This window comes from Geotrypetes seraphini, chromosome 11, assembly GCF_902459505.1.
Source record: "Geotrypetes seraphini chromosome 11, aGeoSer1.1, whole genome shotgun sequence".
Lineage (NCBI taxonomy): Eukaryota > Metazoa > Chordata > Amphibia > Gymnophiona > Dermophiidae > Geotrypetes > Geotrypetes seraphini.
Window position 1 is genome coordinate 12513980 of NC_047094.1, and position 144179 is coordinate 12658158.

The 144179-nt window shown below is 45.0% G+C and overlaps 2 protein-coding genes across 8 annotated transcripts; both read left to right on the top strand.

Annotated features, from left to right (window-relative positions):
• The first annotated feature begins 7673 nt into the window (after nucleotides 1–7673).
• On the top strand, nucleotides 7674–35942 carry LOC117369162 (actin, cytoplasmic 1-like). Its single transcript, XM_033963260.1, has 6 exons — nucleotides 7674–7712; nucleotides 18987–19123; nucleotides 25267–25506; nucleotides 27181–27619; nucleotides 32068–32249; nucleotides 35685–35942. Exons 2-6 carry the CDS (start codon nucleotides 19001–19003, stop codon nucleotides 35826–35828), a joined length of 1128 nt encoding a protein of 375 aa, XP_033819151.1. The 5' UTR covers nucleotides 7674–7712; nucleotides 18987–19000; the 3' UTR covers nucleotides 35829–35942.
• A 4753-nt stretch (nucleotides 35943–40695) lies between these two features.
• On the top strand, nucleotides 40696–109389 carry FBXL18 (F-box and leucine rich repeat protein 18). 7 transcript variants are annotated; one of them, XM_033914479.1, is made up of 6 exons: nucleotides 40696–40856; nucleotides 43945–44038; nucleotides 45577–45774; nucleotides 63540–65086; nucleotides 69509–69727; nucleotides 108894–109389. In XM_033914479.1, the coding sequence occupies exons 1-6, from the start codon at nucleotides 40774–40776 to the stop codon at nucleotides 109048–109050; spliced, it is 2298 nt and encodes a 765-aa protein (XP_033770370.1). In that variant the 5' UTR covers nucleotides 40696–40773; the 3' UTR covers nucleotides 109051–109389. The 7 variants fall into 7 exon arrangements, with proteins under 7 accessions (XP_033770370.1, XP_033770372.1, XP_033770371.1 ...); XM_033914481.1 differs by having other exon boundaries at nucleotides 45580–45774; XM_033914480.1 differs by having other exon boundaries at nucleotides 43948–44038.
• The last annotated feature ends 34790 nt before the right edge of the window (nucleotides 109390–144179 follow it).

Below are 144179 nucleotides of genomic sequence, written 5' to 3' on the forward strand. Positions count from 1 at the left end.
GGACATAGGATGGAGAAAGTGAGGGAAAGATGCTGAGGTGGGGGAATAGAAAGGGAGAATTGGGCATGGGTGAGTGAAGAAAGAATTGTTGGGCAAAGGGAGAAATGTTTGACTTAGTGGTGGGAGAGGCGTGAGGTACAGATGCATGGGGAAGCGAGATGAAAGGGAGAAATGGATGTGGTGGAGGGGGAACAGTGGGATGGATGAAGAGCGAAAGTAAGTATACAGTACAGTACTTTATTTTGAGGACTGTTTCTATAATGTTTAATGTTCTTTAATGCTTTTAGAGCCTACAGGATCGGAGTTACATACAAATTCAACTTAAGAACAGCTTAAAAAACGGAACTCATTCTTAACCCAGGGACTGCCTATATTATAAACTTTCTTTGATTGTTTATAAACATTACTGGTAATATTTGTGTAGTAATTTATATAAGACTAGCCTTACTGGGTCATATCAATGGTCCATCTAGCCAGTAGCCCATCCTCATGGTGGCCAATCCAGATCCCTATAACCCGGCAAAACCCCCAAAAGTAACAACATTCCATGCTACTGATCCAGGGCATAAAAAATATACAGGGGTGACCAATTCGAACCGTTGGTATGATGGAGTGACTAAAGTGGTCAATAGAACAAAATAAAGTCATTGCTGAATCATTAAATAATATACTTTGTGCATTCAAAAACTTATTTTAATATTTAGAACTCTGCTCAGAGACATGAAGTCTGATTACTCCGCCTCACCTACCAATCATTGCAGTGTTCAAAAAATAGGTTTTTTTTGGTAAGGTTTTCAATGAATAAAGTACTAGCCTTGACAGCTATGCTAACACTACAAACACTTCCATAATTTTTATATTTGTAAAGTGTAACTTAACTTTGAATAGTGACTGGTTCCGACGTGCACGTTTCGTTGCTGCGTCAGGGAACCGACAGTACAGCTAGATTTAAAGCTGGAGGTGAAGTCACATGAAAAAGAAAAGATGGTTCACTCAACAATACGTTTCTTCTGAGAATTGTAGAAAAAACGTATTGTTGAGTGAACCATCTTTTCTTTTTCATGTGACTTCACCTCCAGCTTTAAATCTAGCTGTACTATCGGTTCCCTGACGCAGCAACGAAACGTGCACGTCGGAACCAGTCACTATTCAAAGTTAAGTTACACTTTACAAATATAAAAATTATGGAAGTGTTTGTAGTGTTAGCATAGCTGTCAAGGCTAGTACTTTATTCATTGAAAACCTTACCAAAAAAACTATTTTTTGAACACTGCAATGATTGGTAGGTGAGGCGGAGTAATCAGCCTTCATGTCTCTGAGCAGAGTTCTAAATATTAAAATAAGTTTTTGAATGCACAAAGTATATTATTTAATGATTCAGCAGTGACTTTATTATGTTCTACTGATCCAGGGCAAGCAGAGGCTTCCCCCATGTCTTAATAACAAACTATGGACTATTCCTCTAGGAATTTGTCCAAACCTTTCTTAAAACCAGCTACATTAACTGCTCTTACTACAACCTCTGGCAATGCATTCCAGAGCTTAACTATTCCTGAGTGAAAAAATATTTCCTCCTATTGGTTTTAAAAGCATTTCCCTGTAACTTCATCGTGTGTCCCTTACAGATAATTTTTGATGGAATAAAAAATTGTACCCATTCTACACTTAGGATTTTTTAGATCACAGTTCTTCAACCGCCAGTCCGTGAAGGATTCAGTTCCCCGCCACAACAAAAGGTTCCGGCGACAGCTGACTTGCAAATTCCTGTTGCCGTCGCTATGCCGGGACTTCTGCCACATATGTCTCCTGCTCCTGCCTTTGTCTCCGCACCCCCAGACCAGCAGCAGCAGCAGCTCTGTGTGCTTTTAATTTTGGCACACAGCTGCCCCTAAGCAATATTTTAGTGCGGTTTCATGAGACAGCCTTGGGGCCTTTGCTAGGCCGGCCCGCTTCGATGATGTGATGTGGGCCAGCCTACCAAAGGCCCCGAGGTTGCCTCATGAAACCGTGGCTAAAATATTGCTTAGGAGCAGCTGTGTGCCGACATTAAAAGCACACAGAGCTGCCGCTAGCCTACTTAGAGGAAACATTTGCTGGAGAGGGAAGGGAGAAGGGGTACTTCTGGACAAGGGAGGGGAAGGGGATACTGCTGACAGGGGAGAAGGGAAAGGAAAGGGACAGAGTTACTGTTGGATAAGGGGAGGAGGAAAGGGAGAAGGGTTACTCCTAGACAAGGGAGGGGAAGGGGATACTGCTGACAGGGGAGAAGGGAAAGGGAAGGGAAGAGAGTTACTGTTGGATAAGGGGAGGAGGAAAGGGAGAAGGGGTACTCCTGGACAAGGGAGGGGAAGGGGATACTGCTGACAGGGGAGAAGGGAAAGGGAAGAGAGTTACTGTTGGAAAAGGGGAGGAGGAAAGGGAGAAGGGGTTCTCCTGGACTAGGGAGGAAAAGGGGATACTGCTGACAGGGGAGAAGGGAAAGGGAAGAGAGTTACTGTTGGATAAGGGGAGGAAGAAAGGGAGATGGTACTGCTGGACAGGGGAGGAGGAAAATTGGAAGAAAACAGCTGGCAGGGAGATTAGAGGAGGGGAAGGAATCAGGATGGAATGGAGAGATCAGATGAGGGAAAGGGGAGAGACAGAGGAATGACAAAGGGCGAGATTGATGCTAAGAAGGGGGGTCAGATGAGCAATAAGGAAAGAGGGACAAAGATGCTAGATCTGGTGTAGGAGAGAGGGACATAGAAAGAACGCAGATACCATATGGGAGGGGGAGAGGGAAGACAGTGGATAGAACGGGAAGATGCTGGATTAAAGAGACAGAGGGCAGACGATGGATGGAAGAGAGTGAAAAGATGATGAAAGCAGAAACCAGAGACGACAAAAGGTAGAAGAAAAATTTTTTATTTCTATCTTGTCATTAGAATATATCATATTTGAAATATGTATCCTGCTAGAGACATAACTGGGGACTGCAAAGCCCAGGCAGTGCTTAGGCCCAGCTGGCTTAGGGCTCTCTCGGACCAGGGGGCACTCCCCTAACACTATTCCTGTCATGTGTGACTGCAGTATTCTGTTAGCATTATATTTGTGTAGCATTCTGTAATAATTTGGCTTATTCATTTTTTTTTATAGTAGAGGGGATATATGTGAAGGGGAGACGAGACTGGGGATTTGTTGATCCTTGCTCTGTATTAGTTATATTTATAAAATGACAATTGTATAGAATATTGTTTCTTTTTATACTTTAATAAAATATGTTCAATATAAAATCATAACTATTTGAGGCTTGTGCGGATGGGATCAGATGGTTAACGGGACTGAGCTCGTGGGGACGGGGTGGCGATGGGGTTTTTAAAAATTTCAGTCTTATTAGTTTGCCGGTCCACAAAATAATTATTTTATTTCCGCCGGTCCATAGGTGTAAAAAGGTTGAAGAACACTGTTTTAGACTTCAATCATCTCTCTCCTCAGTTGTCTCCTTTCCAAGCTAAAGATCCCTAACCTCTTTAATCTTTCCTCATACGAGAGGAGCTCCATCCACTTTACCATCTTGGTCGTTCTAGTTCTGCTATATCTTTTGGAGCTAAGAATGACTTTTAGTGATAGCATCGAAAAGGTAAGCAACCAGTCGTGTTTCTTTTGAAATGTTTTACTTAGATTTTGAAACTTGAAACTTTTGATGCTCTGATGTTATCACTGACCCTCCCACCTCCCTCTGTGAGATCTGATATACCTCTAGGCCTCCGAAAGCAGTAGCAGCAGCAACAACAACAGCGGGGGCCAGCAGGCAGAGGCAGCACTCTGAACGGGCAGCTTGCGGCCTGCCCTGCCATGGCTTCCCTCTGCTGTATCATCATTGATGTCATCAGTGACACAGCAGAGGAAAGTCCCTGGCGGGGCAGGCTGCATGCTTCCTGTTCAGAGTGCTGCCTCTGTCGGTCGGCCACTGCCACCACTGCTGCTGCTGCTTTAGGAGGTCTGGAGGTATGGCAGTTCTCATCGGGGTGGGGGTGTTGATTGAATCGATTCACCGAAGTGAAGTGATTCAAATCAGCGAATCGGACAGCACTACTGAGTACATATATACAGCCTCTCACTTCCTGCGGGATAATTAAACATTCTGTATGACAGTACAAAAGACTGGATAGGCCCCATCTTGGTGCTTGCCTGTTGCCTACATCATAATATTGGTGATTTATTTAAGTTGCAAAGGGCGTTGGACTATGTACACTAAGGTCCCCTAAGATTATTAGCTATATGTTAGGCCATGGTAATATTTATTTTTTTATTATTATTATTTATGTAATATTATTGTTAGGTTCCACTCTATGGATGTAGTAGACTGTATTTCTAAGAGTTAATTACTTGCTAATAGAGCAGCTGTAATTACTTTTGCAGCCTTCTAATTAGTACAAGGGCCTCTAAATTAGAGATCAGGCCAGAGGTAGACCGGAAGCAAAGTCTAAACTAAGGCTTCCTCTGTGTCTTGGCTGTGCACTGTACTGATTATTATAGCGATTTAAAAATAGCCCCTTTAAATGCTAGCCTGTGAACTGTAACAGAGACTTTCTATGCTAAGAAAAAACTATCCCTTAGATGCCCTTGCTAAGTGAGCAGATTACTGAAGCTCAGGGACTTTAGTTTAAGTCTCCCTTTCCCTAAGTTGATGAGGAACTTCCCAGCCCATTCTTACTAGTGTGGATCTGGCTCTAGAAGTCCTCTCATAGCATCTCTTCGAACTGTGTGCACCATGAGTTGAAGGACCTGTCTGGCAGCTCCATTGCAAGAGCTACTTGTAGTTCATAGTAATAAAGTTGTGTGTATCGAGGCACAGCACCAGCTGTTTCCATGACCACAATTCCTCTTCTGTGTGGATCAACTATGCCTTAAACAGGGTTGCCATTTGGCTCCAGAAAAAGGAGGACGGATTGGGACATTGTTTATTGTGAGCTTCTACACTGCTACTAACGAAGGGGGAGTCAATTCAGAGCAGTTTGCATGAGCTTCTGTTAAAGATGAGCTTCTGTGGAGTTATTAATACCGGCATCATTATGGCATAATCAATCAATCAATCATAGAAACATGATGGCAGATAAAGGCCACATGGCCCATCTAATCTGCCCATCTGCAGTAACCATTATCTCCTCCTCTCCCTATTGGCTAAGGTTCTTAACATTTGCATCTCCTCTTCCTATAGGCTAAGGCTCTGTGCCTGCATTGTGAAGTCATAGAGCTGCCCATCCGCAGTAACCATTATCTCTTCCTCCGAGAGATCCCACGTGCCTATCCCAGGCCCTTTTGAATTCAGACATAGTCTCTTGTCTCCACCATCTCTTCTGGGAGACTGTTCCAACCTTTCTGTAAAAAAGTATTTCCTCAGATTACTCTGGAGCATATCACCGCTTAACTTAAGAACATAAGAAATGCCTGCACCGGATCAGACCATGGGTCCATCTAGTCCGGCGATCCGCACACATGGAGGCCCAGCCAGGTCTACCCTGGTGAATTCCTTAGTTACTCAATGTGTCTTTCAAGAAGATATGCATCCAACTTGCCCTTAAATCCTGGAATGGTGGTTTCCTCCACAACCTCTTCCGGGAGAGTGTTCCAGGCATTCACCACTCGCTGTGTGAAGAAGAACTTTCTGACATTTGTCCTGGCCCTGTCTCCCCACAGCTTCAGTCTATGACCTCTTGTCTGAGTCACCTTCGACAATGTGAATAAAGGTGTTTCCTGTTCTATTTTGTCGAATCCTTTCAGTATTTTAAAAGTCTCGATCAGATCCCCTTGCAGTCTCCTCTTCTCGAGGGTGAAAAATCCCAGTTTTCTGAGGCGATCTTTGTAGCTCAAATTTTCCATACCTTTTATTAGCGTCATCGCTCGCCTCTGCACCCTCTCGAGTAGTATTATATCCTTCTTTAGATAGGGGGACCTTTGCTCTCTCATTGCAGAGTTTCCTTTCACATGAGGAGTGTGTGGCGCAGTGGTTGAAGCTACAGCCTCAGCACCCTGGGGTTGTGGGTTCAAATCCCGCGCTGCTCCTTGTGACCCTGGGCAAGTCACTTAATCCTCCATAGCCCCAGGTATGTTAGATAGATTGTGAACCCACCGGGACAGATAGGGAAAATGCTTGAGTACCTGATTGTAGAACCGCTTAGATAACCTTGATAGGCGGTATATAAAATCCTAATAAAACTTAATAAAACTTAAAGAGACTCGACTCATGCGCATTTACATTACATAGGTATTTAAACGTCTCTATCATATCTCCCATCTCCTGCTTTTCCTCCAAAGTATACAGATTGAGATCTTTAAGTCCACAGGATTCCAGAAACTTGACCATTCTCTGTTTTAAAAGTGTTTCCATTCATTTGCGTCCCACAGAAGTCAGACTTACCGGCCTGTAATTCCCTACTCCTTCCTTACTTCCACTTTTGTGGAGAGAGACCACATCCCCCCTTCTCCAGTCCTCCGGTACCACTCCCGACTCTAGAGAAGCATTGAAAAGGTCAGTCAGTGGAGCTATCAGAACTTCCCTAAGTTCTTTCAGCACCCTTGGTTGTACACCATCCGGCCCCATCATCCTACTTATGTTACTGGAACATCGATTGTCCTACTTATATGTATATTTTCATACCAAATCAACCGTCCTACCTATCTTCACATCTAACATTAGGTTTACTATTGCAGGCCTAGTCAGCTAAATATAGTCGATATACATGTATTGCTTTCAATGGAAGTTAAACCCGGATGTCTCAATGTGTCCTCCTTTTTTTGAGTTTAAACATATCTTGTAGCATTTGCCAACGCTTGGGGCTGTTTAGTAATACAGTAGATGAGTTAAGACTCTGCCAGCAATTTAGAAGGTCAGAGCTCAGGCTTGGCTCAACCATTTGCAGTCGGCTAGGGCAGCGTCTTCTTGGGAGCAGAAAAGAGCATCTCTAGTCTAAAAATAAATTAAGAGGTCCTTACAGTCACACAAACTGAAAGAACCATCAACTCATCCTTTAACCTGCAATTTTTTTTTTTTTAGTGGCGGTTTGTGTGATGATTCTGATTGTTCAGCTTAACTATCAGGCAGCAAGGGAGGGGTTGAAAATTAATTTTGGGGGTGGGGAGGTATAAGGCTGAAGATTCTCCCAGGGCAGGGGTAGGCAATTCCAGTCCTCGAGAGCCGGAGCCGGGTTAGGTTTTCAGGATCTCCACCATAAATAGGCATGAGATAGATTTGCATCTCAAGGAGGCAGGGCATGCAAATTCATCTCATGCATATTTATGGTGGATATCCTGAAAACCTGACCTGGTTCCGGCCGGCATTGCCTACCCCTGTCCTAGGGTGTTCAATAATGTTGCAGTGGAAAGAGAAAGCCTAAATGGATAACTTACTAGGAGTGACTAAACTATTAATTTCCCAGATTACCCAAAGCAATCTTTATCCTTTCCTTTAGTAATATATAGTACATCAGATAAGAACCATTCCCCAAATCAGCAGAACACAGCTGTAAATGTCAGATAAGGGAAGGGGGGAAGGACACTATGAATTTTTCACCAGAAGGGCAAAGGTATTTATTTTTATTATCGTCACAAGGCTTAATTTGCTGTATAAAAGGGAGCCTGGAAATCCACCACCCTCCTCTCTCAGCTTCCCTCAACAGATATAACCCGCTGTCACCTCGGGGGCTTTTTGAAAGTTTAAACTCAGGTGCAAGGTAAGCAAAAGTGTCCGTTGTTTTTATTCACTGTAATTCTTTACATTGATTGCGGGCTCATAATCTCAAAATGTTTTCTAATAGTTGTGTAATTTGATTTATATGGGAAGAAATTGTGAGCCGGATGAGAAAGGCACAGGAGTGCTCTTACGCTGAAGGAGACAAATTAGCATAGCAGGTTAGAAATGACACCCAAGAAGCTATAACGTAGAGGTGGCTCCTGGGAGCTCTTCTCAAAACCAAACAGAAGCAAATCTGAAAATATTCCAGGTGTTTTGTTTCAACAGAGAAACAAGAAAGAAAGAGTTCAGATCCTACAAGTTCATGCCATTCTGAATACAATATCTCTGAAATCACAGAAGCATAGTTTGATTAGCAAAAGGCAGTTTCCAGAAGAATATCATAATATTGATCATTAATTCCATCACACGTTCTTTACACAGTGCTGCTGGTGTTCACCATACTCTCAACCCAGGCCAATAGGGAGAACTCTTAGTAAACCTTAAAGCAGGGTCCCCAAACTTGGTCCTTGAGGATCTCATTGCTTCCAGAATTTCCACAATGATTATGCCTGCAATTTATTTGCATAAAATGGAAGCAGTATTGCAAATAGATCTCATACATGTTTATTGTGGAAATATTCTGTTATCCCAGGACAAGCAGGCAGCATATTCTTAACGCATGGGTGACGTCACCGACGGAGCCCCGGTACGGACCTTTTTAACTAGAAAGTTCTAGTTGGCCGCACCGCGCATGCGCGAGTGCCTTCCCGACGGAGGAGAGCGTGGTCCCCAGTTTCTTCGTTTCCGCGGAGCGAAGAAGACGCATGTGTTTTCAACGGCCGTTGAAAAACTAATTTTTGCCTTCCCGCTCGCGTATTTTTTCACTTTTTTTCCTTTTTTCTTATCGGATTCCCTTTATTTTTGTTTTCAAAAAAAAAACAACTCGTCGAGTTTTCCTTATTTTTTCAGGCCGGCCCCGGCGGGGCCTGTTGCCACCATACAGGCCTCCGGGTTCGATTTTGCGGAGGCCGTGTTTCCATTCATGCCCCCTCAACCGGGTTTTAAGAAGTGCCAGCGGTGTGCACGCCCGATCTCCCTCACCGACCCACACAATTGGTGCCTCCAGTGCTTGGGTCCAGAGCATCGGGCTGACACCTGCACCTGCTGTGCTACGCTTAAAAAGCGTACTTTGAAAAATTGGCAGATCCAGCAAAATATTTTGTTTGGTACCGGATCTGCCATGGAACCGGCTGCGACGTCGACGGCACCACAAAAGTCGGCACCGACAACATCAACACCACCGGACCCTTCCTCGGGGTCGTTGGGCCCAGGTAAGCCGGCTAAGAAGCCTCCCACTTCCCTTGAGCGCCCTCCTGCCACGGTTGCGACACCGGCCCTCCCGGCACCGCACCGGCCCCGCAAACACTCCGCTCCGATCTCGGTGAGTGCCTCATCATCGGCCTCCTCATCGCCGGAGCGTAGAGCGGCACCTATGGTACCGAAGAAGAAAAAAGCGGTACCGGTGCCTCCCCTGGACGACCGCATCGCGGCCATACTCCAAACACAGTTACAGGAGCATCTGCAACAACAGCTCCAACAACTGTTGCCGACGTTGCTGGCACCGCACCTTCCGGTACGGGACCGAGCCTCACACTGTCCCATCGGTGTCGACCCCCTCGGTACCGATTAATACTTCCATGCCGGTGCTCTTGGCAGAAACACCTACAGTACATATCCGTGATGCTGCCGACCCTGTACGGTCCCAAGAACGACATCGGTCTTCCTCACCCGGTACCGCCTCGGTGCGCTCAGGCAAATCTCTTTCAAAGACCCGCCATGCCGAGCCCTCCACACCGATGCCCAAATGTACGCACCCCGACGTTAGGGACCTAGATTTGTGGGAAGACTCCCCTCACAGTACCGAGGAGGACGCTTCGTCAACCGACGAAGAACCCTCCATGACCGACACCGTCTCCAAACCAGAGCAATCCTCTTTCTCCAAATTCCTTAGGGAGATGTCAGCAGCTCTTTCCATTCCCTTAGAGTCCGACTCTAAAAAGTCTCAGGCTTTCCTCGATGCCCTAGACTTTGAGCAACCTCCTAAAGAATTTCTGAAGTTGCCCGTCCACGACATCTTACGGGAAACTTTCTATAAAAACTGGGAAGCTCCCCTCACGGTTCCTGGAGCCCCTCGTAAATTGGATAGCTTGTACCGGGTTATTCCAATCCCAGGGTTTGATAAACCTCAATTGCCCCACGAGTCCCTCCTGGTGGAATCTACTTTGAAAAAATCTCAGGGTTCCAGTGTATATGCCTCCACCCCTCCTGGCAGAGAGGGAAAAACCATGGATAAATTTGGTAAGCGCCTTTTCCAAAATGCCATGTTAGCCAATAGAGCCAACAACTACACCTTCCACTTCTCCTTCTACATGAAGCATCTGGTGCAACAGCTCCCCTCCTTACAGAAATACCTCCCTGAACGCAAGGTCCCTCTTTTCCAGCAACATATTTCCAGCCTCCTCCAACTCAGGAAATTCATGGTTCGCTCCATCTACGACTCATTTGAGCTGACCTCTCGCGCATCTGCCATGGCGGTGGCCATGCGACATTTGGCATGGCTGAGAGTCTCTGACTTGGACATTAACCACCAGGACCGCCTGGCTAACGCACCTTGTCTGGGTGATGAACTCTTCGGAGAGTCCCTGGACTCAACAACCCAGAAACTCTCAGCACATGAGACCAGGTGGGACACTCTGATTAAACCTAAAAAGAAGACTCCACCTGCTCGCACCTACAAACAGCAGTCTTCCTACCAGCGCAGGTTCTCGGCCAGACCTCTCAACCTGCCTCAACAGCAGCCTCGCCGACCTTGTCAACAGCATCAATCTCAGGCTCGCTCACAGTCCCACCAACCTGCCAAGCCTCTCCCTCCGTCAAAACCATCTCAGCCCTTTTGACTTTTTCCTCCAGGGCATAGCCAGTCTCCCATCATCATTGCCTCTTCCTCAGCCTATCGGAGGTCGCCTCCAAATCTTCCTCAGCCGTTGGGAGGTCATCACATCAGACCAATGGGTCCTCAACATCATTCGCCACGGCTACTCTCTCAACTTCCAGACTCTTCCACCAGACAATCCTCCCGTAGAGTCTGCTTCTCACTCCTCCCAAATCCCCCTCCTCCTGAGGGAGGTCCAATCCCTCCTTCTTCTCAATGCCATCGAAGAGGTGCCTCCGGACCAAAGGGGTCAGGGATTCTACTCCCGCTACTTCCTGGTTCCCAAGAAGACAGGAGACCTTCGTCCCATCCTCGATCTCCGGGACCTCAACAAGTGTCTGGTCAAGGAGAAGTTCAGAATGCTCTCCCTTGCCACGCTTTACCCTCTTCTCTCTCAACACGACTGGCTATGTTCCCTGGACCTCAAAGAGGCCTACACTCACATCCCAATCAATCCGACTTCACGTCGCTACCTACGGTTTCAGATACAGCACCGTCACTATCAGTACAAAGTGCTACCTTTTGGCCTCGCTTCATCGCCCAGGGTGTTCACCAAGTGCCTTATTGTGGTGGCGGCCTTCCTCAGGTCTCACAACCTCCAGGTGTTCCCCTACTTGGACGATTGGTTGGTGAAAGCACCTACGTCTCCACTTATGCTACAAGCCACTCATCACACCATCTCTTTCCTCCATCTCCTGGGGTTCGAGATCAACTACCCAAAGTCGCATCTGCTTCCCACACAGTGACTTCAGTTCCTTGGAGCAGTTCTCGACACCACACTAATGAGAGCGTTTCTCCCCTCCAACCATCAATGGACCCTGCTCCACCTCTGTCATCAGGTGCTCCTTCATCACTCCATTCCTGCCCGACAGATGATGGTCCTCCTGGGCCACATGGCCTCGACGGTCCATGTGCTTCCTCTGGCGCGACTCCACCTCAGGACACCTCAATGGACTCTTGCCAACCAATGGTCACAGACCACGGATCTTCTTTCTCATCCCATCTCTGTGACATCGTCTCTTCAGCAATCTCTTCAATGGTGGTTGAACTCCTCAAATCTTTCCAGGGGTCTACTCTTTCATCTACCCCCTCACTCCATGATCATAACCAAGGATGCCTCCCCCTATGCGTGGGGAGCTCACCTGGGAGATCTACGCACCCAGGGACTGGACCCCTCAGGAGCGTCAACATCACATCAATTTCCTGGAACTCAGAGCCATGTTCTATGCTCTCAAGGCCTTCCAGCATCTTCTCTGCCCTCAGGTTCTTCTCCTGTGCACAGACAATCAAGTCGCCATGTACTACATAAACAAGCAAGGCGGCACCGGATCTCGCCTCCTTTGTCAGGAGGCTCTCAGCATCTGGACCTGGGCCACGGTCCGCAATCTCTTCCTCAAGGCTGTCTATATCCAGGGCGAACAGAACTCCCTGGCCGACAGTCTCAGCCGCATCCTTCAACCTCACGAGTGGACTCTGGACCCTTCAACACTCCACTCCATCTTTGCTCGCTGGGGCACTCCGCAGGTGGACCTCTTTGCAGCGCCTCACAACCATCAGCTGCCCCAGTTCTGTTCCAGACTCTTCTCTCCTCATCGTCTCACCCCAGATGCATTCCTGCTCGACTGGACGGATAGGTTCCTCTATGCCTTTCCTCCACTACCTCTGATGTTGCGGACGTTATCCAAACTCCGCAGGGACAGGGCCACCATGATTCTCATCGCTCCTCGGTGGCCTCGCCAACACTGGTTCTCCCTCCTGCTTCAGCTCAGCTCCAGGGAGCCCATTCCTCTTCCTGTGTTTCCTACTCTACTTACGCAGCAACGTCAGTCTCTACTGCATCCCAATCTGTCTTCGCTCCACCTGACAGCTTGGTTTCTCTCGGGCTGACCTCTCCAGAGAATCTGTCTCAGCCTGTCCATCGCATTTTGGATGCCTCCAGGAAACCGGCCACCCTCCAATGTTACCATCAGAAGTGGACCAGGTTCTCCTCTTGGTGTCTACTGCATCATCACGATCCCACCTCATTAGCGGTGGAAACTGTACTGGACTATTTGCTCTCTCTGTCCGACGCTGGCCTCAAGTCTACCTCAATCAGAGTCCACCTCAGTGCCATCACTGTGTTTCATGAGCCTATCCTCGGAAAACCTCTCACGGCTCATCCACTGGTTTCCCGGTTCATGAGAGACCTCTTCAATGTCAAACCACCTCTGAAGCTTCCTCCTGTCATCTGGGACCTGAATGTGGTTTTATCAGCCCTCATGAAACCCCCTTTTGAGCCTCTTGCCACAACTTCGCTCAAACTTCTAACATGGAAGGTGCTTTTCCTCATTGCCATCACCTCTGCCAGGAGGGTTAGTGAGATGCATGCACTGGTCGCCGATCCACCGTTCACTGTTTTTCACCATGACAAGGTGGTTCTGCGTACCCATCCTAAATTCCTTCCCAAGGTGGTCTCGGCTTTTCACCTCAACCAGTCCATTGTGTTGCCTGTCTTTTTCCCTAAACCACATTCTCTTCCTGGGGAACAGGCATTGCACACGCTGGATTGTAAGCGTGCCCTTGCATACTACCTTGACCGTACCAGGGCTCACCGCTCGTCCCCTCAGCTCTTTCTGACCTTCGATCCTAACCGTCTAGGTCATCCTGTCTCTAAACGGACGCTTTCCAACTGGCTTGCTGCCTGTATTGCGTTCTGTTATGCTCGGGCCGGTCTCTCACTGGAAGGTGCTGACACGGCCCACAGGGTCAGAGCTATGGCTGCTTCTGTGGCTTTCCTCCGTTCCACGCCCATCGAGGAAATCTGCAAGGCTGCCACTTGGTCCTCAGTTCACACGTTCACTACTCACTACTGTCTGGATGCCTTCTCCAGACGGGATGGGCACTTCGGCCAATCTGTGTTACAAAATTTATTTTCCTAATGGCCAACCATCCCTCCTCCCTCTCTGTTAGCTTGGAGGTCACCCATGCGTTAAGAATATGCTGCCTGCTTGTCCTGGGATAAAGCACAGTTACTTACCGTAACAGGTGTTATCCAGGGACAGCAGGCAGATATTCTTACGTCCCACCCTCCTCCCCGGGTTGGCTTCTTAGCTGGCTTATCTTAACTGGGGACCACGCTCTCCTCCGTCAGGCGGGAAGGCACTCGCGCACGCGCGGTGCGGCCAACTAGAACTTTCTAGTTAAAAAGGTCCGTACCGGGGCTCCGTCGGTGACGTCACCCATGCGTAAAGAATATCTGCTTGCTGTCCCTGGATAACACCTGTTACGGTAAGTAACTGTGCTAACACCAGACTGGGTAGTGGTCATTCAGGACTGGGCTAGGGGGCCCTGTCCGAGTTACCCTAAGAACATAAGAATTGTCATACTGGGACAGACCGAAAGTCCATCAAGCCCAGTATCCTGTTTCCAATAATGACCATCACAAGTACTTGGCAGAAACCCAAAGAGTAGTAACATTCTGGAGCTGAGATTGTGATGTCATAATGCATCATTCCACCAATGCTTAAGAGCCAAACTCATCAGTGATGTCACAAAGGCTTGATTGTCCTATACTTGGCTCACATAAGAATTGCCATAGTGGGACAGACCGATGGTCCATCAAGCCCAGTATCCTGTTTCCAACAGTGGCCAACCCAGGTCCCAAGTACCTAGCTAGATCCCAAGTAGTATCTTTTCAGGACATTACTTCCACTGTTCTGGAGGAAATTTGAAAACATTCCAGGAACTATATATAAGAACATAAGAATTGCCGCTGCTGGATCAGACCAGTGGTCCATCGTGCCCAGCAGTCTGCTCCCGTGGCGGCCCTTAGGTCACAGACCAGCGCCCTAACTGAGTCTAGCCTTACCTACATATGTTCTGGTTCAGCAGGAACTTTTCTAACTTTGTCTTGAATCCCTGGAGGGTGTTTTCCCCTATAACAGACTCTGGAAGAGCGTTCCAGTTTTCTACCACTCTCTGGGTGAAGAAGAACGTCCTTATGTTTGTATGGAATCTATCCCCTTTCAATTTTAGAGAGTGCCCTCCCGTTCTCCCTATCTTGGAGAGGGTGAACAACCTGTCTTTATCTGTTAAGTCTATTCCCTTCATTATCTTGAATGTTTCGATCATATCCCCTCTCAGTCTCCTCTTTTCAAGGGAGAAGAGGCCCAGTTTCTCTAGCCTCTCACTGTACGGCAACTCCTCCAGTCTCTTAACCATTTTAGTCACTCTTCTCTGGACCCTTTTGAGTAGTACTATGTCCTTTTTCATGTACGATGACCAGTGTTGGACGCAGTATTCCAGGAGGGGGCGAACCATGGCCCGGTACAGCGGCATGATAACCTTCTCCAATCTGTTTGTGATCCCTTTCTTAATCATTCCTAGCATTAAGAACCTCCTGTCTTTGTGACTGGAATGCTCTAAGGCAGTGGTTCTCAACCCTATCCTAGGGGACCCCCAGCCAGTTGGGTTTTCAGGATATCCCTAATGAATATGCATGAGAGAGATTTGCATATAATGGAGGAGACAGGCATGCAAATATGTCTTATGCATATTCATTAGGGATATATTGAAAACCCAACTGGCTGGGGGTCCCCCAGGACAGGGTTGAGAACCATTGCTCTAAGGTGTGCTATTCAGGTGTTTCATTTGTATTGTGCAGGCATGTTGTATAAATGCCCTTTCCATTTTGCCTGTTATGTTGCATCATTTATCATACTTTCATTATGATTATTCTATTATGGTGTTTTGTTGTCTACATTTCTGATACTATATCATATTACTCCTGTTTCTAGGATTCAATTTGGCATCTCCAAGTTTACCTGAATGATTATACTGATGGTTTTGGTTGATATCGCACTGCTGTTATGCTATTGACAAAATCAATGTTTTAGGCTACACTGTATCAGGGTGAATATCTTCATAAAGACAGTTAATAAATCCCAATAAATAAAATATGCGTAAATATAAGCAGTTGGTGATCTCAGATGTCTGAGGAGGTTAAATTCTCGGGGTGAGGTGGGGGCGGGGCTACAGCAGGCTAGGACAAGGCAGGATGAGGTGTGGCGGGGCAAGTTAGAAACCTTGAGGCAGGGAGCAACACCAGTGTCAGCACTTTTGACCATAGTAGGGAAGGGTCTCTTCTCTGTATTGTTCTGGTACAGCTGTGCCAGTTGCTTCCCCCTGGCACCAATGTTACTGGTGGTATTAAGGACACGGAATACACTCCGGTGAATTATGTGCTGTAAAAAAAATAAAATAAAATCAAAGCCATTCACCAAAATAATTCAACTTATTAATAACAGCTTGCAGAGTCTTCGTTTTGGCCACGGGAACAGTGATTTTCAGCAGCATCGTAACAGAAATTCTATGATTATCTAGGACAGTGTTCTTCAACCACCGGTCCATGGACCAGTGCTGGTCCACAGAAATTTCTTGCCGGTCCATAGGGCCAGCACGTGCATCAGGCCCAAAACAGTGTTACATAAGAAATGCCTCTGCTGGGTCAGACCCGAGGTCCATCGTGCCCAGCAGTCCGCTCACGCGGCAGCCCAACAGGTCCAGGACCTGTGCAGTAATCTTCTATCTATACCCCTCTATCCCCATTTCCAGTAGGAATTTGTCCAATCCTTTCTTGAACCCCAGTACCGTACTCTGCCTTATAACGTCCTCTGGAAGCGCATTCCAGGTGGCCACCACACGTTGGGTAAAGAAGAACTTCCTAGCATTTGTTTTGAATCTGTCCCCTTTCAACTTTTCCGAATGCCCTCTTGTTCTCTTATTTTTCGAAAGTTCAAAGAATCTGTCCCTCTCTACTCTCTCTATGCCCTTCATGATCTTGTAAGTCTCTATCATATCCCCTCTAAGTCTCCTCTTCTCCAGGGAAAAGAGACCCAGCTTCTCCAATCTGGGTCTTCAAGCACCGGTCCAAGGTGCGATCAATGCGGCGTTATCTTCGAGCCAGCTCCCTCTTCCTCACTGATTCAGTGCACAAAGCCACGGGCAGCGGCTCCTACGGGCATCCTGCGCCTGAACCGGAAGCCTTCTCTATGACGTTGCAACGTCAGAGGGAAGGCTTCCAGATGAGGCACGGGACGTGCAAGGGGCAATTAGTACTATTATGGGGGGCGGGGTCTGGGGTGGAGATTGGGTAGAGATGGGCGGGGTCTGGCCCACAACTTAGCCCAGTGTTCTTCAACCGCCAGTCCACAGAATAAATTATTTTATTTCTGTCGGTCCATAGGTGTAAAAAGGTTGAAAAACACTGACCTAGGAAGTTACATCAGAGGAAGAGCTGATGCCGATGCAACAGCAGCTTGGGGATTGCTCCTCGCGTCAGGAGCTTTACAGAGGTACAGGGGGGGTGGGAAGGAGCGTGTAGAGGTGGAGGTGTGGGGGGTGGGGCGATGGAGAAGAGGGTTCCGAAGGCGCACCAGCGCCCTGGGTGTCTCACCCTCATTACGCCACGTAAGGCTTGCTCATAAGTGGCAAAACTTGTGTTTGCAAACAAAAAGATAATGATGCAGATATAAGGATCTGAAACAATGTCAAAAAAAACCATGGAATTTTGTTGCTGCAGATTGGCACTTAACGAAATAAGATAACACTCTTTTCAGCTACAGTGGCAAAATAACGCTCAGAATTCAGGAAGTTTGTTTGGATTGGACTGAGATCTTTTCAGCACCCCCCAGAGTATGTAATAAAAGTGAACCAAGTACAGGACAATCAAGCCATTGTGACATCACTGATGAGGTTGGCTTTTACTGGTGGAATGAGGCATTATGATATCACAATCTCAGTTCTGCTTCTCACTACAAGGGGGGGGGGAAGAGGGGGGGGCTGAAAAATTCTCAGCCCAACCAAGAAGAGAATTACTGTACATGGATAGGGTTCAATCAATGATCCAAAACAGTGTCAAAACATAAAATTTTGTTTCTGCATATTGGCACTTAATGAAATAAGATAACACTCTTTTCAACTACAGTGTCAAACAACGCTCAGAATTTAGGAAGTGGGTTGGTTGGGCTGAGAACTTTTCACCACCCCCTTGTAGGCATGCTTCTGCTGTATTCAGGTACCCACCGTTACTTCAGGTCTCTGCCTGGTGTAATTGTGGGCACCTGAATATAAGGTGCTCTGATACCAGGTACACCATAGGTAGTGGACTGGGGTGGATCACTGGGGCCATGATTCAAGCAACTGTTTACCCCATACAACATCAGCAACTAGAGAGCATTGAGGGCAGAGCTAGTTAGGTTCTCCCAACCAAAATGATGTCCTACTGCTTGGGATAGTCAAGCTCTGGTTAATAATTAAGGAGAGAAGAAAGACTGCGGATTTGATATTCTTGATGCAGTGATGTATTGTAGCATATGTTTGTGCAATCAACAGTATCCACATTGGCTTTGGAAAAACGGACCCAACACAGGCCGTGTTTCAACTTGACCATCTTCCTCAGGGGTCCTAAGGCAGGTAGTAAGACAAGGACAAATGTGGATGCCAGTAGAGGGTCGCTTTGTTTCACTCAAGACGCCACAAACCAATTCTAGCATCCACATTTTTCCTTGTCTTACCCACCTACCTTAGGACCCCCTGAGGAAGACCGGTGAAGTTGAAACACGGCCTGTGTCGGGTCCGTTTTTCCAAAGCCAATGTGGATACTGTTGATTGCACAAACATATGCTACAATACATCACTGCATCAAGAACATCAATTCTGCAGTCTTTCCTCTCCCTTTGATTGTGGTTGCACCTTGTTACTGCAGACCAGTGGGGTTGGGTTTATTTTTTTCCCCTTTTGTTAATAATTAAGGACAAGACAATGAAGAAAGAAGGCCTTCCCTATGATTCATGTGTAAACACAACTTGACTAGAAGGGAGCAGGTAATAGTTATTCCTGGGTTTGGAGAAATTGGCAAATGTCTTCTAGGGAACATAGTTCAATCCATCAATATGCCACACCCCCCAGTTGTTCAATACCTGTTCAAACATTGCCTTTTATGGTAATAAGCGGAGTGGCACAAATCCATCTGACCTCTGGTGGTGGAAGTGGGAAGTTTTAAGATCATTTTAATCACAAACAAAAAGGGAATTCTCATAGATTTTGCCTCTCCATATCTTTATGGCCTCCTAGTAGGACTTTCAACTTTGATTAGAGTTAGTTATATTACATGTTGCACAATTAAGAATTGCACTGAAGTTTCGAGTTAAAACGATACATGATTCAATCATTATCCATGGTTTTTTAAAATAGAAAAATTGGCTCTGGCAGTGAGTAAAGAGAGATTTGTGTCCTGTGCAGTGTTTCAGGTCCCAATGGAGGACGATATTGCTGCGCTGGTTATCGACAATGGCTCCGGAATGTGCAAGTCCGGGTTTGCTGGAGACGACGCTCCTCGGGCAGTCTTCCCTTCCATTGTAGGGCGCCCAAGACACCAGGTGTGTATTGATTCTTTCAGAAACACAACTATTAAATGCATATTTATTTAGATCCAGATTTGTCAGGAGTTCCAGCTCTGTGCTCCTGAGGTGGTGTTTTGCAGAAAATTGCTGATCTGCACAAATTTTTGCATGCAATTTGCCATGCACAAATTGCTAAAAAGCTGATATATGCGATTCTTTTTCTCTTTTGTGAATTTGCATTTTCATGTACAAAGCAATTTATGTATGTTTTAAATGCAAATACCAGTGCACATAAAAGTAGGATGATTGATGTGCCGGTAACATAAGTAGGATGATTGATTATGGCATAATTATGCCAGCATTAAAAAAACCTCTGTATTGTAATACCTCTACAGAAGCCCCTTGTAACTCTGTATAGATCCCAAGCTTGTAACACCTTCACAGAGGCTCATGTAAACCGCTCTGAATTGACTCCCCAATCTTTAGTAGCGGTATAGAAGCTCTCAGTTAACATAAACATAATGTAAAGACATTTTACTTTCTTGGCAATAATTTGGGATGTCATTGGGTCAGGAAGGTCTTGAGGTTAAACATAGTAAATGACGGCAGATAAAGACCTGAACGGTCCATCCTATTGGCCCATTAGTTATTCTCATTAAAAATACATGATAAAATTAACTTGTCTCTTCTTTGATATTTCGGGGCTACAGACTAAAGCCCACTTGGTATTATCCTAGGTTCCAACTGCTGAAGTTGCCAACTAAAAAAAACCCACAAAAAACCCAAAAAGAATTGACCCCAAAATATCCACAAAGAAGAAAATCCAGAGAAAACCAAAAAAACCTCTGTGGAGTGATGATGTTCCTACATGGACTTTATTTGAAAGTGTCAAAGTTCCAAAGGTACACTGAAATCATCCACATAAAATAATTCCATCCACATAAAAGTAAATCATCCACATAAGAGCCTTAAAGGACCTAGTTTGCTAGGGATACAGGACCCAACACGGTCCGCGTTTCAACAAAATGCGGACCGTGTTGGGTCCTGTATCCCTAGCGGACTAGGTTCTTTAAAGCTCTTATGTGGATGATTTATTTTTGTGTGGATGGAATTATTTTATGTGGATGATTTCAGTGTACCTTTGGAACTCTGATACTTTCAAATAAAGTCCATTTAGGAACATCGTCACTCCACAGAGTTTTTTTTTTTGGTTTTCTCTGAAGTTGCCATCTAAGCTCACTCCAGCCTATCCAACCATCTCGTCATTTGCAGGATATGTAAAGTCTGGCCAGTAATGTCCTCATGTTCCAAGTTACAGGAGTTTCCATTGATGCCCTCATCAGCCCCTCCTACACCGAATTACCATATACGGGACACAAACCATACAACTTGGTCCAATACCGGCCTTAGTTCTTCAATTTATACCATTTGTTTTCTAATTAGAGATCCTCTGTGTTTATCCCACGCTTTAAAAAAAATTCCATCACCGTTTTCCTCTCCACCACTTCCCTCGGGAGGGCATTCCAGGCATCCACCACCCTCGGCGTGAAAAAGAATTTCCTAACTTTGCTCCTAAGTCTTCCTCCCTGCAACCTGTGATACTGGAGTAATTGTAGAGATCTGGAATGAACTTCCCATTAGGCTTTTAGGCCAGCTGCAATTATTTCGTAAATTCCTGAAAACTTTGTTGTTCTCGCAATTTTTAAATGGTTTAACTACAGCCTCAACGAAATGATAATGTTATAGTTATTTTTCTTATGCTTTTCTTATGTACTTTAGTTTTTAATTAGTTCTTCCTTCTCCTATGTTTTTTGCTTTATACTCTAGTCTTAATTATATGTGAACCGAGTCAAGCTCCACTGGGAGATGACCTCGTTATATAAACCAAAGGTTAGATTAGATGTCTAATATTTCACTCTGTTGCATCGTCTGCGTGTGACCTTGAGCAAGTCGCTTTCAACTCCCTGTATCTCTGATAACAAGATAAAAACGAAAGACCTAATATTTGAAAAAAGCTGAGCTCCTAAATTTATGTTCAAATGTTTTTTATTATTCCAACGAAAACATACAAATAGCAGTTGCATACATATCCAAAGAACAACAGTGCAAACGTACACCCTCCCCTCCCTCCCCCCCAAAAAAAGTCCAATGCTGCTACCAAGACTGAGAGGTAAAAAGAGTCCTAACAATTCAAGAGTCTACTGCGAGCAGACGGTGTAAGGTCCTGCCAGAAACACTCCCAGGTCTGACAAAATTTGCGGCCTGGTCCACGATCCAAATCTCCCAGCAGTCTGCGCTCCAGCGTCGCATGAACAAGCATCAACGCTCTCCATTGTGCGTAGGGAGGTGGATCTCGGGACAGCCAGTTAGTAAGAATTACTTTCTTCCCCATCAAAAGCACTCGAGTGACAAAAGCTGACATGCCCTTAGGTTTGGGCGCGGCTATATCGTAATGTCCGAATAAAGCTCTCGGTTGTGGAAGCCAACGCCTCTTCCAAAGCTGCGTATTATAGTGCCCTAAATGTCGCCAGAACTGTTGAATTTTGGGGCAAGTCCAGAGCATATGCCCCAGTGAGGCGTGAGCTTTGGCACATTTCGGGCAAGAGTGAGTTGTAGTCATCCCCATCCGGGCTGCCCATTCCGGCGGGATATAAAGTCGCAGAGCAGTTTTCAACTGCATTTCCCAGTGGGTAATATTAGGAGACACCCTCTGAATGTTTTTCAGCGTCCTCTGTAGCTGTTGAGCCGTTAGCGTGCAGTGCAAGTCCTCAGCCCAGGTTGCTGCTAAAATGTTCAAATTGGGGGCCTGAATGACCATCCCGGATCCCCACTAGATGAAATCGAAGCGGAATCCGCTGTTGTGCAGATAGGCTAAAGAGTTCGGAAAGTGCCTCCCTGCTGTCTTCCTCAAGATGGTGTGCCGGAAGAGACTGAACATAATGTCGGATTTGGTAATATGCAAAAAAAATCAGTAGGTTGTAAAGTAAACGTCCGATGTAAGTCAGCAAAAGTTGCCAGTCTCCCCTCCTCCGAGAATAAGTGCAGTAGATATTGAAGGCCTTGCACACTCCACCTCTGGAAGGTGGTATTTTGTAGTCCAGGTTGGCTCCTAAATTTGTTTATTATTTTCATCCAAACTTTGGAGCCTAAGGTGGTTTATTGTAGAAACTCTATTCCTATTTTGGATGTCTGAAAACCAGCAATTCCATGTCCATATTGCATGTTTTGCATTCCATTACTATGCAGATACCTTAATGCAGCTTGCAGTGGGGTTACTTTACCTTCTGAGAGCATCAGGCCGCAAAGCCCTAGCCCAGTGTTCCTGGGCTGGCAGAGCAGAGTCCCCCAGCATAAGCACCACCCCCTTTCCGGCTAAAGTCCTACTCACCCCGCTCCACTAATTCCAGGACTTCTGCACCTTTGAAAGAATTGGTGGTCCTGCGCAGTTTGGCGCCTTCAGTAAAAGGGCGCCTCTAGTGGTAGTCTCATGCAACTACTGCTATGGGTTATATACACGTGTATTTTTACTAAAGGCACTTGACTGGACAGGAGCAACTGGGTTTTGCTTCCGCCCAAAGACCCACCCCCCAGACTTGGGGAAGGAGGGGCTTCAAAGGAGTGAAATGGTTTGAAATCATTGGGTGTGAGTGAGGGTCAGGGAGACTGGCGACTGGGAGTCTTGTGCTGGGGAGGGGGACCCTGCTCTCTCTTCAATCCAGCAGATTAACCATTCCCGTTAACTGCATCCATAGCATCCTGTCTGTCTGTCTTGTCTGTTTAGATTGTAAGCTCTTTTGAGCAGGGACTCTCTTCTTCGTGGTTCATAGACAACCCCGCGAAAGACAAAGGCGCGCGCCGACAACTGAGTGCAAGACGGAGGTGCGCGCCGAAGAAAATTACAGTTTTTAGGGGCTCCAACGGGGGGGTTTTGTTGGGGAGCCCACCCAGTTTACTTAATAGAGATCGCGCTGGCGTTGTGGGGGGGTTTGGGGGGTTGTAACCCTCCACATTTTACTGTAAACTTAACTTTTTCCCTAAAAACAGGGAAAAAGTGGAGTTTTCAGTAAAATGGGGGGGGGGGTGTTACAACCCCCCACACCCCCCACAATGCCCCCACAACGCGGCGCAATCTCTATTAAGTAAAGTGGGGGGTTCCCCCCACGCTCCCCCCGTCGGAGCCGTAAAAACAGTAATTTTCTGCGGCGCACACCTCCGCACTGCACTCAATTGTCTGCGCGCGCCTTTGTCCCGGCGCGCTTTTGACCTGACACCCTTCTTCATGACTCTGTACAATGCTACATACGTCTGGTAGCACTCTAGAAAGAATTCATAGTGGTAGTAGTAGTTGTAATAGCCTGAAGCTTGTCGGCCATGGGAATAACACTGTATGTGACTTTGCTCACCAGCAGCAATATTCTTTTAAAATGGGATTCAGCATCCTGCAGGCAGAATTCCCCTCAAAACCCTTGAGCTAAGCATGACAAGCTGCTGCTCTGACAGAATTGTTATAAATGGTGCAAATGCGCAGTGGCTGCAGAAATTGATAGGGAAATATTCAGATAGTAAAGCAGCCCAACATACGTTAAGGAGGGAATAAAAATAGAGAAAATGATATATGGATTTTAAATTAACATTTTATTCTGGGTAAAGGTATCCACACAGTATTTAATTATTTAGATTTATATCCCGTCCTCCCCAAAGAACTTAGAATGGATTACATTTATATTCACAGTGTTACAATGTAGGGTTTACATTAGAGAATGACACGGGGACAAATTTTTCCCCATCCCCGAGGGAACTCATTTTCCCGTCCCGTCGGATTCTTATCCTGTCCCTGCCCCTTTCCTGCAAGCTCCGTCCTCATCTGCGCAAGCCTCAAACCCTTTAAAATTCTAAGTAGCAACATTCTAGAGCTCAGATTGTGATGTCATAATGCCTCATTCCACCAATGCCTAAGCTCCGTCCTCATCTGCGCAAGCCTCAAACCCTTTAAAATTCAAAGTAGCAACATTCTAGAGCTCAGATTGTGATGTCATAATGCCTCATTCCACCAATGCCTAAGCTCCGTCCTCATCTGCACAAGCCTCAAACACTTTAAAATCCTAAGTAGCAACATTCTAGAGCTCAGATTGTGATGTCATAATGCCTCATTCCACCAATGCCTAAGCTCCGTCCTCATCTGCGCAAGCCTCAAACCCTTTAAAATTCAAAGTAGCAACATTCTAGAGCTCAGATTGTGATGTCATAATGCCTCATTCCACCAATGCCTAAGCTCCGTCCTCATCTGCACAAGCCTCAAACACTTTAAAATCCTAAGTGTTCGAGGCTTGTGCAGTTAAGGCAGAGCTTACAGAAATGGGACCGGGACAGTGACAAAACTCACAGGGACAGGAAATTGAGTTCCTGTAGGGATGGGGAAAAATTCATCCCTGTGTCATTCTCTATTTTACGTACAGTGTGTTGCAATATATCTTTAGTGCAGGCTGAATAATATGCGCTTCTCCCGACGCTCATAGGAACTCTATGAGTGTCGGGAGCAGCACAGAGCATTCAGCGTGCCGTCCTGTGCTAAAAAACACTTCTGCGGTTTTGTAAAAAGGGGGGAGGGGCAATAAATTATCATTAACATTACACTGCAAAGTAAAATTGTCCACAGCCTGACAAAACCTCAGATAAGAAGAAATCTGTCTCAGATATAAAGGGAAATCCTATTTGCTATTTTGTCCCGTCCCCCCCTTATGAAGCCATGGTAGCAGCTGCCACGCGGCAAAAGCCCCTTAGCCCCCTTTAAATCCCTATGGGCTTCAGGGCAGTTACCGCAGCGGCCCATGCTATCAGGCATCGTAAAAGAAGGGGTCAAATATTTATGGCTTTAAACAATTTTATTCCCCTAAGTGCAATGAAATTCATCTATTTGCACAATTCATATTTGTTGAGTTTATATATCTTAATTCCATCTCAACGATCTAAATTGTTGTTTCCAGATCTTCTTGGAAGTTTTGGGGTGTTATCAACCCCCATCCTGCTCTATTTATAGAAGCGCAGTCCAAGGTGATTGCCCGCGTCTCTAGAGAATTGATAGTTGAGGATAACAGCAGGGTGTGTTGTCTGTAATAGGCAGGAACGAGGGTTAGTAGGGTCAGACTGAATTACATTTCAGCATCCTTCTCCTTGTGCAGGGTGTGATGGTCGGCATGGGGCAGAAAGACAGCTATGTTGGCGACGAAGCTCAGAGCAAGAGAGGAATTCTGAGCCTGAAATACCCCATCGAGCATGGTATTGTCAGCAACTGGGACGACATGGAGAAGATCTGGCACCACACCTTCTACAACGAGCTTCGTGTTGCTCCTGAGGAACACCCTGTCCTCCTTACAGAGGCTCCTCTGAACCCCAAGCTCAACAGAGAAAAGATGACACAGGTGTGCTCTTATCTACTGTCTACTTCTGTGTTTATACTCGGTCTTTCCTAACTAAGCCTTTTTCTTCCTTTTGTTGATTTGATACCAGGGTCTTGTCTAACAATATCTTCTAATGCTTGTTTAATGCTGGAAATTATCTGGGTCTGGCCGATTTTCAGTGCCAGCACCCGGATGACTAAGCAAGCAAGACAGGACTGCTATTTCCATGGTTCTATTTGTCCAGATACGTGGTCAAGTACTGGCATTAATATTAGGAGTCCTGGGATAACTTCTGAATCCAACACATAGCTGCCCTCAGATAATCCTGGAGAGTGCCTTGGTGTGGAAGAGTAAGGGGTTATCTTCCTCTAATGCTACCATTCCACCTCCATACAGCAGGAGCTGCTATTATATTATATTACATTACATTGATGTCCTCTTTCCCGCCAATACCTTTCAGTTCTAGGCGGTTTACAACAAGAAATTAGCCTGGACATTCCCAGGGAGATTACAAGGTTGCGTCGGGATCTGGGAAGGGTCGATACGGTTTGGTTGGATCATTCGACAAATTTCTTGAATGGTATGGTTTTCAGTTCTTTCCTGAATGTTTTGTAGTTGGTCGTCGTGGTCAGCAGATTTAAGAGGTGATGGTCTATTTTTGCTGCTCTGGCGGCTAGTAGACCGTCATATATTTTTTTGCTTTGCATGCCTTTGATTGGGGGGTGGGTAAAGTGTGCTCGAGTTCTCCTTGGTCTGGATGTGTTTTTCCTGATTAGGCGGTTGTTCAGATAGCTTGGTTCATTTCCATTTAGGGCTTTGACTAGGATGCAGTAGAATTTGTGTTGTATGCGTGCTTGTACTGGGAGCCAGTGCGAGTCTTGGAAAGCTGAGGTAACGTCGTCGTATTTTTTCAGCGAGTATATCAGTCTTAGGGCTGTATTTTGGGCTGTGTGTAATTGTTTTAGCATGTTGGCGGGGCATGACAGGTAAAGTATGTTACAGGAGTCCTAGGATTAGCGCTTGTACTATGAGTTTGAATTGCTCGTTGTTGAAGTATTTTCGGACTTCTCTTAAGATTGCAAATGCCTTCTGAACCGTTTTGCTGATCTGAAGTTGGCTATCCCAAGGCTGAGCAGACTACATGTCCCAGACAGCACTGGGCTTTACGGTTCAGTGCTGAGCCACTTTAACAAGGTAACCCTGCAGAGTCAGGGGCGGGTCTCAGCAGGGAGGTGTTATCTTCCAGAGAGGAGAATCATTCAAGGGGGTCCCTGGTGGAAGAGGAAAGAACTCCCTAGCTTTCTCTTAGATGTGGCTGAGGCAGAAGCCCTGGGAAAGCTAACTCCACTTGGGCCGAGATACTCGGCTAGATGGACATTTCGGCTGACTCAGTATGGCTATTCTTATGTTCTTATGTAACCTCACATGGCCTCTTTTACAAAGCCGTGCTAGCGGCTGCCCTGCGCTAATGGCCCCAAAGCCAATAGAGATTTAAAGGGATAACCACATGAAGACAGGTTATTGACAATTTATGAGCAGAACCTCAAATCCTTTCTGAACCTAACCAATCATGTAACTATGTTCGTTTGTGTGACTGTTTGAAAGCTGAAATCTATGCTATTAGCGCAATTATTATCCTGGAAATTATTTTCTTTAATCTTTATATATTTTTTTTTGCATCTCATCCATTTTTAGATCATGTTTGAGACATTCAACACGCCAGCCATGTACGTTGCCATCCAGGCTGTTCTGTCGCTGTATGCTTCTGGTCGTACCACGGGTATCGTGATGGACTCTGGCGATGGTGTTACCCACACGGTGCCCATCTACGAAGGTTATGCCCTGCCCCACGCCATCCTGCGTCTGGACTTGGCTGGCCGTGACCTGACAGACTACCTCATGAAGATTCTGACCGAGAGAGGCTACAGCTTCACCACCACAGCAGAAAGAGAAATTGTGCGTGACATCAAAGAGAAACTGTGCTATGTCGCCTTGGACTTTGATCAGGAAATGGCCACAGCTGCCTCCTCGTCCTCTCTGGAAAAGAGCTACGAGCTTCCTGATGGTCAGGTGATCACCATTGGCAATGAGAGGTTCCGAGCTCCAGAGGCTCTCTTTCAACCATCCTTCCTTGGTCAGTTGCAATACCGCTTCTGGTTCAATTTATCAGAAGATACATAACTTATGTTATTAGTTAAACAATGCTGGTGAATTACATTCTTTATTGTTACAGGATTCAAGACAGCATGGTTTATAATACTTGGGAAGGCAGACTTCTACAGTCTGGTACTGAAAATGTCAAAATTACAGTTCAGGATGGGCAGGAGTGAGCTTTGATGACAACTCCATTAGTTAAGAAGTATAGAGCAGTGCAGACAGACTTTTAAGATTACTACTCTGTTTGTGATACCAGACTAAAAAAGTTGGGGCTGTTCTCCCTGGAGAAGCGGAGACTTAGAGGAGACATGATAGAAACCTTCAAGATCCTGAAGGGCATAGAAAAAGTAGACAGGGACAGATTTTTCAAATTATGGGGAACCACAAGTACAAGGGGGCACTCGGAGAAATTGAAAGGGGACAGGTTTAGAACAAACGTTAGGAAGTTCTTTTTCACCCAGAGGGTGGTGGATACATGGAACGCGCTTCCGGAGGCTGTGGTAGGCAGAAGCACGTAACAGGGCTTCAAAGAAGGTTGGATAGGTTCCTAGAGGACAAAGGGATTGAGGGGTACAGATAGGAGTAGAGGTAGGTTATAGGGATAGGAGTAGAGGTAGGTTATAGAAATAGTCAGGGACTACTGCTCAGGCAATAGGCCTGATGGGCCGCCGCGGGAGCGGACCACTGGGCAAGATGGACCTCTGGTCTGCCTCAGCGGAGGCAACTTCTTATGTTCTTAAGAGGGAATGTAATCTTTATGGTGTATTAAGGTATATCTCAAACTGCTCGATACCCTTAAGGAATGAAGCACAAAATAACTACTTTTTTCCCCCTGTTTCCATCGGCCTTTATAAGGGCATTTATAAGGGCATTACAAAAAAAGGAAATTAGACGGCTTCAAATTGTTCAGAATACAGCAATTAAGATCATTTGTGGAGCAAAAAAATACGATCACGTTACACTCCTTTAGTTTAATGCACATTGGCTTCCCATTGTACATAGAATTAGTTATAAAATCCTACTTTTAACATTCACTACAAAATCAAATAACCAACCAGATTTCATTAATAGACTTTTAATTCCATATAACTCATCAGAATCTCTCCGGTCTATATCTCAGAATCTCCTTACTATTCCCTCCCTGAAATCAATTAATACGTTCCGCTTTAATAATTTTGCTGTCACCGCCCCTACTTTATGGAATTCACTACCTAACCACCTACGTAGCGAGTCCGATTTAAAAGAATTTAAAGCAAAGTTAAAAAAACATTTTTATTCCAAGATGCCTTTGGATAAACAACCGTCCTTTTAAGGACAAAACTAAAGCATTCTGCTATTTTTTCCCATTCCTATTGTCGTTTTCTTCTATGTTGCACCTTTCCTATAATAATTGTAGTTCTTCCCCATTGTTTGGATGTAGGTCCGTACATTTTAACAGAGTTTTAAGTCAGACTTTGCTGTTACTTAATATCCCTTGTTTTAACGTGTTTTTATGCAATTTTATATTGTAAACCGCTTAGAAACCTGAATAAGCAGTTCAAACAAATCTTTTAATAAACTTGAAACTTGATGGACATAACCCACAAGGCCTGTAACTAAAGGAAAGAAAATTATCAGGCAAGACATAATTTTTCCATGCAAATCTTTAATGAGCCTTCAACTGGAGTATTGGCTTCATTTCCAAAAGAAATAATACATATGAGAAGAAACTAGATGGGCCTAAATATGTGTGTAATAGTGAAGCTCACTATTAGACACTTTCACATATAAGCCATTTAAAAAATCGGCACATCAGTATCATACTTCCCAGATAACAATCCCTTGACGTGATCCCCCATCCGAACAGTTAGGTTTTTTTAACATCTAGAACCTTTACTTTTGAACGAGCCTTCTCTATACCTCTCTTAATATTAAACCACGGGGTTAAGAACAGGAGAACCAAATCCACAAACTCAAAGACGAAAAAGCAAGGAGTGGAAATGCCCTCTAGAGTCCTTTTATCATCCAAACAATTCAATGAACACAAGCGCATTGCATGCTGACAATAATTTTCGTTTCGTGGATCTATTCACTTTGAAGATTCAACACCGTATCATCAACTAGGAAGTGCTTTCGTTTGTGGATAAACTTAGTCATCTTTTAGACTTTTAAGATTCCTGAAGCAGGCCGTCTTGGCCCGAAACATGTACATGTTGAGTCATTGAGTTGTGTTCCTTGAATTGTTTGGATGAATAAAAGGACTTTTATGGAATAAATTGAGTCCACCAGTCTCTATAGGGCTTTTCCACTATTGTCTAAACTAGGGGTGCCTAAAAGGTCGATCGCGATTGACCAGTAGATCGCGAAGGCAACGTGAGTCGATCGCGGAGATAGACTCGTGTTGCCTTCCGTTCTACCTGCTTCCCGAACCTGTAAAGAGGATGCTGAAGCGCCGGGCCGACCAACGTTCCTCACTTGATACCAATTCTGAAGTCGGAGAGGAAGTTCTGGGCCAGCCAATCGCTGCCTGGCTGGCCCAGAACTTCCTCTCCGATGTTAGAATTGACATTGGGTAGGGAAGGTTGGTCGGCCCGGCGCTTCAGTGTCCTCTTTACGGTGGTGACATGTTCCCTGATTGTGGCAGCGGTGGCAGCTTGTTCCCCAATGGCGGTGGCTTGGGGGAGGGCAGAGAGACAGAAAGACAGACAGGGAGACAGACAGAAAGGGGGTATGGAGTGAGAAAGACAGGGAGACAGAAAGAAAGAAAGGGAGCATGGAGAGAGAAAGACAGACATACAGAAATAAAGGGGGGGCAGGGAGACAGAAAGAAAGATGGAGAAAAAGAAAGGGGAGGAGGGCAAGGGGAGAAGAAGAAAAAGTTGGGGGAGGGAATGAGGTCTGGAGGAGAGGAAGCATACAGGAGGCTGAAAGAAGGGAAGAAATATTGGATGCACAGTCAGAAGAAGAAAGTGCAACCATAGACTCATGAAATCACCAGACAACAAAAGTAGGAAAAATGATTTTATTTTCAATGTAGTGATCAAAATGTATCCGTTTTGAGAATTTTTATTTGCTGTCTATATTTTACACTATGGACTCCTTTTACTAAACCGCAATAGTGTTTTTTAGCGCAGGGAGCCTATGAGCATCGAGAGCAGCGCAGGGCATTCAGCGCAGCTCCCTGCGCTAAAAAACGCTATCGCGGTTTAGTAAAAAGGGAGGGGGTATATTTGTCTTTTTTTTGTATAGTTGTTACTGAGGCATTGCATAAAGTCAGCTGCCTTGACCTCTTTGAAAACCCGCAGAATACAAATGATAATTAACATTTTCTCTGCGTACAGTGCGCTTTGTGTTTTTATAAATTTTATTGTTGGTAGATCATTTTGACTTGGTCATTTTAAAAGTAGCTCGCAAGCCCAAAAAGTGTAGCCACCCCTGGTCCAAAATGACTTTGCTGAAAAAGTAGAGTACTGAACTAAAAAGTAAAACAGAAGGACAATAAAATCTAAACTAAACTAAAGCTTAATTTTATATACCGGGTCTTCAACTTAAGGAAGCTCGACTCGGTTTACAACAAATAAATAAAAACTAAAGAAAGTTTAGAACAATTAAATAAATAAACTACTGAAGGCCAAGTTTACCTTTTTCCAATGTTTACTCGGAGTCAGGTCAAAAGCGCGCCGGGACAAAGGCGCGTGCAGACAATTGAGCGCAGCGCGGAGGCGCGCGCCACAGAATATTACTGTTTTTATGGCTCCGACGGGGGGGCGTGGGGGGGAACCCCCCCACTTTACTTAATAGAGATCGCGCCGCGTTGTGGGGGCATTGTGGGGGGGGGTTGTAACCCCCCACATTTTACTGAAAACTTCACTTTTTCCCTGTTTTTAGGGAAAAAGTTAAGTTTACAGTAAAATGTGGAGGGTTACAACCCCTCAAACCCCCCACAACGCCGGCGCGATCTCTATTAAATAAACTGGGGGGGCTCCCCAACAAAACCCCCCGTCGGAGCCCCTAAAAACTGTAATTTTCTTCGGCGCACGCCTCCGTCTTGTGCTCAGTTGTTGGCGCGCGCCTTTGTCTTTCGCGGGGTTGTCTATGAACCTGTTTACTCTACCTCAGCCTCTGAGTCGTCAATTTAGTGCCACCTGCTGGAAGGTAGCTTAAATGCCAAATCAGTGAGGGACTGTTTTCTACTATGCCACTTCTACTATCTCACATTTCTATTAATGATCTTTGTGACCTTGGGTGGATCACTTCACCCTCCACTCCTCAGGTACAACTAGACTGTAAGCCAGTTTAGGCAGAGAAATAACTCGTGTAGCTGAACATGTAACCCACCTTGAGCTTGGATTTGGCAAAGACACAATAAAAAATGTAAAAAAATCCAGGTTAGTACTACTGTATCACAGAAAGTCACTAAAAGCCAATATCATTGCTCTTGTGCAGGCATGGAGATTAGTGGAATTCATGAAACCACCTACCACTCCATCATGAAGTGTGATGTCGATATCCGTAAGGACCTGTATGCCAATACCGTGCTATCCGGTGGTACCACCATGTACCCGGGGATTGCAGACAGGATGCAGAAGGAGATCACATTCATGGCACCCAGCACAATGAAAATCAAGGTGAGGCGTCGCAGTTGTTGACAAATTCTCAAACCCGCAAGCAATGCTCCCTCTAAGGATTGGCCGGCTGCGGGTAAATTTTTTCTCATGTGAGTGACAAGTTCTAAAAAAAATTTTTGTGCGCGAGTCCTTTAAGGGGGGGGGGGGGATGGGATTTCATGTACAGCGATACCTTGGAATTCGAACGCCCCAGTACTCGAACAACTTGGAATCCAAACGAAAAATTCAAGCAAATTTTGCCCCGGAATCCGAACTCTGCTTTGGAATCCGAACGCCCTGCATGTTGTTCGTGTGTGTTTGTGCGTGGGTTTCTCCAGCGCTTGGGCCACCCATATGTCACTCAATTCATTGTCGGAAGCTGTATTGAAAGCATCTCGTGTGATTTTTGCATTTGTGTAGTGTAGTGAGGAAAATACTGTAGTATATTATTATTAGTTAATATTTTACCTTAAAATCCAGTGTATTTACTGTTAAAATTAGAGTTTGTGGGACCCAGGAATGGATTCATCCAGTTTCTATTATTTTCCATGGGAAAAATTATCTCGGAACTCGAACGGAGTTCTGGAACGGATTAAGTTCGGATTCCAAGGGATCACTGTACCTCCTTTCTGTAGTTAAGAACATAAGAATAGCCATACTGGGTCAGATCAATGGTCCATCTAGCCCAATAGCTCGTTCTCATGGTGGCCAATCCAGGTCACTAGTACTTGGCCAAAACCCATGGAGTAGCAACATTCCATTATCTCAGAGTAAGCAAGATTCCGGAACCCCAAATAGGAGCAACATTCCATGCAGAATCCCCAAAGAGTAGCAAGATTCTAGAATCCCAGAGAGTAGCAACATTCCATGCTACCGATCTAGGGCAAGCAGTGGCTTCCCCCATGTCTTTCTCAATAATAGACTATGGACTTTTCCTCCAGGAAATTGTCCACGCCTTTCTTAAAACCTGCTACGCTATCCGCTCTTATCGCAACCTCTGGCAATGCGTTCCAGAACTTAACTATTCTCCGAGTGAAAAAAATATTTCCTCCTATTGGTTTTAAGAGTGTTTCCCTGTAATTTCATCGAGTGTCCCCCTAGTCTTTGTAATTTTTGACATAGTGAAAAAAATCGATCCACTTGTATCCGTTCTACTCCACTCAGGATTTTGTAGACTTCAATCCTATCTCCCCTCAGCCATCTCTTTACCAAGCTGAAGAGCCCTAACTGTTTTAGCCTTTCCACATACGATAGGTGATCCATCCCCTTTACCATCTTGGTCGCTCTTCTTTGACCGAGATGAATAGAAAATGTCATGGGAACTAATTTGCAAGTTCTGTCTCTTCTCCATTCCTGCAAGCTTCGTCCTCAGACGCTAAAGTGTTCAAGGCTTGTGCAGATGAGGACCGAGCTTGCAAGGATAGGGCAGAGACAGGGACAGAACTCACAGGGACGGGGATAGATACCACAGGGATGGAGATAAATCTGTCCTCATGTTATTCTCTATATAGCAAGTTGTTTCATGATCAGGTGGAACTTAGCAATTATCAGTGCTCAGGTAAAAAAAATTCCTACTGTAGAATGCGTGTCATAAAATGGGATGGAAATATTTATTTATTTAAAAACTTGTACCCCCACTTGCACATAATACATTCATAATTGTAGGACAATCTAATATAATAAAACTCTAAGCCGCGCATGCGCACTCCCACCTGCGTGCGCCCGTTTTCTGTGAACTGTAGGGCATCGCAGGTAGGAGTGCGCATGCGCACGAAGCTCTCTCTCTCCCTCACCCCTGAGGCGGATGTTGGCTGCGGCGGCTGTTGGCGGCTGCAGGCCGCGGCGGCCGAACCCGGACGGCATTTTAAAATAAAACAGGCAAGTTTTTAAAGGATGGCTTTTCAAATCCCCCACCACCACCGCTGCCGCTGTACCTTTTAAAACCCTCCCCCCCCCAGCTTTGTGGTTAAGGCCTGGCTTCTTCGAGCAGCAGCAGCGTTTAAAATTCGCTGCTGTTGCCGGCTTCAGGCCTTCCTCTATGGCGGGTCCTGCCTACTTCATGTTTTCATGAAGTAGACAGGACCCGCCAGAGAGGAAGACCTGAAGCCGGCAACAGCAATTAATTATAAATGCTGCTGCTGCTGCTGCCCGATGAAGTTGAAGGAGGAAAGGGAGCAGAAGGGGAGAGAATGATAGGGCATGGAGTTAAGGAGGAAGGTATGGGGGGGAGGGAGGAAAATACTGCACAGGGAAGTGGGGTGGGAGGGAAATGCTGCAGCACACGGAAATGGAGGGGCAGAAAAAGGAAGGGAGGCGTACTGCTGGGCAGGGGGAGCAGGAAAAAGGGGTTGATGGACAGGGGAAGAGGTGCTGATGGACAGGGGTGGCAGAAAAATGAAGGCAGGCCTACTGCTGGACAGAGCAGTAAGAAAGGAGAGCAGAAAGGAGGTGATGATGGACAGGGGGAGGTAAAACAAAGGGAGAAGGGCTGCTGCTGGATAAGGTGAGCAGTGATGGGGTGGTGGAGGACACAGGGGAGGTAAAAGGAAGGGAGACTGGACAGGGGGAGCAGGCAAGGGGTGGTAGTGGACAGCCAAGGAAAAAAAAAAAAGAAAGAAAGACAGACAGAAATACAGAAAGTGGCTAAGGAGAGAGAAAAAAAAATAAAGACACACACACATATATTGTAGCACCCGTTAATGTAACGGGCTATAAGACTAGTACAGCAATAAATAAATCATACATAAAAATTCACTCTTCATGATTAGCACAAATCATCTTTCATAAAAGGCCTCTACAAATAAAGCGGTCCTTGTACTGAGGTGTTCTAGCTGATTTAGTGCACGCTAAATGCCAATGCGCCCATTATAGTCTATGAACGTGTTAGCGTTTAGCGCACGTTAATATGTAGCGTGCGCCAAATTGGCTAGCACACCTTAGTAAAATAACCCCAAAGTTTTGTTTTTTTATTTATTTATAATCTGCCTTTATCACAGCGGAGTACAGTAAAACACACACCATAAAATTGACTTACTACATAAAAATAAAACAAGAAAAAAAAATTCCATACAATCATAAAAAAAATAAAAACTGTCTTCAGCACCTTTCTACATTTCTGAATATCAGAAATTATTCTAAGTGACCCCACAAAAACACCCCTGTACGGAAATTAATTCCCCACTCATTAATCGCAGTGTCCCTTCTGATCCCAGCGGGCGATTTGGAAATAGAACATGAAACTTTAATGTTGCTTTTCACATGTACCCCCATAAAATCGCTAATCCAGTCCAGCAATAGCCCTCAAAACGTTATGCCATGGGAGAGCTGCCGTCGAGTTGAATGTGAAGATGTCGGAACTGGCGTTGTCGTTACGGGAGTGATATATCTAGCGTTGCACTAAAAAGGGGTGAAGAGATCGCTGCATGTTGTTAACGCATTTGTATCTCGACTCTGCAGATCATTGCCCCGCCTGAGCGCAAGTACTCCGTCTGGATCGGCGGCTCCATCCTGGCCTCCCTGTCCACCTTCCAGCAGATGTGGATCAGCAAGCAGGAGTACGACGAGTCTGGACCCTCCATTGTCCACCGCAAATGCTTCTAGAGAATTCCAGTGGTACTTGCCGAGGGTATAGCGCTTCTTTCCTTGTCAAGTAGGAAAACGACGATGAGGTTCATAAAACTGAGGTCTCCTTTTACGAAGGCACGCTAGCGTTTTTAGCGCGCGCACCGGATTAGAGCGCGCAAAAGCGCGCGCTAGCCGAAAAATTACCGCCTGCTCAAGAGGAGGGGGTAGCGGCTAGCGTGCGTGACATTTTAGCGCACGCTATTCCGCGCGTTAAGACCTAACGTGCCTTTCGTACAAGGAGCCCTAAAATTAGTTATGCACACAGACGCTCATAATATTGATAAGAGTATTGTGTTCGCAACGTACATATCGTCTAGTCTAGTATATATTTATGAAGGGAATTTGAAAAAATAATCTCTCGTGGCACACCCAAAATCTCTTCAGGGCCCACCACTGTGCCGTGGCACACAGTTTGAGAGACGCTGCCTTAAACTGTTCCAGACAAACTACTTGGCATGTGGTAGGCAAAGCATTGGTCCACTCAAGGTGGGGCATGCCAAGTTTACACTTAAATTTTTGCCAGAAATTTAAATAAAAATAAAATCAAAGTGTGTGTTGTTGTTTTGTATTATTTTTTTGTTGCTTGAGTTCTGGTTAACAGAGGCTACAGCTTGCACTGGGTGCAACCCTATATTATAAACTAGGTCACATGTATAATCAAAATCTTATGTAATGTGCATAATACACTGCTTTGTATATATTATACACAAAGGTAGTGCGCTGTTGTCACTCTTCCCAGAATAAAGGTTTGTTGTCACTATAATACTTGGAGGAGTGAGGGAGATGTTAAATGAGGCTGAAGCAGAAAGCCACTCAAACACAATATTGTGGCATGTAAGACACTATTGCATGCAGTTGTTTTGGGCAGGAAAACCTGCAGCAAGAGTTGGGGGAGGAGAGAGACGAGACGCACACAATTTGTACCTAGAGAAAATTTTGAGAAGCTCATTTTGCTTCAGAGCAGACACTAGTGTACAGTTCCCCCTTCGAATCTGCGGTTTCAGTACCCGCGGATTTGGTTATTTGCGATTTTTTTTTTTTAACAAAACTCTGCATCGGACCTTCCCCAGACCTTACCTGCTGGTCTAGCGGCGACACGGGGTAGGATCGATCGTCCTACGCTCCTGCCCCGTGCAGAGCCGTCATCAAAACAGCTGCCGCGAGTTCCCGTTGTAGTCTCGTTCCCGTATTCTGGAACGTTTACAGATTTTCCTATGCAAGAAGCATCCAACAATTCAAACTCTCCCTTCCTTCCAGAAAAAGAATTAAAGGCGTTAGAATCTGTAGTCAATCTTTGGCTTTTAAACTTTCGCAACTATGGAATGAACTTCCCTTAACTTTGAGCAGCCCCAGTACTTTTCAATCTTTCCGTAAATCTCAAAAAACTTTTCTATTTGCTAAACATTTTGAAAATTAATTTCTTTTCAAACTTTTGTTTTTATTTTCTTCAGTTTTTACTTAATTGTTGTAAACCGTGTTGAGCTTCTTTAGTTGAAGACCCGGTAAATCATAATGCCGTTGTACAGGGCCATGGTGAGACCTCATCTGGAGTACTGTGCAATTCTGGAGGCCACATTACAGTAAAGATGTGCGCAGAATTGAATTGATAACCACAAATGACTTAAAAAAAAACACGTGAAAGCACTTTTGCATGCAGCCTAATTTAAACTAACCTCTAATGGAGTAAAAAAAAAAACTGGATGAGCTCAAAAAGCTTAATTTGAGGAAGAAGTCAGCTTCAGTTCCAGTAATACCACAACAACAGAGGCCTAATAACAAATTAAAACCATTTCTGAAAACTGTGGCAGATCTATTTAAGTTGTTTTTCTGTTTTACTTTTCTTTACGCTCTTAAGCTTCCACAGCTAGTGTCATGATTGGTCCAGTTATCATGTTGTGGCTTTCTTCAGAGTGTGGTGTGAGCTGCAGTTTTGTCTTTTTGTATAGTGATCCTCAAAACTGATTGAGGCAGAGTCAGGTCATAAATTTAAACTTTAAAGATGTTCTCTCCATAAAGCTGCAGTATATGCTCTTAGGTTTCTGGAGCTGGCATCATGATTCATTTCAGTTGTGCACTGGTCTAGGGTTACGAGATGCCCGGATTTCCCTGGACATGCCCAGGGGTCCGGATGGCTTTTCAAAACTCAGCACTTTGTCTTAACCAGAACCCGGCACTTTGTCTATGAGTGTCGGAGCTAATAGTGCCATGGCTGGCGATTTAAAACGCCTAACGCGGCTTTGTAACAGGAGCCCTAGATGAAGTCTTCCTGAGTTTCATCAAAATTGCTCGCTAACTGTAAGTGATATTCAGCTGTTAAGAAAACTGATAAGCATATGTGCACCCTGCAGCGAGAACAAGGAGAGCCATTTGCCACCTTCTCTACGTAATATGATAAAGGAGACTCTGGGTAAGTCACCTAACCTTCTATTGTCCCAGGTACTTAAGAGTACGTGATTACCATTCAGCGTATTGTAAACCACTTTGGATGAATCTCTCCATGAAAAAGACAGTTAATAAATTCCAATAAATAAAAAAGTGCCAGCGCTTCTGAAAAGCTGGAGGACATTTGCAAATACTTTTGGCAACAGTTATTGTTCTGTTTGCCATGTTTATTGCCTTTGCCACTGTTACAAAATTTAAGTGACCTGGAGAAAGACAATAGTAAAACCCTTGGTTCAGAACAGCTTTCTTAGAGCAGTTGAGTTATTGAGTGGAGATGATAAAATCCTGAACAGTTTGTTTTGTCTCCTGGATCAAGATCCAGTCGCAGCCTTGGTCCTACAATCAGATTCATTTGTATACCTTGTTCTCACTCCAAGAAGCATGCTCTAGGCCAGTGGTTCCCAACCCTGTCCTGGAGGACCAACAGGCCAATCGGGTTTTCAAGCTAGCTCTAATAAATATGCATGAGAGAGATTTGCATATAATGGAAGTGACAGGCATGCAAATATGCTCCATGCATATTCATTAGGGCTATCCTGAAAACCCGATTGGCCTGGTGGTCCACCAGGACAGGGTTGGGAACCACTGCTCTAGGCAGCTGTCTATGCAAACATCCTTGCACTTCAGGTTACAATGATAAGTGAAATGAAAAATAAATAGGATGGAGTTAGTCTAGTGTCGATGGTCTTCATCATAAAGCATATGGGGACAGACTTAGATCTCTATACTTTTGGAAGAAAAGCAGGAGAGGGGAGAGATGAGACATTTAAAATATCTCCATGGCACAGGAAGCTGGCCTCTTTCACTTGAAAAGAAGCTCTGCAGTGAAGAGACAATGGCTGAAGGTGAAAGGAGATAAACTTGGGAGCAATCTAAGGAGACTTTTTTTTTTCAGAAAGGGTGGTGAATGCATAGAACAGCTTCCAGGTGCAGATGGAAGACTGAAGCCTAAAGGGTCAAGGATTTGATATACCCTTCAAAGCTATGGTGAGCTTCCTGGTATACTAAAATAAATCAAGTTTTTTGTACGATCATGTTTCTCCAAATCCTGCACTGAACAGTTATGTAGCAGCTGCCTGGTGAATGCACTAGCATGCACACAGATTCCCAGGCTGATCAGCATGCTCTTGGGGTGTTTGACAATTTTTGCATAACATCAGGCAGCCCTGTGCAAGGACTACAAAATCCCTCAGCTGGCTTTCCTGGAGGAAAAGTCCATAGTCTGTTATTGAGAAAGACAGGGGGAAGCCACTGCTTGCCCTGGATTGGTAGCATGGAATGTTGCTACTCCTTGGGTTTTGACCAGGTACTAGTGACCTGGTTTGGCCACCGTGAGAACAGGTTACTGGGCTTGTTGGACCATTGGTCTGACCCAGTAAGGCTATTATGCTCTTATGACCTCTAGCAACCACTAAAGCAGGCAGGAACAATAATCTAATCTTCTAATAATAATAATAATCTAATAGTCTAATCTTGCCCCCCCTTCCCCCCACTCGAAGCCATGCTAGACGGAATGGCCAGAATAGTGTGAAATACCATCAAATAAACTCTTAGGCAGAAGACCAGGGTGGGGCACAAAGGTCACAACCCTACCACCTTTTTGCCCTTAAGCAGCAGAACAGGCAAGTCTACTGAGGCCATGGCCTCCATATTTTGGCTAACAGGGCATCAGCAGCTATTGAGCTCGGTAGTGGGGTTGGAGATTGGCTGAGTTGGGATCCTACAAAGGTGTTCAACCCCTGATGTGCGCTACCTGCTTCCTGTAATCCTGTGCCCCATGTTCACCCATCTGTGCCCCCCAAGAACCAGCACTCTGCCCCTGTTAACTCCTCAATGACCACCTGCTTGAAGACCAACATCAAGGCCCACGAACCATGAGGCAAGACTGGTAGGGTTACCATATGGCTCGATGTGTCAATCCATCCTCCTTATTCTGGAGTCTTATGGTGGTAACCCTAAGACTGTGTAGTTCTTTTTGGGGGGAAGCTGCAATCTATGGGCAGTTTGTTTATGGTTTTTAGGTTGGTTTTATTGGGGGGGGGGGGGGTAGGACCTCACAGCAAAGTCAACCATCAACACATATAATGTAAACCACTTAGGCTATAAGTGGTCTATAAATATTTAAATAAATAAAGAATGTCTGAGCAGTAATTATGATTGTTAAAACTCATTTCTGGTTGTTTTGGGTTTTTTTTTTTTTTTTTGGGGGGGGGGGTAGGTTTGCAAATGGCGCCAACTTTGTAGGCTTGCCTCAAAAAACCACCCCAGTCGACCCTCTCGCTCCATTTCCTAGCCTACTACTGTCGTCTTGAGGAGGGGGCGAGGTCTCTTTCGCCAGTCCCCGCCCCCTCCGCAGCCCAGCGACTCCCCGGCCTGCTTCCTCGAGACGAGGCCTCGCGAACGAGCATGCGCAGCACGGGCCCGCGGCGCAACGTCCCAGAAGCCGTTTGCTTTCCCGCCCGTGACGTTTGGCGCGCGCATGCGTGGAAGAGCGCCGCTCTCGCCTCACGTTCCTGCGTGCCCGGTAACGAACGGCGCCGAGTCGTTGTCAACGGCAGCGAGGTAAGAAAAGAACCACAGCCGGTTCGTGCGGTACCACAGCCGGGGGTGGGGGCTCTGAGCCGCCTTCTGTGTATCTTTACCTCGATACTGTTCATCCCCAGCGCCCTTCTCCTATTCCATCGCGCTGGGACACTTTTCGGCATCTAGATGGCAGTGACAGCAGCAGCAGCAGCAGCCTCGTCCCCCCTCCCCCATGGACTAGATCAGTGGTCCCCAACCCTTTCCTGGAGGACCACTAGCCAGTCGGGTTTTCGGGATAGCCCTAATGAATATGCATGAGAGAGATTTGCATATAATGGAAGTGACAGGCATGCAAATCCGCTCCATGCATATTCATTAAGGCTATCCTGAAAACCCGATTGGCCTGGTGGTCCTCCAGGACAGGGTTGGGAACCACTGATCTAGATGGCAGTGACAGCAGCAGCAGCAGCAACTGTACACAACTGCCTCGTCCCCCCTCCCCCATGGACTAGATCAATGGTCCCCAACCTGTCCTGGAGGACCACTAGCCAGTCGGGTTTTCGGGATAGCCCTAATGAATATGCATGAGAGAGATTTGCATATAATGGAAGTGACAGGCATGCAAATCCGCTCCATGCATATTCATTAAGGCTATCCTGAAAAACAGATGGCCTGATGGTCCTCCAGGACAGGGTTGGGGACCACTGATCTAGATGGCAGTGACAGCAGCAGCAGCAGCAACTGTACACAACTGCCTCGTCCCCCCTCCCCCATGGACTAGATCAATGGTCCCCAACCTGTCCTGGAGGACCACTAGCCAGTCGGGTTTTCGGGATAGCCCTAATGAATATGCATGAGAGAGATTTGCATATAATGGAAGTGACAGGCATGCAAATCCGCTCCATGCATATTCATTAAGGCTATCCTGAAAACCCGATTGGCCTGGTGGTCCTCCAGGACAGGGTTGGGAACCACTGATCTAGATGGCAGTGACAGCAGCAGCAATTGTACACAACTGCCTCATCCCCCCTCCCCCGTGGACTAGATCAGTGGTCCCCAACCCTGTCCTCGAGGACCACTAGCCAGTCGGGTTTTCGGGATAGCCCTAATGAATATGCATGGGGCAGATCTGCATTCCTATCATCTTCATTCCATGCAAATCTCTTTCATGCATATTCATTAGGGCTATCAAGAAAACCTGACTGGCCGTTGGGAACCACTGGAATAGATAGTTGCGCGGAGACAGATATGTCACTCATCCCCAGTGGAATCTGACCCACTTCCACCTGCTGGAGTTGATACAGGAGACTGGAGACAAGTAAATATATATATTTTTGGAATGGTGTTCACTATTCTAATCCTTGGTCTTATATACTGGGTCATTCCCTAGAGCTGGGGTAGGCAATGCCGGTCCTCGAGAGCCACAGGCAGGTCAGGTTTTCAGGATATTCACAACGAATTAGATGGATTTGCATGCATTGCATATTTATTGTGGATATCCTGAAAACCTGACCTGCCTGAGGCTCTCGAGGACCGGAATTGCCTACCCCTGCCCTAGAGCAGGGATCTCAAAGTCCCTCCTTGATGTCTGCAATCCAGTTGGGTTTTCAGGATTTCCTAAATGTATATGTATGAGATCTATGTGCATGCCCTGCTTTCAGTGCGTATTCATTGGGGAAATCCTGAAAACTCGACTGGATTGCGGCCCTCAAGGAGGGACTTTGAGATCCCTGCCCTAGAGGGACTTGATCTGGTTAACAGACCACAATCTTAAAGAGACTGATAAATAGTAATAGAGGAGAAAAGTCAGTAGATATCAATATACACTTATCAGCTAAAGGATTTTATCAATTATTGGTAAGATATTTTGTTAACAGATAAGTTTTTCAGGTTTTTCTAAGATGAGTCAATGAAGAGAGGGTTCTAATATCTGAAGGAAGATCATTCCAGATTTTCACTATAGTTAAATATCAAAGAATGTAAAAGTTTACCTAATGTTTGAATCCCTTTAATAGATGGAAGTAGTAATTTATACTTATGTATATATCTCGTAGACTGAATACGATATGAATTAAAAGAGGAAAAAGTGGGGAAAAACCCATATAAACTTTTAAAAATAACATTTACACACTTAAACTGAATTCTCCAATATATCGGAAGCCAATGTAAAGCCCTCAACAATGGGGTGACATGATCGTATTTATTCTTACCAAAAATTATTTTAGCTGCCATGTTCTGAATAAATTGTAATCTCTTCAGATTACCTTTATTCAACCAGTAAACATAGAAACATGATGGCAGTTAAAGCCCAAATGGCCCATCCACAGCATCCACTAGGTATGCTAAGCCTCATTTTGGTCTTCCTTCTAAGCCTTATCCTGGTGCTCCACTTGTCTCTCAGGGGGAGATGCTCAAAAGCTTGCTGTGGAAGTAAGACTAGTTGTAGCTAGTCTTATTTGCAAGGCAGTTCAGCCTCTGATGCCCAAAATTTACCTCAGACCATATGTATAATTTGATATCAGTTTGTATCATGTAAGTTCCGTGTTAATATATGAAAATCGGTTCAGTGATTGCATTTGTTTTCTGAGGTTTGAACTTTGATAGAGGGTTTTATCCACACAAAGTCCCATCACCTATTTGGAATGTACGATTTCTGATGCCCTCTATTACAGAAAATATATATATTTTTTAAATCTTTATTCATTTTCAAATATTACAACAAGTGTATAATAAACAGTCAGAAAATTTTTTACTAATCACTTGACAATCTTACTTATATTCTCCCAAATATATAGATATAAAAGAGTCCCATCCCAGCCACCCATACATTAATAACAAACAGTTATCAATTATTACCTTTCACAATCCCACCCCCTCTATATCTTATCTAATACTAAGGTGTTTAAGATGTCTGATCATACAGAAAATATTAAGGTTTGATATACCTAGAATGGACTTCTTGTGACAGATCTGATCTCTGTGTTTTTGCTCGTCCTTTGAGATTTTCTTTTAAGATCAAAATAATGGTTGGGCCATAGCACTAAGAGCTCATTCCAGTATACTGCCTATATATATCTGTGTTTGTTTCACTTCTCTTTTTCTTCCTCTCTCTCTGCCTGTCTTATAGTAGGGCTCCCTTTTTATACTACGTGTTTGGAGAAAGAAGCAAGTTTAAGTTACATTCCTCCCAGAGACAGAGCCTCCCAGCTCCAACACTGCAGGTAAGCCCTGCTGATTGCCAGTAGAAAAACAGCTTTATATTCAGTTATGTATTTAGTGAATTCTCTACGAAAATGGATGAAAGAACATTTGGTGGAACCAGGGGGGAGGGAAGAAGAAGGGGAGGTTGAACATGGATGGAGGGAAGAGGAAGAGATGGTACACAAGGATGGATGGAAGGAAGTGGAAGAGGAGGGAAGAAATGGTGCACATGGATGGAGGGAAGGGGAATAGTTGGAAAGATAGATTTGAGATGGAGGCAGAAAAATGGAAGAAAACTGAATGTTAAAAATCAGTGCCAAAGAAGGATGTAGTGCAAAAAGTGAAGAAGATGGAAGAAACAGCAAATGCATAAAGAGACCTTGGAAACAGAGTTAAGAGCACAGATGGAACAAGATGATCAGAAAAATAAAATGGATGTCATATAACAAAGGTAGGAAAAATGTTTTTATTTTCAATTTAGTGATGTAAATTTTCAAAACTGACATATTTCAATCTGTTGTTTTTATATTTTGGACCTGGCTTTTCAGCAAATTGTAGCTCTATCCTTCCCCCCCTTTCTCTCCCACCTTCTACACATAAGTTCATGTAATCCTTTTTCTTCTTCTCTACCCACTATTTTAAGTTCTTGTAAACCGTGTCGAGCTCCATTCTCATGGAGATGATGCGGTATATAAACTTAAGGTTTAGATTAGATTAGATTAGATGGACTGTTCAGGAAGAAATGCATTACATTCTATTTCTCTTGTGGTGTACTGTGTGCAGAGTCTGACATATTAGGGTTTCATTTGTGTACATTAGTACTTTTAGTTTGTGGGTTTGTATTGGAAAAGGGTTGTTTTTTTTTCTGTTTTCTGCATGTGTGTCCGAAGTCAGGTGTTTTGGTGGGAATAGAAGTCTAGAAACTTTGGTTGGTGTTGTGGCCTCAAGTAGGAAAATTTGTCAGCTCTCCTTCAGCTTTTTTGGACTTAAAACAGCCCCAAATGAAAAATTAGTAATTACTTATGGCATGATCCCTGATAAACGACACTCACATACCCAAATTTCTAATCTCTGTTTATATTCGAGACAATCTTTTTTCCTCCTTTTGTGTGGGAGAAAAGGTTATCTCAGTTTATATTCATGTATATTTGGTAGTTAGATTGTGAGCCTACCAGGACAGAGGGAGACATACTTGAGTATGTAAACAGCTTTGACTATAAGCAATATATAAATACTAAAAATAAATAAATGTGAGGAGTCAAAGTTTGAGGACTGAATGGATGAATAAGTCCATTGATTAAGAGGGTATGACCAATATTGCTATTTCTCACTTTGAAGACAGATCTTAACTAGAATAATTTGGTAATACTGTTGTATTTTCATGCTGATATCTGTCTCATTCATGCAATATCATTGGCAGAGTGCAAATACCTATCAGGTATCATAGCGGAAGACGTTAAAAAGGTTGGTTTTGACAGGGTCTGGGTGGCTTCCCCCTATCCTATACCCAGGGTTCTTGTGCTTCTTTCTGAGCTGAATTTCACTACTTTGATTTCAGAAGATGCTGAGCGAGGAGAGCAGTGATGACAACAGCATTAGTCCAACAGAATTGTCAGACGAAATACTTTTGCACATCCTGAGCTATATCCCCAGCATTGACCTGATCCTGAATGTCAGGAGGACATGCAGGAAACTTGAAACTCTGTGTCTCGACAAGAGTTTGATCCAGCATGTTCTGCTTCACAAGGAATATCAGGTGAGGAGGAAATGTGGTCAGTCCTAGAAACTCAGCATGGTGCAATTCTTTCTTTCTCTGTGATGAGATAGATTTTAAGTTTTACTAAATCTAGATTAAAAGAAAGTCTGCAGAGAATAAAAACTATTATTTTAAGTTCTCTGAGGACAAGCAGGCTTAATATTTTCACAAGTGGATGATGTCATCCACACAACCCAGTACAGACACTACTAAGAACACTAAGACTCCTTTTACTAAGGTGCGCTAGCGTTTTAAGCGCACGCAGGATTTTAGCGCGCGCTAAACCTGTGCTACGCTTCTAGAACTAATGCCAGCTCAATGCTGGTGTTAAGGTCTAGCGCACGTGGCAATTCAGTGCATGCTATTATCCCAGGACAAGCAGGCAGCATATTCTCAACAGGTAGGTGATGTCACCGACGAAGCCCCACAGCGGACAGCCTCGCAAGCAGACTTGCTTGAAAATCTTTGTAAGAGCTTGCGAGTGCCTTCCTGCCTGAGTCAGGGCGCGCGTCCCCTGTGAGGTACCTCAGTTCAACGTTTTCTGCGGAGCCGAGAAGTCCTCTTCACTTCAGCTCTACAGCTACTTCGTTGTCTTCTCGCACCGCGGCTTTGTTGTTTTTCTCAGTCGCTGTGCCTGCTTGTCTTTTTCTCCTTTTTTTTTTTTAAAGTTTTTTATTGTTTCTTTTTGGCCGGCGGCCTTTCAGCCTAGGCCTGGCCGCTGAACCTCGTTCTTTCGTCGGCCTTTCTTTTTTCTATGTCCCGGCTTCTTACCGGTTTCAAAAAGTGTAGCCAGTGCGGCAAGGTAATTTCACTCACCGATCCTCATCGTTGGTGTAATGCTTACCTGGGTCCCGAACATTGCCCCGACACTTGTTCGTGCTGTGCTACCCTTCAGCCTAGAGCCCTTCGCAGATGCTGTGCCAAAATTCTTCAACTATTTGGCATTATGGAGCAGTCTGCTGAGAGGGTCTCTACCTTGGCTTCGGGGACGGCCTCGACTTCCAAGACCTCGACCCAGACACCCGTAGCTGCCTCAACCTCGACACCTTCGGTCTCGAAGGCCTCACCTGCAGTCCCTTCTAAGTCTTCATCTGTGGGTAAGTCTCCTGTTTCTCCTTCAGGTACCCTTCCTAAGAAGCTTCTAGAGTCTCAGGCATCCCAGGCCGTGCCTACAATCCTGCCAGTCTCTTCGAGACCTCCAGCTAAGCGTGCTTCCAAACATAGGGAATACTCATCCTTGAGGTCGCCCTCTTTGGAGCGCACTGCTGCATCTTCGAGACTTGATCCCTTTGTCTCGGTGCCTATGTTCAAGGACATGTTGAAAGCCATTCTGACCACTCAGATTTCCTCGGTCATGGCTCAGCTCCAACCGGCCTCAACCCTGCTTCCTACGAGCCAGCCTGAACCTCAGCCTCAGCCTCCTGTTGAGGCACCTTGAGGCAAGTCTCGGAAGTCTCGTCGCTTATCATCCAGTGACTCTTCGCCTCCTCCTGGGACATGCTCTCCTGAACCTCGGTCGAGGCATCGCTCGAGGCATTCAAGGTACCTTGCTTTCAAGCGCAGTCAAGAGTCTTTTCTCAAGCAGAAAACCTTTCCTCCTCTGGATACTGAGTCTTCTATGCCTCGTTTATCAAAGGCCATTGAGACTTCTTCAAAACCTAAACATAGGTCTCATAAAACTTTCTCACCGGCTGCTTCTCCTCAAAGTTCATCCATGTCGAAGACTACTCCATCGAGATCGCTTCCAAGGGAGCCTTCTGCTCCTGCCTCGACCCACTCTGCCTTGACATCTTTGAAAAAAACCTGAATATAAATGATGATTTAACATTTTTTCTGTGTACAGTGTGCTTTGTGGTTTTTTTTAAATTTTGTGGTTACCATTATGTATTAATAAGATTATATTGTGTGTGTATATGAAAAATGGATGTAAGAAATTACATTACAGTTAGTAGTCATGGGCAGAGTTTGGATGGGTTTAGGGTGGAGTTTGGGCAGGTTTAGGGTGGGGTTTAGGGCAGAGTTTGGGCGGGGGTACTCGGTTGGTATTTGTTAGGCTTAGGGGGTACTTGGCTTGAAAAGGATGAGAAACACTGGTATAAGAGAAGCCCTGTAAATTATTTTAAAAAGATATCAAAGTTACTGTTTTTGAGCAGCACTAAGAATATAAGAACATAAGCATCGCCTCTGCTAAGTCAGACCATAGGTCCATCATGCCCAACAGTCCGCTCCAGCGGCGGCCCTCCCAGGTCAATGACCTGTAAGTGATCCTTTACTCAAAAAACATTTTGCTCTGTATAATATCCCTCTAATTATACCCTTCAATCCCCTTTTCCTTTAGGAAATCATCCAATCCCATTTTGAAACCCAAAATCGTACTCTGCTCTACCACCTCCTCTGGAAGTGCATTCCAGGTGTCCACCATCCTCTGAGTGAAGAAGAATTTCCTAGCATTTGTTCTGAATCTGTCTCCTTTTAATTTTTTTGAGTGCCCTCTTGTTTTAGTTGCCCCCGCCAGTCTGAAGAATCTGTCCCTCTCTCCCTTCTCTATACCTATCATGATCTTGTAAGTTTCTATCATGTCCCCTCTGAGTCTCCACTTCTCCAGGGAAAAGAGCCCCAGCTTCTCTAGTCTTTCAGCATATGGAAGGTTTTCCATGCCTTTTATCATTCTTGCTGCTCTTCTCTGGACCCTCTTGAGTATCGCATATCCTTCTTAAGGTACGGCGACCAGTATTGAACGCAGTACTCCAGATGCAGGCGCACCATTGCCCAATACAGTGGCAGGATAACTTCCTTCGTTCTGGTAGTGATACCTTTTTTGATTATGCCCAACATTCTGTTCGCTTTCTTTGAGGCTGCTGCGCATTGTGCCGCTGGCTTCATTGTTTTATCCACCAAAACCCCTAAGTCCTTTTCTAATTTACCTTCCCCCAGTACCATCCCTCCCATCGTGTAGTTGTACATCAGGTTTCCTTTCCCTATATGCAAGACTTTACATTTCTCTACATCTGCCATTTATTTGCCCACTCACTCAGTCTGTTCAGGTCCCTTTGCAGTTCTTTACATTCCTCAACAGTTCTAACTCTACTGGAGAGTTTTGTGTCGTCCGTGAATTTTATAACTTCACACTTCGTCCCTGATTCCAGGTCATTAATAAATATATTGAACAGCAGTGGTCCCAGCACTGACCCTTGCAGGACGCCACTTGTGACCCCTTTCCAGTCAGAGTAGTGACCCTTTACTCCTACCCTCTGTTTTCTGTCCGCCAGCCAATTTCTGATCCATCTGTGTACGTCCCCTTCCACCCCATGTTCCACAGTTTCCTTAGTAGGCGCTCGTGGGGTACCTTGTCGAAGGCTTTTTGGAAGTCTAGATATACGATGTCTATGGGGTCACCTTTGTCCAATTGTTCGTTTATCCCCTCAAAGAAGTGCAGTAATTATCCCAGGACAAGCAGGCAGCATATTCTTAACACATGGGTGACGTCACCGACGGAGCCCTCGGTACGGACCTTTTTAACTAGAAGTTTCTAGTTGGCCGCACCGCGCGTGCGCGAGTGCCTTCCCGCCCGACGGAGGAGTGCGTGGTCCCCAGTTTCTTCGTTTCCGCGGAGCGAAGAAGACGCGTGTGTTTTTTCAACGGCCGTTGAAACCACTTTTTGCCTTCCCGCTCGCGCTTTTTTTCCATTTTTTTATCTTCCTTGCCTTCGGGTTTCGTTTTTCTTTGCTTTGTAAAAAAAAAAATAAAAAAAACTTTGCTTTTTTTCCCCTTTTTTCGTTTTGCCCCGGCGGGGCCTGTTGCCATTATACAGGCCTCGGGGTTCGATTTTGCGGAGGCCGTTTTCCCCTTCATGCCCCCGCAGGTCGGTTTTAAAAAGTGCCAGCGGTGTGCACGCCCGATCTCCCTCACTGACCCACACAATTGGTGTTTGCAGTGTTTGGGTCCGGAGCATCGGGCGGACTCCTGCACCCGCTGTGCCACTCTTCAAAAGAGAACCCTTAAAAACCGAAGAATTCAACAAACTCTCCTCTTCGGCACCGGGTCGGCGATGGACTCCTCGACATCGACAACGGTACCACAGAAATCGGCACCGTCTACCTCGACACCGCCCGACCCCACATCGGCGTCTCTGGCGCCAGGTAAGCCGGCTAAGAAGCCTTCCTCTTCCCTCGAGCGCCCTCCAACTACGGTGGCGACGCCGACCTTGCCGGCATCGCACTGGTCCCGCAAGCGCTCCGCCCCGATCTCGGTGAGTGCCTCGTCATCGGCCTCCTCATCGCCGGGGCGTGGAGCGGCATCTAAGGAACCGAAGAAAAAGAAAGCGGTTCCGATGCCACCCCTAGATGACCGTATCTCGGCCATCTTAAAGGTTCAACTCCAGGAACAATTGCAGCAGCAACTCAAACACCTGTTGCCCACTATCCTGGCACCGCTCCTTCCGGTACCAGACCGGCCCGAGCCCCGTACCGAGCCCCCGGTATCCACCCCTTCGGTACCCATCAACACTTCCATGCCGATTCTTTCAGCTGAGCAGCTCCATGCCCATCCAGTGGTTCACTCCCATACCACATCGGATCCTCCTCGGCACCAAGCAGTGCGTCATTCTTCCCGGGACCGGGATCGACGCCGGTCTTCCTCTCCTGGTACCGTTTCGGTGCGTTCTGGAAAATCTTTATCCAAAACCCGCCATACCTCACCTTCCACCCCGGTGTCTCGACATGCACCAGAGGTCCGGGACCCTGACTTATGGGAGGAAACTCCTCTCGGTACCGAGGAGGATCCCTCCTCATCTGAGGAGGACCCGTCGGCACCCGATGCCACCTCCAAACCGGAGCAGTCCTCATTTTCTAAATTTCTGAGGGAAATGTCTGCAGCCCTGTCCCTTCCTTTAGAATCTGACTCAAAGAAGTCTCAAGCCTTCCTGGAGGCTTTAGATTTCGAACAGCCTCCTAAAGAGTTCCTCAAGCTCCCCGTGCATGACATCCTACGGGAGACCTTTTACAAAAACTTAGAGAATCCCCTTACGGTACCGGGGGCTCCACGTAAACTGGACAACCTCTATCGAGTTATCCCTATTCCAGGGTTCGACAAGTCTCAATTGCCCCATGAGTCCCTTCTTGTTGAATCCACCTTGAAAAAGACTCAGGGCTCCAGTGTCTATGCCTCTACCCCTCCTGGCAGAGAGGGTAAGACCATGGACAAGTTTGGCAAGAGGCTCTACCAGAATGCCATGCTGGCCAACAGGGCGAACAACTATTCCTTCCATTTTTCATTCTATATGAAACATTTGGTCCAACAGCTGTCTGCCCTTCAAAAGTACCTGCCGGAGCGCAAGGTCCCACTGTTCCAACAGCACATCTCTGGCCTTCTTCAGTTGCGCAAGTTTATGGTCCGCTCGATATACGACTCATTCGAGCTCACCTCCCGTGCCTCTGCCATGGCCGTTGCCATGAGCCGCTTGGCCTGGTTGAGAGTCTCCGACCTGGACATCAACCACCAGGACCGTCTAGCCAATGCCCCCTGTCTCGGGGATGAACTTTTTGGAGAGTCACTGGATTCCACCACCCAGAAACTCTCCGCCCATGAAACAAGGTGGGACACCCTGATCAAACCAAAAAAGAAGGCTCTGCCTGCCCGACCTTATCGACCTCAGTCATCTTATCAGCGCAGGTTCTCAGCCAGGCCACTCAATCCGCCTCCTCAACAACCTCGGCGGCCCCGTCAACAGCAGCACCATGCCCAGGCTCGTTCTCAGGCCACTCAACCCTCCAAGCCTCTTCAGCCTGCTAAGCAATCCCAGCCCTTTTGACTCTTCTCTCCAGGGCATAGCCAGTCATCCACCCTCGCTACCTCTTCCACAACCAATCGGAGGTCGTCTCACCATTTTCTCCAGCCGTTGGGAGGTCATCACATCGGACCAGTGGGTCCTCAACATCATCCGCCACGGCTACTCTCTCAACTTCCAGACTCTTCCACCGGACAACCTTCCCGTAGAGTCTGCTTCACACTCATCTCAAACCCCCCTTCTCCTGAGGGAGGTTCAATCCCTCCTCCTTCTCAATGCCATCGAAGAAGTACCTCCAGATCAAAGGGGTCAGGGATTCTACTCCCGCTACTTCCTGGTACCCAAAAAGACGGGAGACCTCCGTCCCATTCTCGATCTCAGGGACCTCAACAAGTGTCTGGTCAAGGAGAAGTTCAGAATGCTCTCCCTTGCCACGCTCTACCCTCTTCTTTCTCAACACGACTGGCTATGTTCCCTGGACCTCAAAGAGGCCTACACTCACATCTCCATCAATCAGAATTCTCGCCGCTACCTGCGGTTCCAGGTGCTGCACCACCACTATCAGTACAAGGTGCTACCGTTTGGCCTCGCTTCCTCACCCAGGGTCTTCACCAAGTGCCTTATAGTAGTGGCGGCCTTTCTCAGGTCTCACAACCTCCAGGTGTTCCCCTATTTGGACGATTGGTTGGTGAAAGCACCTACGTCTCAACTTGTGCTACAGGCTACTCATCACACCATCTCTCTCCTCCACCTCCTGGGGTTCGAGATCAACTACCCCAAGTCGCATCTGCTTCCCACCCAGCGACTTCAGTTCATTGGAGCAGTTCTGGACACCACACTAATGAGGGCTTTTCTCCCCTCCGATCGTCAGCAAACCCTGCTCCACCTCTGTCGTCAGGTGCTCCTGCATCCCTCCATTCCTGCCCGTCAGATGATGGTCCTCCTGGGTCACATGGCCTCGACGGTGCATGTCCTTCCTCTGGCACGTCTCCACCTTCGCACACCTCAGTGGACCCTCGCCAACCAATGGTCACAGACTACGGATCTTCTTTCTCATCCCATCTCTGTGACATCATCTCTTCAGCAATCTCTCCAATGGTGGTTGAACTCCTCAAATCTTTCCAGGGGTCTACTTTTTCATCTACCCCCTCACTCTATGATCATCACCACGGATGCGTCCCCCTATGCGTGGGGAGCTCACCTAGGAGATCTACGCACCCAGGGACTTTGGACCCCACAGGAGCGTCGTCATCACATCAATTTCCTGGAACTCAGAGCCATGTTCTACGCCCTCAAGGCTTTCCAACATCTCCTCTGTCCTCAAGTCCTCCTCCTGTGCACAGACAATCAAGTCGCCATGTACTACATAAACAAGCAAGGCGGCACCGGATCTCGCCCCCTTTGTTTGGAGGCTTTGCGCATCTGGACCTGGGCCACGGACCGCAATCTCTTTCTCAGGGCGGTCTATATCCAGGGCGAACAGAACTCCCTGGCCGACAATCTCAGCCGCATCCTTCAACCTCACGAGTGGACGTTGGACCCTCCGACTCTGCTCTCCATCTTTGCTCGATGGGGCACTCCGCAGGTGGACCTCTTTGCAGCACCTCACAATCATCAACTGCCCCTCTTCTGTTCCAGACTCTTCTCTCCTCACCGTCTGGCCCCGGATGCATTCCTGCTCGATTGGAGGGATCGGTTCCTGTATGCCTTCCCTCCACTTCCTCTGATGTTGCGGACCTTGTCCAAACTCCGCAAGGACAACGCCACCATGATTCTCATCGCCCCTCGGTGGCCTCGCCAACACTGGTTCTCCCTCCTGCTCCAACTCAGCTCCAGGGAGCCCATTCCTCTTCCTGTGTTTCCTACTCTACTTACGCAGCGGCATCAGTCTCTACTGCATCCCAATCTGTCTTCGCTCCACCTGACAGCTTGGTTTCTCTCGGGCTGACCTCTCCAGAGAATCTATCTCAGCCGGTCCGCCTCATCTTGGACGCCTCCAGGAAACCGGCCACCCTCCAATGTTACCATCAGAAATGGACCAGATTCTCCTCGTGGTGTCTCCGGCATCATCAGGAACCCACCTCCTTAGCGGTGGAAACTGTATTGGAATATTTGCTCTCGCTGTCCAATGCTGGCCTCAAAACTACCTCCATCAGAGTCCACCTCAGTGCCATCACTGCGTTTCATGAGCCTATTCTCGGAAAACCCCTCACGGCTCATCCTCTGGTTTCCAGATTTATGAGAGGGCTCTTCAATATCAAACCGCCTCTCAAGCCTCCTCCTGTCGTCTGGGACCTGAATGTGGTTCTCTCAGCACTCATGAAACCTCCATTTGAACCTCTTGCCACAACTTCGCTCAGGCTCCTTACCTGGAAGGTGCTTTTCCTAATTGCCATCACCTCTGCCAGGAGGGTTAGCGAACTGCATGCACTGGTTGCCGACCCACCGTTCACTGTTTTTCACCATGACAAGGTTGTTCTGCGTACCCACCCTAAATTCCTTCCCAAGGTGGTCTCGGCTTTTCACCTCAACCAGTCCATTGTGCTGCCTGTCTTCTTCCCTAAGCCTCACTCGCACCCTGGGGAACAGGCGTTGCACACGCTGGACTGTAAGCGTGCCCTTGCTTACTACCTTGATCGTACCAGAGCTCACCGTACATCCCCTCAGCTATTTTTGTCTTTCGATCCCAACCGTTTGGGTCGTCCTGTCTCCAAACGGACCCTTTCAAATTGGCTTGCTGCCTGTATTGCATTCTGCTATGCTCGGGCCGGTCTCTCACTGGAAGGTGCTGTCACGGCCCACAGAGTCCGAGCTATGGCTGCTTCTGTAGCTTTCCTCCGTTCCACGCCCATCGAGGAAATCTGCAAGGCTGCCACTTGGTCCTCAGTTCACACGTTCACTACTCACTACTGTCTGGATGCCTTTTCCAGACGGGATGGTCACTTCGGCCAATCGGTGTTACATAATTTATTTTCATGATGGCCAACCATCCCCCCTCCCTCTTTGTTAGCTTGGAGGTCACCCATGTGTTAAGAATATGCTGCCTGCTTGTCCTGGGATAAAGCACAGTTACTTACCGTAACAGGTGTTATCCAGGGACAGCAGGCAGATATTCTTACGTCCCACCCACCTCCCCGGGTTGGCTTCTTAGCTGGCTTATCCTAACTGGGGACCACGCACTCCTCCGTCGGGCGGGAAGGCACTCGCGCACGCGCGGTGCGGCCAACTAGAAACTTCTAGTTAAAAAGGTCCGTACCGAGGGCTCCGTCGGTGACGTCACCCATGTGTTAAGAATATCTGCCTGCTGTCCCTGGATAACACCTGTTACGGTAAGTAACTGTGCTGTTCGTTTGGAATGATCTTCCTTTACAGAAACCATGCTGGCTTGTTCTCATCAGATTATTTTGTTCTATATGCTCATTGATACTGTCCTTGATTAATGATTCGGCCATCTTCCCCAGAACTGAGGTTAAGCTCACCGGTCTGTAGTTCCCCGGGTCGCCTCTTGAGCCTTTTTTGAAGATATGTGTAACATTTGCTATCCTCCAGTCCTCCGGGATTACCCTTGTTTTCAAGGATAGGTTGCAAATCTGCTGTAGTAACTCTGCTGTTTCGTTTCTGAGCTCTTTCAGTATTCTCGGGTGGATTCCGTCTGGGCCTGGAGATTTGTCAGTTTTTAATCTATCTGTTTGAGTACGTCTTCGAGGCTTACCTCCATACATGATAATTTTTCTTCTTGATCCCCCTTGAAGATTTTTTCCGGTTCTGGCACGTTGGATGTGAAGACTGACGAAAAGAACGTGTTTAATCTGTCTGCCACCTCCTTTTCCTCCTTTACCACTCCCTTTCTGTCTCCCTCATCCAGGGGTCCCACCTCCTCCCTCACTGTTTTTTTTCCTTTCACATATCGAAAGAATGGTTTAAAATTCTGTACCTCCTTGGCAAGTTTCTCTTCATACTCTTTTTTTGCTTTTCTAACCACGCGGTGACATTCTTTTTGGTGCTTCCTGTGCTCTTTCCAATTTTCCTCGGTTTTATCCTTTATCCCAGGACAAGCAGGCAGGTATTCTTACAAGTGGGTGACGTGATCCAACGGAGCCCCGATGCGGACACCTCATAAGCAGACTTGCTAGAAGAAACTCAAAGTTTTGAGTCGCCCGCACCGCGCATGCGTGAGTGCCTTCCCGCCCAGCACAGGGCGCGTCTCCTCAGTTCTTACTTTTCCGCGGAGCCGAGAAGTCCGTCTTCGACTCTCTGCGTGAAGTATTTTCACTTGTGCCTTCTTTTGTCCGTGATTTTCTTCTTTGTTTTATTCTTTAAAAAAAAAAAAATTCTTCCGTTGGGCAGGCCACGTGGCCGCAGCCCCGCGGCTTCGATTTTGCGGCAGCGCTTTTTCGGCCTATATCCCGGCCTGCAAACGGTTTTAAAAAGTGTTCCAAGTGCCAGCGCGCGATTTCCCTGACAGACCCTCATCGACGTTGTCTTCGGTGTCTCGGGCCTCAACATCTCCCGAAATCGTGCCGGCCTTGCTCAACACTTAAGTCTCGTGCTTTCAAGCGTTGTTGCATCCTGTGGGTGCAGCTTTTCAGCATGGAGTCTTCGATGGAGCTTTCGTCCTCGAGGGGTGCTTCACCCTAGACATCATCCGATGCTCTCCAGGCTTCCACAGCTTCTGCTCCGAGCCTCATCAAACCTGCTTCGTTTGTACCGGCTATGTCTTCGACGCTTGCTGCAGTGCCTTCCTCTGTCTCTTCAGGTCAGATAGCACAGCAGCCCATTTCCCCAGTGGTGCTTAAAGTGCCCAAGGCGTCTAAGTTCAAGCACTCTCACACTGCCTCGAGGGAACACGAAGCCCGTGCAGGTGGTCCCATTGGAGACGCGGATCCATCCTTGCCGGCTTTGTTCCAGACCTTATTAGAGAAGCAATTCATTCAGCTCTTTACCACCATGGGGCCGAAGCTTCTCTCACAAATCCAGCCTGGGCATTCGGAGGTTTCCCGCGAGGTCGAGCCGCCTCCTGTGCCTAGGTCACATGCACACTCTCTGCTGGGAGCAGAGTCTCTGCGAGTGTCTGGTCTGGCATCTCGGCATGCATCGCAAGGAGCAGAGTCTTTGCCCATGCCTCCATTGGAACCCTTACACTCGATGCAAGGAGCAGAGTCTTTGCGAGTGCCTCGAGGTTCTTCCACTCAGCCTCTTCTGTTTCGTTCCACAGCCTCCAGCCCTATCCATTCTCTGGGGGCTTCGACTGGGACACGCTCTCCTCGATTGTCGAGGCCTGCTTCTAGGCAAGAGCAATATCATAGATCGAGGCATTCTTCGAAGCATTCATCCAGGCATGCCTCACCTCATCGGAAGCAGCCTTTTCTTCAATATTCCCCACCGCCTGCATTGACCCTTCCGCTTCCGGATCTCAAAGACCCGGTGGGTTCTTTTTCTCCATCCAGATCTCCTTCTTCACTGGAGCAAGCTGCCTCAACATCCTTGAATCCCTATCGATGCCAGGCTTTGGCAGATCAGCTGTCTTTTTCATCTTTTCTGCGTCAGATGGCAGTTGACTTAGATATTCAACTTGACACTGGATCTAAGTTTTCCAAGGAGTATCTCGAGACCATGCATCTCCCTCAACCTCCGGCTGAATCCCTCAAGCTTCCTCTTCACAAGCTTTTGGATCAAACCTTTGTCCGCTGTCTGGAAACTCCTTATTCCATTCCAGCTGTTCCAGGCAAATTGGATTCCAGATACAGGACTGTACATCATAAGGGGTTTGACAACGCTCAATTGTCTCACCAATTCCTTCTGGTTGAATCTTCTTTGAAACGTTCTCACCCTTCTCAGGTGTATGCCACTGTTCCTCCAGGAAGGGAAGGCAAAACGATGGACAAATTTGGTCGTCGCATCTACCAAAACTCTATGATGACCTCCAGAGTCCTCAACTATAATTTTCATTTCATCACCTATTTTGAGTTCTTTCTCTCCATCCTTCCAAAGTTCATGCCTTATCTGGATTCCCGTACGCATTTTGAATACCAAGAAGTCCTTGCATCCTTGTCCCAACTCTGGCTACAGCTTCTTCAGTCCTCCTATGATGCTTTTGAGCTGCCTGCTCGAGCTACTGCTTGCTCAGTGGCCATGCGGCGTCTGGCGTGGCTCCGGACCAACGACATGGATCCTAACCTGCAGGGCCGGCTGGCTAATGTTCCTTGCGCTGGCAATGACCTCTTTGATGAGTCTATAGAGACAGCCACCAAGAAGCTTTCAGACCATGAGAAGTCTTTTGCATCCATTCTCCGCCCGAAGCCGAATCCGGCTCCTTCTCGACCTGCACGCCCTCCTCAAATTTACCAACGGCATTTTCCACCTAAACAGACTCCTTCCATTTGTCAGCCTGTCAAGAGGCCATATCCTCAGAAACAGCAGAAGCCTCAGCCACCTGCTGTACCTAAGGCTCCTCAGCCTTTTTGACTGTCTAGTAGAAAGCATAACCTCAGTCGTTCTGCCATTTCCCGTTTTTCCCCCTATCGGAGGTCATCTCCATCATTTTTACCACCGATGGACGACTGTTACCACCGACCCCTGGGTCCTTTCCATCGTCAGGGAGGGATACTCTCTTCAGTTCCATCAAGTTCCTGCGGAACATCCTCCAAGAGAGTATCCTTCCAATTCTGCCCAGACCGCCCTTCTTCTTCAGGAAGCTCAAACTTTGCTTCAGCTCTGAGCTATCGAGCCAGTTCGTTTGGCTCAGCAGAACAAGGGATTTTACTCCCGGTACTTCCTTGTTCCGAAGAAGACGGGCGATCTGCGTCCTATTTTGGATCTTAGAGTACTCAACAAATTTCTGGTAGAGAAAAATTTTGCATGTTGACCCTAGCGTCTCTGTATCCTCTCCTCGAGAAGAACGACTGGTTATGCTCTCTGGATCTCAAGGAGGCCTACACACACATTCCCATCCATCCGGCCTCCCGTCAATACCTCAGATTTCGGGTGGGAAATCTTCATTATCAATACAGAGTGCTCCCTTTCGGCCTGGCCTCGTCACCCAGAGTCTTCACCAAGTGCCTGGTAGTGGTGGCCGCTGCGCTCAGGAACCATGGTCTTCAGGTGTTTCCCTGGCTCATCAAGGATTCCACGTCCCAAGGAGTCGTCCTAGCGACCCAGCAGACTATCTGGTTCCTGCAGAGTATGGGATTCGAAATCAACTTTCCAAAATCCCATCTCCAGCCTGCTCAGACTCTTCCATTCATCGGAGCTGTTCTGGATACTGTCCAACTCAGAGCATTCCTTCCTCAACAACGTCTGGAGGCTCTTCTCCATCTTTGTCATTCAGTCTCCTCTCCTCGCCCGTCCATCTCGGCGAGACACATGATGGTTCTTCTGGGTCACATGGCTTCCACAGTACATGCGACTCCTTTTGCCAGACTTCACCTCCGAATTCCTTAGTGGACCCTGGCATCTCAACGGACGCAGGTTTCCGACCCTCTGACTTGACACATCCAGGTCACTCCTGCTCTGACACAGTCTCTTCGCTGGTGGATGCTCTCTTCCAATCTATCCAGAGGCTTACTTTTTCACATGCCACCCCATCAGAAGGTTCTCACGACCGATTCTTCAACTTACGCTTGGGGGGGCTCATCTCGATGGTCTCCGTACCCAAGGCTATTGGACCAGTACGGATCGTCAGTGTCACATCAATCTCCTGGAACTCAGGGCAATTTTCAATGCGCTCACTGCTTTTCAACATCTTCTTCGCGACCATGTAGTCCTCATTCGAACAGACAATCAGGTCGCCATGTATTATGTCAACAAACAGGGAGGCACGGGATCTGCCTTCCTCTGTCAGGAAGCTCTGAAAGTATGGGATTGGGCAATTCACCACAACACCTTCCTCAAAGCTGTCTACATTCAGGGGACGGACAACGCCTTAGCGGACAACTTGAGTCATCTTCTACAGCCTCACGAATGGACTCTCCATTCCAAGCCCCTTCATCACATCTTCTCTCAGTGGGGAACGCCTCGGATAGATCTCTTTGTAGCCCCCCACAACTTCAAGCTGGCTCAGTTCTGCTCCAGGATCTACACTCCTCATCGCCTCGAGGCGGATGCTTTCCTTCTGGACTGGACGAATCTCTTTCTATATGCGTTTCCTCCATTTCCTCTCATCCAAAAGACACTGGTCAAGCTGAAGACTGACCGTGCCACCATGATTCTGATTGTTCCTTGGTGGCCCAGACAACCCTGGTACTCTCTTCTCCTTCAAATCAGCAGATAGGGAGCCATACCTTCTACCAGTTTTTCCCTCTCTGCTTACACAGCATCAGGGATCTCTGCTTCATCCTAACCTGCAGTCTCTCCACCTGACAGCTTGGTTCCTCTCAACGTAGCTCCTCTACAGTTTTCTCAATCTGTGAGGGATGTTTTGGAAGCTTCACAGAAGCCTACTATTAGACAATGCTATCACCAAAAATGGACTAGATTTTCTACTTGGTGTTTTTCTCTTCGTCAGGAGCCTCAACATTCTTCCTTATCTTCAGTTTTGGACTATCTTTTGCACCTTTCTCATTCTGGCCTCAATTATACATCGATCTGAGTCCATCTTAGTGCATTTGCGGCTTTCCATCAGCCTCTTGAAGGGAAACCCCTCTCTGCTCATCCTGTGGTTGCCAAATTCATGAAGGGACTTTTCAATGTCAACCCTCCTCTCAAACCGCCTCCTGTGGTTTGGGACCTCAATATTGTTCTTGCTCAGCTCATGAAACCTCCATTTGAACCAATTGACAAGGCTCATCTGAAGTATTTCACTTGGAAAGTGGTGTTTCTCGTTGGCCTCACTTCTTTTTGACGAGTCAGTGAGCTTCAAGCGTTGGTTGCGGATCCACCTTTTACAGTGTTCTATCATGACATCATGACAAGGTGATTCTTCACACTCATCTGAAATTCCTTCCTAAAGTAGTCTCGGAATGTCATATTAACCAATCCATTGTTCTTCCAGTGTTTTTTCGAAAGCCTCATTCTCATCCTGGAGAATCAGCTCTTCATACTCTGGACTGCAAACATGCTTTGGCTTTCTATTTGGAACGTACCAAACCATGCAGAACTGCTCCTCAACTTTTTGTCTCCTTTGATCCGAACAAATTGGGACGTCCTATCTCTAAGCATACCATCTCCAATTGGATGGCGGCTTGTATCTCTTTCTGCTATGCCCAGGCTGGATTACCCCTTCACAGTAAAGGCACAGCCCATAAGGTCAGAGCAATGGCAGCTTCTGTAGCTTTCCTCAGATCTACACCTATTGAGGAGATTTGTAGAGCTGCTACTTGGTCCTCGGTTCATACCTTTAGAAGCATAGAAACATAGAACATGACGGCAGAAAAGGGCCGATGGCCCATCAAGTCTGCCCACTCAAGAACCCTCCCTCCAACTAGTCTGCCTGCTTAAGGACCTTCTTCCCTGGAGTATCTATCGATTGAGCATAACTCCGTAGTACTCACACGTGTTTGTCCCATCGACTCTTGAAGTCGAGCACGTTACTGGCCTCGACCACCTGCTGGGGAAGATCATTCCATCGATCAATCACCCGTTCAGTGAAGAAGTATTTCCTGGTGTCACCATGAAATCTTCCTCCCTTAAGTTTTAGTGGATGCCCTCTTGTCGCCGTGGGACCCTTTAGAAAAAAGATTTCCTCCTCCACTTTGATGTGGCCCATGATGTATTTAAATGTTTCTATCTTGTCCCCCCTTTCTCTGCATTCTTCAAGAGAATATAAGCGCAGTTTGATCAGACGTTCTTCATATGGGATGCCTTTAAGTCCTGAGACCATCTTAGTGGCCATTCTCTGTATCGACTCCACTCTTTTCACATCTTTTTGATAATGTGGTCTCCAAAATTGGACACAGTACTCCAGGTGAGGTCTCACCATGGATCTGTATAACGGTTTCCTGCTGTTAAAGCTCCTTCTGATGCAACCCAGCATTTGTCTGGCCTTCGCTGAAGATTTCTCCAACTGATTAACAGCTTTCATATCATCCCGGATGAGAACTCCCAAGTCCCTTTCTGCAGTAGTTCTTGTTAAGTTTTCGCCGTTTAAGGTGTATGTTTTGCGTGGATTTCCATTCCCAAGGTGCATCACTTTACATTTCTTGGTATTAAAGTTTAGTTGCCAATTACTGGACCATTTTTCCAATACAAGCAGGTCTTGCTCCATAGTGTTGGGCCTTGTTGCACTATCAGGTTCTGAGGCCCTGCCTACAACACTGCATAGTTTAGCGTCGTCGGCAAATAGTGTAATTTTGCCTCGGAGCCCCTGAGTCAGATCCCCAACAAAGATATTAAATAGCATCGGACCCAAGACCGAGCCCTGCAGCACTCCGCTGATCACTTTTGACGTTTTTGAGGGGATACCATTTACCACCACTCTTTGAGATCTTCCACTAAGCCAGTCTTGCACCCATGCTATCAGTGTTTCTCCTAGTCCTAGCGAGTTCATCTTGTTTACTTCTCACTATTATCTGGATACTTTCTCCAGACGGGATGGACAGTTTGGCCAAACAGTATTGCAAAATTTATTCTCCTAAGTTGTCAACTCTCCCACCATCCCACTTTGGTTAGCTTGGAGGTCACCCACTTGTGAGAATACCTGCCTGCTTGTCCTGGGATAAAGCACAGTTACTTACCGTAACAGTTGTTATCCAGGGACAGCAGGCAGCTATTCTCACATCCTACCCACCTTGCCGGGTTGGCTTCTCTGCTAGCTATCTGAACTGAGGAGACGCGCCCTGTGCTGGGTGGGAAGGCATTCGCGCATGCGCGGTGCGGGCGACTCGAAACTTCGAGTTTCTTCAAGCAAGTCTGCTTGTGAGACGTCCGCATCGGGGCTCCGTTGGATCACGTCACCCACTTGTGAGAATAGCTGCCTGCTGTCCCTGGATAACAACTGTTACGGTAAGTAACTGTGCTTTTTCCACTTCCTTAATGATTTTTTCTTGTCTCCTATCACCTTCTTAACTGTTTTAAAAGGGATGATTAATTAAATATTAACATGGAAACAGAGAACAATAATGGCAGATAAAGACCATATGGCAAATGGACTCAAACCTTTTCCTCTTTGTTAGAATCCTTATCCCATGCGTTCTTAAAATCAGATAAAGCAGATTTTTTGCTGATTAAGAACTCTGGCCAGCTGAATTATTGCTAAAAAAGCATACATCTGCAGTTTCTAATGCTTTCTGCAGTTTTCTCCAGACAGACTGCTGCCCTACTGTTAAGAAGGATCTGTATATAACACATGGGACCATTGCAGGGAGTTTATTTTGTATTAAGATAGCCATACTGATAGGAAAAAATCTTTGACATGGTTCTTTATGAAAAAGACTAACCCATTAAGTTGTAGTCAGCCTTTATGTGGATTGTTTTACATGAAGTCTCATTTGTAAATATATATTATAGTTCCCCACATGTTTCAGTCTGTTGAGTGTTTTTCTTTGTTTGTTTTCAGCCTCCTCCTTTGGAAGATATTCAAGAAATGAAAAATTTTATAGCTCAAAATGTAAAGTGATGGAAAGGGTGGGTGAGCTTAGATATGATGAAAACCATGATAGAAGTAGATGGGGCTAACTCAGTTTTGCAAGTTGATGATCTCTTACTGGGAAAAAGGTACCTCCACTAAGCATTCTTTTGTAAGGGCTTTATGTGTAGAAAACACGCTGCTTTTATAACTTACTCCTTTATTTACAGTTACAATGAATTAAAATCATGCAGTATAGAAATTGACTTATATCTTCTGGATTTGAATTTAGTGCAATTACCAGTGTATATTTTAATAAAGCAAGTCATGTTTTTGATTAGTAGTAGTTTAAATGAACAGACATTGATAGGGAACGACCACATTAACCTCCCAACTCACTCCCTTTTTTCTTGTGATTAGAAAAACAGACTTCTGGCCAGTACTTGACTGAAACTGTTTGTTTGTGTGTGAGGAATGCAGGCCAGCGATGATCACGTGAAGCAGCTGCTGAGGCAGATAGGAGGAGATATCCAGGTACTGGACATGAGTGGTTGCTATTGGTTGTCTGGACTCACCATTGACCATGTGACAAGGTGCAAGAACCTGGTGAAACTGAATTTGTCTGGCTGCAACCTCACTTCCATCCGCCTTTCAAAGATTCTTTCAAACCTACATCACCTCTGTTCATTGGCAATTGACGTATATCCTGGCTTCGATGCTAGCAAGCTGAGCAGCGAGTGTAAGGCCACGCTAAGCAGTGTACTGGAACTCAAGCAGACACTGTTCACACCATCCTATGGAGTAGTGCCTTGCTGTACCAGTCTTGAAAAACTACTGCTATACTTTGAGATCTTTGACAGGACACGAGAAGGTGATTTAATGTCTGGCCAGCTGATGGTAGGCGAAAGTAATGTTCCCCACTACCAAAATCTCCGTTTGTTTTATGCTAGACTGGCTCCTGGCAATGTGAACCAGGAAGTGGTAAGGTTATACTTAGCAGTGCTGAGTGACAGAACTCCGGAGAATCTCCATGCCTTCCTCATTTCTGTTCCTGCCAATTTAGCAGAGAGTGGAGCCACTAAAAACCTTTTGGATTGCATGGCCAGAAATGTCTCTTTGGATGCATTGCAGTTGCCCAAGAACTGGATAAATGGCTCTTCCCTGCTGCAGCAAATGAAGTTCAGCAAGCCTTTCTACTTCAGCTTCAGCCGCTGCACACTCTCTGGGACTCAGCTCATACAACGAGTTATTAATAGTGGAAAGGAGAAGGACTTTAAAAGCTTGGTTAGTTTGAACTTTAGTGGTTGCATTTACTGCCTTTATCCAGACTCCCTGTTCAGGAAAGCAGATGATGACATTGATAGTAGTATTCTGGAGACTTTAGTAACCTCTTGTCCCAAGCTTAAGCATTTGAATTTTTCTGGTGCTCATCATCATAGTTCAGAAATTACAGGGAAACATTTATGCCAGCTTCTGTCATGTCTGCAACACCTCCGTTCATTATCTTTACCTGTTTGTGCTGTTCCTGATCCTTCTGAAAGCATGGGCAAGCTTTCTTCCCAGACTATGGCTAATGCAGTGCCTTGTGGATTTGGGAAAAAAGTTCGAATTGGGGTACAGCCCTATCCCAGGAATTCTTCTGAACAGGATAGCATGAAGTTATCTGTTTTTTGGCGCTTTCTGGGTAACTGCTTGTTTTTGGAGAGTTTGGAATTGCTTGGATCTAATTTCTCCTCAGCCATGCCTCGGAATGAACCAGCAATTCGGAACTCACTTCCCCCTTGCAGTCGATCACAGCATGTTGGAGATGCAGAGCTTGGTGCTATAAGTCAACTGGCATTCTTGCGAAATCTTACCTTGGCCCAACTTCCTGGGGTTATGACGGGATCCGGGTTAATCAGCATTGGCTTGAAATGCCAACAGCTACAGACGCTTTCTCTGGCAAATCTGGGCATGATGGGAAAGGTGGTCTACATGTCTGCCTTGTGTGACATGCTCAGTAATTGCAAACAGCTAAAAGATTTCAGGTGAGGACAAACTGTACATCCATCCTTCATCCTCATATAAGTTGTGCATTATAAACATGGTAGTCTCTGTAGAGGCAAATTTGTGACAAGTGATCTACCAGCCTTGTATCTAAAAATGTGATAGGATATGTTTTAATATGGCACATAGAAAATTTTGGCTTAGCTTACTTTCATGCAAAAGTTTAAAAAGTTTTCTTTGCCTGAAATATTGATAACACCCAGTTTACCTGTCATAGAAAGTACAGGTAAGTTAAGGAATAACTGCTCTAGCCAGGTGAAGCTCCAACTCTGTTTCCTAGAACTGGTTTGATGTTCAGTTTTGTTAATTTTGCTTAAAATAGAGGAATATGTAAATGATCATCAAACTAAAAACTATCTGGAGGGTCACACGAATAGAAAATTTATGGAAAGGTGTAAATCTTAGTTTCCATCTTCTTCATTAGTTACAGTAAAAAGAACGTCACAAAGGGGGGAGGGGGCAATAGTTTGAGGAGTATATTTGGAAAAGAAACATGTTCTGAAGTGCTGGAATGGATAAAACAACCTTTCAGACTTAAACATATTTTAAAAGATCTGTATGCTGGAAAGTGTAGAAGTACACTTTTGTACTGTGAAGTCTAGTCGTTTTAAAATCTGCTGTTTGGAGGATGGAGACAGAAAAGAAAAAGTGTAACTGAAGATATAAAGCCTGAGTAAACAGTGTATATCTGAGTGTTTTCAAGTAATCGCGAACTTCTCTACTTAACTACATGTTGGACTCAGATATCTGTAATCCCTCTCAGCCTTGGAGTAATTGAGATCTGCACAGTCTGCATCTATCCAGTGCAATATTTGCTACACTTCTGCTGTTAAAGTCAGGAATTTTTTTTTCATTTCTCAAAAATCATTTCATCAAATTCATTAGTAATGGTGACTGGATGGCAAGCATGGCATTGCCTAGCTTTCAGTTCATTTAAACCACATTAAAGTAACACTGAGCCAGTGTTAAGGGTCTGCAGATCTTGGGGACTTTAGCTGTGGGTTTGCAAGCCCATTTTTCTCCTTAAAAATTCATTTTTCCTTAAGGATGGCAACTGGTGGCCAGATTTAGGATCTGTAATTGTTGGGTTCCCAAAGGAATTGTAGTACTGTACATGGTTCCTGGCCTAGGATTATCACTGTAGTGGCCAGACTGAGTATGTTGGTGATATATGGAGAGATGGGAAAATCCCCAAATAGCTGCGAGAGAAGACTAACTGGACCCTAGTGATCTTAGCTGAAAATAGAAAGGAGCAGGAGAGATCGCTAGGTCAAAATCAAAATCTGCACAGGAAAAATCTCCTACAAATTATCATCCTCTTTTACTAAGTCACGGTAGAGGTTTCTACTAGAGAATGACACGGTGAGAAAATTCATCACCGTTCCCGTCCCCGCGGATAACTGTGGGAAAGTATTCCATGCCGTTCTTTAGTATCCATCTCAAACTCAGTCCTTTTACACCAGCGTTCTTCAATGCAAGGCTTGAGGGCCAGTGGCTGGGCCCATTCATACTCTGATTCTTCCCTCTCTCCTTAAAGAATGACATGGAGATGGTTCCCTGTGGTTATCCGCGGGGACGGGAATGGTGATGAATTTTCTCACCGTGTCACCACAGCTCGAAGCGCTAAATGCTTCAGCGCTCATAGGAATAATATGAGCATCGGAGCATTTAGTGCTCTGGGCCATGGTAGAAGCCTCTACCATGGCTTAGTAAAAGGGGGGGGGGGTGTATATAAACATAGTAAAGACAAATGGACTTACACAGTTCATCTAGTCTGCTTAACATGGTGGCCGGGATGCAAATGAGAAATATATTTTTTTAAGCAAAGAAGTTGCATAGAATTTAAAAGTGTTGTACTAATCCCTAAATTCATCAGGACTTTGTTGTCTGTGTTACAGCCAATTTAGTACTTGTAGTTTAGATAAATGGATAGTAGCTAAACTGAAGTCAAATTATGTGATATGAGGAGCTGGTCTAAGTTGTATGGTGTGCAGCAAGCTAGTGCAGATGCAGAGTGATAGTGACTTTGGATATCTTGCTTCAGTGACTTGTATTTTAGTAGCCGTGCTTGTTGACTGCTTTCTCTAGGTTTAGTAGTAACTCTAGCATATTATTCCTATGTTAATCCCAACCATTAAGTAAAAGGCAGGTCTGAGTGTGACTAAGCAGGGCAATTTGTAACAAATTCCAGAAGGTCTAATGAATCTTTTGCTCCAAGAAGGGCAGATTTTATACTTCAATACCAGCATACCTGGGGCTGATTTACCAAGGCATATCTCCCATTCTGTGTCAGGGGGTGGGGGGTGGAATTAATGAGTTGGACCCCTACAGTACCAAAAAATCGGTATAATTTTTGTCCATGACTTAAATTCCTACAAATTCTTTTTCTGTACTTCAGATAAACAGGGATTTAGAGTGCCAAAGATTGCAGAAGGCAATCAGTAACTCCCACTTTTTTAGTCATTAAGTACTCTCCCTTTTTTTTTTTATTAATTCTTTATTCATTTTAAAACTTTCATCAAGTGTACAAAAATTCATAATAAACACAATTAGCATGAGCACTTGAACAACTTATCATTATAAACTATTATGGCTTTGGCGGTATATAAGAATTATTATTATTACAAGGACTAAAAACTTGAAATAAAACAGCAGAGATTGATTGAACTAGCATTCAAATATGCAATGACTGAACTTCAAGCTCTGTGAGGGGGGCAAACACTTCTCATTCGAGCTTACCACCTCTGAGCATATGGAAATCAGATCATTCAATAGCTGGTTTTAAACCTTCCTGATCTTTAGGGGATATTGTGTGTATATTTGATTCTACATCCATCTTTGGCATTAACTTTTTAACATTCAACTTTCTTCTAATTTTTTGCTTCCTCCTCAAATATATCTACTTTTTCATGTCTTCCTTTCCCATCTATCCATGCGCACTATCTCCACCCTCTCTCTGCCCTTCCCCACCATCCATGTATGCCATCTCCTCCCCTATTCCCATCTATCCATAAATATTTCTTTCATCTCCCCTTCCTCACCCCTCCCATGTCCGCTCTCTCTCCCCTTCCCCTCCATCCTTGTGCACCATCTCCCTCTCTTTCCCTCTCCTTTGGTCTGACATTTGTCTTCCACCTTTCCCCCTCCTGTGGTCTGAGATCTTTATCCTCTCCTTCCCACAGTCTGGCATATCTCTTCCTCCTTCCTATCCTTCCTCCCCCCTTTGTGGTCTGGCATTTCTCTGTTTTTCCTTCCCCTCCCCCCTGCCTTAGTCTGGAATCTCTCCCTCCTCCTTCCTTTCCATGATCTGGCATCTCTCTCTTCTTCCCCTTCCTGTGGTCCGACATCTTTCTCCTTCCTTTCCCCCCTCCCGTGATCTGGTATCTCTATATGCCCCTTCCCTTTCTTCCCCTGGAGGTCTAGCATCTTTCCTTCCCTTCCCCATCCCCACGGTCCACCATCTCTCTTACCCCCCTCTCATGCTGTCCCCCCATGGGATCTGTTGCTTGCTCACCGTTCTTCTAGTGGCGCTGCTTTAACTCTTCAAGCCGCAGACAGCATGAGTGAAGTAAACATGCTGCCTTCAGCGACCCAGAAGCTTTCCCTCTGCTACTACTTTCTGCCTTTGTGAGGACAGGAAGCAGTAGCAGAGAAAAGTTTAAGGCAGCATGTTTACTTAATAATAATAATAATTTTTATATACCGCCTAAGCCATAATAGTTCGAGACGGTTTACAATAAGAAGAGCTGGACAATCAGCGAAGATAGGCACAATGAAAAGTCACTGATACATGTGAGCAGGATACAGAGATAAGAGGAGCTGGAACAATCAGTGCAAGATCAGTGAAAATAGGCACACTGTAAGGTCGTCAAGTACAAGTAGGCAGGGTACTAAGAAGGCTTGAGAGATCTTGGTTACAAATTGGTTACTTAACTCTTGCGGCTGGAAGAGAACAGTGAGCAAGCACTGGATCTCGCTGGGGGAGGGGGTGGGGCACTCCGGATAGGTGCATGAGCCACCCAGAAAGTTTCCGCAGGCCACCATTGGCTCACAGGACTTGCAATGAAGATCACTGTCCTAGACCTTCACTGGTGTCAAAGGGAACCCCCTCCCATCACTTCTGAAACCACAAATTTACATTGGCCACCCAACCTAGTTATGACACTTAATGCAGCCTTCAGACCAAAGTTTGCCCACCTCCCCTGCAATAGGCTAATTCTCCAGTTAACAAGTAGTGTGCTGCTTTCAGCTTAGCTCTGCTGTAAGATAAAATTGATCTTGTTTATCCAGTGTATTTTGTGGTGCTCTTTGGCAAGTCTAATATACAGAATAGACTCCCACTTTTCTTTCTTTTTTTGCAAGTTCCAGTGGGGTATTTTACTTCTACTTGTTCACTTTTCCAGGCTTGAACAGCCATACTTTACTGCAAACAGCCAGTTTTTCCAGGCCCTAAGCCAGTGCAGCTCTCTCCAACGCCTCTGCATCATATCTCGGAGTGGAACCTTTCAGCCAGATGCAGTAATGGCATTCATGGCCAGCTGCCACAAGGTTGTGGTATGCCATATGTTTACGAATGACACTCTCACAGCTTGCAAAAGCCTTCAGCAGTCTCTCTTACGGAGGTGAGTGAAGAAGAGTATATTCTCTACAATTCTGATTGCTTAGGACTAATGTGCCAATTTCCAAGGCTCAGATAGAAGACCCAGGTCCAATAGGTATGGACCAGCAGATAACTCAGAGTGTGAATCAAGATAATGGCAATCTATATGAAAAGCATATTAAAAAGAAAACATTCTAAGACTATAAAAACTTCAAGCTTGCCACAAATGTAAATTAGTGTGTTGTGTCCAGATAATTTTTGGGGGGAGGGGTATATTCTTCCTTCCCAACCTCAATTTCAAATGATGCCATCATCTTTTTTTTTTTTTCCCCCCATTCAGAGCATATGCCAGCTGTCTGAGGCTTTCAGTTCTTTAGGGTGAATTGCATGGCAGACCTCATCTGGGTCCTGTCCCTGTCTTATGAAGAACCTCTTGATTTCCCACTTTAAATCTAATCTAATCTAGGATTTATGAGTTGCGCTATGCCTAAAAAGGTTCAAGGCGACCTACAGTTCAATTTGTGGAGATACAATTTAGGGCAGTGCAAGAATGCAGCCTATAGATTGTCAGTTGCCCTTTCTAGAGAGATGTTCTTTCTGTTCCTCTGTCTCCTTTCTTACTCATTAAAGATGAGCAGACCGTTTTCATATAAGGAGAAAGTTTGGTATATACAGGCATCAAGAGTTTTATCCTACTTCAGTGAAGCAATGTGTGAAATCTAACTGGGAGATGTGTGTTGCAACTGTGGAATTCACCGATGCACATTTACAATAGGGGACAATTCTATAATAGGGCATCTAGGTGAAAAGTTCAAAAGGGCACCTGTTATATAAAGGTAACAGTCACCTTTTGGGCCTTTATGAAATAGAAATCAGCCCCAAAAGTGCACAAGTTCTCACCCTCAAAGTTTCAGCTGCCCTAAAGAAGGTATAACTCTATGCTTGTAGTTATGTATTGTATAAATTGTGTGCACATTGGTACTAACTCTGCTTTTCCAAACCTACACTCCTGGGAAGTCTTTGGGGCAGATTCTATAAATGGTGTCCTGATTTTAGGCAGCAGTAGGTGTCTAATCACTATCTAACCAGCCAGTTGGGACGCACGTTTTTAGAAAAAACCTACCCAAGGCAGGCGGCCTACACTGTAGACATTTTCACAGGCCTAGGGAGATGCGTAGGGATACCTAAGGTCGCGCAAGGCTGGGTGTGGGTATGGTTTCGCAAGAATTGGCCATGGGCGAGATTGAGGCCATAGGCATCTCCCTGGAGTAACGACAGACGTGTGAAATAGATGTGGCCGCTAAACTGACTGTGGCAAGAATTTCCCTGCCACAATCAGCTGAGTGGCTGCGGCAGGAAAACCCCCCCTTCCTGCGAAGTCAGCCGGCAGGAGTCTCTCTCCTGCTGGAACCCTCGAGCCTCCGGCCATGAAGTAAGCCGGGCATGAGGAATACCCACTCCCTCCTGCCCTGGAATGCCCCCCCCAGAGTAAACTGGGCAGGAGGGATGCCCACTCCTTCCTACCGCCACCCCCCCAAACTCGAAGGGGTGGCGGCAGGAAGGGGAAGGCCCACCGTTTTGTAAGAGGCAGGCCTGCCAGCCAGAGTGGGTAAGCATTCTTCCAGCTGGACTTCGTGAATAAGGTAGGGAGGGGCGGGGGTCATCGGGGGCATGGGGGAGTTGGGAGGAAATGGGCTTCCCTCCCGTTGCAGGGGGTGGGGGTTAGGTGGGTAGTAGTAGTGTCGGGGGATTGTGCAGCGGGAGGGAGTGGTTTTGATGGGTAGTAGTAGTGTCGGGAGATTGTGCAACACCACGGGGGAGAGTGGGCATCTCTTCCGTGGTGGGGTGTTAGTAGTGTCAGGGGATTGTGCGGCGCCATGGGAGAGAGTGAGCCTCTCTCCTGCTGCCAGGGGTGGGTGTCCGGAAGTTGTGTGAGAATGGGCATCTCTCCTGCCAATCTTCAATTTGGTTTGGTGGGGTTTTTTTTTTTTTTTTTTTAATATGCAGATGTATTCTGCACATGTGCTGATCGCTACCACCAACGACTCATCTCAAGTAAGTTTAGCGAGCCTACGTGAACATCTGTGAACCTCATTTGCATGCAGGGACTTTTGAGAATGACTCACCTTTTTGAAATCGTTACAGTAGCGACCTCGATAGCAGCCCATTGGATTTTATCGTGAAGTTTTGAGAATCTTCCTCTGAGATCCCCCCCCCCCCTAATTTAGACAAATGCTGTGCCTACAGAATAGTAATGCAGATTCTCTAATGATAAACTCTTCAACAGAAAAAAAGAGGACCCTTTATAACCAGTTCATCCTTAAAGCAACATAATACATCCTGTTTTTGAATGGAAATAGTCTCTGCACTTGTCTCTAGTGTTTTTAAGATGGCAGGATGCCTGATTCTGGGCTATCTTGTAGACAGAATAATTTTACTCTAGGGAGGTTATACCTTGAGGGTCACAGTTATTCTCTGCTTGGAAAATGTGATTGACAATTTTGTCTTCCTCAGAGAGCTACCGAAAGGTAAAGACAGTGTAACCTGTTGAACACCTTTCAACTAAGCTATGTGTGTATGTAGCTCACACAGTGTTGTGGAGCAGCTGAATTCAAACCATTTTCCTTTATGGAATGCAATTATGAAGTAGCAGCCATGCTTTCTAAATATAAAAACATTTGCTGCTTGTTCTGAGGTTTGATTTCTCTAAAGCTGTTTTCCAGTGCAATAGGTAAGACAGTCTACAATAGGGTTAATTCCCCATACTTGCATGCACTGCAGAAGGAATCCACTCTGGATTTTTTCACTTTGCCTATGTACCGTAGTACTTCACTGATTGGTTTAGCACCCTCTACAATCTTTGCTTCTGCATGCATGTCTGCAGCTGTGTGTGTTCTGCTCTCCCCATTTTATTGTTTTAAATTCGATATAGTTTTGTCCCCTTTGCAGATATTTTCCTGTTTGAAGCAAATTTGGAGTTCTGCCTGCTTGAGAATTCACAGACTTTGGTCTGTAGCTGACAGGCTGATCCCTTTTGGGTACCTGTTAACTCAGACATGGGCAACTCTGGTCCTCGAGGGCCAGAATCCAATTGGGTTTTCAGGATTTCCCCAATAAATATGCATGAGATCTGTTTGCATGCACTGCTTTCAATGCATATTCATTGGGGAAATCCTGAAAACCCGATTGGATTCCGGCCCTCGAGGACCGGAGTTGCCCATATCTGTGTTAGCCAGTCTGCATAGTTTTCCTTTGAGCTAAGGGCTGTCTTAAAGGAAGTCTCACCTTCTGTTAAGCAGGGGTCAAGCGCTGAATGTTAGGCACGCTTAGGGGGTTCAGTGGTGTTCTGCAGCGTGCCGGCTGTATTTTCACGCGTCCACCCGTCCTGGTGCGTATTCGGTGGTCTGCTGGAGTGGAAGCATAGTCAGACAGTGGAGTCTGACCGGCAGCCTGAAGATCAGCTTTGTGAGAGCATTCCCAGCATTGTGGCAGTGAATTCTTATACAGCTACTGAGTAAGAGCTGTGAGCAGGTGGATTTTAGTGTATCAGGTCACAGTGAGTAAAATGAGCTGACAGCTTGTGAGAGACATCGGGGAAAGTTTAAAACATAAGAACATAAGAAGTACCATCTCCGGAACAGACTCTAGGTCCATCAAATCCGGCATGCGGAGGCCCCGCCAGGCGTACCCTGGCATAGTATTAGTCCCCATATCACTCTAAGCTTCTTATAAGAGATGCTTACCTTTACCTATGTCATCTTAAGCCACTCATAAGGAGATGTACATATAACTTACCCTTAAACCCTAGAACTGTGGATTCCGCAATTACCTCTTCTGGGAGGGCATTCCAGGTTTCTACCACTCATTGCGTGAAGCAGAACTTCCTGATATTTGTCCAGAACCTGTCCCCCCTTAGCTTTAGTCCATGTCCTCTTGTCTGTGTCACATTGGACATTGTAAATAGTTTTTTATCCTGCTCTATTTGGTCGATTCCTTTCAATATTTTGAAAGTCTCGATCATATTCCCTCGCAGTCTCCTCTTCTCAAGGGAGAACAATCCCAGTCTCTTAAGTCGTTCCTCATATTCCAAGTTCTCCATGCCCTTTATTAGCTTCGTTGCTCGTCTCTGCACCCCCTCGAGTACTTTTAAATCCTTCTTTAGGTATGGGGACCAATGTTGGACACAGTATTCCAGGTATGGTCTGACCATCGCTCTATAAAGCGGTAGTATTACTTTCTCCGATCTATTCATGATTCCCTTCTTTATCATGCCTAGCATTCTAATCGCGTTCTTCGCTGCCGCCTCACATTGCACCAACAGCTTCAGGGTCCTATCGATTAATACGCCCAGGTGCCTTTCCTGTTTGGTTTTCCCCAGAATTGCACCTGACATACTGTACTTGTGTTCCTTATTTTTTCTGCCTAAGTGCATGACTTTGCATTTTTCCACATTAAACTTCATCTGCCATTTATCTGCCCAATTTTCCAATTGGCTCAAGTCGCTCTGGAGTTCCTCGCTGTCCTGCAATTTGATTGCCCGGCATAGCTTTGTGTCATCTGCGAACTTGATGATTTCACTAGATGTTCCATCCTCCAGGTCATTTATGAAGATATTAAATAAGATGGGCCCAAGTACCGAGCCCTGGGGCACACCGCTAGTCACAGTCTCCCAGTCTGAGAATTTCCCATTTATGCCCACTCTCTGCCTTCTGTTCTCCAGCCATTTGCCTATCCATCTTAGTATGTCTCCTTCTATTCCATGGCCTTGCAGTTTCCTGAGGGGTCTTACATGTGGAAACTTGTCGAATGCTTTCTGAAAATCCAAGTATACAATATCCACCGGTTCTCCGCTATCGATTTGCCTGTTCACTGTCTCAAAAAATTGAAGTAGGTTTGTCAAACATGACTTCCCCTTCCTGAATCCATTTTGGCTGGCTCTCATCAGGCCGTGTTTGTCTAAGTGCCGGGTTATGCTATCCTTGATCAGCGCCTCAACCATCTTCCCACGGACTGACATGAGACTCACAGATCTATAGTTGCCCGGTACTCCTCTTGATCCTTTTTTAAATATCTGTATGTTCCCCGTGTTCTTCCTCCTGAAAAATCCTAAAATCGCCATTTTTAGACTTTGGGAAATGTGAGAAATATTGCGTTTTTGGCGCAAATTTGGTGCTGGTGGCCAACTTGGATTTTTAACGATCTTTTAGCGCTGGGGGAGTCTCCTCGTCGATCTCATGGCCATTTCATGATTCCGGACAGGCTCGACATGCTGATGCAGTCTGGCAGCAGGAGCTTTCTCCTATCTGTTTTTACTCCTGGGCTGTTGGTTGACCGTGTCCTCAAAGGATCCTGGCCACGTTATGCTGGTGGCTTCAGCTTGTTCACGTGGGCATGTGGATCGCAGCCTTTGGGCTGAGGGCTTCTTCGGACCCTTTCAAGCAGGGCCCAGTTGCCATGCCTGTTCCTTGGCTCTTATGGCAAGGCTCTTGAGCATGCGACCTTTAGGCATAAGAGATGTTCTGCTCTTGGTGTTGAGGCTCTTCCACAGTCTAAGACATCATCCAGGGGGTCGGCATATGCTATGGTGTGGAAGGCCTTCCAATATTGGTGCGTCGAAGTCCAGGTGGATCCGTATTCAGCTCAGATTTTGCTGATTCTTGCCTTTCTTCCCGCTGGAAAGATACTGGCCTTACGGTGGCTTCTCTGCGGATTCGGTAGCCGGGCTCTCTTACTTAGAGCTCAGGTCAGTTGGTCCTCTGTGGCGGTTCATCCTGATGTCACTCCATTATTACAGGAGGACCATTGTGTCAGACAGCTTGTTGTCCATCCTATCCCTGCCTTGGACCTTAGCCTGGTGCTATCTATTTTTATCTAGGCTCCCTTTAGCCTTCTTTTAGATGCTTCTCTGTTGGTTTTGACGCTGTAGGCTGTTGTTTTGGCTTTTCATGTTCATTGGGTAGTGTGTTTGCCTGCCTAACAGGTTACTTGACTCAGTCAGGACTGCTTGTTGAACAAACTGGTCGTACGCAGGGTACTCCTGCGTTATTTAGAGTTCACTAATGAGTTTCACCTCTCGGACTATCTGCTTGTGCTGACTCATTCGATTAAGCAGGGTGCTCCTGCTTCTAAGGCCATGATTTCCAGATAGATCCCTAGGGCCATTTCGTCAACCTACATGCTTTCTGGGAAACAGTCCCCTGTTTCCGTCAAGGTTCTTTCTACCAGGAGTGCGGCTTCTTCGTGGTCCGAAGCTAAATCTGTCCCTCCTGAGGAGATTTGCAGGATTGCAACGTGTTCTTCTCTTCTCATGTTGGTCACGTTTTACAGTGGATGTTGCTGCAAGGCAGGACTCGGCCTTTGGGTCCTCGGTCTTAAGGGCCGGCGCAGCATGCCCACCTTAGCTATTTGGGGGGACTGCTTTTGTATGTCCCTATTGTTTAGAATGTCTCACCTATTGCACTGGAAAAAGAGAATATGTACTTCCCTCTTTCCCCTCCCTTGCCCTTTCTCCCCATTGTTCCCCACATCCCTTAAGTTGTCAACTCAACTTGTACTCCACTAATCTTTTGTAAACCGCATAGAACTTAACGGTATTGCGGTATATAAACTGTTATTATTATTATTATTACCCTGATAAGCTCTCTTCCAGTAGATAGGTGAGACATTCTGCCCTTTCTGCACCTGTAAATGTTTGTCTCTCCATGCTGCTTCTTGTAGGCCACTTGGTCCTTGAGGGCAGGAAAGAATTTGTATATATGTTCCTTTTGTTGGGGAGTTGTGCTGCGCTCCTTTGGAGCCTGTGTTGATGGTTAATGGTACTGTTTCATTCCTTTCAGCAGAACACTTTGTTTAGCCTATTATTACAGGTGCTTCTACTTCATATATTTGGGTGCCTCTCGGTGCTTGGGTACTGATCAATGAAGTATTACAGAGGCAGAGTGAAAGATCCAGAGTGGATTCCTTCTACAGAGCATGTGAGTATGGGGAAATAACCCTATTGTCTAGAATGTCTCACCTATCTACTGGAAAAGAGCTTACCAGAGTAAGTACTTAGGGCTACATTCACTAAGCCCACCGATCATGTCCCGACCACTTAGCAACCCCTTTGTGACCCCGACCCGATTCACTAACCTTCCTCCTGAACGTATCCGCACCCTATTCGCCTATACAAATGAGGTGCAATAGCATGCAAAGTAGGAAGGACGCGATTCACTAACAAAATTCAGGCACATCGACTGGCTGGCCTATCAAATAAGAAGTGACTGCTGGGGATCAGTCGGCTCACATCCTTTCCACTGCCCTGCACATTAATGGGGAAGGGCGGCAGAGAGCAATCGGGGCAGCAGGAGAGTCAGGGTGGCACGGGCTCATAGGAGAAGAAGCTTGTTTGGAAGAAGAAATATGTATAAAGCTCTGTTGTCTAGGGTTGTATATGAAAAAGTCACATAATTGTTTTCAGGAATAGCTTAGAGCTTGCCAGGGAACTTTTGCTTCTCATCACCCATGCTAGTTTAATTTCCGAACAGTCTCTGCTCCACAAAAGTACAGTAGATGTATGTATTGCTTGATTCTGTTTCAAGAGGAGCTCTCCCACTGGTGCCAGAGCAAAGAAAAGAGCAGGGAGCCTCTTGTGCCAGCCTTCTGTCACTCACAGACAGCCGCAGAGCCTGATACGAGCCAGTGACCCAGGGGAAAAAAATGGGGGAGGAAGGCGGAGGTGCCGGGATCCTGTAAATGATGGGCGCACTGGAGAAACTATCAGTAATTTGAGGGCGGATGATCCAGGAATGATGGTTTCTTGCCAGCATGACAAATGTGCTGTCTGCCAGGAGCTAGAGTTGCAATTTGCTGCTTGCGGACTGTTGCTTACCCACAATTCAGCCTGTCAGAGCCACAAATCACTTGCCTAATAGCTAGTGCATGCCCCGACTCGCTGCCCCGACTCTCCCGCCCTTCCCCACAGTGCAAGCCTATGGTTTTAACCTGCGGGTTTAAAGCGGGTTAAAACCACGGGCTCGCGAAGTTTAAAATTAAAGTTAAAAAAAAGTTTGCAGCTCTGTAAGAATGCGCAGACCATCTTCAGTCAAAGATGGTCTGCGCATGCTTCAGGATCACTCACAAGCGATCCATGTGGTCAGTGGGGGATGTTCCTCCGATCACCCCCATTTGCATGCTAACCCGTCGTGGATCAGTCGGCCTACTGCGGATTGGGCAGGTTAGTGAATCTAGCCCATAATCTCTTTTAATTATCTATCCCCCTGTTTGTCCGTCACATAAACACCAATACCCACCCACACCACATGCAACTCCTGATTGCTTTTTTTTATTTCATTCCATTTTCTTCTCCAACAGGAAGATCTATTCCTGGTTACTTGGAAGAACCACAGTATCAGGTCTCTACTGAAGCTGTGATCCTCTCTCCTACATATTTTTCATAGTGTCTCTGATGGGAAATGGGATTGGATACTATATACAGACAGTGCCCGGGTTAAGAACGTCAGACTTACATCAGATTCGTACTTACGAACCGGGGTCCTGCCTCCCCCTCCTCTGCCAATGCACCCCTCTTCCTCCCTTCCTGTCCCAACGCGACTCTCATCCTGCCTTCCGTGTCTCTACGTGTCCCTTGTCGTCCTTCCCTCTGTTCTCTTCCAAATTCATGCCTCCCCACTCTTGCGGGTGTTTACCTCCACTGGCCAACTGCCTCCTCCCAGTTGTACTTCTCTTCGCAAAGCCACGAGCAGTGGTAAGGCTTCTGGGTCAGCCACAGGCTGCAGCTTTATGAAGAGGAGGGAGCTGGCCAGAGGAGGTAAACACCTGTGGGAGGGAGGGAGGGAAGGAGGCATGAATTTGGGATGCAGAATGGAGGGAAGGACGATGAGGGGCACATTGGGACACAGAAGGGAGGAGGAGGGTCATGTTGGGACAGGATGGGAGGAAGAGGGGGTGCATTGGAACAGGAGGGAAGAAGCAGGGTCACGGGGCACAGAAGGAAGCGAGGGAGCACAAACTTTGGACAAAGGATGGAAGGAAGGAAGAAAGGATGGAGGGAGCATGAACTTAGAACATAGGATGAAACAATGGAGGGAGTGAGGGAAAAAGATGCTGAGGTGGGGAAGAAATAGAAAGGGAGAATTGGGCATGAGTGAGAGGGAAGGAGATGGTGCACGTGAGGAAATGAAGAAAGTGAGGTGGGGAGGTGGGAAGGGTGATAGGTTAATGAATTTTTGTATATTGATATGGACTAACAATAGATATTTTATGTATGGACATGGTAATTGTTAAGGGGGTGGGGGATTCAAATCTGAAATGGTTATTACAAGAATATTAAGTGATATTTGAGTATAAAATGTTATATGTATTGTAAGTATTGAAATTAATAAAGAATTGGGAAAAAAAAGAAAGTGATGAATTGTTGGGCATAGGGTGGGAAAGGCGTGAGGTACATATGCATGGGAACGAGAGAGATGAGAGGGAAAAATATTGGATGTGGTGGTGGAAAGGGAACAGTGGAACTGATGAAGAACAAAAGTAAAACCTCCTACTTTATTTTGAAGACTGTATCTTTAATGTTTAATGTTTTATAGACAGTGTACTGTACAGGATCTGAGTTGCATACAAATTCAACTTGAGAAAAGTTTGAAAAACAGAACTCATTCTTAACCCAGGGGCTGAAGTCTCTCTTCCTGGATACTGGTGTCCTTCAGCATGCTTGGGATGTTTTTTCTGATGTTATCCACTAGGTGGGGCTGCAGTTCATTAAAACCAGATCCTGAACCATTATGAATTAGGAGAAAAATAGAAATAAAACACAACAAAAGAGCCAACTTAATACATTTTTTGACAAGCTTTCAAAGGTTGATTATGAGCAAAAGATGACGCTAGTTAGAGCTATACAAAGCAGCACAAGCTTTATGCTGTGTGCCTAAATTTTTTTTTTTTTTTTTTTAACAAACACACACACACTTTTTTTAGTACAGGATTTTGTTTTCTAAATACACATAAAAAAAAAATTATTATTGGTTAGGTAAATTGGACTTAATATGGATTTGAATTGTGCATAATTTCCAGCAGCTTTAATGTGAACGTTTCTCCTCTTCTTTACTGGAATGTTTTAGGTGTGATTTGAAATAAATCCTGTTCTGATCCATGGTGTCAGCAGTACCAAACTCTGCACAGATCTTGTGATATGGACAGATATTTATTTGGTAGGAAGCACTTTAAAGCCTTATGAGAATTTCAGCAGAGTGTTTTTTAGGGGGTTACAAAAGGCTTCCATTGTTGATGAAGTGGAGAGCGGCCGCACGATACTTAAAGTCCTAGATTTCAAACGTACGGACTTTAATGCAATGGGAAAGTACCTGAAGAAAGAGCTGTTAGGATGGGAGGACATAAGAGAAGTGGAAAGACAGTGGTCTAAGCTGAAAGGAGTGATAAAAATGGCTACGGACCTTTATGTGAAGAAAATCAATAAAAACAAAAGAAAAAGGAAGCCGATATGGTTCTCCAACCTAGTGGCTGAGAAAATAAAGGCGAAAGAGTTGGCGTTCATGAAATATAAAAAAACCCAAGAAGAGGAGAGCAGAAAAGACTACAGGGTGAAACTGAAAGAAGCCAAGAGAGAGATACGCTTGGCGAAGGCACAGGCGGAAGAACAAATGGCTAAAAATGTAAAAAAGGGAGATAAAAATTTTTTCAGATATATTAGTGAAAGGAGGAAGATAAAAAATGGAATTGCTAGGCTGAAAGATGCTGGGAACCAATATGTGGAGAGTGATGAGGAGAAAGCAAATGTGCTAAACAAATACTTCTGTTCTGTGTTCACAGAAGAAAATCCTGGAGAAGGACCGAGATTGTCCGGCAAAGTTACACGAGAAAATGGAGTAGATTCTGCGCCGTTCACGGAGGAGGGTGTTTATGAGCAACTTGAAAAACTGAAGGTGGACAAAGCGATGGGACCAGACGGGATCCATCCCAGGATACTAAGGGAACTCAGAGAGGTTCTGGCGAGTCCTATTAAAGACTTGTTCAACAAATCTCTGGAGACGGGAGTGATTCCTGGGGATTGGAGGAGAGCGGATGTGGTCCCTATTCATAAAAGTGGTCACAGGGATGAAGCAGGAAACTACAGGCCGGTGAGCCTCACTTCAGTTGTTGGAAAAATAATGGAAGTGTTGCTGAAAGAAAGGATAGTGTATTTCCTTGAATCTAATGGGTTACAGGATCCGAGGCAACATGGCTTTACAAAAGGTAAATCGTGCCAAACGAACCTGATTGAATTTTTTGATTGGGTGACCAGAGAGCTGGATCAAGGACATATGCTAGATGTAATTTATTTGGATTTCAGCAAAGCCTTTGATACAGTTCCTCATAGGAGGCTGTTGAACAAACTTGAAGGGCTGAAGTTAGGACCCAAAGTGGTGAACTGGGTCAGAAACTGGCTGTCGGACAGACGCCAGAGGGTGGTGGTTAATGGAAGTCGCTCGAAGGAAGGAAAGGTGACTAGTGGAGTCCCTCAGGGTTCGGTGCTGGGGCCAATCCTGTTCAATATGTATGTAAGTGACATTGCTGAAGGGTTAGAAGGAAAAGTGTGCCTTTTTGCAGATGATACCAAGATTTGTAACAGAGTAGACACCGAAGAGGGAGTGGAAAATATGAAAAAGGATCTGCAAAAGTTAGAGGAATGGTCTAATGCCTGGCAACTAAAATTCAATGCAAAGAAATGCAGAGTAATGCATTTGGGGATTAATAATAGGAAGGAACCGTATATGCTGGGAGGAGAGAAGCTGATATGCACGGACGGGGAGAGGGACCTTGGGGTGATAGTGTCCGAAGATCTAAAGGCGAAAAAACAGTGTGACAAGGCAGTGGCTGCTGCCAGAAGGATTCTGGGCTGTATAAAGAGAGGCGTAGTCAGTAGAAGAAAGAAGGTGTTGATGCCCCTGTACAGGTCATTGGTGAGGCCCCACTTGGAGTATTGTGTTCAGTTTTGGAGACCGTATCTGGCGAAAGACGTAAGAAGACTTGAGGCGGTCCAGAGGAGGGCGACGAAAATGATAGGAGGCTTGCACCAGAAGACATATGAGGAGAGACTGGAAGCCCTGAATATGTATACCCTAGAGGAAAGGAGAGACAGGGGAGATATGATTCAGACGTTCAAATACTTAAAGGGTATTAACGTAGAACAAAATCTTTTCCAGAGAAAGGAAAATGGTAAAACCAGAGGACATAATTTGAGGTTGAGGGGTGGTAGATTCAGGGGCAATGTTAGGAAATTCTACTTTACGGAGAGGGTGGTGGATGCCTGGAATGCGCTCCCGAGAGAGGTGGTGGAGAGTAAAACTGTGACTGAGTTCAAAGTAGCGTGGGATGAACACAGAAGATTTAGAATCAGAAAATAATATTAAAGATTGAACTAGGCCTGTTACTGGGCAGACTTGTACGGTCTGTGTCTGTGTATGGCCGTTTGGAGGAGGATGGGCAGGGGAGGGCTTCAATGGCTGGGAGGGTGTAGATGGGCTGGAGTAAGTCTTAACAGAGATTTCGGCAGTTGGAACCCAAGCACAGTACCGGGTAAAGCTTTGGATTCTCGCCCAGAAATAGCTAAGAAGAAAAAAAAAAAAAAAAAAAATTTTTAAATTGAATCAGGTTGGGCAGACTGGATGGACCATTCGGGTCTTTATCTGCCGTCATCTACTATGTTACTATGTTACTATGTTATGTTACTATGTTACTATGATGACTCGGGGAAATGGTCACTGCATTACAGTGTCTTTTGCTTTTGGCTGCTGGCAAGCTGAGAACCAGGAAAGCCAGATTTATATCCCACTGAAGCTGCTTGTATTATCCCAGGACAAGCAGGCATGATATTCTCACATGTGGGTGACGTCATCTACGGAGCCCCAGCGCGGACAGCTTTTCAAGCAAACTTGCTAGAAGTTTCAAGTTTGCACACTGCACCACGCATGTGTCTGCTTCCTCGCCCACTAGAGGGCGCGTTCCACCTCGTGGTCCTCAGTTCATTTTTTTCCGCGGAGCCAGTAAGCCCTGTGGATTGTGAGCTCCTAATCTTTTTTGTGTCGCTGCTTCCTGACACCGCGTCTGATTATTTCGGTCGCTGTGCTTTTCGATTTTCTGTGTCGTTTTTATTCTGTTCTTTTCTTTTCAAAAAAAAAAAAAAAAAAAAAATTTTTTCTTCTCGTTGGGCTCCGGGGGCTCCCGGCAGCCGTGGCCGCGGGACGTCGATCGTTCCCGGCCAGTTTCGTCGTTGATGTCCCGTCCTGTAACGGGTTTCAAAAAGTGCAGCCGGTGCGAGAGGCTGCTCTCTATTACAGACCCCCACCGGTGGTGCATCATTTGTCTGGGCCCGGAACACCCTACCACCTCGTGCGATCGCTGTTCCACCTTTCAGCCCAGGGCTCTCCGTCGCAGGAGGGCCAGAATGGCAGAGTTATTTACGGCGGACCCCGTGGTGAAGGCCTCGACGTCGGCCTCGGCTTCGGCCCCGGCCTCGACCTCGGCCTCGACGACCTCGGGGCCCTCGGCCTCTCCTCGCCCTTCGACTTCCAAGTCGACCTCGGGAACGAAGACTACCTCGGGTAAGTCCTCCTTTCCATCCCCTACAGGGTCTGCAAAGAAGCCGTCCTCTGCTTCGACCAAGGCGGGTGGGTCGTCCTCGGCCCCGCCTCGGGCCCCGCCCGTGCAAGCCCCGAGGGAACACTCGAGACCGAGGTCGCCCTCCAGGGAGCATGCCCCGGATGCGGACAGCACCTGAATGTAGCTCACCTCGAGCTACTATTGAAAAAGTGTGAGCTAAATTCAAAGTATTCCAACACTACTTCAGGTGGTAAATGAAGATGTGGTCTTGGTTCTTGCTTAGAGGTCATAGCAGTTGTTCAGATTGCAGATGTGTAAATACTTGAACAGATATTAATAAGCAAACAAATCCTTTTCTGAGAGCCTGGCATTTATTTATATAAGCTCTAGACCCATTTGCAGTTGTCAAAGATTGCAGTTGCCAACCTCAATCAACTGTTGTTTTTTTTATTAAATAAATATGAATTACTAGAGCAGGCAGAGATCTGCTAATAGAAGTGCTTATAAAATACTTCATTGTACTGTCCCTGACTCTCTCTTGCCTGGTGTACTGAAGGAAACCTTTTAGAGAGTGGCTTGTTTTGTATGCATGTCTCGAGTTGTTGGCATCATGGACAGTATTTTCAAAGTTTACCATGTACAAAGGTTGGGATTTTAATAGTACTCTTAATGTTTGAATCATTTATCTATGATGGATTTCAGTCTCCACAAGAAAATGTTACATAGTAACATAATAACATAGTAACATAGTAGATGACGGCAGATAAAGACCCGAATGGTCCATCCAGTATGCCCAACCTGATTCAATTTTAATTTTTTCTTCTTAGCTATTTCTGGGCGAGAATCCAAAGCTTTACCCGGTACTGTGCTTGGGTTCCAACTGCCAAAATCTCTGTTAAGACTTACTCCAGCCCATCTACACCCTCCCAGCCATTAAAGCCCTCCCCTGCCCATCCTCCACCAAACGGCCATATACAGACACAGACCGTGCAAGTCTGCCCAGTACTGGCCTTAGTTCAATATTTTATATTATTTTCCGATTCTAGATCCTTTGTGTTCATCCCACGCGTCTTTGAACTCAGTCACAGATTTACTCTCCACCATCTCTCTCGGGAGCGCATTCCAGGCATCCACTACCCTCTCCGTAAAGTAGAATTTCCTAACATTGCCCCTGAATCTACCACCCCTCAACCTCAAATTATGTCCTCTGGTTTTACCATTTTCCTTGTTGTCAGTTCTTGGGTCTCAGTGTCTTAACTATGGGGATGCAGGTAGAGGTTTCAGCCTGAATATGCCACATTTGGTTTTTTTGTGATTGATATCCATTAAAGGAAAAGTTGGAGATGGAAATTCTGAGGCTCTTCATCTAGGTAGCTAAAAATATACAATCGGAAGACCATTGCATAAGGTAAGAGCTAAAACAATAAAACAGGATCTGCTGCTACTTAAGAACATAAGAATAGCCTTACTGGGTCAGACCAATGGTCCATCTAGCCCAGTATCCCATCTTCACAGAGGCCAATCCAAGTCACAAGTACTTGGCAAAAAACCAAATAGTAGCAGCATTCCATGTCACTGATCCAGGGCAAGCAGTGGCTTCCCCCATGTCTGTCTCAACTGCAAACTATGGATTTTTCCTCCAGGAACTTGTCCAAACCTTTTTTTTTAAACCAGCTACATTAACTGCTCTTAACCACATCCTCTGGCAAAGCATTCCAAAGCTTAACTATTCTCTGAGTGAAAAAAATATTTCCTCCTATTGGTTTTAAAAGTACTGTATTACTTTGTAAGTTCATCAAGTGTCCCCTCGTCTTTGTAAATCTTGATGCAGTAAAAAATCAATCCACTTGTACCCATTCTATACTCAGGATTTTGTAGACTTCAATCATATCTTCCCTTAGCCGTCTCTTTTCCAAGCTGAAGAGCCCTAACCTCTTTAGTCTTTCCTCATACAAGAGGAGTTCCATCCCCTTTATCATCTTATCATTTTGATCATCCTTCTTTATACCTTTTTCAGTTTCCTTTCTCTGAGCTGAGGTGATCAAAATTACAGCAAATACTCAAGATGTTGTCTCACAATGGAGCAATACAGAGCTATTATTATTTTCTTTGTTTTATTTTCTATTCTTTTCTTAATAATTCCTAACATTCTGTTTGTCCTTTTTGGCCACCATAACACACTGAGCAGCTTTCAATATATTGTCTGTGATGACAGCAGACAAAGGCAAACTGCAGACAAAGGTACAAGATGCGCAGGCTAAGTTTATTGAGACAATAATATGTTGCGGTTAGTGTCACCAACTTAGTACAAACCAGGGGACCCGACACGGTCCATGTTTCGGTTAACACGTTTTCATCAGGGGTCCCTTATCTGAAAGGTATAAAATCAAACCACAATAAACATAAACAAAAACCTGTGTAGAAAAATTAGTTGCCGCAACAATATCTCCGTGGAAAGTTTGAAGAAGCAAAAGAACATAAGACTTGCCGCTGCTGGTTCAGACCAGTGGTCTATCGTGCCCAGCAATCCGCTCCCGCGGTGGCCCTTAGGTCAAAGACCAGAGTCTAGCCTTACCTGCGTATATTCTGGTTCAGTAGGAACTTGTCTAACTTTGTCTTGAGTCCCTGGAGGGTGTTTTCCCCTATAATAGCCTCCGGAAGAGCGTTCCAGTTTTCCACCACTCTCTGGGCGAAGAAGAACTTCCTTACGTTTGTACGGAATCTATCCCCTTTTAACTTTAGAGAGTGCCCTCTCGTTCTCCCTACCTTAGAGAGGGTGAACAACCTGGCTTTATCTACTAAGTCTATTCCCTTCATTATCTTGAACGTTTCAATCATGTCCCCTCTCAATCTCCTCTTTTCAAGGGAAAAGTGGCCCAGTTTCTCTAATCTCCAACTCCTCCAGCCCCTTAACCATTTTAGTCGTTCTTTTCTGGACCCTATCGAGTAGTACCGTGTCTTTCTTTAAGTACGTCGACCAGTGCTGGATGCAGTATTCCAGGTGGGGTCGCACCATGGCCCGGTACAGCGGCATGATAACCTTCTCCGATCTGTTCGTGATCCCCTTCTTAATCATTCCAAGCATTCTGTTTGCCCTTTTCACCGCCGCTGCACATTGCGCGGACGGCTTCATCGACTTGTCGACCAGTACTCCCAAGTCTCTTTCCTGGGGGGGTCTCTCCGAGTGACGCCTAATGTGGAACATAGTATCATGTAGCTATAATTTGGGTTGTTTTTCTCAGTGTTCCTCACTTTGTGTTTGTCCATATTTAATTGAATCTGCCATTTGGATGCCCAGTCTTCAGACTCCCAAGGTCTTTCTGCAGTTTCAACTTTGTGTAGTTTAATGTTATCTGCAAATTTGATGATCATTCCTACAGAAACTTTTCTGGAGTTTGTGGTCCGTTCCCCTTATAGCATTGCTCACTTATTGGGTCACAGGGGCTTGAGCGCAGGTTGTCAGGGATACGTAAGGGGTTCAGCAGGGTGCAGGCTGTGTTCTCCCCCCCCCTTTGCATCCGTGGGGGTTCGAGGCTCAGCCAGACTCCGTTCTAACTGGCAGCCCAATGATTCAGTGTTGGAGCGGTCCATTTGAGGCAGTGATTTTTTCTCCCAGATCAAACTACTTTCGGAGCTGAGGCAGGCTGCAGCACATATCCAGCACAGGTCGCAGTAAGTAAGGCTGTTACAGCCTATAAGGAAAAATCCAGGGGGAAAGGATGTCTTTAAAACCACTTTTTTTTTTTCAGATTTCTGCTCCTTCCCTTAGGTTTTCCTACCACTAAAATCCCTTTTTTGTTGGTTTTATAAAATTTTAGTTAAGGTGTTTTGGAGCCGATATTTGGCGCCAAAATGTTTCTGCTGCAACCATGTTTCTAATCTGTATAAGTTGATAAGCGGAATATAAACTTTTTAAAATAAATCTTGGATATTGCGATTTTTAATTTTTTAAGTTCTCCAGAACCTTCAAATTGCTTCGTTTTGCCTCAGAACTGACAGGGATGGAGCCCTCAGGCTCCTTTACCTTTAATTCATTCAAGGTTTGTGTTGGATGGGCACCCAAAGAGTGCTTGCGCCATATGCCGTGAAAGGGGAGGGGCGGGAGCAGTTGGCTTAGCCTTCCCTTTGCTCTCTAGGGCTGAGGAATGATCAGGGGGGTCCATCGATTGGGAGTAAATCCCTTCTAGAGCTCTGGAATGGTGGTCATCCTATGTGCAGGAGTGCTGAAGCTGCAGAGCCCAAGAGACAAGCTGGAGTCATCTAAGGGAGACATTGCACTTCCAAATATGTTATTTTCTCCAGAATTTGTCAATCTGATATGGAGAGCTTATCTGGATGGATGTCAGGCAGCACACCAGGAGGTGCATGAGGGGGCTGGAGGCCCATTCTAGATCTTACACATATCTATGCAGTGCTGAAAGTTTCACGCTTTCGCATGGAGACAGTACAATCAATTATAGCGGTGGTGGCGCTGGGAGAATTTCTGGCCTTTCTGGATTTGACGGAGGCCTACTTGCACATTCCCATCTTTATGGAACACAGGAAGTTCCTAAGATTTCATGTCCTGGAGCACCATTATCAGTTCTTGGCTTTTCCCTTTGGGTTGGCAACAGCACCTCGCACATTTACCAAGGTGATGGAGGTGGTAGCTGCCCATCTATGCAAGACGGGCTTACAGGTTCATCCATACTTGAATGACTGGCTGATCAGAGCTCTATCATTCCTGGAAGGAGAACAAGTGGTGGCTCACATGGTCTGGGTCCTGCAGAGCCTGGGTTGAATAGTGAATTCTCTAAAGAGCCAATTGGTTCTGTTCTAATTCCTGGAATACCTGGGAGTCTTCTTCAATACGTCAGAAGGTCATGCCTATCTTCCAGAGGCATGCAGACAGAAACTTTGCACCCAGATAATGAGCTTGTTGGCCAAACCATCTCTATTCGTGTGGCAATATCTCTAAGTGTTAGGCTCCATGGCAGCCACAATAGATATGGTCCCTTGGACAAAGGCTCACATGCATCCTTTCCAGAGTGCATTACTATCGCAGTGGCCACCTCATTCGGATTCCCTGCAGATGTCTCTGCTGTGGATTCCAGAAGCCCAAGCCAGTATGGGCTGGTGGCTCCACCTACAAGCATTATTACATTACATTACATTACATAAGTGATTTCTATTCCGCTTGTGCCTTGCGGTTCTAAGCGGATTACAAGTTAGAAGACTGGACATTTCCAGTAGCATTGCAGTACATATAAACAAGAATGCGTTAAGTTACAATTGTTGTTCTGGACTTTTCCAGGATAAATTGGTAGTAGATAGTAGATAGTGATAGGTTGTTTAGACGAATAGAGATAATATTGTCCGGATTCTGTTGTTTAGACGAGTAGAGATAATACTGTTCGGATTCGGGTGTTGCTGGTGGTGGTGTTTGGGTAGTCATGAGAGCATTATCTTAAACTTTTGTGAGGTTATGATGATGGGAAGTGTTTTTTGAAGAGATGAGTTTTGATTTCTTTTCGGAATGCTTTAATGTCTATTGATTTGGTCAGTAGATTGGTGATGGTAGTATCGATCTTTGCTGCCTGTGTCGCTAAAAGGCTGTCATATAGTTTCTTTCGTCGTGTTCCTTTGAGAGGGGGGTGAGTGAATAGGCTCTGGGTTCTCCTTGATCTGTGTGAGAGGTTACGGTGTAGTCTGTTGTTTAGGTAGCTGGGTGCTGTTCCATGTATTACCTTGTATAGTAGACAGTAGAATTTGAACTGAGATCTTGCTTTTATTGGTAGCCAGTGTGAGTCTAAGTATGCTTTGGTGATGTGGTCGTATTTGCCTAGTGAGTAGATGATTCTGAGGGCTGTGTTCTGAACTGTCTGTAATTGTTTTATCATGTAATTTGGGCATGATAGGTATAGGCTGTTACAGTAATCTACAATACTCAGTACTAGGGATTGTACTAATATCTTGTATTGATCTTTGTTGAAGAATTTTCTTATTTTTCTTAGGTTACGTATTGTGAAGAATGCTCTTTGGATGATTTTGTGGATTTGAGACTGCATTGTGCAATTTCTGTCTAGTAGGATTCCCAGGATTTTGAGTGTGCTTTGCATTGGGTACTTGATTGTGTTTACTTCTAGTTCTGTGAGAGATGGTTTTTTTTTCCCTTTCCAGTAGTAGGAATTTAGTTTTTTCCGAGTTCAGTTTTAGTTTATGACTTGACATCCATTTTTCTACCGTTTCCATTATCATTTTCAGGTAGTTTGTGGATAAGGGGTCTTGAATATTAAAGGGGAGGAGGATAGTTATATCATCTGCGTAGCTGAATGATACTGTGTTTAGGGCGTCTAGGGTTATGCCTAGGGATGCTATGAAGAGGTTAAATAATATGGGTGATAATGGTGATCCTTGTGGTACTCCACATGGGTTTGACCATGGGTCGGATATGTGCTCTTTTGATTTGACTTTGTATGTTCGTGTTTTGAGGAAGCTTTGGAACCATTTGTGAACATTACCTGAAATTCCTATTGCGTCTAATATCTGGAGTAGTGTGTGATGGTCAACTAGGTCGAATGCCGCAGAGAGATCGAGTTGAATGAGAAGCAGCTTGTTTCCTTTGCTGAGGTGTTGTCGGGCAATGTCTAATAGTGATACCAATAGAGTTTCTGTGCTGTGGTTGGATCTGAATCCAGATTGTGATGGATGTAGTATGTGATGGTCTTCAAGGTAGTTGGAGAGGTGTTGTGCGACAAGGCCTTCTGTTATTTTAATGTATAGAGGGATTGAAGCGATTGGTCTATAGTTTGCAGGATTATCTATAGGACCTTTGGGATCTTTTAGGATAGGTGTAATTATGATTTCTCCTAATTCCGGTGGGAAATGACCTTCACTTAGTGTTGTTTGAAGCCATAGTGTGAGGCTAGCTTTAAATTTGGTGGAAGCTGTTGCTAGTAAGTATGAGGGACAGTTGTTCAAGTCACATGAGGATTTGCTGTATTTTTTGTAAAGCCTGTTCAAGTCTGACCATTGTATCTTTGGGAAGTTTGTCCATATCCTGTCTGCTGGGATTGCTTCATCTGTTTTGGGATTAATTCGTATTTCTTCTATGTTGATTCTTGAATTGTTGAATGTGGATCTGGTTGTGATGATTTTGCGTTTGAAGTGATCCGCTAATTGGGTGGCTGTGGGAGTTTGGTTTCCTTGGGTGGCGAGAAATGGTTTGGTATCGGTGAGATTTCTTAAGATGTCAAAAAGTATTCTTGTGTCTGGTTTTTCTGTGCTGATGAGTTTGGAGTAGTAGTTTTTTCGTTTTTCCTTCAGTTTGGTATTGTATTGTTTGATTAGGATTTTCCATTCATCTTTGATGTTGTTGTGTTTTTGTTTTTTCCATGACCTTTCTAATTGTCTGCATTTTCTTTTTAGTTGTAGAAGTTCGTCGTCGAACCATTTATTAGATGGTCTGTCTATTTTGTTTTTGTTTTTTATTGGAGCAAGTTCGTTTAGTGTGGATTCACTGAGGGTCCTCCAGCTGTTTATGAATTCTTTGGGGTTGTTGGGGTCGATTTCGGGGTCGACTGTGTTCCAGAATGTGTGAGGTTCGATTTTCGGTCTGAATTTGATGAGTGTTTTCTTTGGGGTGGGTTTGTTGTTATTTTGAGCCCAATTGATAGTGAATGAATATTTGAAATGGTCTGACCATAGAGTAGGGTGCCAGGACCCGTTTGAGATGTAGATGTTTTGTGTGTTTTGATTTGGAGATGAGTAAGCTGCTATATCAAGTTGATGACCTTTTTCGTGTGTGGGTTCTGGGTTGAGAATTTGATAGGATAAAGTGTTGAGGTATGAGAGTATATCTGTTGTTTGTTTGGATGATTGATCTTCTAAGTGGAGATTTAAGTCTCCGAGGATCAAGTTATGTGTGGAGGAGAGTGAGTTCTGGAAGAGGCATGCCTTCAGAAAAGCCTTGTGGGTAATTGTGAGAATGGATGCCATCCTATTCGACTGTGTGTGTGTGTGTGTGTGTTCACTGTAACGGACACCTGATCCAGGGGCATTGGTCGACCTCTCAAAGGAAGTGATTGATGAACAGATTGGAGCTTCAAGCCATTTGATTGGTGTTGTAGAGGCTGGAAAAGAGTCTGAAGGGACAAGCGGTTTGAATCTTGGACATTGCTACTGCTGTGGCATATGTCAATCACCAGGGAGGTACCAAGAGTGTGCAGCTTCATCTGGAGGCTTGCTTATTGTTCAGGTGGGCAGAGTTTCATTTTCAGGCTCTCTCAGCAGCACATGTAGCAAGAGAAGACAATGTCCAGGCTGAATTCCTCAGCAGACAAACCCTGGATCTGGGAGAATGGGACACTGTCTGCAGCAGGCTTGCAATCCATTGTTTATCGCTGGGGTTGCCCTATGTTTGACCTGATGGCAACGGCAAGAAACAAGAAGGCGGACTGATTCTTCAGTTGAAGATCTGAGCCTGGAAGTGCAGGCTTTGGATGCTCTGGTCCAGTCGTAACCAAAGAGCGAGCTCTTGTATGTGTTTTCTCTGTGGCCCATGATAAGCTGAATACTCCACAGGATTGCAAGCCATCAGGGAACAGTGATTCCCGTGGCTCCAGATTGACCACACAGACCATGGTATGCAGTCATAGTGCGTCTTCAGAGGGGCACAAGTCTCAGATTGCGAGTACAGCGAGACCTTTTTTCTCAGGGACTAGTGGTCATAGAAGATCTGGGACTTAGGGGTAATCATCAGTGAAGACATGAAGACTGCCAATCAAGTGGAGCAGGCTTCATCTAAGGCTAGGCAGATCATAGGATGTATACGTAGGAGTTTCGTCAGCCGTAAGCCTGAAGTCATTATGCCGTTGTATAGATCCATGGTGAGGCCCCATCTGGAATTCTGCGTACAATTCTGGAGGCCTCATTACCGCAAGGATGTACTGAGGCTTGAGTCAGTCCAGCGAATGGCCACCCGGATGGTCTCGGGACTCAAGGATCTCCCGTACGAGGAACGGCTGGATAAACTATGGCTATACTCACTCGAATGCAGAGAGAGGGGAGACATGATCGAGACGTTCAAATACCTCACGGGCCGTATCGAGGTAGAAGAAGATATCTTCTTTTTCAAAGGTCCGCGGCGACAAGAGGACATCCATGGAAAATCAGGGGCGGGAAATTGCACGGCAACACCAGGAAATACTTTTTCACCAAAAGAGTGGTTGATCGCTGGAATAAACTTCCACTTCAGGTGATTTTAAGAAGAAATGGGATCGTCACGTGGGGTCTCTGCACAGAGTTAAATAGGGGAGGGTCATTAGGGTGGGCAGACTAGATGGGCCGCGGCCCTTATCTGCCGTCTTTTCTATTTTTCTATGTTTCTATGTATGTTTAACTGTTAAAATCCTTCAAAGCATTGTCATGTAGGATTATAGCACTATGCAACAGTTCTCGATGTTTCTCCCGTGCTGTATGACACAGGTGGGTAGTATTGCAGAAATGACTTGTAATATTGTGCATTCACGGTTTGTCCCTCACAAACTGGATGAAACACAAGACAAGGATGTTAATAGTTAAACAGTTTCTACTTGTACTTTGTTGTATCTAATATAATAAAACCCTATCCGCGCATGCGCACTCTTACTGGCATGTTACCTGATCTGTAGTTCCGTGGTCGGCAGAGTGCGCATGCGCGCTTACCAGGTATATCTCTCTCTCTCGCAGCGGGCTTGCCGGCTCCGGCCAGACTGACGAAGTTTATTTTCGAACCTCACCAGCATCGGAGAAGACTTCCGACTCCAAACCTGCCGACTCCAGCAGCGTCTGCAGCACTGTACACATGCTGCTTTGGGGCCTTCTATGGTCCTGATTTGCTCTGCTGTGTCTCTGATGATGTCATCAGGAAAGTGCCAGAGTAAATCAGAGCAGTAGAAGGCCCCGAAGCAAAGTGTGTAGAGTGCTGCAGACATTGCTGGAATTGGCAGGTTCGTCAGGAAGGGAAGGGAAGGGAAGGGAAGAGGGGGGCGGTAAGGGACTAAGGGAGCCGGTCAGACCTCGGGAAGGGAAAGGGGGGGGGTAGGGGAAATGCTGCTACTGCACAGGGAAGTGGTGTGGGGGGAGGGAAATGGAGGGGGACGGAATGCTGCTGCTGTGGCTGCTGCACAGGGAAGTGGGGGGGATTGAAATGCTGCTGCTGCACAGGTAAGTAGGGTGGGGGAAAAGCTGCTGCACAGGGAAATGGAGGAGGAGGGAATGCTGCTGTGGCTGCTGCACAGGGAAGTGGGGGGAGAGAAATGCTGCTGCATGGGAGGCAGGGAGAGAGACAGATAGATAGAAAGAAAGACAGACAGCGGGAGGAAGAGAGACAGAAAGAAAAGAAAAACACGGGCAGGGAGAGAGACAGACAGAAAGAAAGACAGTGGGAGGGAGAGAGAGACAGAAATAAAGACAGACAGACATATATTCTAGCACCCGTTAATGTAATGGGCTAAAATACTAGTACCATAATAAAACGATGATTTCAAATGTTATGTTTTTTGCTCCTTCCCTACCGGAGACCGCTGCACTCAACTCTCATCTGGTGGCAACATTAAGAAGTGCATGTCACACACTTTCAAATGTATGTATTAGATTTTCAAGAGAAAAAATTTACTTGTCATGACGTATGAATCAACCCTTCTATGTTAAAAGGACCAGTTCCACTACAGATCCTTGAGGCATGATACTATTCATCTTCCTCTGTTGAGATCTCCATTTAAACCTGCTCTGTTTTCTATCTTTTAACCAGTTTCCAGTCCTCAATGGAATATTGCCTCCTATCCTATAGCTTTTTAATTTTCTCAGGAGTCTCTCATGGGGGACTTTGTCAAAAGCTTTCTGAAAATCTCCAACTCCTCACAATCCACTTGTAACAAAAGCTTTGAATAATTTAGTGTCACCTAAAAATTTATTCAACTCATTGCTGCTGTCTTTTCTGGATCATTTATAAATATGTTAAAAAGCACCAGTTCCAGTACTTACCCTGGGATTCTCCACTATTCACCTTTTTGCCTTTGAGATAACTGACCATTGAGTGTTTTCTGTCTTTTAGCCAGCGTTCAAATCAGCCTAGGGTGTTGCCTCCTATCCCAGGATTATTAGAACCATCTCGCGCTTATCCATATGCACAGGCATTAGACACACTGGAGTCCGTTTTTTTTTTAATCTCTCTCTGAAGTCTTTAGAGAAACCACCTACCCTCACTCTTTCTTACTTCAGGTGTCTCTTACGTATGTAGCTATCTACAAAAGACTTTTCTGGGATAGATGAAATACTAACTTAGCCCTTACGCTCAGATTCGTCTTCCTATTTACATACATCTGCTACAACAGTAGCAAAAAGGTCTTCCTCCAATGTGTTTTCCCCCTTATTTTCTGGGTCTATAAAACAGAGTAGAGGTAAAATCTTCACTTTTCTCATGATGACCTAAATGGAATGTTCTACTTGCATGTAAGTAAATGTATTAATAAAGGGTAGGGAGTCTGGCAGTATCTGCCCTGGGAAACCTTCACTTTTAAAGCACAGGCATATCGCAAACAAAGCGATTTGCTAAAAGAAAAAAATTGATATTCAGAGAGGGTGAACAGCAAGAGGAGCACATGGGAATTGGCCTACTTTTCAGCAGTTTGCAAACCAGCTCTGTAACCTTCTTTTCTCAAGAGACCCTGTGAAGGATAGGTGGATAGAAATAGAACTCTCAGCCTTGGGAAACACAGCACCTTGGGGATAATTACACCACCGCATTTCAGGCAACTGGCTCCAACTCTGGCATGGCAGGAATTAAGTACCCTGAATAGTGATGTTTACCTGCGTCTGCACTCCCCCCTAAAAAAAAAAAAATCCAAAATTAACAGCAGCTTACAAAAGTTTTTATTTTTAGTATTTATATACCACTTATAGCCTAAGTGGTTTACTTTCAGGTCCCCAAGCATTTTTCCCTATCTGCTAGGCTTATACTCTGTCTAATGTACCTGGGGCAATGGGGGGGATTAAGTCACTTGCCCAGGGTCACAAGGAGCAGTTTGGGATTTGAACCCACAACCTCAAGGTTCTGAGGCTGTAGCTCTAACCACCGTGCCACACACTCCCCCCCCCCAATTATGGACTTCTAGCACTACTTGAGTAGGAGGTAAAAGAACTCTCCTGATGGATAATGTGGGAAAGTAGTTTCAAGTTTATTTAAAATTTCTTATACCGCCTAATCAAACCTTCTAGATGGTGTACAAAAATGTTAAAAAACCATCTATTAACTAAAATACAGTTTAAAAACACATAACAACACTAGGGAAAATACTAACTTTAAAAGATTTTAAAAAAATAAAAATTTAAAAACAGAAACAAGAGGGAAAGAAGGGCTAGAACTACAATATGTAAAGAAAAAGAGAACATGTAAGGGAAAAAAAACAATAGGGAGGGGGGCAGGTATTAAGAATCCTTCTAGGTCCTAGGTCGTCCTTAAAAGGACAGTTAGGTTTCAAAAGCGTCAAGGAAGAGAAATGTCTTTAATTTTGACTTAAAGTCTGTTTATCGCGTAAGTACAGTAAAACCTTGGATTGCAAGTAACTTGGTTTGCAACACAAGCAAAACATTTTATTAAATTTTAACTTGATATACAAGCAATGTCTTGCAATACAAGTACATACAGTATACACACATCACAACTGAGCTGGTGGTTCTCTCTCTGATACTGCAGGAGTTTAGTGACTATTCTAAACGAGCAAGGTCTTGCAATACGAGTACATACAATATACACGCGTCACATCATCATAACTGGGCCGATGGCTCTTCTCTCTCTGACGCTGCAAGAGTGTAGTGACTGTTCTAAACGAGCAAAGTCATAGAAACATAGAGTATGACGGCAGAAAAGAGCCGACGGCCCAACAAGTCTGCCCACTCAAGAACCTTCCCTCCTTCGAGAATCCCTCTTTTAAGCATTCCTCTGGAGCGACCCCACCTGTCTGTCCCATCGTCTCTTGAAGTTGAGCGTGGTACTGGCCTCGACTACCTGACGTGGAAGACCATTCCATCGATCAATTACCCTTTCGGTGAAGAAATATTTCCTGGTGTCCCCATGAAATCTTCCCCCCCTGAGTTTTAGCGGATGCCCTCTTGTTGCTGTGGCACCCATAAGACAAAAAATTTCTTCCTCCACATCAATGTGGTCTGTGATGTATTTGAATGTTTCTATCATGCCCCCCTTTCTCTGCGCTCTTCGAGAGAATATAAGCGCAGCCTGCTCAGACATTCTTCATATGGGAGATTTTTAAGTCCTGAGACCATCCTAGTGGCCATTCGCTGAATTGACTCCATTCTCTTCACATCCTTCTGATAATGTAGCCTCCAAAACTGAACACAGTACTCCAGGTGAGATCTCACCATGGATCTATACAACGGCAGTATAACTTCAGGCTTTCAGCTGATAAAACTCCTTCTGATGCAGCCCAGCATTTGTCTAGCTTTTGCTGAAGCTTTCTCCACCTGATTAGCAGCTTTCATATCTTCCCGGATGATTACTCCCAAGTCCCGTTCTGCTACAGTTCTGGTTAGGTTTTCACCATTCAGGGTATATGTTCTGCATGGATTTCTGCTACCAAGGTGCATTACCTTACATTTTTTGGCATTAAAATTTAGTTGCCAAGTACTGGACCATTGTTCTAGTAAAAGTAGGTCCTGCTCCATAGTGCCGGGCATGGTTGCGCTATCAGGTTCTGCTGCGCTGCCCACAGTGTTGCATAGTTTAGCGTCATCGGCGAATAATGTAATTTTACCTCGAAGTCCCTGAGGCAGGTCCCTTACAAAGATATTGAATAGTATAGGGCCCATTGGTCACTTCCGACGTTTTTGAGGGAATACTGTTTACCATTACCCTTTGAAGTCTACTGCTAAGCCAGGCTTCTACCTATGCAGTCAGTGTTTCTTCTAGGCCCATCGCGTTCAACTTGTTCAATAACCTACGGTGTAGGATACTATCAAAAGCCTTACTGAAGTCTAAATACACGATGTCCAGGGACTCTCCCTTATCCAGTTTCTTTGTTACCCAGTCAAAGAAGTTTATCAGATTGGATTGACAAGACTTTCCCTTCATAAAGCCATGCTGGTGGGGATCCCTTAGTCCTTCGTCATCCAGAATCGTGCCCAATCTGTTTTTGATCAACGTTTCCATAAGTTTCCATACTATTGATGTGAGACTCACTGGCCTGTAATTTTCGACCTCTGACCTGCATCCCTTTTTGTGGAGCGAAATAACGTTGGCAGTTTTCCAGTCCAATACGAGTACATACAGTATACACGCGTCACATCATCACAACTGAGCCGATGGCTCTTCTCTCTCTGACACTGCGGGAGTGTAGTGACTGTTCTAAATGAGCGAGGTCTTGTAATACGAGTACATACAGTATACACGCATCACATCATCACAACTGAGCCGATGGCTCTTCTCTCTCTGACACTGCAAGAGTGTAGTGACTGTTCTAAACGAGCAAAGTCTTGCAATACGAGTGCATATAGTATACACGCGTCACATCATCACAACTGAGCCGATGGTTTTTCTCTCTCTGACGCTGCAAGAGTGTAGTGACTGTTCTAAACGGGCGAGGTCTTGCAATACGAGTACATACAGTATACACGCGTCACATCATCACAACTGAGCCGATGGTTCTTCTCTCTCTGACACTGCAAGAGTGTAGTGACTGTTCTAAACGAGCAAGGTTTTGCAATACGAGTACATACAGTATACATGTGTCACATCATCACAACTGAGCTGATGGTACTCTCTCTGACACTGCAAGAGTGTAGTGACTGTTCTAAACGAGCAAGGTTTTGCAATACGAGTACATACAGTATACATGTGTCACATCATCACAACTGAGCCGATGGTTCTTCTCTCTCTGACACTGCGGGAGTGTAGTGACTGTTCTAAACGAGCGAGGTCTTGCAATACGAGTACATACAGTATACACGCGTCACATCATCACAACTGAGCCGATGGTTCTTCTCTCTCTGACACTGCGGGAGTGTAGTGACTGTTCTAAACGAGCGAGGTCTTGCAATACGAGTACATACAGTATACATGCGTCACATCATCACAACTGAGCCGATGGTTCTTCTCTCTCTGACACTGCAAGAGTGTAGTGACTGTTCTAAACGAGCGAGGTCTTGCAATACGAGTACATACAGTATACATGCGTCACATCATCACAACTGAGCCGATGGTTCTTCTCTCTCTGACACTGCAAGAGTGTAGTGACTGTTCTAAACGAGCGAGGTCTTGCAATACGAGTACATACAGTATACATGCGTCACATCATCACAACTGAGCCGATGGTTCTTCTCTCTCTGACACTGCAAGAGTGTAGTGACTGTTCTAAACGAGCGAGGTCTTGCAATACGAGTACATACAGTATACATGTGTCACATCATCACAACTGAGCTGATGGTACTCTCTCTGACACTGCAAGAGTGTAGTGACTGTTCTAAACGAGCGAGGTCTTGCAATACGAGTACATACAGTATACACGCGTCACATCATCACAACTGAGCCGATGGTTCTTCTCTCTCTGACACTGCGGGAGTGTAGTGACTGTTCTAAACGAGCGAGGTCTTGCAATACGAGTACATACAGTATACATGCGTCACATCATCACAACTGAGCCGATGGTTCTTCTCTCTCTGACACTGCAAGAGTGTAGTGACTGTTCTAAACGAGTAAAGTCTTGCAATACGAGTACATACAGTATACATGCGTCACATCATCACAACTGAGCTGGTGGTTCTTCTCTCTCTGACACTGCGGGAGTGTAGTGACTGTTCTAAACGAGCGAGGTCTAGCAATACGAGTACATACAGTATACATGCGTCACATCATCACAACTGAGCCGATGGTTCTTCTCTCTCTGACACTGCAAGAGTGTAGTGACTGTTCTAAACGAGCGAGGTCTTGCAATACGAGTACATACAGTATACACGCGTCACATCATCACAACTGAGCCGATGGTTTTTCTCTCTCTGATGCTGCAAGAGTGTAGTGACTGTTCTAAACGGGCGAGGTCTTGCAATACGAGTACATACAGTATACACGCGTCACATCATCACAACTGAGCCGATGGTTCTTCTCTCTCTGACACTGCAAGAGTGTAGTGACTGTTCTAAACGAGTAAAGTCTTGCAATACGAGTACATACAGTATACATGCGTCACATCATCACAACTGAGCTGGTGGTTCTTCTCTCTCTGACACTGCGGGAGTGTAGTGACTGTTCTAAACGAGCGAGGTCTTGCAATACGAGTACATACAGTATACATGCGTCACATCATCACAACTGAGCCGATGGTTCTTCTCTCTCTGACACTGCAAGAGTGTAGTGACTGTTCTAAACGAGCGAGGTCTTGCAATACGAGTACATACAGTATACACGCGTCACATCATCACAACTGAGCCGATGGTTCTTCTCTCTCTGACACTGCAAGAGTGTAGTGACTGTTCTAAACGAGCGAGGTCTTGCAATACGAGTACATACAGTATACACGCGTCACATCATCACAACTGAGCCGATGGTTCTTCTCTCTCCGACACTGCAAGAGTGTAGTGACTGTTCTAAACGAGCGAGGTCTTGCAATAGGAGTACATACAGTATACACGCGTCACATCATCACAACTGAGCCGATGGTTCTTCTCTCTCCGACACTGCAAGAGTGTAGTGACTGTTCTAAACGAGCGAGGTCTTGCAATACGAGTACATACAGTATACACGCGTCACATCATCACAACTGAGCCGATGGTTCTTCTCTCTCTGACACTGCGGGAGTGTAGTGACTGTTCTAAACGAGCGAGGTCTTCCAATACGAGTACATACAGTATACATGCGTCACATCATCACAACTGAGCCGATGGTTCTTCTCTCTCTGACACTGCAAGAGTGTAGTGACTGTTCTAAACGAGTAAAGTCTTGCAATACGAGTACATACAGTATACATGCGTCACATCATCACAACTGAGCTGGTGGTTCTTCTCTCTCTGACACTGCGGGAGTGTAGTGACTGTTCTAAACGAGCGAGGTCTTGCAATACGAGTACATACAGTATACACACGTCACAACTGAGCCGATGGTTTTTCTCTCTCTGATGCTGCAAGAGTGTAGTGACTGTTCTAAACGGGCGAGGTCTTGCAATACGAGTACATACAGTATACACGCGTCACATCATCACAACTGAGCCGATGGTTCTTCTCTCTCTGACACTGCAAGAGTGTAGTGACTGTTCTAAACGAGTAAAGTCTTGCAATACGAGTACATACAGTATACATGCGTCACATCATCACAACTGAGCTGGTGGTTCTTCTCTCTCTGACACTGCGGGAGTGTAGTGACTGTTCTAAACGAGCGAGGTCTTGCAATACGAGTACATACAGTATACATGCGTCACATCATCACAACTGAGCCGATGGTTCTTCTCTCTCTGACACTGCAAGAGTGTAGTGACTGTTCTAAACGAGCGAGGTCTTGCAATACGAGTACATACAGTATACACGCGTCACATCATCACAACTGAGCCGATGGTTCTTCTCTCTCCGACACTGCAAGAGTGTAGTGACTGTTCTAAACGAGCGAGGTCTTGCAATACGAGTACATACAGTATACACGCGTCACATCATCACAACTGAGCCGATGGTTTTTCTCTCTCTGATGCTGCAAGAGTGTAGTGACTGTTCTAAACGGGCGAGGTCTTGCAATACGAGTACATACAGTATACACGCGTCACATCATCACAACTGAGCCGATGGTTCTTCTCTCTCTGACACTGCAAGAGTGTAGTGACTGTTCTAAACGAGCAAAGTCTTGCAATACGAGTACATACAGTATACATGCGTCACATCATCACAACTGAGCTGGTGGTTCTTCTCTCTCTGACACTGCGGGAGTGTAGTGACTGTTCTAAACGAGCGAGGTCTTGCAATACGAGTACATACAGTATACATGCGTCACATCATCACAACTGAGCCGATGGTTCTTCTCTCTCTGACACTGCAAGAGTGTAGTGACTGTTCTAAACGAGCGAGGTCTTGCAATACGAGTACATACAGTATACACGCGTCACATCATCACAACTGAGCCGATGGTTCTTCTCTCTCTGACACTGCAAGAGTGTAGTGACTGTTCTAAACGAGCGAGGTCTTGCAATACGAGTACATACAGTATACACGCGTCACATCATCACAACTGAGCCGATGGTTCTTCTCTCTCCGACACTGCAAGAGTGTAGTGACTGTTCTAAACGAGCGAGGTCTTGCAATAGGAGTACATACAGTATACACGCGTCACATCATCACAACTGAGCCGATGGTTCTTCTCTCTCCGACACTGCAAGAGTGTAGTGACTGTTCTAAACGAGCGAGGTCTTGCAATACGAGTACATACAGTATACACGCGTCACATCATCACAACTGAGCCGATGGTTCTTCTCTCTCCGACACTGCAAGAGTGTAGTGACTGTTCTAAACGAGCGAGGTCTTGCAATACGAGTACATACAGTATACACGCGTCACATCATCACAACTGAGCCGATGGTTCTTCTCTCTCTGACACTGCGGGAGTGTAGTGACTGTTCTAAACGAGTAAAGTCTTGCAATACGAGTACATACAGTATACATGCGTCACATCATCACAACTGAGCTGGTGGTTCTTCTCTCTCTGACACTGCGGGAGTGTAGTGACTGTTCTAAACGAGCGAGGTCTAGCAATACGAGTACATACAGTATACATGCGTCACATCATCACAACTGAGCCGATGGTTCTTCTCTCTCTGACACTGCAAGAGTGTAGTGACTGTTCTAAACGAGCGAGGTCTTGCAATACGAGTACATACAGTATACACGCGTCACATCATCACAACTGAGCCGATGGTTTTTCTCTCTCTGATGCTGCAAGAGTGTAGTGACTGTTCTAAACGGGCGAGGTCTTGCAATACGAGTACATACAGTATACACGCGTCACATCATCACAACTGAGCCGATGGTTCTTCTCTCTCCGACACTGCAAGAGTGTAGTGACTGTTCTAAACGAGCGAGGTCTTGCAATACGAGTACATACAGTATACACGCGTCACATCATCACAACTGAGCCGATGGTTCTTCTCTCTCTGACACTGCGGGAGTGTAGTGACTGTTCTAAACGAGCGAGGTCTTCCAATACGAGTACATACAGTATACATGCGTCACATCATCACAACTGAGCCGATGGTTCTTCTCTCTCTGACACTGCAAGAGTGTAGTGACTGTTCTAAACGAGTAAAGTCTTGCAATACGAGTACATACAGTATACATGCGTCACATCATCACAACTGAGCTGGTGGTTCTTCTCTCTCTGACACTGCGGGAGTGTAGTGACTGTTCTAAACGAGCGAGGTCTTGCAATACGAGTACATACAGTATACACACGTCACAACTGAGCCGATGGTTTTTCTCTCTCTGATGCTGCAAGAGTGTAGTGACTGTTCTAAACGGGCGAGGTCTTGCAATACGAGTACATACAGTATACACGCGTCACATCATCACAACTGAGCCGATGGTTCTTCTCTCTCTGACACTGCAAGAGTGTAGTGACTGTTCTAAACGAGTAAAGTCTTGCAATACGAGTACATACAGTATACATGCGTCACATCATCACAACTGAGCTGGTGGTTCTTCTCTCTCTGACACTGCGGGAGTGTAGTGACTGTTCTAAACGAGCGAGGTCTTGCAATACGAGTACATACAGTATACATGCGTCACATCATCACAACTGAGCCGATGGTTCTTCTCTCTCTGACACTGCAAGAGTGTAGTGACTGTTCTAAACGAGCGAGGTCTTGCAATACGAGTACATACAGTATACACGCGTCACATCATCACAACTGAGCCGATGGTTCTTCTCTCTCCGACACTGCAAGAGTGTAGTGACTGTTCTAAACGAGCGAGGTCTTGCAATACGAGTACATACAGTATACACGCGTCACATCATCACAACTGAGCCGATGGTTCTTCTCTCTCTGATGCTGCAAGAGTGTAGTGACTGTTCTAAACGGGCGAGGTCTTGCAATACGAGTACATACAGTATACACGCGTCACATCATCACAACTGAGCCGATGGTTCTTCTCTCTCTGACACTGCAAGAGTGTAGTGACTGTTCTAAACGAGTAAAGTCTTGCAATACGAGTACATACAGTATACATGCGTCACATCATCACAACTGAGCTGGTGGTTCTTCTCTCTCTGACACTGCGGGAGTGTAGTGACTGTTCTAAACGAGCGAGGTCTTGCAATACGAGTACATACAGTATACATGCGTCACATCATCACAACTGAGCCGATGGTTCTTCTCTCTCTGACACTGCAAGAGTGTAGTGACTGTTCTAAACGAGCGAGGTCTTGCAATACGAGTACATACAGTATACACGCGTCACATCATCACAACTGAGCCGATGGTTCTTCTCTCTCTGACACTGCAAGAGTGTAGTGACTGTTCTAAACGAGCGAGGTCTTGCAATATGAGTACATACAGTATACACGCGTCACATCATCACAACTGAGCCGATGGTTCTTCTCTCTCCGACACTGCAAGAGTGTAGTGACTGTTCTAAACGAGCGAGGTCTTGCAATAGGAGTACATACAGTATACACGCGTCACATCATCACAACTGAGCCGATGGTTCTTCTCTCTCCGACACTGCAAGAGTGTAGTGACTGTTCTAAACGAGCGAGGTCTTGCAATACGAGTACATACAGTATACACGCGTCACATCATCACAACTGAGCCGATGGTTCTTCTCTCTCTGACACTGCAAGAGTGTAGTGACTGTTCTAAACGAGCGAGGTCTTGCAATACGAGTACATACAGTATACACGCGTCACATCATCACAACTGAGCCGATGGTTCTTCTCTCTCTGACACTGCGGGAGTGTAGTGACTGTTCTAAACGAGTAAAGTCTTGCAATACGAGTACATACAGTATACATGCGTCACATCATCACAACTGAGCTGGTGGTTCTTCTCTCTCTGACACTGCGGGAGTGTAGTGACTGTTCTAAACGAGCGAGGTCTAGCAATACGAGTACATACAGTATACATGCGTCACATCATCACAACTGAGCCGATGGTTCTTCTCTCTCTGACACTGCAAGAGTGTAGTGACTGTTCTAAACGAGCGAGGTCTTGCAATACGAGTACATACAGTATACACACGTCACAACTGAGCCGATGGTTTTTCTCTCTCTGATGCTGCAAGAGTGTAGTGACTGTTCTAAACGGGCGAGGTCTTGCAATACGAGTACATACAGTATACACGCGTCACATCATCACAACTGAGCCGATGGTTCTTCTCTCTCTGACACTGCAAGAGTGTAGTGACTGTTCTAAACGAGTAAAGTCTTGCAATACGAGTACATACAGTATACATGCGTCACATCATCACAACTGAGCTGGTGGTTCTTCTCTCTCTGACACTGCGGGAGTGTAGTGACTGTTCTAAACGAGCGAGGTCTTGCAATACGAGTACATACAGTATACATGCGTCACATCATCACAACTGAGCCGATGGTTCTTCTCTCTCTGACACTGCAAGAGTGTAGTGACTGTTCTAAACGAGCGAGGTCTTGCAATACGAGTACATACAGTATACACGCGTCACATCATCACAACTGAGCCGATGGTTCTTCTCTCTCCGACACTGCAAGAGTGTAGTGACTGTTCTAAACGAGCGAGGTCTTGCAATACGAGTACATACAGTATACACGCGTCACATCATCACAACTGAGCCGATGGTTTTTCTCTCTCTGATGCTGCAAGAGTGTAGTGACTGTTCTAAACGGGCGAGGTCTTGCAATACGAGTACATACAGTATACACGCGTCACATCATCACAACTGAGCCGATGGTTCTTCTCTCTCTGACACTGCAAGAGTGTAGTGACTGTTCTAAACGAGTAAAGTCTTGCAATACGAGTACATACAGTATACATGCGTCACATCATCACAACTGAGCTGGTGGTTCTTCTCTCTCTGACACTGCGGGAGTGTAGTGACTGTTCTAAACGAGCGAGGTCTTGCAATACGAGTACATACAGTATACATGCGTCACATCATCACAACTGAGCCGATGGTTCTTCTCTCTCTGACACTGCAAGAGTGTAGTGACTGTTCTAAACGAGCGAGGTCTTGCAATACGAGTACATACAGTATACACGCGTCACATCATCACAACTGAGCCGATGGTTCTTCTCTCTCTGACACTGCAAGAGTGTAGTGACTGTTCTAAACGAGCGAGGTCTTGCAATATGAGTACATACAGTATACACGCGTCACATCATCACAACTGAGCCGATGGTTCTTCTCTCTCCGACACTGCAAGAGTGTAGTGACTGTTCTAAACGAGCGAGGTCTTGCAATAGGAGTACATACAGTATACACGCGTCACATCATCACAACTGAGCCGATGGTTCTTCTCTCTCCGACACTGCAAGAGTGTAGTGACTGTTCTAAACGAGCGAGGTCTTGCAATACGAGTACATACAGTATACACGCGTCACATCATCACAACTGAGCCGATGGTTCTTCTCTCTCCGACACTGCAAGAGTGTAGTGACTGTTCTAAACGAGCGAGGTCTTGCAATACGAGTACATACAGTATACACGCGTCACATCATCACAACTGAGCCGATGGTTCTTCTCTCTCTGACACTGCGGGAGTGTAGTGACTGTTCTAAACGAGTAAAGTCTTGCAATACGAGTACATACAGTATACATGCGTCACATCATCACAACTGAGCTGGTGGTTCTTCTCTCTCTGACACTGCGGGAGTGTAGTGACTGTTCTAAACGAGCGAGGTCTAGCAATACGAGTACATACAGTATACATGCGTCACATCATCACAACTGAGCCGATGGTTCTTCTCTCTCTGACACTGCAAGAGTGTAGTGACTGTTCTAAACGAGCGAGGTCTTGCAATACGAGTACATACAGTATACACGCGTCACATCATCACAACTGAGCCGATGGTTTTTCTCTCTCTGACACTGCAAGAGTGTAGTGACTGTTCTAAACGAGCGAGGTCTTGCAATACGAGTACATACAGTATACATGCGTCACATCATCACAACTGAGCTGGTGGTTCTTCTCTCTCTGACACTGCGGGAGTGTAGTGACTGTTCTAAACGAGCGAGGTCTAGCAATACGAGTACATACAGTATACATGCGTCACATCATCACAACTGAGCCGATGGTTCTTCTCTCTCTGATGCTGCAAGAGTGTAGTGACTGTTCTAAACGGGCGAGGTCTTGCAATACGAGTACATACAGTATACACGCGTCACATCATCACAACTGAGCTGATGGTTCTTCTCTCTCTGACACTGCAAGAGTGTAGTGACTGTTCTAAACGAGCGAGGTCTTGCAATACGAGTACATACAGTATACACGCGTCACATCATCACAACTGAGCCGATGGTTCTTCTCTCTCTGACACTGCAAGAGTGTAGTGACTGTTCTAAACGAGCGAGGTCTTGCAATACGAGTACATACAGTATACACGCGTCACATCATCACAACTGAGCCGATGGTTCTTCTCTCTCTGACACTGCAAGAGTGTAGTGACTGTTCTAAACGAGTAAAGTCTTGCAATACGAGTACATACAGTATACATGCGTCACATCATCACAACTGAGCCGATGGTTCTTCTCTCTCTGACACTGCAAGAGTGTAGTGACTGTTCTAAACGAGCGAGGTCTTGCAATACGAGTACATACAGTATACACGCGTCACAACTGAGCTGATGGGGGTCTTTTACTAAGGCGCGCTAAATGCTAATGCGTCCAAAGAATCTAATGGGCACATTAGCACTTAGCGCTCGCTAAATCGGCTAGCAAACCTTAGTAAAAGAGGGAGGTTATGTTTAGTATTTTTATTGTTGGTAGATCATTTTGACTTGGTCATTTTAAAAGTAGCTCGCAAGCCCAAAAAGTGTGGGCACCCCTGTCCTAGAGATATGTTTTGCCTGTTTGGGGGGGGGGTTGTGCCCTCAGAAAAGTATTTCAAATAGATGAGATCTATTGCTTTCAATAAGTAGCATTTTTTTGGTTACCAAATTTTATAAATATTTAATATATCTAGGAACAGATAATGAACAGCCCATGTTTGGCAAAGCCTTTGGAGTTTGTTGTAATAAAGGAAAGTGTACATGTACTCATATATTTTCTTTGGCACACATCTGTACCTGCTTTTTGTGAGGATTTTTTACTCCTATTCCTAAAATAACTGGGCAAAAGTAGGCACATTGTAGGACATATATGTATTAGGATGGGCAATAATCAAAAGGTCATATCTGTAAGAATCTTTCAAGAGGGGAAAACCTCTCCTTGAGCATCTCATAACATAAATTTTGTGCGTAGCTTGAATTTGAGAGATCCAGGTGAGAAATGAGGGCAACACATTCAGGAATGGAATTGTAATATCCCTTTTGGCAGTACCTCAGTAGCTCATTCATCACTCCCTTTCACTTTTCCTGGGGAAAATCATTTGCACTAGAATGTTTGTTTGCTTACCTATATAGATATGTGAAGAAAAGAATTGCTCTTTGAAGTATAATTGAAGTAAAAAATGTGAACATAGAATCCATGAAGATTTGTTTTTGAGTTTCTGTCATAACATTACAATTTGTGATTAATATTTTGCTAAAATGCATACAGATCTGGGAAGAGGGGGGGACATGATCGAGACGTTCAAGTATCTCTCGGGCCGCATAGAGACGGAGGAAGATATCTTCCTTTTCAAGGGTCCCACGACAACAAGAGGGCATCCGTGGAAAATCAGGGGCGGGAAACTACGAGCTGACACCAGGAAATTCTTTTTCACAGAAAGGGTGGTTGATCGCTGGAATAGTCTTCCACTGCATGTGATCGAGGCCAGCAGCGTGCCTGATTTTAAGGCCAAATGGGATCGTCACATGGGATCTATTCACAGGGCGAAGGTAGGGGAGGGATCTATTCACAGGGCGAAGGTAGGGGAGGGACATTAGGGTGGGCAGACTAGATGGGCCTTGGCCCTTATCTGCCATCTATTTCTATGTTTCTTTGTATTAGCTGGGGGGATGGAGAGACATGTCTTCTATTTCCATAACTGAGCTGAATAAACAGTTCCAAAATTCAGCTGGTCGCTGAGCTTTCCTTGTGCCATTTCTCTCACTCTGCCATATCAGATGGGGGGTTACTGCTCTCATGGTATCCAAATACAAAAAGAGAAGTGGGGCAGGAGGATAGTTGGCATCGACATGATAATGAAGATCATTCAGTAATCCTTGGCTTTTACGCCTAGTCTTCTGTTGCTGGACATCCTTTTTCACATGTGAGTGGACATAGGGGTGTGCATCATTTTTCTCCTAGTGACAGTGACTCTAAGCTACATGTGCTCATTTTGATTACCTATGTGGTTTCTCTACCAAATCTCAGTGAGTGTGTAATTTTTGCCAGATTATTATTTTTTTTAAGAAGACTTATGTTTTTGGAGCTGTAATGTACATCTATTTGACTTCTTTGTGCATCTTTTTAAGTTTCCAGGCACATCGCCCTGCACTGAATGTCGTCATTTTCCCTCTACTGCATGAGGGCTTGACAGATGTGATCAGAGATGTTCCCATAATGCACCTGGATGAAATAACCTTATTTAAGAGCCGTGTGGCAGAGGAGCCTCCAAACCTGTGGTGGTGATTGAGCCATAGCAGACACTAGATCAGATGGGGAAAAAAACCCCTGTTAGTTCAGATCACCTTTTACTGTGGCTTACCGAGTGGATGCTTCACAATCGCCCACAGTCATTTCAACCACAGTGTGTTGAGATATAAGAAAAGGGAAGAGGGAGCAACTGAAGAGAGCTTTAGAGAACACATCTCCCTATTTCTCATCAAAGGAAAGTTGGGGAGTTTTTATTTTGATGGTACGACATGGATTTTCATTGAATTGAACATATAAAAAAAAAAAAATAAAATTCTGACTTTGGAAGTCTCTGCATTTTGTTGCCTTTTAAACATCAGTGTGATTAATGTCAAGGTAATAAACCCACATGCATTTCATTTTCCCTGGGCTTCTGTGTCTGTATGTGGTGAGCTCCTTGTGTCCTGCTTGTAGCCTCATTGCTGCTTAATGGGGGATCCTGAGAATAAGGAATCAGCAGAAAGCCATGAAGTGGGAAGCAGAGCACAGTTCAGATGAGCCCGGGGAGCTCTAAAGTGCTTCTCAATGAAGTAGCTACAGCAACGATTCTGTAATCTCTTAAAATGCCCATCCTGCATGTGCTGATGCTTTGCAAAATTTAGAAATTAAACCTCGACTGCCATTTGTGGCAAGTCATATTTTGAACCTCTGTGCCTGATAGTCTTGTGCTTAATGTGTCACGTTCAGATTTTGAAAGCCCTCGATTGGGGGAGGGGGGTAGCATATAAACTAATCTTCATTTGCCTTTGTATCTGCTTTGAGGGCACCTGACGTTTATAGAATGCCAAAGGCCTAGATTCTGACAACTAGACAGTAGCTCAGACAGATGGATAAATTTCACCAAGATTAGGTTGTTTATATGCACATTTTCAGTGGCCAAAACCAAGCTTAAGTACTTAAATAGTGAGTGTGCTTGCATATTTTTTTTGTCTCTTACTTCCTTATGCTGCCAACTATGATAAACATGCCAGCACCTTTCCTGATCTTTGGATATTTCTGGTTTTGACTCTTGGCCTGCTGTGTAGGAGTGTGGCTGTAAGATAGGAATCGGATGGAGTTGTGCTAGAACACATTTTACAATGGGATTATTCTTTAGACAGGGCCGTGGATACCAAACAATTCTTATTCATTTAAAGTCCTTGAGATAGAAAGATCTCTTTATACACCATAAATGAGAGACTTGCTAGTGGAATCCCAGCTTTTGTAGTGTTTTTCTTGGCAAATTACTCCTTTCCCATGTCCTCTGTCCTGTTTAAATGCTCTGACCTTACATTGTCTAACTTTGATGTTCCAGATAAGCAGCAACAAAGAAAATCATCTCACAAAAAAAACAACCCAAGTTAGATTTAAATGTGCTGGTCATGGGTAAAATTCTGAAATAGGACAAGGACATCTGGGTAAACATGGATTAGAAATGCAGAATATATTGTGAAAACCCACCAAAGGATTCTCTACGGTATTGGACAATTATATTTTCAGTCTTCTAATGTATTGTGAGAGAGGTCTCTTGGAAACATTAATTTGTTTAGCTTCAGTTTTTTTATTTTAATAGTAGTAGATTCTGGGCCCTTGAGCAGTGTGCTGGCATCAGCACCACCTGAAGAGAGCAGTGTTTTTAAAAGCAGCTGCATGTTTGCTATTTAAATGCCTGTGATATTAGCAGCCCATAGATGGCATCAATAAAGCCAAAACAAAAGAAAATGGAAACAAATGTTATGTTAGGGGCACCTGCTTCTCAATGTTTCATGGGATGAAAGAAAAAAAAAAAATCACTTCTAGATTAATGGTCCCCTGTGGAAGACATTAAAGCAAAGCCCTTCTCGGCCCTTAATCATGTATTTAATTTTTTTGTTGGATGATGGCTTGAAAGAACTTTTTTTTCCTTTGCAACTAGGTACAATTCTCTATAGCACATTTTGTTGTATGTATTTGTTTTAAATGATTTTTGCTGGGGCTAGCCTGTTGGCTTGGTGGCCATGCTGTGGACTTTAGCTTCCTGTTCGGAGTTTGGGAGTTCTAGTCATTAGGCAGTGGGAACATTTGGTGGCCAGATTTAGGACCCATAGTTGTGCTTTGCTATGTGGAGCCCAGGTCTATGGGCACCTAGCCAAGGACTGTCACGTGTGAAGCGAGTGAGGAAGAAGTGAGAGGGAAAATCTGGTGTTTTTAAATGAAGGCTCATGACACTAGATCTCGGCACTTATTCTGACTGAGCTAAAAGTAAAAGGAGAAAGTTAAAAATCAGGGATGAAAAATGAAAAAGGCCTTGGTGCTGTTCAGAAGGATGGGGTGGGATGGGGAGAAGGCATGGGGGAATGGGAAATCAGGAAGTGGTTTACAAAATGGTTTTGTACAGTTATGCTGCAAATTCTCTTTTCAGAGGAAGAAGTGAGAATTATTTTCAGCTGCTTCTCTGTTCCTGGCTGCCTTTTACCAGATGTTAATAATGTGCTTATTTTCTTTAAGTGCTATTTTGGCACCAGTGTTAATTACAATTTATATTCTGAAACATTTACACTAGAGGGAGAAAGTTCCCTGATAACAGCCCTCAGCTGGCAGAGTGGTGCTATTAAAGTCAGCGCCATATGTTACCGACAAAGGGAATGAATACCCCAACACTTCAGCAGCATAAAGATAGCCAATAGAGTCTTTGTATGTATGTTTATGATTAAAAAAATAATAAAAAGTTAAAATTTGAATTGTGTGTGTGTTGGTCTGTAACCCAGTTGTTATAATGCAGAAGCTTATTAAAACTAATGCAGGAAGATGGTCTCAACGCACTAATTATTTCTATGTGTTACTGTGTAAGCTCCTGGGTCACATTTGTTGCCCTGTTTGAGCTTCTGTCATTTGGCCAGTTGATGCAGGAGCTGATGAGTGACTGCTTGGTGTTCAGTCTAATAATTACAAAGCTAAGCTATACAAAAAAAATGGTTATGTTAGGGAACAACATCCTGTCTTCCTCCTTTCGAGGTATCTTTTCCTTGAGGATGTTGCCCTCTGCCCCACTGTTGGAACAACATAACCTTATGCTGGATTCTGCTAAGATTATCGACGGTGCTCTTGAAATAAGTTTGCGACTATCTGTTCTGCGGTTAGAAAGGAATTTGAAGAGAGGGAATCAAAGTACATACCAAGCAGCAAGAATAGGACAGTGAAGGTCTTTCCATTAAGTGACCCAACACGGATTGTATTTCAGCGCAAATGCCTGAGTCAGGGGTCCAATCAGTTCTGTAGCAGGAAACTCTGTGAACCAATTTGCAATCACAAGACAGTTCTGTGCTTGCTACAGTGCAAATTGGACCCCTGATGCAGATGTATGTGCCGAAACATGGCCGGTGTCGGGTCTCTTTCTCCGAGGCCCTTGAAGCTGTTTTTTTTTTTTTTTTGCTGCAGTAAGAAAGACCAGGTAAAGTAACACAGCTATATGGATAGCCCTTTCAAGTCTGTTTAAGGACATCTAGAATCTAGAAATTGGTAGCTTCATTAGGGCCCAAGAAGGGGAGTTAGCACAGGTAAACATTCAGATGCAACAAGTTAAAGAGTCCCAGCCTTCTCTACTTCGTTATCTATCAAGATGGAGAATTTTGAAAATTGTATCAGGCATATTAATTCTTAATTTTCCTAAGATGCTAACTTCAAGTCCAAAAGACTTAGGTTTTTGAACGAGTCCTTCAATTATTCAGATGTCTACCACTTCTCTAAAAGATCTGTTATATTCCTGGGCCTAAATCTTACGTAGCCTCCAAAGCTCCTGGTTTGATTGAAGATGTTTCCACTGATAGCCTAAACTTAATGGAGAACTAGAAAGTTCAGTGTGGAAGAAGTTGTCTCTAGGTGTACATTAATGATTTCCTTCAAGATGATAAAAGCATTAATGAGACTTTTCTTCAGAACAACTGAGTGTAATTTATATATTTCCATATGAATCAGGTTGGACCCAGGCCAGGAGAAAAAAAAATTATTTCCTATAGACAAGTGATAAGGGCACTAAATTTCAGTTTAGGTTTCCCTGCAAATGTATTATTCATTTGAAAAATCAAACTTATTTTTTATGATCCATCTCAACTTCAATTCTTTCTAGAGGGTAAAGGGGCCTCCATGGTAGTTTCTAGTATTACTTAATTTCAGGACTGTAAAATATTGATGAAGGTGTTCATTTTCCTTTTTTCTATGATTATTAGTTCTTCCATAATTGGTATTTTGGATCTTCTGTTAAGTGGACTATTTCTAGTAAAGTGTAGCTAATTCTTCCTTATCTTTTTCCTCTCTAAGGCCCCCTTTTATTAAGCTGCGTTAGGGTTTTTTATTGCCGACTGCTGCGATAAAAACTCCAACGCTAATAGGAATTCTATGAGTTTCGGAGCTTTTACCCTAACATGGCTTGATGAAAAGGGGCCTGAATTTTTGGTGATGTATCACTGTTAAAGAATTCATATTCTTGTAAAAAAATTTGAAACCAAATTTCTTTTCTCACTCCTTATCAGTTTCCTCTTCCTTCTATTGTTCAGTAACAACTTGCCCCCTGAGTCTTCCATTACAAATGTTTTTAGATTCTTCGAATTCAGGCTAATGATCACAAAACAGCCTGTTTGCTAACAGCCATTTTTGTATTTATATTGCAATCAAATATTTTATTCCGTTGCTTCTGTATATTTTAGTGCTGCACAGAATTTGGGTGATTTCCTGTGAACAGTGGCATTTGATTGCCCAAGAGTCAGATTTTTTATTTTATTTTCTACATCTGGCACCCCAATAACATGTCTGAAATTCCTGGGATTTTGGGGCAGTGTTCAGTACACTGTATTTTTGGGGGTGGGATATCCCTTTAATACTGGGCATTGGCTGTAAAATTGGAAATATATTTTAATATCTTTTACAAAATAATTGAATGTAAAATTCAGCTACAGAAAAAAAAAAAAAACTTTAACCATATTTATCTTGCGAGTTCACTGCTACCTTAAAAGCCAAAACTCAAAAAAGAATATGTCGCTACCTGTGGAAGAATAGACCTGTTCAGGCAATACATGTGAATGGAGGTGAAGGCTGGATAGAGAGAGGCTCATACCATATCATCTCTGCAAGCTGCTTACAGGTTCAATGCACGCACAGCCGGCCAGCTACCTTCTGCTGCAGTAGAATGATTTCCATAGAAACCTATTGTCATGTTGCACAGCGCATAATGACCAAACACTACAGGACTCTGCCCTGGGGCCTTTCCTTTTCAGGGGGATAGTGAAGGAATGACTTGAATATAATGAATAAAAAATATCATTTCCATTTATTTGAGGCATTACCCACCTCTTCATTCTTTCTCGTCCCCTTCCCCCTCAGTCTTATATGACTTGCCTCCTCGATGGAAAATGACTTAAGGTCTAGTTTTAAAAAAATAAGAAGATGTTTGGGAGGGAATGGGTACTCCCCAGTAACAGCAGGATCCCTGGCCAGGTTAGCTTTATTAAAGTAACGATGAACAAGGCCAGAAAATGGATTGGCCTTTCCATCGTTGAAAGAAATGGAAAAGTCAATACCAATTGCTTTTAGCAGTGGTGACCCCTGACCTATCTCCCCCTTTGTACTATTCACTCCTGGATTCAACTTTGAGCAAGGGATCAAGTATTCACAATTTATGGATCTTTTGGGCAGGGTAATTAGGTTTCAAGAGGGGGGGGGGGGGAGATATCCAGCCCGCAGGTAAGAACTAAGACAATGCCAAAGTCCAGCCTTGAAAAAACCGATTATTTAAACCTTCAATATCTCAAAGTAGTGTGGTTAGACCTCTTTTCATGCTATTGGGACAAACACAAGAGGATCTGTGAGCGAGGAGACTGAAGAGTTTAGGTGGTGTGCACAGGCAGACTGGATGGGTCATTTTTTCTCCATTTCTGTTTACTCAAATCATTTTTCACCAAATGGATACAAAATGTGATCATACACAAAGTAGAAGGAGTAGGGAGTTTAGATCATAGAATTAAGATGGTTATCAGTGATCACCCACATACTCCTACTCACTGGCAAGGGAAGATAGAGAAAGAAATATCTTGTTCCAAACAATTACTAACAGTCCAAGGAAAAAGCATCCAGAAATGTCTAATTCAATAAAGGTACCACATATTAGCCTTAGGGAAATTCATGGATTTTTTTTTTAAGGAGAAAAGTATAAATGATAAAAAGTACAGAAAAACTATCCTCATGCTACAAAATTTACAAGGAAGAAAGAAAACCACTTTATTCAGATTCATCTGGCTAAAGATGGACCTCCCCATCATGACTTTGTTATTTTACTGTTCAAAAGATTTTCATCTGGCTGAACTAGATATATTGATGTTTTTACTTTTGGATGACAAAACTGTATGGTTAAACTACGGTTAGAAATTGTATTCCATTTTAAGTTTTTCTGTCAATTTGGCCAAACCAAGAATAATTTTCTATCAGAATCAATAGAAACTTTAATTCTTAATATCCATTTCAGAATAGAAACACTTTCTATGGGTGGTTTTGAAATAGAGACAGAATAATGAATCAAGATTAGATTTCTGGATACTTTCCCAAAAGTAACTCCATAATATCCAGCTACAAAGTCCTGCTTATATTAGCATTTCAAACTCTGCTCAACAGTACCATTTTTTTCTGCTTAATTACCTTCAAAAGAATGCCGAGTACCATTAGAGAAACCTATAATTCTCAAATTTTTACTCTGGGCTTCTTAAACTTGCATTTCCTCATGTGTATGTAGAAATACAAGTCAACAAATTGGTGGTTGAACTTGCGTAATACATCAGTGTCTCGCTTTCAGGAGGTACTTTTGTCTGGTTTAGCTTTATCTTAAATCAGTGCAGCAAGGTTTCCTTTCTTGGGCCATAGTGTACAAATTGCATGGGAATATGCAGAATAAGAGCTAAATCAGGCATTGCTAATTAGCTCTACAATGAAGTAAAGTAGGCAGAAACCATCAGTGCCTTCCACTGGTTTTGAAGTCTCTCCTTTGAAGTACAATCTGCGCCTGGCTAGCAATGCATTGTATTTTGTAGCAGAAATCTTCAGGCTTCCAAAATGAAATTCACTGTAGGGAGCGCATGATCTTTCCCTCTTCACCATCAGTGACCTCCATGTGTAGTATGAATGAACTGCCTGAAAGAGACTTCCCAAACTCCCAGGGCTGCATTCAAAGTACTCCACTTCCTCTGTTCTTGGCTACTGTTTCATCCGCTCTTAATCTTTCTCTATTCTTTTTTTTTATGGTCAAGAGGTATTTCATAGAATTTTTAGGGTGGTTACAATTAGGGCTTTGCCTTTTTTGAGGATGCAGGAAGCCCATATCCATTGTCACAGGACCAGCTCAAGGGTATCTAACACTCTAAGCCAGGGTTGTCCAGGGTCAGTCCTCGAGGGCTGCAATCCAGTCAGGTTTTCAGGATATACCCAATGAATTTGCATGAGATCTATTTGCATGCACTACTTCTATTGTATACAAATAGTTCTCCAGAAACACGCAGGGGAGATGTAGTCACACTTGTTGGTGAAGTCCTTAGACTGATCCTGTGTGTCGGTGATGTCCCATAGCAAAAGTAAGCCTTTGGCTTACTGAGCATTGTGACCAAGCAGATGTAAGCCCGACCCAAGCTTTAACTGAAATAAAAAACCCCAGGGTTAAACTAGAAACCCGGCAGAGAAAGTCCAGGATCTGGGAAGATGAAGGTGAGGAACATAATATGTATCACCACCAGGGGAGCTCTAGAGGTCCCTGGTCGTCAGCTGACACTGCTAGGTCAGGACACTCCCCAAGAGTAGAAAAGCCAACAGTGGCTTTCAAACAAGGCAACAGGTTAGGGAGGAAGTTTGTGCCTTGCCTCCCTAGGGTGCTTCCCAAGCCAAACAGGGTCAATGGTCCTGTCCCTATGGAATGGAGTGAGATTGACCCAGCAGAGGACTTGTCCAGGCTCAGGGAAGAGCCTATGGATTTTGAAGAAACCTGTGCTGATGTGGAAGTTGATTACCCTGAAAGAATGCAGGTGGACTTAGCTTGTTGCCACATACTGTGAGTGAAATTGCCAGTGAAATGTTTGGGTAGTGTTTTGATTTTCCTATAAAGCACTAGTTGAGAATTATTGTGGAAAAGCTTGGAGAAGCGGGGAGAGGTTTGCTTCCAGCTGGGTGGGAATTTTGTAAAGCTGTTTTTTTGCTTTAAATTGCAAACCTAGAGCTATCTCCTTCTTCCTGGCAGTTGTCTCAAACCTGCCAGAGGCTTGTTTTTTCTTTGTTTGAAGCACTGTTGTTTTGCAAAGCAGTGCACTGGACTGTGTGTTGTGCTGCTACCCAAATGACTTGAAAGTTTTGGACTGACAAAGAGAAGCTGAGTTTCAGCCTGAGTTTGGGTTGAACTTTATTTTTCCTTGTTTTGGACATGTTTTGGGACTGTTAGTTTGGCCATTTGCCATTGATATCACTGCTGATGGACGACTTACCTGTATATTGAGCCCGAGTAAAGCTGAAAGATATTTTCTACCATTTGATTAAGTTTTTTTTTGTTGTTTTGTATTTGAACTCCAATCCAGCCTGCAGGGTGACTCCGGTCCGGGTCACACGCAAAAAGTACTGTGTTTGTAGTCACTTGTATCTTGGCCTTGCCTGAGTTAGGCTAAAGTGGTGACCACAGCATGTGCAGGGTTTCCCGCCTTCAATGGCCCATCCCCTTGATATTCTGTTTTGTCTCTAGCTAAAGAAGTCATATAGGTATACATATCTTAGAGAGGAAGGAGAGAGAGTAAGTATGACTACATTCCCCTGCTGTCTATGGAGAACTCCTGTTACAGGTAAACAACTGCACTATCTCATTCATATTTATTTGGTAAATCCTGAAAACCCAATCTGGCAAGGGCTGGGGTTGGACACCCCTGCTCTTAAGCGAACCCCTTAGATGTGCACCTCCACTCCATGTTCAGCATCTCTCCTTCCCTCCCTCCCTCCCTCCCCCTATGGGGTCCAACAACTCTTTGGTTCCTTATTCCCCATCCTCATGATGAACATCAGTTTCCCATCCTCCCAAGGTGTGCGTTGGCTTCTCTTTCCTGCCTTACCACCCCTGCAGACAGGTTGATGACACAACAGTTACTTTATTAGAGTTGCTATACTGTTTAACCCAACAAGAGGAACCAAGCAGTTTACAGACTAAGTCAAAAAATTAGGAAATTTAAATTTACAGGACAACAAAACATTCAAACTTGGATAAGCTACAAGTGGAAAGCAAAAGGAAGGAGTAAAATAAAGCAAGAGAGAGAGACAGACTAGGTAAAGGGAGTAAAAACCAGTGGGGGAGACAATCATGGATACCCTCTCTAACGACAGCTTGCTTTGTTGCCACTAAAGCAAGCCTTGAGCTTCTACACATGCTCAAGGCCCACTGGGATCCAACCCTTCTGAAACAGGAAATTTGTAGGATATAGGACCCACTGAGCTTTGAACATACACAGATGCTCTAGGTTCTGCATTGGGAGCCAATGAGTGTTGTGCCACAGAGATGGAAAGAATGGGGAGATGCATTTAACATAATAGAAATCATTTTTTTTTTTTTTTTTCATGTTTTATAATTCTTTATTCATTTTCATAATTACATTAAATGTATATATATATTTAATCACATTAACAATAAATATATCATTTAACATTCTATTATTTGTGCAGTACATCCTTTTTTCCCCCCTCCCCTTCCCATCCCTCTCTATCATATGTTCTATAATCATATAAATTCTTTATTCATATTCATAAATTACATTAAGTGTTATTTATATCTCTATTCCTCTTCCCTCCCTCCCATCCCTAAACTTCATTTTTGTATGATATATGTTAAAATAAAATATCCCCCCCTTTCTTCATAAATTAATAAACATAAGGGAAATATTTCTACTTAATCTTGACAATATTGTGTTAATGGTTTCCATACATCCTGAAATTTTTTAAAATATCCCTTTTGTAACGCAGTAAACCTTTCCATTTTATATATATGGCATAAAGAATTCCACCAAAATGTATAATTTAGTCTTTTCCAACATAATAGAAATCTAAGGGTGCTGGAAATGATGTACCTGGCCAGACTGAATAGAAGCTCCTTGTAAACTTGGGCAAGTCACCTACCCTCCATAGCCCCAGGTACAAAACTTCAGAGGAAGTACGTACTTGCATAGAATGTGTATAGTGCTGCATATTTCCAGTAGCGCTATAGAAATGATTAGTAGTAGCAAGTCTACTGAGGATCGCAGGCTTGACAGCTTAGTGGCAAGTGTTGTGTGCTGCCCTGCAGGTCTCAGCTTGACTCCCGAGGGTGACTTCTGTTCTTGGAGTCAGCCATAGAGAGGGAAACTAGTTTTAGCTATTGCACATCAGCAACACTATGGGCTAGATTCTGTAAACAACACTGAAAATTTGGTGCTGATAAAATTCAACACGCAATGCCATTCTATAAAGGACGCTTTCAATGAGCGCTCTATAGAATAGAGTTGGGGGTCGAATTCGGTGTAAATCTTGATGCACAAATTGAACACAGATTCCTGCTATTCTGTAAACACTGCGGGCATCTTTTGTGAATGCCCCTGACCCGCCTATTGCCACACTCCCTTTTGAATTGCGTGCAATCCAATTTAAGTGCTTATTGTTACAAATCATAATTAGTGCCAATTAAGTGTTAGCTCTGATAATTAAATCATTGGAGCCTATTGGCTAATTATTTTGGATGCTGATCTTGGATCCACAGCCAATTTGGGGCAACCTTTATAGAATCTGGATGGGGGGGGTAAGTGTTTGAAAACTGACACTGCAGAGATGCTGCTAAACAGGAGTTGGGAAAGGATTAAAAATGGGGAACCATCATCTTCCTCTATGCCAACACCTGGTCATTGGCAAATGACTTATGGTGCTTTAGAACCAGTAGAGACAAGTTCTCAAGCTACTTCAGAGGAACGGGAAGAAAATGCTGGTACTGTCTCCCCCCCCCCCTCCCCAAATACTTCTGTTTCTTCTGTCAAATTCTGAGTTCTCCGTCCCTTGTGTCATCTACTAATTAACAGGAACAAATTTTTCAAACACTCCAAAACATGTTCTTCTACAGAAGGGGGGCACAACACAGGTGGAAGTAACATTCCCCTAACAGAAGCCAAAGTTCAGAGACCTGGTACATTTGGGAGGGGTATAAAGAATGTGTTTTTCAAAACAGCATCTGTCAGAAAACTACAAAGGGGCTGAAAACCAAGTAGAACAGGTCTATCTGCATTTGGACTGTATAGCTGCTGGTGGCCCGCCAGAGTTGTCTTGTATCCTCTCTTTGTCTTCATTTAGTCTTCAAACTCGCAGCCCAGGGGCCACATGCGGCCCACCAGGTACTATTTTGAGGCCCTCAGTATGTTTATCATAATCACAAAAGTAAAATAAAACAGTTTCTTGATCATATGTCTCTTTAGCTATAAATGACAACATTATTATTAAGACTTAGCCAAAAGGAAAGATTTAGAAACTATAAAGAGTTTTACCTCATGCAAAATTGTAATTTCTTTAATAAGACATTAACTATTTTTTTCTGAGGCCCTCCAAGGACCTACAAAACCCAAATGTGGCCCTGCAAAGGGTTTGAGACCACTGATTTAGTGTGATCTCACAATTAGCTTCAGAGCTTCCTAGTTACCCAGTCTAGGAGGAAGATTTTAGGCCAGTTCTGAATTTTTGACAATCGCATCCTGGTGCATTATGGTGTAGACGTGTGAGACGTGTACCTAGAGTAACCAGACTTATTACGGGGAGTGAGCTTCCGTTCTGCCATTTGTTTTGAGGGGGTGGGGGAAAGGAGAGGGGCCGAAAGCAGGAGGGAGTGGGCATCCCTGCTGCCATATTTTTCAGCGAAGGGGGGAGTGTTTGGCCAGCCGTGGGCAGGTGGGGAGGAGGGGTCCAATGGCAGGAGGGACCGGGCATCCCTCCCGCCATATTTTTCAGCGCAGTGGAGGGAGCACCGATGGAAGGAGGGAGTAGGCATCCTTCCATTTTTTGGGGTTCAGGGAGGGAGGAAGAGACGGAACACTTTGTCGGGTAGGGGGAGGGAGGCTCTTTTTTCTTGGCCAGATATTTTGCGCATGTAATACACGCAAAATATCTGGCCCATTAAAAAAAAAGAAAAGAAGCCCTGACAGCAGTGACAGAAGGCTGCTTTTCCTGCCACTACTGTCAGGGCTCTTCAATGACTCAATCGCTCCCTGAGCGATTGAGTAGGGGAGTTTGCATGCAAATGATTTGCACCTTAGTGCAAATGATTTGCACGCAAACTAGATAGTGAATCAATCGCTGTTTAAAAATCGGCCAACAGCGATTGAATCACTCTCTTTAGTGAATCTGGGCTTTTGTCGGTTAAAAAAGAGGACCCGTGGCCCTGCCCTGTTCCGCTTCCAGCCCTGGCCCTACACAAACGTCATCTCTTCATTCCCAAGCTCAGGACCGCGTCTGGAGGGCCTCCGATCAAGTTTCAAGTTTCAAGTTCAAGTTTCAAGTTTATTTAGTTCTTGATGAATCGCCTATTTCAAATTTTCTAGGCGATGTACATAATATAATAAAACAACTTTAAACATAATATAATAAAATTCAAGCAGTAACTAACATGAGAAAAAGAGGAAAGGAGGTAAAGTTACAATAAGGGCATAGGAAAAAAGGGAAAAACAAAAGGTAGGGTAAATAATTTCAAGGCACGCTTTGAGAATATTAATTAAAACAAAATAGGTAAATTAGGAACTTTAAAGATCATATGCATCCTTGAACAAATAAGTTTTTAAGAAATTTTTAAAAACAGAGATATCTTGTTCAGATCTAATGTATTGGGGAAGGGAATTCCACCATTGTGGACCTGCGACTGTGAACATATCTGCTCTTCTTGTTCCGATGACTTTTAAAGAAGGGACAGATAGTAAATTTAATTCGGATGAACGTAAAGATCGTTGGGGTTTGTATGATGTCACGTCGCATCTGCACACACTCGGCAGAGAGGTAAGTGAATCGGGCCGGAGGGAAAGCAGGGCGCAAAGGGGTCGTAAACCGATCAGTACACAATCGGTTTGCTTTGTGAATCTAGCCCAAACTGAGCAAGTTTTGTAGGTGAGCCCTTAGCGCCTACATAACGGGCGGTAGTAGGGGTTTATGCTCTAATGGCCACATGCTAATGGAAAAATTAGCACATGACTGTTAATAGGAAAAGTAGAAAAAAATGGCCATTTTACTCCTGCTGTAAAAATGGCCTTAGCACATGGGAATGGCTTGTATAAGGACGCATTAAGAACATAAGAATTTGCCTCCGCTGGGTCAGACCAGAGGTCCGTCGCGCCCAGCGGTCCGCTCCCGCGGCGGCCCATCAGGTCCATGACCTGTAAAGTGATCTTTTGTCTAGAACCTGTTCTTCCCTAATCCTTTATATCCTTCAAACCCCTTTTCTTTTTTTATCTATACCCTTTCTTTCTCCTTTATCTGTAACCTTCAATCCCCTTATCCTTCAGGAATTTATCTAGTCCCTCTTTGAAACCCCATAATGTAGTCTGACCTATTACACCCTCTGGAAGCGCATTCCAGGTATCCACCACCCTCTGTGTGAAGAATAATTTCCTAGCATTGGTTCTAAACCTGTCCCCTTTCAATTTCTCCGGATGTCCTCTTGTTCTTGTAGTTTCCAGTACGCTGAAGAACCTGTCCCTCTCCACCCTCTCTATGCCTTTCATAATCTTGTACGTCTCTATCATGTCTCCTCTGAGTCTCCGCTTCTCCAAGGAGAAGAGCCCAAGTTTCTCTAACCTCTCAGCGTATGAAAGATTTTCCATACCCTTCATCATTCGTGTGGCTCTTCTCTGGACCCTCTCAAGTATTGCCATATCCTTCTTAAGGTACGGTGACCAATATTGGATACAGTACTCCAGATGCGGGTGCACCATCGCCCGATACAGCAGCAGGATAACTTCCTTCGTTCTGGATGTAATACCCTTCTTGATAATACCCAACATTCTGTTTGCTTTCTTAGAGGCCGCTGCGCATTGTGCCTTCGGTTTCATTGTTGTGTCCGCCAACACTCCCAAGTCCTTTTCAAGGTTGCTTTCTCCCAGTACCAACCCCCCCATTGTGTAGCTGTACATCAGGTTCTTTTTCCCCTATATGCATGACCTTGCATTTCTCCACATTGAAGTTCATCTGCCATTTATTCGCCCTCTCCTCCAGTTTGGTCAGATCCCTTAGCAGTTCTTCACATTCCCCTACAGTGCAGACCCTGCTACAGAGTTTGGTGTCACCCGCAAATTTTATAACTTCGCACTTTGTTCCTGTTTCCAGGTCATTAATAAATACCGACCCCTGCGGGACACCGCTCGTGACCCTTCTCCAGCCTGAGTAGTGGCCCTTCACTGCAACCCGCTGCTTCCTGCCTGCCAACCAATGTTTAACCCATCTGTATACGTCCCCCTTCCACCCCGTGGAAGGCCGCCTTTTATCACAGTTTGGTAAAAGGGCCCCTTTATTTCTTGAGTTCCTAAAGTCCAGGAGAGTTTTAACACAGAACAGCAGAAAACAGAGGGTAGGAGGGCTTGTGCATCAAACAACATTCTCATATAGATTTCCTTTGAACGCAGTGCCCAGTGCCCTCCCCCGCCCAGCAGCACTTCACAAAATAAATAAATACAAACAAAGCCCTCTTTGCTAGCAAACCTGAACGTCTGTAAAATGCAAAAGAGCAGAAAGGGCATTTGCGCAATACCTTGAATGTTGTTGCAAAGGAAGAAGGAGAAAGCAAAAATAGCAGAACGTTATTGTGCCACCTTTGTAAAACGAAGACCAAACAGCGTGGCATTTCCAGTGGCGATGCGACCCTGAAATCCTGGGGAGGCTGCTGTTAACATAATGCCAGCAAGCATCCGACAAGCAGCAGCAGCGCCAGCGTCTCTTACGCAAAGGGCTGGCAAATACATTGTGTTTACAGGAGCAATCATTCAGTACAGCAGCTGCTTGTTTTTTTCGTCAGTTTCTCTCTCTTAAAGAGCTTTAATTGTCATGAGAGCTTTTTATAAACTAGGGAAATAAAGCAAAGTACACATGGCCTTCGTGAGGGGACAGCAAGAAAAGGAACCCAGGGTAAGCTGAAGCTGCTGATGGCCTGCTTGTAAGTGGCTAGTTGCCAGCGGTACCGTATAAATATCACTCTAGCAGCTCCTGCAGTTTAGAAAGGGGCTCAGGCATGACCCATAATTTCAAGGACAGAAGCAGAGTACAACAAACACTCCAGCAGTGGGGCTGTGTCACCTTCTGATTTGACTTGACATAAGAACATAAGACTAGCTTTACTGGGTCAGACCAATGGTCCATCAAGCCCAGTAGCCTCTTCTCACAGTGACCAATCCGGGTCCCTAGACCTGGCCAAAACCCAAGGAGTAGCAACATTCCAAGTGGAATCACCAAAGAGTAGCAACATTCCAGAGCTGAGATTGTGATGTCATAATGCCTTATTCCACAGTGCCTCAGAGCCAACCTCAGCAGTGATGTCACAATGGCTTGATTGCCCTATATTTGGCTCACGTAAGAACATAAGAATAGCCAAACTGGGACTGACCAAAGGTCCATCAAGCCCAGTAGCCCGTTCTCACGGTGGCCAATCCAGGTCCCTAGTACCTGGCCAAAACCCAAAGAGTAGCAACATTCCAGCATCTCAAAGAATAGCAAGATTCCGGAACCCCATTGAGAGCAACATTCCAGAGCTGAGATTGTGATGTCATAATGCCTCATTCCACAGTGCCTCAGAGCCAACCTCATTGGTGATGTTACAATGGCTTGATTGACCTTTACTTGGCTCACATAAGAATAGTCATACTGGGTCAGACCAATGGTCCATCAAGCCCAGTAGCCCGTTCTCACGGTGGCCAATCCAAGTCACTAGCACCTGGCCAAAACCCAAGGAGTAGCAATATTCCAGAGCTGAGATTGTGATGTCATAATGCCTCATTCCACAGTGCCTCAGAGCCAGCCTCATCAGTGATGTTACAATGGCTTGATTGCCCTTTACTTGGCTCACATAAGAATAGTCATACTGGGTCAGACCAATGGTCCATCAAGCCCAGTAGCCCGTTCTCACGGTGGCCAATCTGGATCCCTAGTACCTGGCCAAAACCCAAAAAGTAGCAACATTCCAGCATCTCGAAGAATAGCAAGATTCCGGAACCCCAACTAGGAGCAACATTCCAGAGCTGAGATTGTGATGTCATAATGCCTCATTCCACAGTGCCTCAGAGCCAGCCTCATCAGTGATGTTACAATGGCTTGATTGCCCTTATTTGGCTCACGTAAGAACATAAGAATAGACATAAGGTCAGACCAATGGTCCATCAAGCCCAGTAGCCCGTTCTCATGGTGGACAATCCGGGTCCCTAGTACCTGGTCAAAACCCAAGGAGTAGCAACATTCCATTCAGAATCTTAAAGAGCAGCAAGATTCTGGAACCCCAAGGAGTAGCAACATTCCATGCTACCGATCCAGGGCAAGCAGTGGCTCCCTCATGTCTGTCTCAATAACAGACTATGGAAGTGATATCAGAGGGCGAGCCGACACAACGTGGGCAGCAAGTTCTTGATGCTACTTGCGCCTGGAAACTTAAAGAGGTATGGGGGAAGGAAAGGGGGGCATGTACACGGCAGGGGGAGGGGGTCAGGAAGGAGTAGGGAGGGGGCGGAGAAGAGGGCGTGGGAGGGCCCCTTGTGCCACTCACCCTTGCTATGCCACTGCGCCTAGATGGTTTTTACCCTTGGTGTGGGATAGTAAGTCATAAATAAACTTGGATTGTTTAGGTTTACTCTTTTTCCTATCTTTGAATTTGTTTCTAATCCATAATAGGACATTTCCATGACATTTGTGCCATCTTTCTGTATGTTTCTGTGGCATAGGTTTTGACCAATCCGTTGACGCTGCATCTCTTTGTTTTCTTGAATTAGATCTGAAGCTTAAGAGTGTTTTATATATATTTAAATCTTTTTATTGAGCAGTGACAACAGCCGGTATAGCAATAACAGAAAACAAGGTTTACAATAACAACCAGCTACCGCGGAAGACTGGACTCTGATGTTCTCCACGATCCAGATCAATACCCCTACCCCCCAGACAGAACCCCACCCTCCCCCCTTCCCTCCCATCCCCTCCAAGAAAAATATACCACAACACCCAAACAGGGGGAGGAGAGACGTCAAACAGATATACTCAATTACATCTGGAGTCTATTCAGGATATGGCTACGACTCGCAGGAGACAAAATGTTCAATATGGAGTCCAAGTGTTGACAAAGTCTCTGCTCCGGTGGCTAGAAGAACAGGCCAAACGGGCCTCCCAGCCCATAAGTTCATGAAGTCGATTCCTCCAAAGCCAAAATGAAGGGGGCTCAGAAGAGAGCCAACAACATAAGATACATTTCTTCCCCAAAATGAAACATTTACTAAGAAACAGTTTTTCTGAAGAAATGTACACAGAGAATATAGAAAAATGAGCAAATAACATAGGAAGCACCAATACAGGCACGGGAACCTGCACCAAGTCCTGTAAGAAGGAAGCCAGTGCCTTCCAAAAGGCCTGAATCCCCGCACAACTCCAGATACCATGAAAGTAAGAGTTAACCTCCACAGAACAACAGACACAGAGTTGAGTGTCAGTATATCCCATATAGTACGCCTGACTTTGGGAAACATAGGCCCACAGGACTGTGTGATAGTGACATTCTCGCAATTCAGCACTATAGACCAGTCCAGCTGTACTTTTCAATACATTTAACAAAAAAGTGCCCCCCAAGTCCCTGCCCAAGTCACGCTGCCAAGCGTTCAAAACCCCGTGAAAAACCCTAGGTGGGCGAAGGGCCATAACCTGGCTATGAAAGTATGAACTCGAGACCCTAGTGTCTTGATCGGCTGTCAAAAAAGCACAGAGACGGATCCCATAAGAGCGTTTATGAACGAAAAGTATGAATCTTGATTGAACGACTGCAGACCATGACAGCGAATGGAGAAATGTCCAAACCGACAGATGTCACAAGCCCTGGTCGTCACTAGTATATTTATAATGGCTAGCAACGCATTAGGAAATCAACGGGTGGCACTTAGGCAATTACAATCATTATTTGAGGGAGTTTTTGCGATAAAGTGAGGGCCATTTCTAAGACCTTAATAGATCTTGGAAGATTTAAAGCCTGTCTTCTCCATGGGGTTTGATCACCTCCTCTTCATCTTGCTTCTTGGATCTTTGCCTTCCCCCTATTGTGACTTGATTCATTTTCAGCATCGTTTATTACAGCTACAGTGAGTCGATAAAATTGCAGATCAATCAAAATCTGAATGCAAAAATGCATTCATTTACAAGAATGCTTTTTCAACGTCTATTGAACCTTAGCCACTCCGTCTCTCTGTTCCCTATCTTTGCCACTGCCGCTCTCGAAGGTCTCTTATGGAAGGACCCTTACGGCGCCCTTGCATGCGAGATGTATTTTATCAGATTTCTGCTGTGCAAAGAAAGCATTAGGTCACAGCAGGTGTGGTGTAATGTAGACTCGTGGAATGGAGCGTGACCTTGATTTGTCACACTGGGATTTTTGAGAACGATGTTATTGGAACTGACTGATTGAGCAGCTTCCCCCAGTCTCCAAACTGGTATGAGAATGTCTGCTCCTCTCATTGACGGATGCTTGGCACACACTCGTAGCAACGTAGCGTCTGAGGTGTGGTAAAGGATCGGTTTAGCCTTCAGCATAATAAGCATTAGTCTGTTGTTTAGCGGTAGCTCTGATCTCTTCAGCAAGGAATGCTGAGTTCCTCATTTGTTTAGTTATGTATTTCCGTTTCGATCCCGTCCTCCCCAAAGAGCTCAGAACGGGTTACAGGCTAACGTACATAACATACAATTAACAGGTTACAATTTGCCATAGTTCCGGTACAAGGTTTTATCAAGTTTCAAGTTTATTCAAGATTTCATATACTGTCCAATCAGCCTTCTAGGCGGTGTACAATGCCATAAAAACATATATTTACTAAAAAAAAAACAAAACCCAACATATTAAGATAACAGTACATCTTTAAAAACAATAATGTTTTTCTTTTTACTTGATCTGTGTAGTTCTAGCCCTTTTCCCTTTTTGTTCCTGTTTGTTTTTAAATGTTTTTAATAAGAACATAAGAACATAAGAAGTTAACTCCGCTGAGGCAGACCAGAGGTCCATCTTGCCCAGCGGTCCGCTCCCGTGGGAGCGGACCGCTGGGCAAGATGGACCTCTGGTCTGCCTCAGCGGAGGCAACTTCTTATGTTCTTATTAAAAACATTTAAAAACAAACGGGAACAAAAAGGGAAAAGGGCTAGAACTACACAGATCAAGTAAAAAGAAAAACATTTAGGGAAAAAAAACAATAGGATGGGTGGCAAAAAATAAAATAAAACTATGTAGCCCTGAAAAGGACATTTAGGTCTCGAAAGCATCAAGAAAAAGAAATGTTTTTAATTTTGTCTTAAAATGGTGAAGAATTGATTCTTCCCGTAAGTGGGCCGGAATATTATTCCAAAGATATGGAGCGCTGACAGAGAAAATGGTAGACCTCATTGTGTTGATGTACTTCAAAGACGGGATAGATAGAAGATTTTTAGAAGACGATCTTAAAGTCTAACAAAGGCTAAAGGGAATAAGAAGATTATTAATAAATTTGAGTGGGCTATTTTGTCTAGTTTTAAAGGTTAGTAAAAGAATTTTGTATGTGATCCAGTGTTCTACTGGCAACCAATGAGCTTTATGAAGGAGGGGGGTGAGATGATCTAACTTCTTTGCATTAAATGTAATCTTTACTGCAGTCTTCTGTATAATTTGAAGTCATCTTATTTCATTTTTAATTATGCCCTTGTAGAGAGCATTACAGTAATCAATACGAGAAATCACAAGAGAGTGGATCAAAATATTCAGAGAAACAGGCTCTAACAATTTGGCTATGGACCTAATCATTCGTAGCCGATAAAAGCAGCGCTGGACTACTGTGCACATTACCATAAAAACGTGCTTAGGGTTGAGTCGGTTCAACAGATGGCCACTAGGATGATCTCCGGGCTTAAGGGTCTCTCGTACGAAGAAAGACTAAACAAATTGCAGCTCTACACTCTAGAGGAACGCAGGGAAAGGGGGGACATGATTGAGACATTTAAATCCATCACAGGACGTGTCGAGATGGAAGACGACATCTTCTTTCCCAAAGGACCCTCGGTCACAAGGGGGCACCCGCTCAAACTCAGAGGAGGGAAATTTAATGGTGACACCAGGAAGTATTTCTTCACAGAAAGGGTAGTAGATCACTGGAACAAGCTTCCAATGCAGGTGATCAAGGCCACCAGCGTGCTTGACTTTAAGAATAAATGGGACATCCACGTGGGATCCCTACGAGGGTAGAGTTAAGGAACTTGGTCATTAGCACTCAGACTTAATGGGGTGGGTCAGAAGAGTGGGCAGACTTGATGGGCTATAGCCCTTTTCTGCCGTCATCTTTCTATGTTTATATGAAGATGATAATTGAGCTTACTATCGAAAGTGATTCAGAGTAATTTTAAAGAAGGCACAGCTTGAAGAGCTTGAGTTTTCAATGTAAGAGGAGTTGGCAAAGAAACTAGGGATCTAAAACGGTTGCCAGATTCCCCTAGACCCGCCTCCAGACCTGCTCACTTTTACCCATTCCTGCCCCAGTCCCGCCCCCCCCCCCCCCCCCCCCCCCGTTGCCTGTTCTCGTCGGGCAGGAGGGCATCCCACACATGACAGTGATTTGTTCCAAGCTTTTCACAACCCGGACAAAGTGCCGGGTTTTGAAAAGCCATCTGGACTCTCGGACATGTCTTCAAAAGGAGGACATGTCTGGGGAAGTCCAGACGTCTGGTAACCCTATCTAAAACCAATATAAATAATATACAATTTACAGATTAAATTTGCCAATTATAGTGCAAGATTTTTCAATACAAGTTTTTATCCTAACGCGACATACTGAGGAGCTTCTCTCAATACACATTTCTTTACAATCTATCGGTCATGGCAGTGGAGTTGGGTGAAGAGGTATGTTTTTATTGCCTTCCTAAAGTTGAGGAGTCCTTCAAGGGATCTAATCTATGGGGACTGGAGAAGAGCAGATGTGGTCCCTATTCACAAAGTGGTCGCAGAAATGAAGCGGGAAACTACAGGTTTATTGGAAAAATAAGGGAAGCGTGGGATGAACACAGAAGATTTAGAATCAGAAAATAATATTAAAGATTGAACTAGGCCAGTTACTGGGCAGACTTGTACGGTCTGTGTCTGTGTATGGCCGTTTGGAGGAGGATGGGCAGGGGAGGGCTTCAATGGCTGGGAGGGTGTAGATGGGCTGGAGTAAGTCTTAACAGAGATTTCGGCAGTTGGAACCCAAGCACAGTACCGGGAAAAGCTTTGGATTCTCGCCCAGAAATAGCTAAGAAGAAAAAAAAAAAAAAATTAAAATTGAATCAGGTTGGGCAGACTGGATGGACCATTCGGGTCTTTATCTGCCGTCATCTACTATGTTACTATGTTACTATGTAGAATCGAATGGGTTACAGGATCCGAGGCAACATGGTTTTACTAAAGGTAAATCATGCCAGACGAATCTGATTGGATTTTTTGATTGGGTGATTGGAGAAATGGATCAAGGGCATATGCTAGATGTAATTTACTTAGATTTCAGCAAAGTCTTTGACACGGTTCCTCATAGGAGGCTCTTGAACAAACTTGAAGGGCTGAAGTTAGGACCCAAAGTGGTGAACTGGGTTAGAAACTGGCTGAAGTAAAGGTGAGTAGTGGAGTCCCTCAGGGATCAGTGCTGGGGCCGATCCTGTTCAATATGTTTGTGTGTGACATTGCTGAAGGGTTAGAAGGAAAACTACTTTTTTGCGGATGATACCAAGATTTGTAACAGAGTAGACACCGAAGAGGGAGTGGAAAATATGAAAAAGGATCTGCAAAAGTTAGAAGAATGGTCTAATATCTGGCAACTAAAATTCAATGCAAAAAAGTGCAGAGTAATGCTTTTGGGGATTAGAAATCGGAAGGAGTCGTATGTGCTGGGAGGTGAGAGGCTGATATGCACGGATGGGAAGAGGGATCTTGGGGTAATAGTGTCTGAAGATCTAAAGACAGAGAAACAGTGCGATAAGGTGGTGGCTGTTGCCAGAAGGATGCTAGGCTGTATAGAGAGGTGTGACCAGTAGAAGAAAGAAGATGTTGATGCCCCTGTATAGGTTGATGGTGAGGCTCCACTTGGAGTATTGTGTTCAATTTTGGAGACTGTATCTGACAAAGGATATAAGAAGACTTGAAGCGGTCCAAAGGATGGCGACAAAAATGGTAGGAGGTTTGCATGAGAAGACGTATGAGGAAAGACTGGAAGCCCTGAATATGTATACCCTAGAGGAAAGGAGGGACAGGGGAGATATGATTCAGATGTTCAAATACTTGAAAGGTATTAACGTAGAACAAAATCTGTTCCAGAGAAAGGAAAATAGTAAAACCAGAGAACATAATTTGAGGTTGAGGGGTGGTAGATTCAAGAGTAATGTTAGGAAATTCTTCTGTACGGAGAGGGTGTTTGATGCATGGAATACGCTCCTGTGGGGAGATGGTGGAGAAGAAAATGGTGACAGAGTTCAAACAAGGTTAGGATGAACACAGAGGATCTCTAATCAGAAAATAATGGGTATATATTGCAGGAACTAAGGCCTGTACTGGGCAGGCTTGCATGGCCTGTGTCCCGTATATGGACTATTCAGTTGAAGATGAGCTGGGGAGGGTTTTGATGGCTGGATTGGCCACTGTGAGAACGGGCTACTGGGCTACTGGTCTGACCCAGTAAGGCTATTCTTATGTTCTTATGGGATGGTTAAGATGGGCTGGAGTGAGCTTTGATGGAGACTCCAGTAGATGGAACCTAAGCACCCCACCGGGCAGGGCTCTGAGTTTCTGGTCCAGAAATATCTAACAAAAAAGACCATTTAAACTAAATTAATTTATGGAGCATGTATAGTTAGGTAGACTGGATGGACCACTTGGGTCTTTATTGGCCATTATTTACTATGTGGGGGGGGGGGAGTAAGAAGAAGTAGAGGCTAGAAAGGAGGAAGTGTCCTAAACTTCTGTTTACAAAGGGAGCAGAGCTCATAAAAGCAGTGGCATAGTAAGGGGGGGAGGGGCGAGGGGGCAGTCCGCTCTGGGTGCCATCTTGCATGGAGTGCCAGCACTCATCCTCCTCTCTGCCCCTCCCCCCTTTCCCACTCCTCCCCCAATTCCTGTTCCCTTCCCCCATATCTTTTTAATTTCGGCAAGAGCAGCCACCAACTTGCTGGCAACATCAGCTTCGGCGCTCTCTCCCGACGGTCACTTCTAGGAGCTGTGCCTAGGAAGTGACATCAGAGAGAGCGCCGAAGCCAACGTGGGCAGTAAGTTGGTGGCTGCGTGTGCCGAAGTTAAAAAGGTACGGGGAAGGGGAGCGCGGTAGGGGTGGGGAAGAAGGCAGAGGAGGGGGCGCAACCGCCCCTGGGCACCGCTCACCCTTGGCAACGCCACGGCATAAAAGTAATCGTGGAGGCGTTGGTAGCGCAATAAAAATGGTCTCTCCAATTCCTCCGCTGACGATTTTCATTTCTAGAATGATCTGATCCAGTTTTGATCCTGCCTCCCACCCCCACCCCCATCCCCATCCTAGAAAAGTAGTAGGTGGGAGTCTGGGATTTGAATTTTCCTAACAAAAAGAGAACATTTTGTATTTTGCACCTGGGTATTGTTCAACACCGACCCCAGAAATGGCTGTGACCCTATAACTAAGGCCAGTACTGGGCAGACTTGCACGGTCTGTGTCTGTATATGGCCGTTTGGTGGGGGATGGGCTGGGGAGGGCTTCAATGGCTGGGAGGGTGTAGATGGACTGGAGTAAGTCTTAACAGAGATTTCGTCAGTTGGAACCCAAGCACAGTACCGGGTAAAGCTTTGGATTCTTGCCCAGAAATAGCTAAGAAGAAAAAAATTTAAAAATTGAATCAGGTTGGGCAGACTGGATGGACCATTTGGGTCTTTATCTACTGTCATCTACTATATGTTACTATGAGAGAGAGAAAGAAAAAGAAACAGAAAGAGAAAGAAAGAAAATAGACAAAGAGAGAGAGAGAAAGAAAAAGAAAAAGACAGACAAAGAGAGAGAAAGACAGAGAGAGAGAGAAAGACAAAGAAAGAAAGAGAGAGGTGGTGGAGAGGAAAACGGTGACTGAGTTCAAAGAAGCGTGGGATGAACACAGAGGATCTAGAATCAGAAAATAATATTAAATATTGAACTAAGGCCAGTACTGGGCAGACTTGCACGGTCTGTGTCTGTATATGGCCGTTTGGGGGAGGATGGGCTGAGGAGGGCTTCAATGGCTGGGAGGGTTTAGATGGGCTGGAGTAGGTTTTGATGGAGATTTTGGCAGTTGGAACCCAAGCACAGTACCGGGTAGAGCTTTGGATTCTTGCCCAGAAATAGCTAAGAAAAAATTTAAATTGAATCAGGTTGGGCAGACTGGATGGACCATTTAGGTCTTTATCTGCCATCATCTACTATGTTACTATGTTCCTCCGATCACCCCCATTTGCATACTGACCCTTGGTGAATTCGATAGCCTGCCATTGATTGGGCAGATTAGTGAATCTAGCCCTAAGGCCTGTATTCTATAAATGGCCCCATAATTAAGTGGCGGTGGGCGCCCTATCAGTGCCTAACTTAATTGCTTTAAATGGTTTTAACCGGCACAGTAATTGACCACACCATTAAAAACCAATTAAAAAGTCACTTAAAAAAGTAGGCATCGGAATCGCGCCTAACGGCACCTAAGGTCAAAGTAAGCGTGGATAGGAGCACAGACGATCTCGGGCGCTGTTACGCACAATTCTCCGTCAAACTTAGGCGCTGCTCATGTAGGCCTCTAAAACCATGGCCTACGTCGTTCGCTAGCCGCAATCCTGTTACGCAGCACCTACACGTGATTGAGGGCGCCAGGCGATTTAGGCGCCGTGTACAGAATCCAGGCCTAAGGGCTCTCACGTCAGATCTGCATTATTCAAGTAGCACAGACTGATCATGCCACCTGAGTACGTTTCCATGCCCACCCCCCCTCCAAAAACCCCTTCCCAAATAACGCCCGTGTTTAGAGCGCAGGAAACGGCAAATTCCTGCAAAGCTTGTCAACATAGTTTGTGGACGTGGGTGGTGGTGCGAGCGGAGTCGTTATTTTTCCCTGCCTTCAATCCAGCCCCAGTGACAGGGCTTCTGTACCTGGACAAATCAATTCCAGGACCAGTGAATAAATTAGACGGGAAGAACAAGGATGTCTAGATGTGACAGCTCCATTTGCAGCTCTCTCTGCCTTTGTTTTCACAGCAACCACAATCTACTTTCTCCACCTTTGACAAAGGGACATTAATAAAGGCTTTTCTTCTGTCTTTTACTGGTCTAGCAATGACTATATCTTGTTCAGAACTGTATTTTTTTTTTTCAAACCCAAAGTGGTGGGGGCCAGACTGGTGACTCAGCAGCACCTCCGTGCATCACCAAGCAGTGAGATTTTTAATTTAATTTAATTTTAATTTAATTCTTATTTACCGCTAATAACCGTGAGGTTTCTAAGCGGTTTACAAAAATGATGCATTAAAAAGATACAATAGATAAAAATAAATATGATAGGTACTTGGGAAATTTTCCTAACTGTCCCAAAGGCTCACAATCTAACTAAAGTACCTGAAGAAACAATTAATGAAAAGTAAAGATAAAAATATAAAGAGAGAGGTAGAGATAGAGATAAATATGAATATTCCAACAAGTAATATATAAATAACTATTTTACATCTTACAATTGAAATATCAGTTAAATATCATGATACAATTATGAAGAAGGGGTTCAGTTCCCAGTTTAGGAAACATAGGGCCAGATTCACTAAGCAAACCAATCGTGTACCGATCGGTTTGCGACCCCTGTACTATCAAATTTCCATCCGGCCCGATTCACTTACCTCTCCTGCGATCCGCTTGGAATCCTTGCATGCAAATGAGGTGAAACGCATGCAAATTGGACAGCGACCCGATTCACTACGCCAAATTTCTGATCCGAATGGGCTGGCCGATCACCTGAAGTAGCGACTGCTGGGGACCAGTCAAAAACGTCTTTCCGACTGGAAGCCCTGCAATCCCTCCTGCCCGCTCTCCCCGAATGCTGCCTTGCTCAGCCCTGCTTTGTCTTTCCAAGCTCTTCTCCTGCCTGCCCAGAACTGCCATGGTTTCCTGCCTGCCTGGACTCTCCCACCCTTCCCCATAGGGCAAGCCCGTGGTTTTAACCCTTTTATCTGATATAGTGAGGGCGGCAGCTGGTAAGAGCGAGACCAGCTTTCAATGAGCCACGCGGGTTGGGGTCAGTGGAGGTGGTGGCATTTGGTTCAGTCTCCTCTTCCTGCCGCCCAAAGTAAAAAAAAACTAAAAAAAAAAAAAAAGATCGCTTCGCCTATGGTCTGCGCATGCGCGATCCATGCAGGCAGATGGGGGCGTTCCTCCGATCGCCCCCATCTACATATTTTTGTTTTAGGAATTGGTCGGACCTGCCAGGATCGGGCCCAATCTGGCAGGTTAGTGAATCCTGCCCATAGAACCTTTAGAACCATAGAATTTTAATTAAAAAATTTAAATTGAATCAGGTTGGGCAGACTGGATGGACCATTCGGGTCTTTATCTGCCGTCATCTACTATGTTACTATGTTAGTAAAATATATATAAGACTCCGGGAAAGGTTTATTTAAAGCATTTATGGCTCACCTGTTCCAAGGCAGGTTGCTATAAAACATACATAAAATCACAAAACAACACGGATATCTATGGTCTTCAACATGCATTACGTACATATATAACAACCATTGTAAGTATAGAAAAAGTATTCTACTATATAGACTCAAAAGTAGGGAAAAGCAGGTCTACACCTTGGACAGTGGCGTAACGAGATGAGAAGCACCTGGGGCGGTGGCATCCCCCCCCCCCCCCGCTGAGCACATGTCCCCCCTTCCCTCTTTCAGATCCTCTTTCAACTTCCCCGGCGCGAATAGCATCACCAACTCGCTGACCGCGCCAACATCGGCTCTCCCTCTGCAAGCAGCAGTTTGGATTTGCTGCTGATGCTGGTGAAGAGATAGTTACGGTGGGGGGGAGCGAGTGAAGGTACGTGCTTGGTGGGGGGGGGGGTAGGAGTGAGAAGGAGTGGGGGGGGCAGGGAGGAGGAGGGGTGTCAGCACCCTCACTATGAAGGTACCCGGGGTGAACTGATCCCCTCCCCGCCTCCCTCCCCCTTGCTCCGCCACTGACCTTGGAAGTATACAAGTGCTGGTACATTCAGCAGGAGCGGCTGTTGTAGGCCCCGATGGTTGTAGCCAGTCTTACTTGCAAGGCAGCTCAGCCTCCCATGCTCAAAAGGGTTCAGGTGGGGGGGGGGGGGGGGCTTCTATCAATCATGGTAGCAGCCACGGAGAACCCTATGCAAATGCATGACAAGGAACTCATGAGTATTAAACTAAGCACTCCTAATGCACAGAAGGGAAGGAAGGTCTGGAGCTGCCGGAAGCTGTTTGCGTGTGTGTGTTGTGCGAGTGTAAGTCCCACACCTATGGCCAGAGCACACTTGTTAGGCACAGGACACATACTCACACAACACAGCTGCGTTCATATGCTTGTGTAATTTTTTTTAAAAAACACAACACACACACACACACATACACAAAAAACACTTGCTCACAGCTCCAGAAGATCGGGAACGGTACAAGGCCTGTTCAGAAGAGCTGTGACTACCGCTTAGATCTGTGTTGGACCCCCCAAAGAGATTCTAGACTTTGACTTTATTTTTAAAAATTCCCTTCATAAATATAGGACTCCTTTTATCAAACCGCGCATGACTTTTCATCACGCGCTAAGCCCCGCGCTGGCCTAAAAACTACCGCCTGCTCAAGAGGAGGCGGTAGCGGTTAGCGCGGCCGGCAGTTTAACGCATGCTATTACGCGCGTTAAACCTCTGGCGCAGCTTGATAAAACGAGCCCATAGAGTAGAATAGATGACATGACATGTAGATCGCGTGTGCAAGAGTCAATGTTATGAGCGTCTGCTTGCGTGAGGATACAACCGCCCAGACAAGCATCTTTCTTTGACATGATTGGTCCTAGAAAACTAACGGCCAGCAATTTTATTTTTTATGCAGTAGTTATCCTAACTTGAGCAAATCAAACTTGAGCCTTGAATAATCAAGGCTTTGTTACTGGTTGGATCTTCTTATCACTCTCTTTCTTCCATCCATCTGCCCTCTCTCTGTCCCTTACATATGGCATCTTCTCTCCTTCTATGCCCCTTCCAGAAACTGTCTGCCTTCCCCTTCCATCTCTCCCTCCACCCCCATTGGTGTGGCATCAGTTTTCTTCCCTCCCCCCCCTCCTCCAATGGCCTGACATCTCTCTTTTCTCCTCTCTTTCCCTTCCTCCCCTTTCATGGACTGTTATTTCACTCTCCTCTCCCTTCTCTTTCCTTTTCTTCCCTCGTCTTCCTTCTCAATTTATTTTCTGCATCTTTCTAGGTTAAATTCTTTCTTACTATCCAGTCCTCAGTTTCCCACTTTTCTCTGTGCCTACCTACAGCTTGCCACCTCTTTCTCTCATCCCCTCCAGTATCTCACTAACTCTTTCCCCCATCCAGCATAAGCTCTTTTTATTTTTTTATCCCCTCTTTCCATCATGTGTCCTCTTTCTCTAACCCTTCCATCCAGCATCTTTTCCTCTCTGTCCTCTCCACTTCCATTCAGTGTCTGCTCCTCTTTTTCCCTCCTCCCCACTTCCATCCAGCATCTATGCCCCTCTTTCTCTCTTTCCACCCCACTTCCATCAGTGTCTGCCCCTTCTCTCTCCCTTCACCCCACTTCCATCAGCATCTCCCTCTCTCTCCCCTCCAACTCAATTCCATCCAGTATCCTTCCCCCTTCCTGCACCCCAATTCCATCAGCATCTGCCCCCTCTCGTTCTCCCTCCACCCCTTTTCCATACCAGTATCCTGATTCCTTCTTTCTCTCTCTCCACTCCAATGCCATCCAGTGTCCTGCCCCCTCACCTCCCCACCGCTGCTGTTTGCTTCTCAAACCAGCAGCAGCTGTAAACTTAAATGCAACCATCATGAGACCTTTCTGCACCTCTCCACGGCTGCCAGTTCTGCTCTGGAACAAGGAAGTAATGTTGGAAGGGGTGAACCGGCAGCCGCGGGAAGGAGCAGGAAGGTCCCGCGATGGCTGAATTTAAAGTTTACTGCTGCCGCTTCAGGTTTGGAAAATCAGCAGAGTAGGGCGAGGTTCCAGACCCGGTGTGCGGGTTGTGCACTCCCTTAGAGCGTGCACCCAGGGTAGAGTGCCCCCCCCTTTGGTATACTGCCGTCTTGAAGTTTACTTGTTTGGGAAAGTACTTAATTGTACTGTATATACATAGATGTGTTTCATAAGCAATAAATAAATATACAAAAGAGAAGCTATAATTATCTCTACATCTATTTCACGGCCCAAATGTTAAAATTCAGCAGAATGTTTCCATCTCATCAGCTCAATGCTTTTTACTTTCATGCTGTAGACCCTGCATTGTTACCTCTGTACCCAGCAGGCATACACAGTTAATTCCCCTCAAAGGAAGAATAAAGATTTTCTCACCTTCTCTGAGAAACAAGGAGCTTTGCTTGGGGTGGCAGATTCGTGTCATCCATTTGCACCACAAGCAGACTCTGGAGAGAGATGAAAATTAAATAAAGCATCATTAACATGCATGGCAGAGTTTCTAGCCGAACCTTACTGTTCTTCTGTCGATGTCCTTTGTCCTAAGGATCTTTTCCTCTCTGCAACTCATCTCTTTCTTTCTAGGGTTCCCCCCCACCCCCTACTTTGACAAAGAGCAGTGTTTCTGGGAGATATTTACACCGACAAATGAATGCCTTTTTGTTTTAAGGAGTGGTGCTTTACTGCTTCATGCAGATGGGTTTCAGAGTAGCAGGATCTCTCTAGAACTCTTGGACCCTGAAGACATGGGTAACCTCGTTGGGCTCTCAAAATAAAACAGGCAGTGGAATATTAACAACCGTTACAAGTACAGAAAAAAAAAATTATTATAGTGAAGAGCTAGTCTGCACCTTGGAAATAAAACCTCAGACAAGACCAACAGATAATATAAACATGTTGTCTATTGCTTATAATAAGTTCAATTATTCATCATAGATTAAAAAACAAAAAAGAACCCCCTCCTCATAAAAACAGCAACAAAAACCTTCCAAATCTTGAACAACTTGAAAAATATTTTCATTTAAATATTAATATACAAAAGGTGCAATCAATTCAAAGCTAAATTTTCAAAATGTCTACGGAACTTGAATAATACCTTCCCATTTATAGAGCAAGCTCTGCCTCATTGTGGCCAGGGTTTTGCCAGGGCTGCTTTGCTAATTTCTTCAAATAAAACATTTAAATGTAGTTGTCACGATCACAGTCGCTTAAGAACATAAGAATTGGCATATTGGGACAGACCGAAGGTCCATCAAGCCCAGTATCCTGTTCCTAACAGTGGCCAACCCAGGTCACAAGTACCTGGCAGAAACCCAAAGAGTAGCAACATTCCAAACTGAACTTGTGATGTCATAATGCCTCATTCTACCATTGCTCAAGAGCCAAACTCATCAGTGATGTCACAATGGCTCAATTGTCCTATACTTTGCTCACATAATAACCTAAGAGCTGCCGTACTGGGACAGACTGAAGGTCCATCAAGCCCAGCATCTTGTTTCTAGCAGTGGCCATCCCAGGTCCCAAGTACCTGGCAGAAACCCAAAGAGTAGCAACATTCCAGAGCTGAGATTGTGATGTCATAATGCCTCATTCTACCATTGCCCAAGAGCCAAACTCATTAGTGATGTCACAATGGCTCAATTGTCCTATACTTTGCTCACATAATAACCTAAGAGCTGCCGTACTGGGACAGACTGAAGGTCCATCAAGCCCAGCATTTTGTTTCCAGCAGTGGCCATCCCAGGTCCCAAGTACCTGGTAGAAACCCAAAGAGTAGCAACATTCCAAACTGAACTTGTGATGTCATAATGCCTCATTCCACCAATGCCTAAGAGCCAAACTCATCAGTGATGTCACAATGGCTCAATTGTTCTATACATGGCTCACATAAGAACATAAGAGTTGCCATACTAGGAGAGACTGAAGGTCCATCAAACGCAGTATCCTGTTTTTCAACTGCGGTCAACCCAGGTCATAAGTACCTGTTTTGGTGCAGCATACCTCTTAGTTAAAGATCTCTGAAATCATATTTCGGGCAGACACAAAATAACCTTGATGGCAGGGCAAGGGAAGGAGTGGATCAGAAAGCAAGTAGAACAAGTTTGGTGCAGATCAGCAGTGTTTCTTATCTGCTGACATCTAGGTTTTTCGGAGGCCAACTACTTTGTCTAGGTAGTCTTCAAGGGGAATCGCTGAGAACTCTTGCAAAGGTACATTAATGTGCACTGGGAAAAATAATGAGAATGCTCGTATCGTATCTACATGGCCATCCTTAAGGTGTACAGGTCAAGAATACATTGGTGCAGGTGATTAAGAAACTTTTTAGCTTTGGTTTTAGTCCTTGGCCTGTGACTGTTCTCACCTACTTCTTTTCTGCCACGGTTAAAGCTTCAATAGTGTGGGAAGAGGTGGAAAAGTGGGCACAGTCCGTGGATTCTCTGCATAACTTTGCTATGTTGAACATCATGTAGGTCTGAGAACAGAGCTCAGATTTTTTTTTTTTTGCCTGATATGTAGAATGCTTTGCAAACCTTTTTCTTCCAGTTCATAAAAATGATGAGCAAACTAGAAAAGATCTCTTCAAACGCATGTGAATGGAGCCGCTATCTCCATTGGGAATGTGGCTAGATGAGAAGCTAGCTTGAACGCTTTAGGCTGCTCCTCTGGAGAGGAGCGTGGGGATGGGGGTTTTTGCTTCTTGGTACTTGGGGTAACATCTCCTTCCCCTCCCTGTACAATCGGTCGCAAGAATGAGCTATGATTGCTCTTCCTTCGTTAAATTTCATTTGACTTTTCAGTTTCTTTATTTTCCATCTTTCTAAAATAGCCGGCATGTTTCCTCTTTTATCTTTGTCCTTTCATTTTCTTTTTCCTCTATCTCTGATTTCGCCTTCTCCTTGTTTCTTTATTTCTTTTGTTCTTTGTGTTCTTTTCATCCTGTACCAAGTCTGTTGGGAAGTATGAACAATTAAAGGTATATATAATTAGACCCGTCTGCTTCTGCTCCTCCTTTAATGATCTGTCTACCTCCCTCCCCCACCTTTATGGTTTATTTATTTTACATTCTAATCTAATCTCTCTTCCCCCTGACTGATGTAGGTTTCTTTTGTAATACAAAGGTTTTCCCACTAGACGGTAAAGGTACTCTATGCTGCATTGGTTATATCATTCTAATGGCAAAGGAGAATATTAAACATTAAGCCAGGAGTTAAATGCCTGCATTAAAAGTTATGGCCAGGGACCAGGGTCCTAAGCTGGTAGTTAGCTGATGTAATTTGTAAAATTGTTCTCCACCCTGCTCTGTATTTTCCTAGTCAATATTTGCACTCTGTGTCCCTCTCACTTGACTGCATTTCAGGACTTGCCTAACCAACAAGAGAGTCTCCCATTAGAGGTGGTGGAGACAGAGACTGTGTCTGATTTCAAGAAAGCCTGGATAGTCATGTGGGATCTCTTAGAGAGAGGAAGAGATTTGGCCTTTATCTGCCATCATGTTTCTTTGTTTCTATGAGAGACTAGGCAGCTAGTCTCAGTTAGGGCATTGGTCTTTGTCCTAAGGGCCGCAGTGGGAGCGGACTGCTGGGCATGATGGATCACTGGTCTGACCCAGCAGCGGCAATTTTTATGTTCTTATGTTCTAAGGCCATCACCTCGGGTGGTAGCTTCATGGTTGGTGGCATAGTAGTAGCTCCAGACAGAGACTCAAAGACCCACCCACACATAATTTTACTTGCAGAAATAGAGAAAGGAGAGAGTCTTGAGGGATGCCCTTAACTGACGGATGGGTGACTTACTGGGAGGTAAAGCTTCAGGGTGGAGCGGTAATAGACTTTTACATTTCTTTTTTTTTAGGATAGGAGTTCTCTAGATTAAGAAGATGCTCGAACAGGGTGGGGGGGAGGAGAGGTGGAATAATATATGAGATTGGGTGCAGGAAGTCCAAGTGGTGTGCATGAGACAAAGGAATGGGGCCTGATTGGGCAGCATATTTTCAAAATCTAAGTACTTGCTTAATAGAAGGATGAGGATTGGTCCGAGAAGGGTAAGGAGGAGGGGCAAGGAGGGACTGTACTTATCAAAGCATCCCTTGAGACACAGGGCTTTTATCCCTGCTTCTTTGGTGGTATGGCATCGAGGAGCTTGCCTTCAAGGGCTGATGAGTATTCTCTCAGTGCCAGCGACAACTTTTAATGACAGTCTCAGCCCGCTGCAGGTGGATATTCCTTCAAGCACTTGTTATCCTACTGCAGACCTTCCCCTTCCTCCCACTTGACCACACTGGCCATTGAATTGGGAAGGTCCTGTGGTAGCAAAAAAAAAAAGGAAGTGCACCAGCACAGCCCCCGAGATGGAAGGGAAAAGATGAGCCTGCAAAACAAGGCATTGCTATGGCCCCAGAAGTGAGAAGGGTGGCGGTGAGAGAGAGAGAGAGAGAGAGAGAAGCTGAGTCAGCAGCACTGGAGCCGGTTTTCTGCAGCATACATGGCAGGAAACTCTTCCAGGGGGTGGTATTCCTTTTCCTATCCCTGCGTACCAGGGCCCTTAGCCCTTCCCTATTCAGGCTCAGAGACCGTTTCCTGTGGATGTGGGGGCAGTTACCCAGGTCTTAGAGCTGGCAACCTATGGGTCCTTTGGGGCTAAGGCTAAGGTCCTTGTTTTATGCTTCAACAGGTTAGACTCCCTTGGCTACAGGATCCAGTCAGGCTTTGTCTCCCCAGGTTGGACTCCCCAGGCTACAGGATCCAGTCAAGTTTCAGCCGAGATGGCAGGTCCTGAGGGAGGTTGACCAGATGATATGAAAAACAATGGTGGGTCTGGTCCCCTTCCAGAGACCATAGGAATGGTGGCTGCTGGTCGTTCTTTTATTCCCCAACAGATGCAGCAGGAGCATATTCAGAAGAGCTGGACGTTGTCAACTCAGCCTTCCATAAGAGGTATCAGGTGTGCCTGCCTTAGCTCATACAAGTGGTTCAAGGGCAGGGCATCCTATGGTGGCTTGTCCGTAACTTCTGGAACTGTGCAGGGAGCAGCAGGGGAAGATGCTGTATCTATATCTGCAACAAGGGATGTGGCCTCTGGGTCATTGGCTTCTGGTAATACTTCCGAGACAAATGGGGCTTCTAAGAAAAAGAGGGTGTGTAAGGGAGAAAAAGCAGAGGTGACTTCCATCCTCTTCTTCATCTATCTCTTCTTCTTTTTCATCTTTGAGGTCTCCTAGGTCTTTGGTACAACAGGACCTGAGGGATCCGGAGAGGCCAATGAGAGAGGGGCCCCGGCACTGGTAGAACTTTCTGAAATGTGGGAACAAGTTCTGCAGTCTTTGAGAAACGAAGATCAGAAAACAAAAATGTCTTGATGTGCTGGAAGGTAGGACCAAGGACATAAGGATTGCCATTCTGGGACAGACCGAAGGTCCATCAAGCTCAGCATCCTGTTTCCAGCTTGTGGTCCTAAGTACCCAGCTAGATCCCAAGTAGTAAAACAGACTTCATGCTGGAATAAGGAATAAGCAGTAGATTTTCCCAAGCCATCTCAATAATGGCTTATGGACTTCTCTTTTAGGAAATTATCCAAACCTTTTGTAAACCCCGCTAAGCTAACTGATTTTATCACATTCTTCGGCAATGAATTCCAAAGTTGAATTACATATTGTATGAAGAAATATTTTCTCTAGTTTGTTTTAAATCTACTACTTAGTAGCGTCATCGCATGCCCCCTAGTCCTA

Bases quoted from the DNA above. Each gene is read 5' to 3' on its own strand.
- FBXL18 (XM_033914479.1), top strand. From the start codon at position 40,774: ATGCGTGGAAGAGCGCCGCTCTCGCCTCACGTTCCTGCGTGCCCGGTA. The intron at 44,039-45,576 runs GTAAGCCCTGCT...CTTTGATTTCAG, and splicing joins TCCCAGCTCCAACACTGCAG to AAGATGCTGAGCGAGGAGAG. The intron at 65,087-69,508 runs GTGAGGACAAAC...TCACTTTTCCAG, and splicing joins AAACAGCTAAAAGATTTCAG to GCTTGAACAGCCATACTTTA.
- LOC117369162 (XM_033963260.1), top strand. From the start codon at position 19,001: ATGGAGGACGATATTGCTGCGCTGGTTATCGACAATGGCTCCGGAATG. The intron at 27,620-32,067 runs GTCAGTTGCAAT...GCTCTTGTGCAG, and splicing joins CTTTCAACCATCCTTCCTTG to GCATGGAGATTAGTGGAATT. The intron at 32,250-35,684 runs GTGAGGCGTCGC...TCGACTCTGCAG, and splicing joins CCAGCACAATGAAAATCAAG to ATCATTGCCCCGCCTGAGCG.